We start from the raw sequence: 144,179 nt of genomic DNA on the forward strand, positions 1-144,179 counted from the left end.
AATGTCTAGTGCTTGTCTATCATCTTGCTTCAAGTTAGAAGTTCCAAAACCTCTTCTAGAGAGTTCTTCAATATCTCTAGACACCAGTTTTGTGAATACATCCACTGCAGGACATATATTGAAGGTTGGAAATTTTTTTGTTTTACTGATTAAATGTTCGGGAAAATTACTCACCAGTTCAGGACTACTCTCCAACGCCAAAGCCTCCAAGTTTGCCAATGCCTCTCTCTCTTCCATAGTTTCAAAGCCATCATCCCCCTGTCCCTTGCAGTGAAGTTTTTTTAAAATCAACTTACGAGAAAAAAGATGTAAGTCCTTTATGGACGTGAATGCATCTGGGGAATAGGAAGGACAAAAATTCAAACCTTTTTCAAGAATTTCAGTTTGTTTGTCAGATAGAATATGTGTTGACAAATTGATCACCTTAATTTTGTCGTCCCTCTTGTGGGTTTTCTTATTGAAAAATTTGTGTGTCCTCCCATTTCCTCCCTGTCTCGTCCGTTTATTCCAAGGGGTCACTTCAGTATTAGAATTCGAGGTGCTGGCATCGGACATTGATGATGCTGAACTTATAGAGTTCCTCCTAGATCTTTTGCCACTATCATTATTGCGTTGGCCCTGCCATCTATATATTTTCTGATTTTCATAGTCAGATACATCTCTCTGATATTTTTTGGTTTTAATTGTACAAATTTCTTTTTCCCATTTTTCTAAATCAGTAGTAACTTCCTTCAAAAACACATCTAAATCCTCCTTCTTCATCTCTTTTTTAAAAGTATTTTCCAGATTCACAATCTCCTCTTCGATTTTCTTAATAGAGAGAGCATTGCTCTCTGTGATGATTTTGAGGAACTCTAGAGAGCACGTTGACGCAGCTGCTATCCATCGATCAACTAAATGCTGTTCACCCAAATCAAACGTAGGGAAGATCTGCACCCTTAACCCCCTAGGGACGATTTTCTGCGTTATATAATTCTCAAGCGTTATCTTGGTCCACCATACTTTGGTTTTTTTGTGAACCAGATTTTTGTATTGTTTCATCATATCTCTCTCTGTATTTAAAAAAACAGCTATTGGTTGGGAGGCACCAGTCCGAAAAATATCTGATGCTTTCTGACGCCATGAAGACTCTCTGGCCAGGAAATCCATCATAGAAACACGGGTACACTGCCAAAAGACAGAAGCAAATATAGTAATCATACTACCCCAACCCTAGACCCCAGAGGGGAATGGGCAGCACTCCATCAAATTAGTATAGCATAACAATCCTTTTATATTGTAGCAATTTCTCGGATGGGTTTTTTCTGTTTTCGCAGCTTAAGGACGGCTTGTTTCACCTGCATGGAGAGCTCCTTTGAACTAATGTTTACATCACAGCAAAACCTTCCAAATGCAAGCACCACACCTCAAATCAACTCCAGGCCTTTTATCTGCTTAATTGAGAACGACATAACGAAGGGATTGCCCACAACTGTCCATGAAATAGCCTTGGAGTCAATTGTCCAATTACTTTTGGTCCCTTTAAAAACAGGGTGGCACATGTTAAGGAGCTGAAATTCCTAAACCCTTCATCCAATTTTAATGTGGATACCCTCAAATGAAAGCTGAAAGTCTGAACCTCAACTGCATCTGAATTGTTTTGTCTAAAATTCATTGTGGTAATATCTATAATCAAAATTAGAAAAATGTTGTCTCTGTCCAAATATATATGGACCTAACTGTATATCTATAGATAGATATATGAATAGATATATCTATCTCATTCCTTCTATCTATCCCATATCTAACTATCTATCTATTTATCCCATTCCTTCTATCTATATATCTATCTATCCTTAGATAGAAGGAATGAGATAGATAGATAGATAGATAGATAGATAGATAGATAGATAGATAGATAGATCTACATAAAGATGGATCTATATAGATACATAGATCTATCTATTCATATGTCTATCTATAGATATTTGTATGGATAGATATATCTATGGATAGATGTAGATAGATATATGGATAGTTAGATAGATATATGGATAGATATATCTATGTATCTATAGATATATCTATCTATAAATATATCTATAGATAGATATATCCATAGTTATATCTATAGATATATCTATAGATATATCCATAGATATCCATAAATAAAAAAACAATAAAAGTGCACATATTTATTATCGCCGTGTCCGTAACGACCCGACCTATAAAACAGTCCCACTAGTTAACCCCTTCAGTGAACACCGTAAAAAAAAAAACTAGGCAAAAAACAATGCTTTATCATCATACCACAGAACAAAAAGTGGAATAACACGCGATCAAAAAGACGGATATAAATAACCATGGTACCGCTGAAAATCTCATCTTGTCCCGCAGAAAACGAGCCACCACACAGCATCATCAGCGAAAAAATAAAAAAGTTATAGCCCTCAGAATAAAGCGATGCAAAAATAATAATTTTTTCTATAGTTTTTATTATATAAAAGCGCCAAAGCATAAAAAAAGATATAAATGAGGTATCGCTGTAATCATCTGACCCGAAAAATAAAACTGCTTTATCAATTTTACCAAACGCGGAACGGTATAAACGCCCCCCCAAAAGAAATTCACAAATTGCTGGTTTTTGTTCATTCTGCCTAACAAAAATCGGAATAAAAAGCGATCAAAAAATGTCATGTGCCCGAAAATTATACCAATAAAAACATCAACTCGTCCCGCAAAAAACAATACCACACATGACTCTGTGGACCAAAATATGGAAAAATTATAGCTCTCGGAATGTGGTAATGCAAAAAATATTTTTTGCAATAAAAAGCGTCTTTTAAAAATCATAAAAATCCGACATAAAAACCAGCTATAAATAGTAAATCAAGCCCCTATTATCACCGCCTTAGTTAGGGTGAAATAATAAAATAAAAAAATGTATTTATTTCCATTTTCCCATTAGGGTTAGGGTGGGGGCTAAAGTTAGGGTTGGGGCTAAAGTTAGGGTTGGGGCTTAAGTTAGGTTTGGGGCTAAAGTTAGGGTTGGGGCTAGAGTTGGGGTTGGAGCTAGAGTTGGGGTTAGGGTTTGGATTACGTTTACGGTTGGGTTAGGGGTGTGTAAGGGTTAGGGGTATGGTTAGGGTTGGGATTAGGGTTAGGGGTGTGTTGGGGTTAGGGGTGTGTTGGGGGTGGGATTAGAGTTAGGGGTGTGTTCGGGTTGGGGTGTGGTTAGGGTTGGGACTAGAGTTAGGGGTGTGTTGGGGTTAGGGGTGTGATGGGGTTAGGGGTGTGGTTAGGGTTGGGATTAGGCTTAGGGGTGTGTTGGGGTTAGGGTTGTAGATAGAATAGGAAGGTTTCCACTGTTTAGGCACACCAGGGGCTCTGCAAATGCAACATGACGTCCGATCGCAATCCATACAATTCTGCGTTGAAAAAGTAAAACGGTGCTCCTTCCCTTCCGAGCTCTGCATTGTGCACAAACAGTAGTTTTCTCCCACATATGGGGTATCAGCATACTCAGGACTAGGGTTGAGCGAAACGGGTCGGCCATTTTCAGAAGTCGCCGACTTTTGGCAAAGTCGGGTTTCATGAAACCCGACCCGACCCCTGTGTGGGGTCGGCCATGAGGTCGGCGAGCTTCTGAATCTGGTATCGGAATTCCGATACCGAGTTCCGATATGTTTGTGATATCGGAAATTGGTATCGGAATCCATATTTAAGTGTAAAATATAGAATCAAAATAAAAAATATTGATATACTCACCCTCGGACGCGCCCTGGTACTAACTGGCAGCCTTCCTTCCTAAGAATGAGCTCGTGAATGACCTGCGGTGACATCGCGGCTTGTGATTGGTCGCCTGAGCAGTCACATGGGCAGCCGCGACCAATCACAAGCCGTGACGTCATCTAAGGCCCTTCACGCGCTCATTCTTAGGAAGGAAGGCATTAACATGCAAGCCACCCTTGGGGTAAAGGAGTTAATGAACATGTTTAATTTAAAAAAAAAATGGCTTGGGCTCCCGTGCAATTTTCTGCACCAGAGGGGGAAAGCCGACGGCCGGGGGCCAATATTTGTAGCCTGGGAAAGTGGTAATACCCATGGCCCTTTCCCAGGCTATGAATATCAGCCCGCAGCTGTCTGCATAGCCTTTACTGGCTATTGAAATAGGGGGACCCCCCAAAAAATGACATAGGGTCCCCCTATATTTTATAGACAGAAAGGCTACGCAGACAGCTGCGGGCTGATATTCATAGCCTAGAGAGGGGCCATGCATATTTGCCCCCACTGGCTACAAATACCAGCCCCCAGCCGATCCAGAAATGGCGCATCTGTAAGATGCGGCCAATTCCAGCACTTAGCCCCTCTCGTCCCACTCCCCTGTAGCGGTGGGATATGGGGAAATATGTCACCTTGCTATTGTAAGGTGACATTAAGCCAGGTTAATAATGGAGAGGCGTCAATAAGATGCCTATGCATTACTAATCCAATAGTGGTGACAGAGTTAAAAAAATAAAGACACAGCCAGAAAAAAGTATTTTAATATACTTAATTTCACCATACTTACCATACTCGATCCCCTGCAAAAATTAAACATAATAAACCAACCGTATACTCACTTTCTGCCGTAGTCTAATTAACAACGAGTGTCCCACGACGATCTCCCCTATAGAACAGTGACATTGGGTGATGTCACTGCTCTATAGGCCTCCAGTGACACACTGACTGAAGACAATGGATCCTGCAGTGTATCACTGAAGAGGTTACCTGAGTTCATTGGTCTCACTTTATGGCAAAGATGTGTGGGAATTTTCCCACACAGCAGTGCCACAAGTGAGAGTAGGAACTATTTCTCACAGTGGCGGAGGGATAAAGTGCGGAAGGATACCTGGAGAGCCGTCGCATCAGCTGATGTGGCTGCTCACCACGGGAGATCGTCGTGGGACACTCGTTTTTATTGGATATCTGTGGACACAGGGAGTATATTGTTTGTTTATTATTTTAATATTTTTTACAGGTGAGCAATGGTTTTGGGGATCAAGGTGATGATGAGTATGCACTCTATGTTGTATGTACTGTATGTGTTGTGTATAAGTACTGTATGTCTATATGAATGTGTTGTATGTACTGTTGCATGTCATATGTTTTATGTACTGTATGCCATATGTTGTATGTACTGTTGTATGTCATATGTACTGTATGTCATATGTTGTATGTTGTATGTTGCATGTACTGTTGTATGTCATATGTTGTATGTACTGTATGTCATATGTTGTATGTTGTATGTACTTTTCTATGTCATATGTTGTATGTACTGTATGTCATATGTTGTATGCACTGTTGTGTGTAGTATGTTCTGTATGTCATATGTTGTATGTTGTATGTTTTGTATGTTGTATGTACTGTATGTTATATGTTGCATGTTCTGTATGTTGTATGTACTGTATGTTATATGTTGTATGTATGTGTTTGTTTGTTTTTTTACTACTGTCCCATCATTGGCTAATGTGTCAATCACTGTCACTGTAGCAGGCATAGCCTGATGTAACTTGTAGTCCCATAGGACAATGCCTACACACACACACCTGGACCCCCCAGACAGCCCGCAGATGCCCCAGCAGACCCACGGACAGCCTGCAGACCCCTCCTGCACACACATACACGCACACAGTTACCGCCCACACTCCGCCCACACACTTCCCTCCTCCTGATCTGCATTTTTCCCCCCAGCAGCTAAACCGCAGATCTTTTTTACATCTGCGGTTTTGCTGCGGATGTGCTCGACTCAATGCAAGTCTATGGGTGCAGAAACGCTGCGGATCTGAAGAATTGACATGCTGCGGATTTTTCGCAGCATGTGCACAGCCGATTTGGTTTTCCATAGGTTAACATGTTACTGTTAAACGCATGGAAAACTGCTGCAGATCCGCAGCATCAAAACCGTTGTGGATCCGCGGGAAAATCCGCAACGTGTGCACATAGCCTCAGATGTCAGAACACTCCTACTACTGTGAATTGTGTAGCCCACAGATGCATGCCCAGGTCACAGCAGCGACTTCTCTAATACAATAGATAGGGTCGGAGTCCGTCTGTGATCTTCTATGACCATGGGGTGCCGTATTATGGCACTGATAGTGTCGGGCTGCTACAGTGAAAGCAAGATGTCAGCCTCCAGTGACTTCTTTAAACTCCTATAACACATGAAATATGTTTCAAATGCAATCAAAACTTGGTTATAACAGCATGTTATGCTACATTACGTTGATTTATTAATGATCTACAAATGCGGTACCTTCCCTTTAACCCCTTCCCGACCTGTGACACAGCGTATGCGTCATGAAAGTCGGTGCCAATCCGACCTGTGACGCATATGCTGTGTCACAGAATGATCGCGTCCCTGCAGATCGGGTGAAGGGGTTAACTCCCATTTTACCCGATCTGCAGAGACAGGGGGAGTGGTACTTCAGCCCAGGGGGGGTGGCTTCACCCCCCCGTGGCTACGATCGCTCTGATTGGCTGTTGAAAGTGAAACTGCCAATCAGAGCGATTTGTAATATTTCACCTATGAAAATGGTGAAATATTACAATCCAGCCATGGCCGATGCTGCAATAGCATCTGCCATGGCTGGAGACCCCGATCTGCCCCCACCCCACCGATCAGCCCCCCCAGTCGTCCTTTTTGCCCCGATCTCCGTTCCGCTCCCCTCCTCCCTCCTGTCGGCTCCACCGGTCCTCCTGTCCGCTCCCCAGGTCCTCCTTTCCCCCCCCGTGTTCCGGTCCAACCCCCCATACTTACCTAGCTCCGATGTCCCTCCCGGTGTCCGGCCGTCTGCTTCATGGGCGCCGCCATCTTGGAAAATGGTGGGCACATGCGCAGTGCGCCCGCCGAATCTGCCAGCCGGCAGATTCGTTCCTGCACATTTTGGTCGCTGTGATAAGTTCTATCACAGCGATCAAAATAAAAAAAATAGTAAATAAATCACCCCCTTTATCACCCCCATAGGTAGGGACAATAATAAAATACAGAAGATATAATGATTTTTGTTTTTCCATTAGGGTTAGGGGTAGGGTTAGGGGTAGGGTTAGGGGTAGGGTTAGGGGTAGGGTTAGGGGTAGGGTTGCACTTAGGGTTGCACTTAGGGCTAGGATTGCACTTAGGGTTGCACTTAGGGTTGCACTTAGGGCTAGAGTTGCACTTAGGGTTGCACTTAGGGTTGCACTTAGGGTTGCACTTAGGGCTAGGGTTGCACTTAGGGTTGCACTTAGGGTTGCACTTAGGGCTAGGGTTGCACTTAGGGTTGCACTTAGGGTTGCACTTAGGGTTGCACTTAGGGCTAGGGTTGCACTTAGGGTTGCACTTAGGGCTAGGGTTGCACTTAGGGTTGCACTTAGGGTTGCACTTAGGGTTGCACTTAGGGCTAGGGTTGCACTTAGGGTTGCACTTAGGGCTAGGGTTGCACTTAGGGTTGCACTTAGGGTTGCACTTAGGGCTAGGGTTGCACTTAGGGTTGCACTTAGGGCTAGGGTTGCACTTAGGGTTGCACTTAGGGTTGCACTTAGGGCTAGGGTTGCACTTAGGGTTGCACTTAGGGTTGCACTTAGGGCTAGGGTTGCACTTAGGGTTGCACTTAGGGCTAGGGTTGCACTTAGGGTTGCACTTAGGGTTGCACTTAGGGCTAGGGTTGCACTTAAGGTTGCACTTAGGGTTGCACTTAGGGTTGCACTAGGGCTAGGGTTGCACTTAGGGTTGCACTTAGGGTTGCACTTAGGGCTAGGGTTGCACTTAGGGTTGCACTTAGGGTTGCACTTAGGGCTAGGGTTGCACTTAGGGTTGCACTTAGGGTTGCACTTAGGGCTAGGGTTGCACTTAGGGTTGCACTTAGGGTTGCACTTAGGGCTAGGGTTGCACTTAGGGTTGCACTTAGGGTTGCACTTAGGGCTAGGGTTGCACTTAGGGTTGCACTTAGGGTTGCACTTAGGGCTAGGGTTGCACTTAGGGTTGCACTTAGGGCTAGGGTTGCACTTAGGGTTGCACTTAGGGTTGCACTTAGGGCTAGGGTTGCACTTAGGGTTGCACTTAGGGTTGCACTTAGGGTTGCACTAGGGCTAGGGTTGCACTTAGGGTTGCACTTAGGGTTGCACTTAGGGCTAGGGTTGCACTTAGGGTTGCACTTAGGGTTGCACTTAGGGCTAGGGTTGCACTTAGGGTTGCACTTAGGGTTGCACTTAGGGCTAGGGTTGCACTTAGGGTTAGAATTAGGGTTAGAATTAGGGTTAGAATTAGGCTATGTGCACACGGTGCGGATTTGGCTGCGGATCCGCAGCGGATTGGTCGCTGCGGATTCGTATCAGTTTTCCATCACGTTTACAGTACCACGTAAACCTATGGAAAACCAAATCCGCTGTGCCCATGGTGCGGAAAATACAGCGCGGAAACGCTGCGTTGTATTTTCCGCAGCATGTCAATTCTTTGTGCAATTCCGCAGCGTTTTACACCTGCTCCATAATAGGAATCCGCAAGTGAAATCCACACAAAAAACACTGGAAATCCGCGGTAAATCCGCAGGTAAAGCGCAGTGCGTTTTACCTGCAGATTTTTCAAAAACTGCGGAAAAATCCACACAAATCCGCAACGTGAGCACATAGCCTTAGGGTTGGAATTAGAGGTAAGACTAGGGTTAGGGGTGTGTTGGGGTTAGGGTTGTGGTTAGGGTTGGGATTAGAGTTAGGGGTGTGTTGGGGTTAGTGTTGGAGTTAGAATTGAGGGGTTTCCACTAAAAAATTATTTTTGAGGAAAGAAAAATGATTTTTTATTTTCACGGCTCTGCGTTATAAACTTCTGTGAAGCACTTGGGGGTTCAAAGTGCTCACCACACATGTAGATAAGTTCCCTTGGGGGTTTAGTTTCCAAAATGGGGTCACTTGTGGGGAGTTTCTACTGTTTAGGCACATCAGGGGCTCTGCAAACGCAACGTGATGCCCGCAGAGCATTCCATCAAAGTCTGCATTTCAAAACGTCACTACTTCACTTCCGAGCTCCGGCATGTGCCCAAACAGTGGTTTACCCCCACATATGGGGTATCACCGTACTCAGGAGAAACTGGACAACAACTCTTGGGGTCAAATTTCTCCTGTTACCCTTGGGAAAATAAAAAAATCAGGGCTAAAAAAATTTTTTTTAGGAAATTAAACGTATTTATTATTTTCACGGCTCTGCGTTATAAACTTCTGTGAAGCACTTAGGGGTTCAAAGTGCTCACCACACATCTAGATAAGTTCCCTTGGGGGTTTAGTTTCCAAAATGGGGTCACTTGTGGGGGGTTTCTACTGTTTAGGCACATCAGGGGCTCTGCAAAAGCAACGTGACGCCCGCAGAGCATTCCATCAAAGTCTGCATTTCAAAACATCACTACTTCACTTCCAAGCCCCGGCATGTGCCCAAACAGTGCTTTACCCCCACATATGGGGTACCAGCATACTCAGAAGAAACTGGTCAACAACTTTTGGGGTCCAATTTCTCCTGTAACCCTTGGGAAAATAAAAAATTGTGGGCTAAAAAATTATTTTTGAGGAAAGAAAAATGATTTTTTATTTTCACGGCTCTGCGTTATAAACTTCTGTGAAGCACTTAGGGGTTCAAAGTGCTCACCACACATCTAGATAAGTTCCCTTGGGGGTTTAGTTTCCAAAATGGGGTCACTTGTGGGGGGTTTCTACTGTTTAGGCACATCAGGGGCTCTGCAAACGCAACGTGATGCCCGCAGAGCATTCCATCAAAGTCTGCATTTCAAAACATCACTACTTCACTTCCAAGCCCCGGCATGTGCCCAAACAGTGGTTTACCCCCACATATGGGGTATCAGCATACTCAGGGGAAACTAGACAACAAATCTTGGGGTCAAATTTCTCCTGTTACCCTTGGGAAAATAAAAAAATCAGGGCTAAAAAAATTTTTTTTGAGGAAGAAAACGTATTTATTATTTTCACGGCTCTGCGTTATAAACTTCTGTGAAGCACTTAGGGGTTAAAAGTGCTCACCACACATCTAGATAAGTTAATTTGGGGGTCTAGTTTCCAAAATGGGGTCACTTGTGGGGGGTTTCTACTGTTTAGGCACATCAGGGGCTCTGCAAACGCAACGTGACGCCCGCAGAGCATTCCATCAAAGTCTGCATTTCAAAACGTCACTACTTCCCTTCTGAACCCCGACGTGTGCCCAAGCAGTTGTTTACCCCCACATATGGGGTATCAGCGTACTCAGGAGAAACTGGACAACAACTATTGGGGTCAAATTTCCCCTGTTACCCTTGGGAAAATAAAAAATTCAGGGCTAAAAAAAATTTTTTGAGAAAAGAAAAATTATTTTTTATTTTCATGGCTCTGCGTTATAAACTTCTGTGAAGCACTTGGGGGTTCAAAGTGCTCACCACACATCTAGATTAGTTTCTTGGGAGGTCTAGTTTCCAAAATGGGGTCACTTATGGGGAAGCTCCAATGTTTAGGCACACAGGGGCTCTCCAAACGCGACATGGTGTCCGCTAATGATTGGAGCTAATTTTCCATTCAAAAAGCCAAATGGCGTGCCTTCCCTTCCAAGCCCTGCCGTGCACCCAAACAGTGGTTTACCCCCACATATGGGGTATCATCGTACTCAGGACAAACTGGACAACAACATTTGGGGTCCAATTTCTCCTGTTACCCTTGGGAAAATAAAAAATTCTGGGCTAAAAATCATTTTTGAGGAAAGAAAAATTATTTTTTATTTTCACGGCTCTGCGTTATAAACTTCTGTGAAGCACTTGTTGGTTTAAAGTGCTCACTATGCATCTAGATAAGTTCCTTGGGGGGTCTAGTTTCCAAAATGGGGTCACTTGTGGGGGAGCTCCAATGTTTAGGCACACAGGGGCTCTCCAAACGCAACATGGTGTCAGCTAACGATTGGAGCTACTTTTCCATTCAAAAAGTCAAATGGCGCGCCTTCCCTTCCGAGCCTTGCCATGCGCCCAAACAGTGGTTTACCCCCACATATGAGGTATCGGCGTACTCAGGAGAAATTACGCAACAAATTTTAGGATCCATTTTATCCTGTCGCCCATGTGAAAATTAAAAAATTGAGGCTAAAAGAATTTTTTTGTGAAAAAAAAGTACTTTTTCATTTTTACGGATCAATTTGTGAAGCACCTGGGGGTTTAAAGTGCTCACTATGCATCTAGATAAGTTCCTTGGGGGGTCTCCTTTCCAAAATGGGGTCACTTGTGGGGAAGCTCCAATGTTTAGTCACACAGGGGCTCTCCAAACGCGACATGGTGTCCGCTAACGATGGAGATAATTTTTCATTCAAAAAGTCAAATGGCGCTCCTTCCCTTCCGAGACTTACCATGTGCCCAAACAGTGGTTTACCCCCACATGTGAGGTATCAGTGTACTCAGGAGAAATTGCCCAACAAATGTTAGGATCCATTTTATCCTGTTGCCCATGTAAAAATGAAAAAATTGAGGCTAAAATAATTTTTTTGTGAAAAAAAAGTACTTTTTCATTTTTACGGATCAATTTGTGAAGCACCTGGGGGTTTAAAGTGCTCACTATGCATCTAGATAAGTTCCTTGGGGTGTCTAGTTTCCAAAATGGGGTCACTTGTGGGGGATCTCCAATGTTTAGGCACACGGGGGCTCTCCAAACGCGACATGGTGTCCGCTAAAGATTGGAGCCAATTTTTCATTCAAAAAGTCAAATGGCGCTCCTTCCCTTCCGAGTTCTGCCGTGCGCCCAAACAGTGGTTTACCCCCACATATGAGGTATCAGCGAACAAATTGGACAACAACTTTCGTGGTCCAGTTTCTCCTTTTACCCTTGGGAAAATAAAAAAATTGTTGCTAAAAAATCATTTTTGTGACTAAAAAGTTAAATGTTCATTTTTTCCTTCCATGTTGCTTCTGCTGCTGTGAAACACCTGAAGGGTTAATAAACTTCTTGAATGTGGTTTTGAGCACCTTGAGGGGTGCAGTTTTTAGAATGGGGTCACTTTTGGGTATTTTCAGCCATATAGAACCCTCAAATTGACTTCAAATGTGAGGTGGTCCCTAAAAAAAATGGTTTTGTAAATTTTGTTGTAAAAATGAGAAATCACTGGTCAAACTTTAACCCTTATAACTTCCTAGCAAAAAAAAAATGTTGTTTCCAAAATTGTGCTGATGTAAAGTAGACATGTGGTAAATGTTATTTATTAACTATTTTGTGTCACATAACTCTCTGGTTTAACAGAATAAAAATTCAAAATGTGAAAATTGCAAAATTTTCAAAATTTTCGCCAAATTTCCATTTTTTTCACAAATAAACGCAGAAATTATCGACCTAAATTTACCACTAACATGAAGCCCAATATGTCACGAAAAAACAATCTCAGAATCGCTACGATCCGTTGAAGCGTTCCCGAGTTATTACCTCATAAAGGGACACTGGTCAGAATTGCAAAAAACGGCAAGGTCATTAAGGCCAAAATAGGCTGGGTCATGAAGGGGTTAACTGATGATTTTCTTGCAGCTGTATATAATTAATCACCTTCATGACTCACCCCATTTCATTCATACAGATACATTCCAATATCGGTGTCCTGCTAGTCTCATTGTGAATGACAGAGAAAGAAGAAAAGGGAAAGCTGCCTATCAGGAAGTGAGCATCATCCTGTGCATGCTCGGGAGACATTCTACACTCCCCGCACCATCTTCATAGGCTTATGTCACTGCGCATGACAAAGAAAAAAAGATTATATGCAGGAAAGTGAGCGTCATCCTGCACATGTGCAGAGGACAATCTGAACTCCCAGTGCCAAATTTGATAGATGCAAAAGGCAGTAATCAGCACACATATGCCAATCAATGCTGATATCTTCTTGTAGGCTTCAAATAGTTTCACCTATAAAGATAACCTTATTTACAAGGCAATGCCTCTTTTTTTGTAACTCCAGGAAAATAATTCCACTTGTGCAATAAAGTATACTTAATAAACTGAGGGTTTTTATTTATATTTGTACTCAACCCCATTTTCATATCTAATGGCTAAAGAGTAAGGATATAATCCAATATGGTGGGAACACCCCACATTAGCTGGAACTGGTATCCCACTATGGAAGGAAGAGGGGGGGATATGTGCCCTGTGAGAGGCACAATTCTCAACCCAATGCCAATTGGATATAGAGCTAATTTTCTGCCAGACATATCCTTAAGGGGTAATATCCTCAGTTTACAAAGTCCATATGAAGTCCAATGTTATAATGTATCAAACAAATTTTTTTTAAAACAAAGAAGAAAATTATATAAAAATTGCGCTGTGATGAATCACAAAAAAGAAAATAAATAATAATAATCTTTATTTTTATATAGCACTAACATATTCCACAGCGCTTTACAGACATTGTCATTGCTGTCCCCAATGGGGCTCACAATCTAAATTTCCTATCAGTATGTATTTGGAATGTGGGAGGAAACCGGAGAACCCGGAGGAAACCCACTCAAACACGGGGAGGACATACAAACTCCTTGCAGATGTTGTCCTTGGTAGGATTTTAACCCAGGACTCCAGCGCTGCAAGGCTGCAGTGCTAATCACTAAGCCAAAGTGCTGCCCTAATAATAACAGTATATAAATCTTGCAGATCTTCAAGAATAGGATAAGTCATGAAACATGATTCTTGAATATATTCATATTTTTCAGATAATCTGAAAACAAAAGAACAAAAGTAATATAATCTTAATTGCTATATTCCAATTAAGGGAAGGATCTAAAGACAGGGCAGAGGGACATTATGCTCAATGTAATATACCAAAATTTAAAGGACTGTTTGTATTTTGAAGTAATCTTTCAGTCCATAATACCTCAACATATTTAATTTCCGTATCCCTAAGATCCCTAAGTTTTAGTAGTTTAATTCTATCATCGTCTTAGTGAGGGTATGTGATCTACAGGGGGGACGAAAAGTATTTAGACCCCTTTAAATTCTTCACTCTTTGTTTCATTGCAGCCATTTGTTAAATACAAAAAAAGTTCATTTTTTCTCATTAATGTACACTCTGCACCCCATCTTGACTGAAAAAAACAGAAATATTCAGCCCCTTTGCTCAGACACTCATATATAAGTTACATGCTGTCCATTTCCTTGTGATTGTTCTACGCCTTCATTGGAGTCCAGCTGTGTTTATGTGGAGTCCACACCTGTCTATATAAGACCTCACAGCTCACAGTGCATGTCAGACCAAATGAGAACAATGAGGTCAAAGGAACTGGCCAAGGAGCTCAGAGACAGAACTGTGGCAAGGCACTGATCTGGCCAAGGTTAGAACAGAATTTCTACAGTACTCAAGGTGTTCTACAAATTCTTTGATGGTTCACACAGGTCTTGAAGTCCAATGTGGGTTTAACCACATACCATAGATTAAAATTACATTCCAACAAGTAGATTACATAATCACTTGAACAGGTTAGACAGTGTTTAATGAAAAACATTTTGTTAGAAAGCAGGTGTCAAAAAGAGGTGACAATCGCCACCACTTTGTTACTTTCCTCCCAGAATGTAATAACCATTGGAATTCTGTTCATAGTTCTGTCATTCTTCAACTTGTTATTCAAAAGACTTTCCCTATCGGTTTTACTCACTTCTTCCTCCCATTTTTTGATAAATTTTGGTAGGGTAATTTTTCTGTTTGAATTTCTTCGTTATTTGTTCAAGCATAATTTTCAATGTGTTCTCATCACTTACCACTCCTCACTCGTAAGTATTGGCTAAAGGGCCTCTATCAGTTTCCGAGGGTGATGACTTTTGTATTTCTGTAAATTATTTTTATCCATGGATTTCACAATGATTTCCATGAAAAAAAATTTATTTTTATATTTCACGAGTACATCCAAAAATTGGACCTCTCTCTCCTAGTAAATTAATGTGAATTTAATGTCCACATCCAGACTATTCAAAAAAATTTAAAATCTTCAAGTTCAATAATTGTCCGTTTCCATAGAAAGAAGGCATCATCTATGTATCGCAACCACTCCAACACTTTGTTAAAGTGGTGGGACATATAGACAAGGTCCTCCTCCATGGCTTTCAGGACTAAATTAGCATATGCTGGCTCCATATTTGCGCCCATAGCTGTCCCTCTCTGTTGCACAAAAAACTCATTTCTAAATAAAAAATAATTATTCTTAAGCACAACTTCCAAAAGTTTCAATACAAACTCTATAGTATCTGGTGTATATGCAATGCTAGCAAGCTATCTACGTACTGCAGCAAGACCTGTATTTTGATTAATCGACGTGTACAGAGAAATCACATTAAAAGATGTTAAGATAATTTCATGTTCAACTGTGACCCTATTTAACTTACACAATAAGTCTGTTGTATCTTCTATAAAAGAAGAAGTTTGTCTGGACAAGGAACCCAAAATTTTATCGAGAAATATACCTATGTGACTTAATATGGAGTCACTGCATGACACTGTAGGTCAACAAGAGGGATTACTAAAAGATTTATGAATCTTCGGTAGCACATATATCACTGGAGCGATAGGATTTTCCACTATTAATGTCAATATTTTGCTTCATCTAATGTGAGTTTTATTTTCTTGGTAGCAGAAAATGTAGGGTCTTCTGACAATCTCATGTAAACATTCATGTAGGATAGTTGGCATTTAATCTCTGTCTCATATTTGTGTGTCTATGACGACAACAGCACCACCCTTGTCTACCAGTTTGATGGTGATGTCATCGTCATGGACCAATTCACATAATGCATTATTTTCCTCAAGTGTCGAATATGGATGTTTAAATTGATGTTTATCATAGTTTTGTTTTAATCGATTGATGTTTTTATTCACAGCTGCAATATACACATCAATGACTTTGACATTTATAATTGGAATAAAATCACTCATTAAACATGAATTGTTGCGAACTGAACACCGTTTTTGTAAGGGCTATTGTTTCTGGATTATGTGAGTACCAATATTTTAGCTTAATTGATCTAAAACAATTAAATAGTTCCACTTCCAATTTATCTACATATCTAATAGGGATTAAATGAAAAACTTTTGCTTAAAGGGCCGCAGTCACCCCCCTCCAGCCGTTATAAACTAAAAGAGCCACCTTGTGCATCAGTAATGCTGCATTCTAACAAGGTGGCTCTTTTAGTTTTAGGTTCAAGTATACCCCAAATAAAGCATTTTTATACTTAGCCACAATTCCTGTCTCTAGCCAGGGAGGCGGGTCCTCACTCCCCAGCTTGGCCAGCTCCTCTTCCGTCACTCCAATCTTCCTGCGCTTTCGGCGCCGCCCCCTCAGCGCTGTTATCGTTTCAAAACCGGCGCCTGCGCTGTGTACTGGTGTCCTGCACAGACGCAGTAAGCTCTGGCCGTCTGATGTCCCAGCCAGGCTTGCACACTGCGCCTGCGCGGGCATTGCGGCCAGCCACCTTTGGAATCCCCGCCCTGCACTGTGCATAATGCATAACACAGTGTGGGGCGGGGATTCCAAAGGTGGCTGGCCGCAATGCCCGCGCAGGCGCAGTGTGCAAGCCTGGCTGGGACACCAGACGGCCAGAGCTTACTGAGTCTGCGCAGGACACCAGTACACAGCGCAGGCGCCGGTTTTGAAATGATAACAGCGCTGAGGGGGCGGCGCCGAAAGCCCCTGAAGATTGGAGTGACAGCAGAGGAGCTGGCCAAGCTGGGGAGTGAGGACCCGCCTCTCTGGCTAGAGACAGGAATTGTGGCTAGGTATAAAAACGCTTTATTTTGGGAATACTTGAACCTAAAACTAAAAGAGCCACCTTGTTAGAATGCAGCATTACTGCTGCACAAGGTGGCTCTTTTAGTTTATAACGGCTGGAGGGGGGTGACAGTGGCCCTTTAACACAGACATTTCAATAACAGATAGAGATTTAGAAGTTCAGTCTTTCTTTTTCATTGTTGTTTGTCTCTCTCGGAGTACCCGACCCCTTTATCTTTTCTCTTTTTTGTCCACAATAATGTTTTCTAACTCCTCTTCTCTTCCTCTTATGCAGTCTTCTGTTTGACCCTCTAAAAAAACAATGTTATCAGATTGTGAAAGTCAGTATAAAACCCACTAGGATTCATATCAGCTGGGTAAACACCTCTTTCAGGTTGGTATTTTTTTATTTCTTGGAATTTTTAGATCCCTCTCTATGCCAATTATAAACATTTCCTAGTCCTAAGCATCACTGTTTCACTTCATCCGCTTGATTTTTTTTTCAGTTCTTCTGTTTTATTTAACTGAATGTGAATCATATCCTTAAACTTATTCCACAATTTGTCATTCAATAGTTCTTTTAATTTATTTTCTGTATCCAAAATAGTCTTATTCAAAGCTTGTTTCTCTTCTTGTAGAAACTCCTTGTTCCATAGCAGTATATCCATAGCAAATTTGTTAGATAAAGAAAAAAAGCATTCACAAAAAGCATTATTAGTGGAAAACAGATTGGGACGAACATTGGACCGTAAACCTCTAGGTATTCTTTTATGTTTGTAATAATCCTTCAAAGTCATCAGATGTAGTTATAGGTTAATCAACCATTTAGCATCAAAAATATATTTATGCTTTAAGTCCATGAGAGATAGTGTACTTAAAAACATTGAATCTCCCTCTATCTGTTTAAGCATTGGGCAGTTCTGACATTGTAAAAAGGTAAAGAAAAAACTTACTGTGCATGCTTCTCAAGGTACTATATAAAAAAATGAAAAAGTAAGAGCAGCACTAGCAATCACAAGTCAGGTGCAAAGCTTGGAGGCAGCACACCATTCGCCTTATTGAGCTATTAAACAGAAGTTTTTTTCAAGCTGAATGATGTCCTGCCTCCAATCTCTGAATATCTACTTAAGGTTTGGTGGTTACCTGGAGGTCTTTTAACCCAACCTGTGATTGCTAGTGCTGCTTTTACTTTTTCTTTTTTTCACCTATCTATCTAGCTATCCATCTACCTAGCTATATTTCTATCTTTATGCGTGTTTAGGTTAATACGCTTGAAACCTCAAATCAAATATAACATTGAGGGCCTGTTGTGCTATATTTTTCATCATCACTTCTTGTAAACTTGTAATAGGAGGTTCAGATGCAAAAAGTAAAATGTTTATTACTGAAGTATATTTTTCCTCTTCCTTGTGTAAAATATATAACACGCCCACCAGGGCCGTGGGGTACTTGGAACCATGTCGGACAGTTCTTTAGGGAAGTAGAGTAGCTGCAGAGACACCATCACGTGTTTCTCAATGCAAGCAGTGAATAGCCAGGCCTTTCCCCGGGAAGGAACAACCACAGGAAGGGCAGCATCCAATAAAGGAAGACATCCAATACAGGAAAACCACCTATGCCAAGCATGGTATCCATCCACAGACAGCTGTTTCGGGGTTTTTGCCCCTCATCAGTATGGAGTAGGAATCTGGCTATTAGGAGCAGTGCCTAGTACAAAGGCTGTAAAGGCACAGATGATTGGCCTCAGAGAGACCAAAACATCCAACACCGCGGAGACACCATCACGTGTTTCTCAACGCAGTGATCCAGAACACTGCTGTTGTGAATTCTGCTCTTGGGCTCCCTCCTGTGGTTTTGAGTGGTATAGCTGCTTCTTGGATTTAGCATCAGCAGCTGCTTCCACTGATCGTCTTTCTGGCTTGGCTATTTTAGTCTGGCCTTATCCCTCAATCAATGCCAGTTGTCAATTGTTCCTGCTTGGAGCCACTGCTCTTTTGGATGTCCCTGACACTCTGTTCCGTTCAGCAAAGATAAGTCCTTGCTTGTCCTTTTGCAGTCCACTTGTTGTGGACTTATTTGTTCAGCACATTCTATGTTTTGCTCATTTGTCCAGCTTATCAGTATGGATCTATTCAGCTAAGCTGGAAGCTCTGGGCTGCAGATTTTGCCCTCCACACCTTTAGTCAGGTGTGGAGATTTTTGCATTTCTCTGCGTTGGACTTTTTCTAGTTTTTATTACTGACCGCACAGTGTTCTTTCCTGAACTATCTATCTAGCTAGAAGTGGCCTCCTTTGCTAAATCTTGTTTCATTCTACGTATGTCATTTCCTTCTCCTCTCACAGTCAATATTTGTGGGGGGCTGTCCTATCCTTTGGGGATCTTCTCTGAGGCAAGATAGCTTTCCTATTCCTACCTTTAGGGGTAGCTAGTTCTCCGGCTGTGATGAGGTGTCCAGGGAGTGACAGAAACATCCCACGGCTACTGCTAGTGTTGTGTTAAGATCAGGAACTGCGGTCTGTATAGTTACCACCTGCTCAGAGCTAGTCGCATGTCGCTCCTAAATTACCAGTCCATAACAGTACAACTGGCCAAAAATGAGTTGAATGCATCTCAAAAGAAGGAAAAGAAAAAAGAGTTCTGAGCCATTTTTTTTTCTTTAGTCTGTTTTGTCTTTTTCTTTCCTCTTAATCTCTGGGTGGATTTGGGCGTGGACATGGATGTTCAGGGTTTGTTTTCTCGTGTGGATCAGCTTGCTGCAAGAGTTCAGAGTATCCAAGATTATGTTGTTCAGACTCCAGCCTTAGAGCCTAGAATTCCTACTACAGATTTGTTTTACGGGGATAGATCTAAGTTTTTGAACTTTAAAAATAACTGCAAATAGTTTTTTGCTCTGAAACCCCGTTCCTCTGGTGACCCCACTCAGCAAGTTAAAATAGTTATTTCTCTGCTGCGTGGTGACCCTCAGGACTGGGCATTCTCCCTTGAGTCAGGGGGTCCAGCATTGCTTAATGTAGATGCATTTTTTCAATCGCTCGGATTATTGTATGACGAACCTAACTCTGTGGATCATGCGGAGAAAACCTTGTTGGCCCTGTGCCAGGGTCAGGAAGCGGCAGAGTTATACTGCCAGAAGTTTAGAAAGTGGTCTGTGCTCACTAAATGGAATGAGGACGCTCTGGCAGCAATTTTCAGAAAGGGTCTTTCTGAAGCCCTTAAAGATGTTATGGTGGGGTTCCCCACGCCTGTTGGTCTGAGAGAATCTATGTCTCTAGCCATTCAGATTGATCGGCGCCTGCGCGAGCACAAAGTGGTGCACCATATGGCAGCATCCTCTGAACAGAGTCCTGAGCCTATGCAATGTGATAGGATTCTGACCAGAGCGGAACAGAGGGGATACAGACATCAGAATGGGCTGTGTTTTTACTGTGGTGATTCAGCTCATGCTATCTCTGATTGCCCTAAGCGTATTAAGAGGGTCGCTAGATCTGTTACCATTAGTACTGTACAGCCTAAGTTTCTCCTGTCTGTGACCCTGATTTGCTCATTGTCATCTTTCTCTGTCATGGTATTTGTGGATTCAGGCGCTGCCCTGAACTTAATGGACTTAGAATTCGCCAGGCGCTGTGGTTTTTCTTTGCAGCCTTTGCAGAGCCCTATTCCTTTGAGGGGTATTGATGCTACACTGTTGGCAAAGAATAAACCTCAGTATTGGACTCAGCTGACTATGTGCATGGCTCCAGCACATCAGGAAGATTGTCGTTTTCTGGTGTTGCATAATTTACATGATGTTGTTGTACTGGGTTTTCCATGGTTACAAGTACACAATCCAGTGTTGGATTGGAAATCGATGTCTGTGACTAGTTGGGGTTGGCAAGGGGTACATAGTGACGTTCCTTTAATGTCAATTTCCTCTTCCCCCTCCTCTGATGTTCCTAAATTTTTGTCAGATTTCCAGGATGTATTCGATGAGCCAAAGTCCAGTTCCCTTCCTCCACATAGGGACTGTGATTGTGCTATTGACTTGATTCCAGGCTCTAAGTTCCCTAAGGGCCGACTTTTCAACCTGTCTGTGCCAGAACATACCGCTATGCGGAGCTATGTTAAGGAGTCCTTGGAGAAGGGGCATATTCAGCTGTCTTCGTCACCATTCTGAGTGGGATTCTTTTTTGTTGCCAAGAAGGATGGCTCCTTGAGACCCTGTATTGATTATCGCCTTCTTAATAAGATCACGGTCAAATTCCAATACCCTTTACCTTTGCTCTCTGATTTGTTTGCTCGGATTAAGGGGGCTAGTTGGTTTACCAAGATTGACCTTCGAGGGGCATATAATCTTGTTCGTATTAAACAGGGTGACGAATGGAAAACTGCATTTAATACGCCCGAAGGCCATTTTGAATACCTGGTGATGCCTTTCGGGCTTTCTAATGCTCCTTCTGTATTTCAGTCCTTCATGCATGACATTTTTCGCAGTTATCTTGATAAGTTCTTGATTGTGTATTTGGATGATATTTTGATTTTTTCCAATGATTGGGAGTCTCATGTGAAGCAGGTCAGGATGGTATTCCAGATCCTTCGTGATAATGCTCTATTTGTGAAGGGGTCTAAGTGCCTATTTGGAGTTCAGAAGGTCTCTTATTTGGGGTTTATTTTTTCTCCTTCGTCTATAGAAATGGATCCTGTTAAGGTCCAAGCCATTCATGACTGGATTCAACCCACATCTGTGAAGAGCCTTCAGAAATTTTTGGGCTTTGCTAATTTTTATCGCCGTTTCATTGCCAACTTCTCTAGTGTGGTTAAGCCCCTGACCGATTTGACGAAGAAAGGCGCTGATGTGACAAATTGGTCCTCTGAGGCTGTTGAGGCCTTTTAGGAGCTTAAGTGCCGATTTACTTCGGCCCCTGTCTTGCGTCAGCCGGATGTGTCTCTTCCTTTTCAGGTTGAGGTTGACGCTTCTGAGATTGGGGCAGGGGCCGTTTTGTCACAGAGGAATTCTGATAGTTCCTTGATGAAACCATGTGCCTTCTTTTCCCGAAAGTTTTCGCCTGCGGAACGCAATTATGATGTCGGCAATCGGGAGTTGTTGGCTATGAAGTGGGCATTTGAGGAGTGGCGACATTGGCTTGAGGGAGCCAAGCACCGCGTTGTGGTCTTGACTAGTGTTGAGCGATACCATCCGATACTTGAAAGTATCGGTATCGGAAAGTATCGGCCGATACCGACAAAGTATCGGATCTAATCCAATACCGATACCCGATACCAATACAAGTCAATGGGACTCAAGTATCGGACGGTATCCCTGATGGTTCCCAGGGTCTGAAGGAGAGGAAACTCTCCTTCAGGCCCTGGGATCCATATTAATGTGTAAAAGAAAGAATTAAAATAAAAAATATTGCTATACTCACCTCTCCGACGCAGCCTGGACCTTACCAAGGGAACCGGCAGCGTTCTTTGCTTAAAATGCGCGCGTTTACTGCCTTCCGTGACGTCACGGCTTGTGATTGGTCGCGTGCCGCCCATGTGGCCGTGACGCGACCAATCACAGCAAGCCGTGACGTAATTTTCAGGTCCTGAATGCCTAATTCTAGGCATTCAGGATTTGAAAATTACGTTACGGCTTGTGATTGGTCGCGTCGCGGTCACATGGGCGACGCGACCAATCACAAGCCGTGACGTCACGGGAGGCAGGAAATGCGCGCATTTTAAAATTACGTCACGGCTTGTGATTGGTTGCGTGCCGCCCATGTGACCGCGACGCGACCAATCACAGCAAGCCGTGACGTAATTTCAGGTCCTGAATGCCTAATTCTGCATTCAGGACCTGAAAATTATGTCACGGCTTGCTGTGATTTTTCGCGTCACGGTCACATGGGCGGCACGCAACCAATCACAAGCCGTGACGTAATTTTAAAATGCGCGCGTTTCCTGCCTCCCGTGATGTCACGGCTTGTGATTGGTCGCGTCGCCCATGTGACCGCGGCGCGACCAATCACAAGCCGTAACGTAATTTTCAAATCCTGAATGCCTAGAATTAGGCATTCAGGACCTGAAAATTACGTCACGGCTTGCTGTGATTGGTCGCGTCGCGGCCACATGGGCGGCACGCGACCAATCACAAGCCGTGACATCACGGAAGGCAGTAAACGCGTGCATTTTAAGCAAAGAACGCTGCCGGTTCCCTCGGTAAGGTCCAGGCTGCGTCGAAGAGTTGAGTATAGCAATATTTTTTATTTTAATTCTTTCTTTTACACATTAATGTTGTTTCGATACCGATACACGATACCACAAAAGTATCGGATCTCGGTATCGGAATTCCGATACCCGCAAGTATCGGCCGATACCCGATACTTGTGGTATCGGAATGCTCAACACTGGTCTTGACCGATCATAAGAATTTGATTTACCTCGAGTCGGCCAAGCGGCTGAACTCTAGACAGGCTCGATGGTCCCTGTTTTTCTCTCGTTTCGATTTTGTGGTTTCATATCTTCCGGGATCTAAGAATGTTAAAGCGGATGCCCTCTCTAGGAGTTTTTTGCCTGATTCTCCTGGAGTTCTTGAGCCGGTTGGCATTCTTAGGGAAGGGGTGGTTCTTTCTGCCATCTCCCCTGATTTACAGTGGGTGCTTCAGGAATTTCAGGCTGATAAACCTGACCGCTGTCCTGTGGGGAAGCTGTTTGTTCCTGATAGATGGACAAGTAAGGTAATTTCTGAGGTCCATTGTTCGGTGTTGGCCGGTCATCCTGGGATTTTTGGTACCAGAAATTTGGTGGCTAGGTCCTTTTGGTGGCCTTCCTTGTCGCGGGATGTGCGTTCTTTTGTGCAGTCCTATGGGACTTCTGCCCGGGCTAAGCCTTGCTGTTCCCGCGCTAGTGGGTTGCTTTTGCCTTTGCCTGTCCCTGAGAGGCCCTGGACGCATATTTCCATGGATTTTATTTCGGATCTTCCTGTGTCCCAGAGGATGTCTGTTATCTGGGTGGCTTGTGACCGGTTCTCTAAAATGGTCCATTTGGTACCTTTGCCTAAATTGCCTTCCTCTTCTGATTTGGTTCCATTGTTTTTTCAGCATGTGGTTCGTTTGCATGGCATTCCGGAAAATATTGTGTCTGACAGAGGTTCCCAGTTTGTTTCCAGGTTTTGGCGGGCCTTTTGTGCTGGGATGGGCATTAATTTGTCTTTTTCTTCGGCGTTCCATCTTCAGACAAATGGCCAAACTGAGCAAACTAATCAAACCTTGGAAACCTATTTGAGATGCTTTGTGTCTGCTGATCAGGATTATTGGGTGGCTTTCTTGCCGTTGGCCGAGTTTGCCCTTAATAATCGGGCCAGTTCGGCTACTTTGGTTTCGCCTTTTTTTTGTAATTTTGGTTTCCATCCTCGTTTTTCTTCAGGGCAGGTTGAGCCTTCTGATTGTCCTGGTGTAGATTCTGTGATGGACAGTTTACAGCAGATTTGGACTCATGTGGTAGACAATTTGACGTTGTCTCAGGAAAAGGCTCAGCGTTTTGCTAACCGCCGTCGATGTGTTGGTCCTCGGCTTCGTGTGGGGGATTTAGTCTGGTTATCTTCTCGTCATGTTCCTATGAAGGTTTCTTCCCCTAAGTTCAAGCCTCGGTTTATTGGTCCTTATAAGATTTCTGAGATTATCAATCCAGTGTCTTTTCATTTGGCCCTTCCAGCCTCTTTTGCCATCCACAATGTTTTCCATAGATCTTTGTTGCGGAGATATGTGGTACCCATTGTTCCCTCTGTTGATCCTCCTGCCCCGGTGTTGGTTGAGGGGGAGTTGGAGTATGTGGTTGAGAAAATTTTGGATTCTCGTCTTTCGAGGTGGAGGCTTCAGTATCTTGTTAAGTGGAAGGGTTATGGCCAGGAGGATAATTCTTGGGTGTTTGCCTCCGATGTCCATGCTGCCGATTTGGTTCGTGCTTTTCACTTGGCTCATCCTGTTCTGCCTGGGGGCTCTGGTGAGGGTTCGGTGACCCCTCCTCAAGGGGGGGTACTGTTGTGAATTCTGCTCTTGGGCTCCCTCCTGTGGTTTTGAGTGGTATAGCTGCTTCTTGGATTTAGAATGAGCAGCTGCTTCCACTGATCGTCTTTCTGGCTCGGCTATTTTAGTCTGGCCTTATCCCTCAATCAATGCCAGTTGTCATTTGTTCCTGCTTGGAGCCACTGCTCTTTTGGATGTCCCTGACACTCTGTCCAGTTCAGCAAAGATAAGTCCTTGCTTGTCCTTTTGCAGTCCACTTGTTGTGGACTTATTTGTTCAGCACATTCTATGTTTTGCTCATTTGTCCAGCTTATCAGTATGGATCTATTCAGCTAAGCTGGAAGCTCTGGGCTGCAGATTTTGCCCTCCACACCTTTAGTCAGGTGTGGAGATTTTTGCATATATCTGCGTTGGACTTTTTCTAGTTTTTATTACTGACCGCACAGTGTTCTTTCCTGTACTATCTATCTAGCTAGAAGTGGCCTCCTTTGCTAAATCTTGTTTCATTCTACGTATGTCATTTCCTTCTCCTCTCACAGTCAATATTTGTGGGGGGCTGTCCTATCCTTTGGGGATCTTCTCTGAGGCAAGATAGCTTTCCTATTCCTACCTTTAGGGGTAGCTAGTTCTCCGGCTGTGACGAGGTGTCCAGGGAGTGACAGGAACATCCCACGGCTACTGCTAGTGTTGTGTTAAGATCAGGAACTGCGGTCTGTATAGTTACCACCTGCTCAGAGCTAGTCGCATGTCGCTACAAAATTACCAGTCCATAACACACTGCCCCCCGAAACAGCTGTCTGTGGATGGATACCATGCTTGGCATAGGTGGTTTTCCTGTATTGGATGTCTTCCTTTTTTGAATGCTGCTCTTACCGTGGTTGTTCCTTCCCGGGGAAAGGCCTGGCTATACACTGCTTGCGTTGAGAAACACGTGATGTTGTCTCCACAGCTACTCTACTGCATTTGCATATTTCCCATAAGGGATGGGGGCAGTGTTCTGGATCACTGCGTTGAGAAACACGTGATGGTGTCTCCGCGGTGTTGGATGTTTTGGTCTCCCTGAGGCCAATCATCTGTGCCTTTACAGTTCTTTAGGGAAGTCACGGGGTCGTGACCCAACTTCGTGGCCCTGGCTGTGCCATAAAATGGGGAATATGTATATGGGATTTAACGTGACGCCACCTGTGGTGTTCGGCAACGGATGGCCGATGCTGCTAAAAGGGATCGCTGGGGCTCATAGTGACGCAGCTGGGATGGTTCTGCTCCCCACAGATGGAGCGGGGCCCAGGCTACTGGTCCAAATAATATCAGGCTTTGTGAACCTTGTGGTGCAGGACTCAGGGTGCAAGAGATCACTGAATGACACAAGGGCTGTAGTTTTCTTTTCTTTTACTTAATGGTTGATAGTAAATACCAGGGTACTGGTAACAAATTTTAATCTAGAGCCGGACAGCCTGGAAGCAATTTTTGGATACACTTGGCCAGGTAGGTATGGAGGGCCTTCTTCTGTGCTGTCCTCCCTTTTTCCTTGCTGCCTAACAGCTCACTCTCTTGCGGCTAACTGACTGTTCTTAAAAACTAACCGTTGCCCGCATGGCAGGCAGCTCGAGCCTATCACAGGTGCAACTCCTTTGTGTCGGCTCCAGGCTCTGGTATGCTGCTGTGCCACTAGGTATTAGATCAGGCCAGGAGACCTGCAGTACCCTGCCCTCCAGTTTTAGCTGCCGGGACTTCAGTACCCATGCAACCACAGACTCCGGTATCCAGTTCCTAGCGCTCACCTCTGGGGCGAGTTTAATCACAGCTCCACTCCCCAGGTTCTGCTCTACTTCTCTCCTACTGACACCTGGTAAGGGTACCCCCTCCTTGCTTCCAGGCATGACATTACTCCCTATGAGGGAGGCAGTGCCACTGTGGCAACTGGACTCCTGGGGTGCCACATTCCCCCCTAGTGAAATTCAGTACTCCCGGTCTCAGGAAACAAATAATAAACAAATTACCAAGTGAACAATCATAACTATTTACAAGAATTCAAAAATGAAAATTACAAAAACCAAAGCTCTAAAATAGTCCTGGTGATGATTAGTCCAGTGACCCAATCGTCCATTAAATCAAGTAAAATATGATTGCTCAAGAGTTTTTACAGAGTCTCTGTAGACTCATATGCTTGATGGTTACGTACTTACATTACATATTTACATATCTTATTTACACAATCTACTTACATGCAGAACCTTATGGGGATTTGACCTAGGGTAATGCGGGTAGACCTTCATAGCACTGGTACTGGTGTAGTGTGCTCTCTTTTGGCTGTGCTATGGGTGACTCTACATAGCATGGTATACCGGTTCTACAACCACTGATGCTCACCGTGGGCATAACAGATTCACCGCTGGCAGGGAGTGGATTCTCTTGCTCCGCTGCTGGTGTGACATCTGCTGCTTGAGCCCGCTGGTCTTCAGTTTGGTCTTGAGTCGCATCTCTTTCTGGCACTACTAGCTAGGGAATGGTCAAAATGGGTTACGACTATGGCCTGGTTCACCCTTGTCCAATTTGGAGGGAACTCACCTAGTACTGTGCTGATCTTTTTCTCCATCTCTCTTCCATTTGTTGAGGAATGTCTTGGTATTCAATCCTTTCCTTTAGTTGGTCAGGGCATGGTTTTAGATGATCCCTCGACACTGCCGCTGAGATTTCTCCTCCATCTTTACTGATGAGGCACACCTTGGTGTTATCAAAGTCAGAAGGTAAAATGGTGTATGACTCAGCCTCCCACTGGTCATCTAGTTTGTGAACTCATATCTTCCTTTTGAGTACCTGTTCTCCAGGTGACAAGGGACTACAGGGGTGTGCTTCTCTTCACATTCTTGCACCTTGTGATACTGCTGCTGCCGCTCCGTATCTCAGTCTGCATCTGGTGATGTCATCTCAGGTGTTAAAACTGCCATGTCCAAGTCAATGGGTAACTTGCCAGGTCTTGCCCTCATTAGGTAGGCGGTGGAGTTCACCGGGATTGGGTTATATAAGTCTACCAAATCCGGTAACTTCTCTGACCACAGGCTATGCTCTTCCAGGGGCAGAGTCTGGTTCATTTTCTCGCATAACCCTTTGGTCTGGGGAAGATACAGCATAGTTCTTATTTTCTTGCAGCCGTACAGGTTACAGAACTTGTGGAACACTCCTGCTTCAAAGGCTGGGCCTTGGTCATTAAGCACTCGTTCAGGGTAACCGTGTGGGTGACAAAAGTGTTGTTGAAATGCTTTAGCTGCCATCTTCACTGTCTGATACTTCACTGACACTACTACCCGGAACCGGTAGTAGTAGTCTACCATGGTGAGGGCGTAGACATAGCCTGACCGGCTTGGGGCCAGCTTCACATGGTCCAAGGTTACCAGCTGAAGTGGTTGTTTGGTGACAATGGGCTGTAGAGGAGCCCTCTGGCTATCACGGTCTTTCTGTCTCAAGTGGCATGCACCACATTCTCAACACCATTTCTCGATTGCTTTCCTCATTCCAACCTAGTAGAATCGCTCACATAGCAGAACTTGCAACTTCTTCCACCCGAAGTGTCCTGCTCCATTATGGTATGCTTCTAAGACCATTGGTGCATCCTGTTTCGGGACCACCACCTGCCAGACCAGTTCGTGGGTTCGGGAGTTGACGCTTCTCTGACACAGCTTCCCCTCATAGATGAAAAGCTTGCCCTTCTCCTTCCACAACTGTTGGGTCTCTTGTAGAGCATCTGGACCAGGGTGCGAATCAGCTTGTGTCAGCAATTCCTTTACTAGGCGGACTGCCGGATCACTGTCCTGCGTTTCTGTCCATCCATGGTGGGGCAATGGGTTAATTGTTGCCTCTTGCACAGCATAGCGCTTGTCCCTCATGCAATGGGAGCACTGGGCCCCAGTGGGACAGTGGAAGGCTAGTAACTCAATTTCTTCGAGTTCCTCCGGGTCTTCTCCCCCATCTGGCATGTTGGGCATCCTGGACAGTGCATCAGCATTAGCGTTTTTATGCCCTCCCTGGTATTTGATGGTAAACTCGTTGTTGGACAGCCGAGCCATCCATCCCTGCTCCAACGCACCTAGCTTCGCCATTTCAAGGTGGGTCAGCGGATTATTAACTGTATAAATGTTATCCGTTATCGCCCAGACTATGGCAAGAAACTCCAGTTTAAAGGAGCTATAGTTGTCGGGGTTCCTTTCCGTAGGACAAAGCTTCCTGCTGGTATAGGCAGTCACTCTCTCTTTGCCTTGCTGTACCTGGTATAGCACTGCTCCCAATCCCACACTGCTGGCTTCCGTATATAGTATAAAGGGATGGCCATAGTCGGGGTAGGCCACGGCTTCATCTCCCATAAGAGCCACCTTCAACCGAGTGAAAGATTCTTCTTCTCTTTTACTCCACTTAAACGGAGGACTCGGGTTCTTGGCCTTCTTGCACTGGCCTATTAAGAGGTCCTGCATGGGTGCCACTATCTTGGTGAAGCCCTTTATGACTCCCCTGTTGTAAGCTACCAGCGAGAGGAACTGCTGCACTTCCTTTATAGTGTAGAGTCTTGGCCTTTCCTTGATCACGGTGACTTTTTCAGGGTCTGGTGCCACACCTTTGGCGCTTTCCATGTGACCTAAGTACTGCACCTTGCGCTGTTATACTGATTAAAATTACATCTGGGGTGATGAAATCCGTCTTGTGGTTGTTTTTTAATCTTTATTTGTAGTTTTCAGTTAATGACATTCTTGTGGTGACACTGTGGTCAGGGCTGTGGGTGGGGATTTAAGTGGTGCTTTGCTTAGATATTCATCAGTATGGGCTTATGACTGAAGGATCAGTGACCTGCCCTCTATTTGACATACTGCATATACAATGATGTGTTTTGAAAAAATAAATTGAACAAATTGCGGTGGCGTGTGCACACTAGCATGTAAGGCATTATGCCTATCGCATTGCTTTTAAAAAAAAAGAAATTACCTTCATCAAAATGGCTCCAGCAGGAGCGCATACACAGTCGCATCTGTCACTTGCCTATAGATGCTACGACAATTTTTTTCTTTTACTCCAACAAAATAGCGCCGTGGTGGCGCATGCGCAGTATCATCTATCAGCAAGCAATTCTCTCAATTCGCGCATGTGCCTCCCACTGTGTTGAGAGGACCGGTGCGGTAGCGCGCACAAAGAAGAGGAAATTGCAGCCGAACATAGCAATGCAGTCCCCATGGGAAATTTAGTGTTAGCAATCATACAACAATGATTTCCACCCCAAAATGTCACCAATGTATTCAAATATATCATGAAGTTTAATTTACTGGCTGGCTACATACTAAGATGGGAATAGGGTGAGATAGTATATGTATATACATAGGGCTAATTAGTATAGGATTCATCAGACACCAAATAGCACATAAACTGATAACACATAAAGAGTTTGATATTTAGCATTTATTCTTGAAGGCATCCACTTTTCTACGCTGTAACAAGATTCAAGGGTAACTATTTCACAGATTTTTGGCTCTTGAAGGATAAAAGCTATGATTTATCATTTATTCCTCCTTGTTGTCTGACTTTTCCCATAAGTACATTTTGGATCTGCCTCTTCCCTCTGTTGTTCAGTCTTTACCAGGTATCACCTTTTGTACTTCTTTTGAGAAATACCCCTGGCACAACTAGTATACCCTGTTATACCTATTACAGTGCCTGTAAAGAGCAATTCATGTTATAAGAATTTAAAGAAATAGAAAGTAATATTAGTGTCAATGCATATTTCAAGCTTTGTAGTAGATAGAATAAGTGACATATGAATTATACAGCATTTTTCCAGCCTTCACACCTTACCATTTTTCTGTCTGAGTGTAGCTTTTAACATTACTTTAAGTAATGTATATGATATGACCTATGTGAGGTTCGGTTCAAAATAGCATCAAGGCTTCCATTTCTAAAGGATGACTTGTAGATCCTTTAGAAATGGATACTTTAGTGAAATTTGTCAGATGTCCTTTTTTTACTTGCTAGAATACCATAGCGGAGTACATTTTTCTGTAAAAAGCAAATCTAAGAAGTGAATATTTTTTAGCATGTTCCTGTATAAATTCACAAGCACAAATACAAGTGGAGCCAAAGACTAAGATGTGGAAAAAGTAATAAGAATTTAAATATACACGTGTAAAACATGGCATATACACAGTAGTCTGTCCATTTTTCATTTGTAATATAAAGCTAATGTTAATCTAACTAGCTAAATATAAAACATCTCAGTATCCTGGCATTTCTTATTTGTGTGTGGAAAAAGGGCATCTGAACTAAAGAAATACCCTTTTGGTAAGCCATCTGCTATTTGCAACTAGTGTTTCATGAACATTAAAACATAACTTTTGGTTTTTTAGGTAAAATGGCAAAAACAATATAAATGAAAAAACAATAAAATGAAAACTCATGTGCTTGTCTCACCATGCACTCCATCTTGCATTGCAAAATATTTTTAATTGATCTGTAGTAGAGATGAGCTAAGCTTTTTAAATTCAAATTTAAACTGATATACAAATACCCAAAAATGAAATAATAATGAGTAATAGCTCAACAATATAGATAATAACAATGAAAGAACAGAGCCTAGATACTAAATGTATAAAATTTACGTAAATCTTTATTCACCACATTTTAAAAGAATTTTCAAATCAAGAACCACATGCAAAATGCCACAATAGAGGCTGCAAAAAAACAGAAAAACAGTCTAGGGAGCCCTTTAGTTCATCTTATACTCACATGTTAGATCTAAATTAGCATACCGTATATACTCGAGTATAAGCCGAGATTTTCAGCCCACTTTTTTGGGCTGAAATTGCCCCTCTCGGCTTATACTCGAGTCATACCGGGGGTTGGCAGGGGAGGGGGAGCGGGGGCTGTCTAAAAATACTCACCTAGTCCAGGCGCGGTCCCTGCTTCCTCAGCGCCGGCAGCAGCAGCTTCAGCTTCTTCCTGTACTCAGCGGTCACATGGTCCCGCTCATTGCAGTAAATGAATATTCGGCTCCACCTCCCATAGGGGTGGAGCCGCCTATTCATTACTGTAATCAGCAGGACCATGTGACCGCTGAGTACAGGATGAAGCGCTGCGGCGTCGGAGAAGCAGGATCTACACAGCGGCAGGACCAGGTGAGTATACGGGGAGGGGAGCGCAGCGCTGTGCGATAGTCACCTGCTCCTCGTTCCGGGTGCCGATCTGTCTCCAGCAGTGACGCTGAGGTCAGAGGGCGCGGTGACGTGGTCAGTGCGCGCCCTCTGCTGAACATCAGTGCTGGAGACAGATCGGCGCCCGGAACGAGGAGCAGGTGACTATTGAAAGTGCGGGGGCCTGAGCGACGGAGAGGTGAGTATGTGATTTATTTTTTTATCGCAGCAAATGGGGCAAGTGTCTGTATGGAGCATCTATGGGGCCATAACGTTCCTGCAGCACTATATGGGGCCATAACGTTCCTGCAGCACTATATGGGGCCATAACATTCCTGGAACACTATATGGGGCCATAACATTCCTGGAGAACTATATGGGGCCATAACATTCCTGCAGCACTATATGGGGCCATAACATTCCTGCAGCACTATATGGGGCCATAACATTCCTGCAGCACTATATGGGGCCATAACATTCCTGCAGCACTATATGGGGCCATAACATTCCTGCAGCACTATATGGGGCCATAACATTCCTGCAGCACTATATGGGGCCATAACATTCCTGCAGCACTATATGGGGCCATATCGTTCCTGGAGCACTATATGGGGCCATAACCTTCCTGCAGCACTATATGGGGCCATAACGTTTCTGCAGCACTATATGGGGCCATAACGTTCCTGCAGCACTATATAGGGCCATAACATTCCTGCAGCACTATATGGGGCCATAACATTCCTGCAGCACTATATGGGGGCCATAACATTCCTGCAGCACTATATGGGGCCATAACGTTTCTGCAGCACTATATGGGGCCATAACGTTTCTGCAGCACTATATAGGGGCATAATGTTTGTGCAGCACTATATGGGGCAAGTGTCTGTATGGGGCCATAATTAGCGTTTGTAGGGCACTACGGCATATGGGGCAAGTGTCTGTATGGAGCATCTTATAGGGCCATAACGTTTGTGCAGCACTATAAGGGGCAAATATCTTTATAGAGCATCTTATGGGGCCATAATCAGCATTTGTGCAGCATTATATTGGGCAAATGTGTCTATGGAGCATCTTATGGGGCCTTTATTAACCTTTATGCAGGATTATATGGGGCATATTTTAATATGGAGCATCTTATGGGGACATCATAAACTTTATGGAGCATTATATGGGGCTCCTGATTCAATATGGATATTCAAAGTCACTTAACCTACTGATGTCTCAATTAATTTTACTTTTATTGGTATCTATTATTACTTTTGACATTTACCGGTAGCTGCTGCATTTCCCCCCCCTAGGCTTATACTCGAGTCAATAAGTTTTCCCAGTTTTTTGTGGCAAAATTAGGGGGGTCGGCTTATACTCGGGTCGGCTTATACTCGAGTATATACGGTAAGTACCGTATATACTCGAGTATAAGCCGAGATTTTCAGCCCAAATTTTTGGGCTGAAAGTGCCCCTCTCGGCATATACTCGAGTCATGATCGGTGGTGGGGTCGGCGGGTGAGGACTGTCATATACTCACCTAGTTCCGGCGCTCCTGTCGCTCCCCCTGCCTGTCCCACGGTCTCCGGGTGCCGCAGCCTCTTCCCCTGTTCAGCGGTCACGTGGGACCGCTCATTAGAGAAATGAATAGGCTGCTCCACCTCCCATAGGGGTGGAGCCGCCTATTCATTTCTCTAATGAAGCGGTGCCGGTGACCGCTGATAGAGGAAGAGGCTGCGGCACCGAAGACCAGCTGTCCGGGGGAAGGAGCGGGACGCCGGGAGCAGGTAAGTATTACATATTCACCTGTCCTCGTTCCACCCGCCGGGCGCCGCTCTGTCTTCCCGGCATCTCTCCGCTCTGACTGTGCAGGTCAGAGGGCGCGATGACGCATATAGTGTGCGCGCCGCCCTCTGCCTGATCAGTCAGTGCGGAGAGACGCCGGGACGGGACGCTGAGGAGCTGCAAGCAAGACAGGTGAGTATGTGTTTTTTTTTTTTATTGCAGCAGCAGCAATGGCACAGATTTATGTGGAGTATCTATGGGGCAACGGTGCAGAGCACTATATGGCACAGCTATGGGGCAACGGTGCAGAGCACTATATATATGGCACAGCTATGGGGCAACGGTGCAGAGCACTATATATATGGCACAGCTATGGGGCAATGGTGCAGAGCATTATATATATATGGCACAGCTATGGGGGAAAGGTGCAGAGCACTATATGGCACAGCTATGGGGCAACCGTGCAGAGCACTATATGGCACAGCTATGGGGCAACGGTGCAGAGCACTATATGGCACAGCTATGGGGCAACGGTGCAGAGCACTATATATATGGCACAGCTATGGGGCAACGGTGCAGAGCACTATATATATGGCACAGCTATGGGGCAACGGTGCAGAGCACTATATATATGGCACAGCTATGGGGCAATGGTGCAGAGCATTATATATATATGGCACAGCTATGGGGGAAAGGTGCAGAGCACTATATGGCACAGCTATGGGACAACGGTGCAGAGCACTATATGGCACAGCTATGGGGCAACGGTGCAGAGCACTATATGGCACAGCTATGGGGCAACGGTGCAGAGCACTATATGGCACAGCTATGGGGCAACGGTGCAGAGCATTATATATATGGCACAGCTATGGGGGCAACGGTGCAGAGCACTATATGGCACAGCTATGGGGCAATGGTGCAGAGCACTATATGGCACAGCTATGGGGCAATGGTGCAGAGCATTATATATATATATGGCACAGCTATGGGGGAAAGGTGCAGAGCACTATATGGCACAGCTATGGGGCAAAGGTGCAGAGCACTATATATATGGCACAGCTATGGGGCAACGGTGCAGAGTACTATATATATGGGGCAATGGTGCAGAGCATTATATATATATGGCACAGCTATGGGGGAAAGGTGCAGAGCACTATATGGCACAGCTATGGGGCAACGGTGCAGAGCACTATATGGCACAGCTATGGGGCAACGGTGCAGAGCACTATATGGCACAGCTATGGAGCAACGGTGCAGAGCACTATATGGCACAGCTATGGGGCAACGGTGCAGAGCACTATATGGCACAGCTATGGGGCAACGGTGCAGAGCATTATATATATGGCACAGCTATGGGGCAACGGTGCAGAGCATTATTTATATGGCACAGCTATGGGGCAACGGTGCAGAGCACTATATATATGGCACAGCTATGGGGCAACGGTGCAGAGCATTATATATATGGCACAGCTATGCGGCAACGGTGCAGAGCACTATACAGTTAGGTCCATATATATTTGGACAGAGACAACATTTTTCTCATTTTGGTTATAGACATTACCACAATGAATTTTAAATAGTGTTGAGCATTCCGATACCGCAAGTATTGGGTATCGGCCGATATTTGCTGTATCGGAATTCCGATACCGAGATCCGATATTTATGTGGTATCGGGTATCGGTATCGAAACAACATTAATGTGTAAAATAAAGAATTAAAATAAAAAATATTGCTATTCTCACCTCTCCGACGCAGCCTGGACCTCACCGAGGGAACCGGCAGCGTTGTTTGCTTAAAATTTGCGCGTTTACTTCCTCCCGTGACGTCCCGGCTTGTGATTGGTCGCGTGCCGCCCATGTGGCCGCGACGCGACCAATCACAAAGCCGGAACGTAATTTTAAAATCCTGAAGGACCTGAAATTACGTCACGGCTTGCTGTGATTGGTCGCGTCGCGGCCACATGGGCGGCACGCGACCAATCACAAGCCGGGACTTCACGTAAGGAAGTAAACGCGCAAATTTTAAGCAAACAACGCTGCCGGTTCCCTCGGTGAGGTCCAGGCTGCGTCGGAGAGGTGAGTATAGCAATATTTTTTATTTTAATTCTTTCTTTTACACATTAATATGGTTCCCAGGGCCTGAAGGAGAGTTTCCTCTCCTTCAGACCCTGGGAACCATCAGGGATACCGTCCGATACTTGAGTCCCATTGACTTGTATTGGTATCGGGTATCGGTATCGGATTGGATCCGATACTTTGCCGGTATCGGCCGATACTTTCCGATACCGATACTTTCAAGTATCGGACGGTATCGCTCAACACTAATTTTAAACAAAACAATTCAGATGCAGTTGAAGTTCAGACTTTCAGCTTTCATTTGAGGGTATCCACATTAAAATTGGATGAAGGGTTTAGGAGTTTCAGCTCCTTAACATGTGCCACCCTGTTTTTAAAGGGACCAAAAGTAATTGGACAGATTCAATAATTTTAAATAAAATGTTCATTTCTAGTACTTGGTTGAAAACCCTTTGTTGGCAATGACGGCCTGAAGTCTTGAACTCATGGACATCACCAGACACTGTTTCCTCCTTTTTGATGCTCTGCCAGGCCTTGACTGCGGTGGTTTTCAGTTGCTGTTTGTTTGTGGCCTTTCTGTCTGAAGTTTAGTCTTTAATAAGTGAAATGCATGCTCAATTGGGTTGAAATCAGGTGACTGACTTGGCCATTCAATAATATTCCACTTCTTTGCTTTAATAAACTCCTGGGTTGCTTTGGCTTTATGTTTTGGGTCATTGTCCATCTGTAGTATGAAACGACGACCAATCAGTTTGGCTGCATTTGGCTGGATCTGAGCACACAGTATGTCTCTGAATACCTCAGAATTCATTCGGCTGCTTCTGTCCTGTGTCACATCATCAATAAACACTAGTGACCCAGTGCCACTGGCAGCCATGCATGCCCGCACCATCACACTGCCTCCGCCGTGTTTTACAGATGATGTGGTATGCTTTGGATCATGAGCTGTACCACGCCTTCAACATACTTTTCTCTTTCCATCATTCTGGTAGAGGTTGATCTTGGTTTCATCTGTCCATAGAATGTTCTTCCAGAACTGTGCTGGCTTTTTTAGATGTTTTATAGCAAAGTCCAGTCTAGCCTTTTTATTCTTGATGCCTATGAGCGGCTTGCACCATGCAGTGAACCCTCTGTATTTACTTTCATGCAGTCTTCTCTTTAAGGTAGATTTGGGTATTGATACGCCGACCTCATGGAGAGTGCTGTTCACTTGGTTGGCTGTTGTGAAGGGGTTTCTCTTCACCATGGAGATTATTCTGCGATCACCCACCACTGTTGTCTTCCGTGGGCGCTCACGTCTTTTTGCATTGATGAGTTCACCAGTGCTTTCTTTCTTTCTCAGGATGTACCAAACTGTACATTTTGCCATTCCTAATATTGTAGCAATTTCTCGGATGGGTTTTTTCTGTTTTCAGAGCTTAAGGATGGCTTGTTTCACCTGCATGGAGAGCTCCTTTGACCGCATGTTTACTTCATAGGAAAACCTTCCAAATGCAAACACCACACCTCATATCAACTCCAGGCCTTTTATCTGCTTAATTGAGAATGACATAATGAAAGGATTGCCCACACCTGTCCATGAGATAGCCTTGGAGTCAATTGTCCAATTACTTTTGGTCCCTTTAAAAACAGGGTGGCACAGGTTAAGGAGCTGAAACTCCTAAACTCTTCATCCAATTTTAATATGGATACCCTCAAATGAAAGCTAAAAGTCTGAACTTCAACTACATCTCAATTGTTTTGTTTAAAATTAATTGTGGTAATGTCTATAACCAAAATGAGAAAAATGTTGTCTCTGTCCAAATATATATGGACCTAACTGTATATATGGCACAGCTATGGGGCAACGGTGCAGAGCATTATATATATGGCACAGCTATGGGGCAACGGTGCAGAGCATTATATATATGGCACAGCTATCTATGGGGCAACGGTGCAGAGCATTGTATATATGGCACAGCTTTATGTGGAGCATCTATGGGGCCATAATGAACGGTGCAGAGCATTATATGTGGCACAGCTTTATGTGGAGCATCTATGGGGCCATAATGAACGGTATGGAGTATCTATTTTTAATTTTGAAATTCACCAGTACCTGCTGCATTTTCCACCCTAGGCTTATACTCGAGTCAATAAGTTTTCCCAGTTTTTTGTGGCAAAATTAGAGGGGTCGGCTTATACTCGGGTCGGCTTATACTCGAGTATATACGGTATATAAGGTGCAAAAAAGTGCTTAATGCTGCTAAAAAGCATGCTTAATATGCCTGTTGATCCTTTAAAGTGCTAATCAATATATGTAAAGTGCTTCCAACTGTGTCTAGATATAATATGCACACATAATCTTAAGTATTGAATCAAAGCAACCAGTGTTGCAATAATAAGGTAAACATAATCATAAAATAAGAAACTTACATGTGAGTAGCGTCTGATGCTGGTGCACGTTTCGTGATAGTCACTTCCTCAATAATAATAAGGAAGTGACTATGTGCACCTTATTATTGCAACATTGCAATGCAGGTCATGGAAAATTGAATAGAATGATACTTTGAAAACTGTGGTCCAATTACTTATTCCCAAGAAATCCACGTTTTTGTAAATGAGCTATGAAGATCTATAAATTTTACACAGATCTCCATGAGAATTTGCCTCCAGAACTTATTTTAAATGACAAGAGATGTTACGTTTGTGAGACATGTAGAGCAGGAGACTAGATTGCCAGTCATTACATTTCTCACAGTGGTAAAACCCTATTTCATTTAAAATAAGTTCTGGAGAGAGAATCTCAAGATCTATGTTTGATCCATAGATCTTAACAGCTCATTTACATAGTAAGAAAAATGTGGATTTATTCGTCATGAGACATCAGACTACAGATATCAAAGTATCATATTTTTCAACTTGCTATGACCTCCTTGCTAATATAAGATTTAAGAGGGTTGATCCTACTGACAGATTTTCTTTAACTGGTGAAGGCCAGGGAAATCCCTAGAATTTTCTAAACAAAGAGGCTAGCACCAAACATATTATGGGTCCCCTGTAAATGGTGATAGATAAGAAATAAGAACTGGCCCAGTTAGTCTAGGATCTTGTAAAACGGTTTCAGCATCATGAAACCGCTCAATCCTAAATCCATTCAGCACCCTCCTTGATCATTTCTGAACGCAAGGTTAACCTGCCTGACAGATTGTCAGGTGACCATGAGAATTATATTTCCTTTAAGAAAAGCTATCTCTTAAATTTCAGTCTCTTCCTAAATTTGTGTGGTTCTGAGAGCCAATAATGGGAACTCATAATTTCCCTGTTGCAGGGTGACCCCTTGGTTTGTTTGTTTTTGTCTATCTTTTTAAGCTCCAGAACTCTTCACAGTTTACTTGTTTTTTTTAAGGCTTTAGGGCTCCTATACGATGAACCTGACTAAAGTGCTTTACCTGAAAATAAATTACAGTCTTCTGCTATGGGTGATGTACTGCTGAGGAGCTTCAGTGCTGATCCACGGACTCACAGAGGAATAATCAGGCATTTGCCAATGGTTTCATTCTAGATTTAATGACAAATCAAGGACATGTTAGTACAGTGCCCCTTCTAGTGATGGGCGAACCCGTGGATGTTCGGGTCTGGCAGGTTCAACCAAACATTTAAAAAAAGTTTGCTTTGGGTGCCAGAACCGTACTCAAACTCGGACCCCATTCACGTGAATGGGGGGCTCGAACATCCATTATTTGCCACGCTGTCATCGGTGTGACAGCATGGAAAATATGGGTTCTGCTTGGCAGTAATATCATTACTGCCAGTCAAAGCACTGCATTTCCCACGCTGTCAGATGACAGCATGTGAGCAAGCACCTGTGACTGGCGGTCACAGACATCTTCTGATGAGAGGGTACTACTCTCTTTAGTATATGCCTGTTCCTGCGGATAGCAGCAAGAGCAGGCGAGGCTGATGAGAATATTCATCAGCCAGCACCTGTGCTATAAATAAATAAATATATAAATAAATGACTTGGGGTCTATTCTTGTCACAGATGTGTCAGAGGCTGCAGACTGTTGCTCTGCATCTGACTGCTGAAGGTCTCAGCAGTTTGCTTTGCAGACTTCTTCCTGGGCCTTCTAAATTTAGGACCCAGTGGCAACCTCCCCCACGGCTCTAGTTGACACACCTGGACCGGGGTGTATATAACTCCCAGCTTGCTGCTGAAAGACACAGTTGATATTACTATTTCCAGTTCCCTGTTGCGGCTTGGAGCTATTGCAATCGGCTATCTTCCTCCTTGGCGTTGCTGGAGGACATCTGTGTTTCTCTCTGAGTTTACTCAAGCTAAATGTTCCCCCTTGTTTGTGTTGTGTAATCCATCTGTCTTAAGCGGTAGTGAAGATTGACTAGAGCTCATCCTGTCCTTCCAGATGCAGGGCTTATCGCCAGGGTCAGGCAGCGATTAGGTATCCTGCTCGACGATAGGTGCGGAACCTATATGGGGATGATAGGGCAGACAGGATGACGTTAGATCATCTAAGGATCTTTATTCCCCATTCCCTAGTGTTTGGTTCCCTTTCCCTTATCTCTTTGTGTTGCACTTAGTCTGCCTTCACTGTGCATGACACTTCTATTCTTGGTAACCAGCACAGGCGAAACCGAGAGCTGTGGGCTGCAATCCTCAGTTGTCAGCTTTATCATGACTGGTTAACAAGAATAAAGGGGTCCCAAGCCATTTTTTAAGAATATTTAAATAAATATAATAAAATGTCTTGGGGTCCCCCCATTTTTGACAACCAGCCAAGCTAAAGTAGACATCTGGGGCTGGTATTCTCAGACTAGTAAAGGGTCATAGATATTGCCCCCCAGCCTAAAATTAGCAGCCTACAGCCACCTTAGAAATGGGGCATCTATTATATTCACCAATTCTGGTGCTTTGCACGGCTCTTCCCACTTGCCCTGGTGCTGGAGGCAAGTGGGGTAATACATTTGGGGTTGATGTGAGCTGTTTTATGGCTGTTTGATGGCTGACATCAATCCCAGAGTTTAGTAATGGAGAGGCATCTATAAGGCACCCTCATGCATAACGCCATAGTTAGGTTTCAAAAAAGACACAGCAAGAATAAGGTCATGTAATTGAAATAAAAAAAACTTTAGACCTAATCCACTGAAACTCATGTCCCCTGTAAAAGAATAAAAATAATAAATCACCATATTCCTCACCTGTCTGGTGTGAAGATAATCCTCCGATTCCCATGTCCCCTGTAAAATAACAAAAATAATAATCAACCATATTACTCACCTGTCTGATGAGAAGATAATCCATATCTATCCCACAAAGATCTGGTTTATTTGGATAGTGGTTTCATCACTGTCCAAATCATCCAGATCTTCATGGGACAGATATGGATTATCTTCTTGTTGGACAAATGAGGAATATGATTGTTTATTATTTTTCTTAATTTACAGGGGATATGGACATTGAGTATTATCTTCACTTTGGAGAGGTGAGGAATATAGTAGTTTATTATTTTCTATCTTTTACAGGGGGGACATGGGCTTCAGTGGATTAGACACAAAGGTGAGTATAACTTTGCTTTTTATATTTAATTAAAATAAAGGTGTCATAGTGTCTTTATTTCAATTAAAGGACTTTATTGCGGCTGGGGTTTTTTGCAATCCAACTATTTGGTTAGTAATGGAGGTGTTTTAAGTTCTTATAGACCCCTCTACATTACTAACCCCTGGGCTTGATGTCAACTAACAATGCAAAGTTGACATCAACCCCAATACTATTACCTCACTTGCCACCACAAAATTGCAAAAAGGAAGAGAAAGGCTCAGTGCTAGAATTGGTGCATCTAATGGATGCGCCATTTCTGGGGTGATAAAGAGCTGCTGTTTTTATTCTGGAAAGGTACCAACAACCATGGCCTCTTCCTAGGCTATTAATATCAATCTGCAGCGGTTTGTTTAGCCTTTGCTGATTTTTTAATATAGGCAGGACCCCACATCATTTTTGGGGGGTCTCCCCTATAATAACCAGTATAGGCTAAGCACACATCTGTAAAATAATATTAATATTGGCCCCTTCCCATAATATTAACATCAGCCATCGGCTTCAGCCATCAGCTGTTAACAAAATTAATGGGAACTTTTTTCATTTTTTAAAATTATTACCAAGTACAGTAAAATACACATACAAAGTAACCTTAGTTCACAGGCTCTAGGTAATTCAGCAGCTGGAAACTTCAGTAACCCTAAAATGTCCCTCAAAGTTTCCCATGAGGTTTCCGGGCGTTGCAACTGCTGGGAGACCCAGTGTCTGTGAACCCTGGTAACCTAAAGGTTACCTGAGGTCAAGCCAGTGGGTCTCACGGTAGCTCCAGTGATGATCTTTTGAATGCCGGAGTGCCGAGTGCTTGCCTCCTGGGCATTCATCAGTCTGACCCTGACACTTGCAAAGGAAGAGAAAAACCTGCAATGAATTCCGGTGACCTTACTGTTCTTGGTAATAAATAAAAAAATTATTGAAAAAAAATGCCTGGAGGTCCCCAGTAATTTTCATAATCAGCATAGGGAAAGCCAACAGCTGGGGGCTGATGTTAATATTCTAGGAAGGAGACAATATCCATAAAGGCTCCCAGGCTATTAAAATCAGCTCACACGTGTTTGTTTAGCCTCTACTGGTTCTTATAGGGAAAAACCCCCAAAACAATGTCGTGGAGTCCCCCCTATACACAAATACCAGCAAGGTTAAACAGACTTCATATTAATAGCTTAGGAAATGGTCATGGAGTTTGGCCACCTTCTAGACTAAAAACATCAGCCCTCAGCCATCAAAGAAATATGATACTTAGCCTCACTCTTCCCACTTGCCCTGTGACTGTGGCAAGTGGGGTTGATGTCAGCTTTGTATTGTCAGCTGACGTCAGTTGTAGGGATTAGTAATGGAGAGGCATCTAAAAGACGACTCCATTATTAACCCCATAGTAAGTTTTTTAAATAAACATGCCGCAAGAATAAAATCCTTTATTTGAAGTAAAGACACTGACTCCTTTATTTGGAATAAAAAGAAAAAAGCAAAGTTATACTCACTGTTACACCTAACCTATTGATGGCCATGTCCCCTTTAAAAGACCAAAATTTATTAACAACCTTATTCCTCACCTGTTTAACGATAAGATAATCCAGTTGTTCGCGATGAGTCTCACTCTGCTACATCTAGATGCCATGCTGAACGTTGACATAGTGTGAGCATTCAGCCTGACAGGTAGCTAAGACACTGAGCTGTGCCTGATAGCACAGAGTCAGTGTCTCATGGTAATGTGAGTAATGTAAGCAGAGTTCATAGCCAATGAATTCTGTTCACCTCACTGACACCACCGCTAGGGTGTGCAAATTTAACCTGGTTATTGATTGAACATTGCAATATTATATACTAGAGCCCTGATTGTAAGTACCACCACCACCACCCCATATAACTAGTCTAACATAAGAAGTATGCCTGCATCAGAGCAATTAAACATTGACAAATCCCCTGGCCCAGATGGCATTCATCTATGGATTTTGAAGGAATTGAACTCAATAATTGACAGACCGATATATAGTGGGTATGGAAAATATTCTGACCTCTTTAAATCATTCACTCTTTGTTTCATTACAGCCATCCTTAAATGGAAGAAGCTTAGGACCACCAGAAGTCTTCCTGTAATAATTATAGGGGATAACTCAGGAGACTCTTTGCATGGAACAAGACAACTACAGGACACAGTTTTATAAGTGGTAAAGTCTATATTATTATTATGTGATTCAAACAGGTGCAGAGAGAAACTCATGTCCACAACACTTGGAGTAAATATTAAACGCAGCTTAGCAGTCTATAGGAAACTTCAGAGGAAAATGCAATCACGCAGAAAGTCTATGAAGCACAATTATTCTTGAGGATACTTGACACGAATAAGTCCTTGTTTTAGTCCAAACACAGATAGATATGCTTATAAGGCAGTTCAAATAATATCTTAGCTCAACCAGGGAGGCCTGGGTAATAGTCTCAGGTTTTTGCAGAGCAGCAACAGCTTACATGTCCAGCAAATGCAGATGGAAGTAAACACGAGCAGCAGATGAAGGAGGATTACTGGAAACTGGTAAATGCAGCAGGAACTCAGAGCAGAGTAGCAGGATCACCACACAGGTTCACAGGAGCAGGTATATAGCCAGGGAGTCATCAGAGTCAGGAGCTGGATGCAAGGCAGAATACTTTAGCACAGACTGAAGGCTGGGTGGAGTTTTATAGCAGGAAGACACAGTGCACATGAGACCAAAGACGCCATCTTGGAAAAGGGCAGTAATGCACAAAAGGTAATAAAAAATGTTCAGAGCCCTGACACTTCCTAGACTTGGCTGTCAAGCCAAACTTAGCAATCATGGGAGAAAAGCCTTGGTGAGAGAGGTATAGAAGAACCCCAAGATCACTGTGGCTGAGCTCTAGAGATGCAGTAGGGAGATGGGAGAAATTTCCCCAAAGTCAACTATCACTGCAGCCCTCCACCAGTCTGGCCTTTATGACAGAGTGGCCCAACAGAAGCCTCTTCTCAGTGCAAGACATATGAAAGCTTGCATAGAGATTGCTTAAAAAAACACGTGAAGGACTCCCAGACTATGAGAAATAAAATTTTCTGGTCTGATGAGATGAATATAGAACATTTTGTTGTTAATTCTAACTGGTAAGTGTGGAGAAAACCAGGCACTGCTCATCACCTTATATACCAAAACATGTGTAGATATAAGCAGCTATGGCACTTCAGAGACAGCTATATATCAAAGGCGGACTTACATTCACTTAGCCGCAAGAAGAGAACCATATGATAATGAATTATTATTTATATAAATCTTTATTTCAAGTTAAAATCACCAAGGACACCAATATCAAAAAGAACAGAATGTTGCAGGGGGACAATTCAGTACTGAACTTCTACATACAATTCCACACCATGTCTATAACCTAGTAGGGCAGTATAATCCGACATAAACATCAAATCATTAGCTATAGATGTTCAACCAATATATATCAGTTACTCAATAATAATATACAAGATATGATGACATCTATCAAATGATGCAGCCCTTCAAAAGGCTTGCTAGTGTGGCCACATTATTATTCAATTCCATCCAGTTATACACCTAGGGTAAATGGCCGCCCATATACGGTTATAATAAATTCATATATGATCACATTCAGAGGTTAATCTACGATAACCAACTTATGAAATCATTATGTATGGAAAATAACATATACCTCTAGAGGAAATCTCCCAATAGACCGGGTGGTGCAGAGTGCGTGCCAAAGTGTCCTCCCTCGAGCGCCCCGATTCGCGTTTCGCCCAGAGCTTCTTCCGGGGGCGTGTTCTATTGAGGAGGGGATGGCTTCTTATATACCAAATGACCAATGGAAATGCGATACGTAATGGGGTGGGTGTTACTATACTTAGCCGGCTTAATGTAACGTGATAAGTGGGAGAACAACCCATCAGTCGTTAGGTGTTATCTATGTTGACATGGCTTAGGTGCGCATGCAGCTTCAGTCCTGCCCTGATACCAAAGTTTACTTCTGAGCAGGTGCCCGCTGGAACACAAGTGGAACACAAGCATAACCATGCAAGAGCGCGCCCAGAAGTACACAGGGCTAGGACTTACTGCACATGCGCACTGCCTGAAAACATAGAGACGCTATATTATATCTTAAATATAAAATCTGTAATCGGTTTAAAATCATTATCTATCAATAATATAACACCGGTAAATGTGAAAATTTATATATGTGTATATATGATGATAATGAAAGATTATATACCATATAGAAAAAATTAAATAATAATAAATAATAGACAATGAATAAACAATAATAAAAAATAAATAAACCATGAGATATAATGAATAAAAATTGAATAAATAATAAATAAATAATGAAAAATAAATTTATGATAACATTGTATATCGCCAAGTTGTTTATTGGCCTGTTTATTGCAGGCCAATAAACAACTTGGCGATATACAATGTTATCGTAAATTAAGTTACAACCCCTTGTCTTCATTCCAGGCAGATTTGGTTGACATCATGGAAAGAGCCTTTGAACAAAATATTATATCAAAAAATTTTCTGGACAGGATTAAGAACTTTAAACCCAAACTTCCCACTTTTTATTTGATACCGAAACTCCACAAGAACCCTACGGATCCTCCTGGACGACCCAGAGCAGGTAATGGCGGTCTGTGCGAAATAATTTCTGATGTGATTGATTATTTTTTAAGACCTATGGTTGCCACACTCCCATCATACATCAGGGATACCACATCGGCGTTACAGCGTCTTGACCAGATATGCCTGGATGACAACATGGTCATAGTCACGGCCGACGTGGAATCCCTCTATACATCCATCAGACATGTGGATGGATTAGGAGCAGTTAGACAATTTCTCCTTGCCAGTAATCTGGATAGCCCCCTTGCCGAATTGATTTTGATTTTGTTGGAATTTTTGTTGCACCACAATGTTTTTATTTTTAATTCTCAGGTGTATCTCCAATTGCAAGGCACAGCAATGGGGGCCTCCTGTGCCCCGGCTTACGCTAATCTATTTCTAGGGGCATGGGAGAGGGAGATTTTTCATAGTGGTCTTATCCAGGAAATGAACTTTGTTCGAAACTGGATGAGATATATAGATGGCATTCTATTTTTCTAGGAAGGTGGTGTGGAGGGTCTCAATAATTTGATGTCAATACTAAATGATAACAAACAAAATAGTGGATCACCAAATCCAGATGTGAAAAACTTGTTGCATCATTCCGAAGAAGACACATGACTGTACTAGCTCAAAAGGGTGCTTCTATTTAATACTGAACAAATGGTCTGAATACTTATGACCATGTGATATTTCTGTTTTTCTTTTTTAATAAATTTGCAACAATTTCTACATTTCTGTTTTTTTTCAGTCAAGATGGGGTGCAGAGTGTACATTAATGAGAAAAAAATTAACTTTTTTGAATTTACCAAATGGCTGCAATGAAACAAAGAGTGAAATATTTAAAGGGGTTTGAATACTTTCCGTACCCACTGTATCTCATATTCTTAGACTGTCGTGCCACAGGATAGGAGGTTGGCTGAAGTGGTACCGATATTTATGAAAGGTAAGAAGGTGGATCCATGCAACTACCATCCAGTAAGCCTGACATCAGTAGTGTGCAAAGTTTTTGAGGGCATTATAAGAGATAACCTGCAAAGATATATTGTAGAGAATCTTAATATATACTTACCTTGTAATGTCTTCACATCCTGTTCCATCCAGATGTGTCCAGATCCCAGAATTCCAAGCAGCGAAAGTTCACCGACCGCCATATTGGGACACACAAGTGATGGGTGTCTCAATATGGAAACTGCTGGTGGTACCAGCCTCTTGCGCAGTACCACCAGCAGAACATCGTTGCACTACACACACACACACACTGTATGTCCATACGCACCACATACACACACGAACACACACTGTATATGCCGTAGACACCACACGCACACACACTGATGACATAAGAGGAGAAATGGGGGAGAAAGCACACAGGGGTGAGAGAGACAGAGCACAGGGGGAGACAGCTCAAATGGGACAGCACATGAGGGGAGAACTCAGCACAGGAAGGAGAAAGACAGCAGACAAGGGAGACAGCAGATGGGGTAGACAGGTCAAAGAAGAGAGCACATACGGGAGAAGTCAGCACATGGGGAAAAAGAGAGTGGATAGGTGGGTGAGCACATGGGGGGAGAGAGATTCTCACCGCTCCAAAGCCTGCCCCCATCGTGACATTACCGCCCTCCCGATGCGATAGCATGGGGCCTCCATCTAGTAATATAATGAATGACAACCAGCATGGGCTCATGAAGAATATGTTATGTCTAACTAACATGAAGGGTTTCAGTGAGGAGGTAAGTGCAAATCTAGATGTTGTTAATGTGACAAATGTGATTTATCTGGATTTTTCAACAAAGGCATTTGATACTGTACCACATAACAGTTTATATTGAAGCTACAGAAGTAGTGACTGGCCAAAGCAATATACAGATGGGTAAGGATTAGGAATTGGCTAAAAGATAGGAAACAAAGAATAGGTGTAAATGGTACGTTCTCTAAATGGGAGATAGTCAGTAGTGGAGCACTGCAAGAACCTGTACTAGGACTTTTTTATATATATTTATTAATGACTTTGTGAATGGGATTGAACGTAAAGTGTCAGTCTTTGCTGATGACCTCAAATTATGTAGGAAAATAAAATCTGACATTGACACTAAAATATTGCAAAATGATCTGGAATGATCTGGATAAGATGACTAAATAGTTAAACACTTGGCAAATGAGATTTAAAGTAAACCTGCCAGCAGGATTTTGCTAAGTAACCTACAGACACTGTCAGGTTGGCAGTGATACACTGATTAAAATGATACCTGGGGTGAAGAAATCTGTCTTGTGCATCTTGTGTGATCAGTGTTAGAAGTTTTCAGTTAATGATACGCCCGTGCTCCAGGAACAGACTGTAGGCAGATCTTATCTTGCTGCACTAAAGGTACCTTCACACTCAGCAACTTTACAATGAGAACCATAGCGATCCGTGATGTTGCAGCGTCCTGGATAGCGATCTCGTTGTGTTTGACACGCAGCAGCGATCTGGATCCCGCTGTGATATCGCTGGTCGGAGCTAGAAGTCCAGAACTTTATTTGGTTGTCAGGTTGGCGTGTGTCGTCGTGTTTGACAGCAAAAGCAACGATGCCAGCAATGTTTTACATGGAGCTAACGACCTGTGAGAACAATAAGTGAGTCACCGTTACGTCACAGGATCGCTCCTGCATCGTTCTGGAGCTGCTGTGTTTGACGTCTCTACAGCGACCTAAACAGCGACGCTGCAGCGATCGGCTCGTTGTCTATATCGCTGCAGCGTCGCTGAGTGTGACGGTACCTTAAGCCAGAGAAATCAAAGAGAGACCAGTCCACAAGCCACCCCGAAGTATAAACATGTTCCTCATCATAGAGACAGACTGTGCTTTGGGGTGGCCTATGGGCAGGTCTTTCCTTGGTTTATTTGTACTCATACATCTCATCCTGCAAAAAAAAAAGCAAGCCATCATACAGCTTTATTGACATAAAAAATAAAATTGGAAGAGAGAAAAAATGTGGAAAATAGATAAGGTTTTAACCCCTTTTTACATTTGTCATAATAGTATGTCCCTGTGCCCATCTGACCAGGGACAGATTATTACGTCATTGTGATCGCTTCCGGGTATCATCTGATTCTGACAGCTGACACCCAGCATTAAGTGCCAGGAGTGGTCACTCACCACTCCCGGCACTTTAACCCCCTAAATCAAATGTGATTACAGCATTCTGGGAGCCGGCAGAGGTCAGACAGTCTCTCTGCCTTTGGATCAGAGTGCATGATCAGCAACGTTATCTGTCAGTGCAGAGCTGGCGGCTTGTAAAGCATGGGGATGCTGCTGCTTGTACCTAACACTATCATGAAGTACAATACGTCACGAAAAAACAATCTCAGAATATCCGGGATTGAAGAGTTATTACTCATAAAGTGACAGTAGTCAGAATTATACAAATTGGCCTAGTAATTATGCTGCATAGTTTTATGTCTAATTTAGTTCTAATGTGAAGACTTACACTATTGTCTCCTTGGGAAAGTTTAAAACTAGGTACACCCAAAATATATGAAAACAGTAAAAACATATATAGAGGTTTGAAATTAAAATTACTTAAAAATTCCATATAAAAATCAGGAATAAAACAGAAATGAAAATCCTAAAAATACTTTTTTTCAGAAGCAAATCGCCCTTCAAGCCTACAAACAAAGTTCCTTCATAATAAAAAAGCCTTTTTTTTAAATAACTCATTAAATAATATTCAATAAGACCTCATCGTAATGGGTTTAAATTCACAAACACTAGAGATCTGGTGATTTCCTAAATGTATTCCTGAAGGCTTTGTCTGGGATACATGCCCCAACAACACCTTGTAGTAGGTGCTCTAAATAACTACTCTGTGAGCACTGAACCTGTGTTCACGACCTTAATAGTAGGCCCTAAATAAGGAAGCACATATTTCCCAAATCATATGGTGGACTAAAAAAGCAAAAAATGGCAGTCAGGGGCAGTAATAAGATAAGACCAACAACTGGAAACTGTTCACCTAGTCACAGGACATCTTTAAAGAAAAGGGTTTCCAAGATGAAAAAATTGATTTTCATATTTTTACAAACAGTGCCAGGCTTGTCAATGTTGGGTATTGCATCATTAATGCAATTTCTGGTGAGCGATAAAAAAACATGTGACAATGTTTCTAGGACAAAATTCAGATCTTTGTTCCAAATCCTATACAAGCCATCTAAATTCAACATTAAAAAAAGTTCAATATTAATAAAATACAAAGATATGTTATATTTTATGCACATTGGTTCATAAAAACAAAAGAAACCACAATGTATATTGTTTTGTGACTTATGCTGAGCATACAGTATATACAGTATGTAGCTTTTTCTTATATTCTCAAAGTTAGACTTTCAGTTATTTTTGCTGATGAACTCGATTGACCAAGTATCTATTGTTTTGTTTGTTTTTTTCAGTTTCATTACAAAGCATAAGTTCATGGTTTGTAATTGGCACATAAATCTGACTTTGCAGATATTTTTCCATTAGGGAAGCATTGAACAAATATTAAAGTCTGATTTAAACACCAAGCGGCTGAAATTTAAATGCCTCACTAAGCTCAGTAGTGGGAATAAGTCACTGAACAATAGCAATACAGAACAGAAAGTTTAGTGTAGAATCTAAAAATCAAATCCAGTACTTTCCATCAGTCATTTTTTCCAACATTACTCAAACTTTATTGGCTGAACCCTCACAAAAGCATTTTTTTTTTATCCCAGAGATGCCTGAGAAATTGATGCTTTGTATCGCCAACCATGGCCATTGCTGGAAACCATCCTTTATTTCTGCAACAGCTCTACTCATTCTCGGGCACTTGCTTTATACAGTAAAGGAATAAATACTTCAGCCTCCAACCATGAGTCCAGCTAAGATTTAGCCAAGACACTGCAACCACTTTCATGTCATATATACCTGGCATGCTCCTTGAGTATTGATACTGCTTAGTAACAGTTTTGCTGATTCAATGACTGCAGTTATGTCTCCTCCTCATATAGTCATGCCATCATGCTCAAATATTTACGCACCATGTCCACGTGATACATACTATTGTGCTTATCCCTAGCATACAACTCTAGACTCAATGTGAAAAACAATATTTAGACTAAAGGGAACACTTAAACAACAGAATATAACTCCAAGAAAATCACACTTCTGTGATATTAAACTGACCACTTAGGAAGCAATACTGTTTGACAATCAATTTCACATGCTGTTGTGCAAATGGAATAGACAACAGATGGAAATTATTGGCAATTATCAAGCCACACTCAATAAAGGAGTTTGTTCAGCAGGTGGGGACCGCAGACCGCATCTCAGTACCAATGCTTTCTGGCTGATGTTTTGGTCATTTTTGAATGTTAGTTGCACTTTCACACTTGTGGTAGCATGAGACAGACTCTACAATACGCACAAGTGTCTCAGGTAGTGCAGCTCATCCAGGATGGAACATCAATAAGAGTTGTGGCAAGAAGGTTTGCTGTGTCTGTCAGCGTAGTGTCCAGAGGCTGGAGATGCTACCAGGAGACAGGTCAATACACCAGGAAACATGTAGGGAGCCATAGGAGGGCAACAACACAGCAGCAGGACCGCTACCTCAGCCTTTGTGCAAGGAAGAACAGGAGGAGCACTGCCAGAGCCCCGCAATGACCTCCAGCAGGCCACAAATGTGCATGTGTCTGCACAAAAGTTTAGAAACTGACTCCATGAGGATGGCCTGATTGTGCGACTTCCACAGATGGGGGTTGTGCTCACAGACCAACACCCTGCAGGATGCTTGGCATTTGCCACAGAAAACAAGGATTGGCAAATTCGTCACTGGCACCCTGTGCTCTTCACAGATGAAAGTAGGTTCACACTGAGCACAAATTACAGATGTGACAGAGTCTGGAGACACCGCGGAGAGCGATCTGCTGCCTGCAACATCCTTCAGCATGACCGGTTTGGCAGTGGGTCAGTAATGGTGTGGGGTGGCATTTCTTTGGAGGGCCGCGCAGTCCTCCATGTGCTTGCCAGAGGTAGCCTGACTGCCATTAGGTACCGAGATGAGATCCTCAGACCCCTTGTGAGACCATATGCTGGTGCGGTTGGCCCTGAGTTCCTCCTAATGCAGGACAATGCCAGACCTCATGTGGCTGGAGTGTGTCAGCAGTTCCTGCAAGATGAAGGCATTGAAGCCATGGACTGGCCTGCCCGTTCCCCAGACCTGAATCCAATTGAACACATCTGGGACATCATGTCTCACACCATCCACCAACATCACATTGCACCACAGACTGTCCAGAAGTTGTCAGATGCTTTAGTCCAGGTCTGGGAGAAGATCCCTCAGGAGACCATCCGCCCCCTCATTAGGAGCATGCTCAGGCATTGTATGGAGGTCATACAGGCACGTGGAGGCCACACACACTACTGAACATCATTTCCTTGTCTTGAAGCATTTCCACTGAAGTTGGATCAGCTTGTAACTTCACTTTCCACTTTGATTTTGAGCATCATTGTAACTCCAGACCTCCGTGGGATACTAGTTATGATTTACGTTGATCATTTTAGGTTTTATTTTTCTCAACACATTCCACTATGTAATGAATAAAGATTTACAACTGGAATATCAGTGATATCTAGGATGTGGGATTTTAGTGGTTCCTTTATTTTTTTGAGCAGTGTATAACAACATATAATTTTATTTATGCATAAAAAAGTTTTCGTATCTACAATACACGCAATTATGATAAAACTTTTTGTATATATGGGTACATAAAATTTCTGATCCATGAAGGTGAAGAAGCGACATCCACGTGAAACACGCTTTGGGGTATGTGGCCGCAGTCTAGGTAGGAATTGCTACACAATGGGTAATTAACCTTATAACTTTATGACTACATGTTTATATACAACGGAAACCTAAATGAAATCTATACCACGTGATTAGTGTTGAGCGATACCGTCCGATACTTGAAAGTATCGGTATCGGAAAGTATCGGCCAATACCGGCAAAGTATCGGATCCAATCCAATACCGATACCCGATACCAATACAAGTCAATGGGACTCAAGTATCGGACGGTATCCCTGATGGTTCCCAGGGTCTGAAGGAGAGGAAACTCTCCTTCAGGCCCTGGGATTCATATTAATGTGTAAAAGAAAGAATTAAAATAAAAAATATTGCTATACTCACCTCACCGAGGGAACCGGCAGCGTTCTTTGCTTAAAATTCGCGCGTTTACTTCCTTACGTGAAGTCCCTGCTTGTGATTGGTCGCGTGCCGCCCATGTGGCCGCGACGCGACCAATCACAGCAAGCCGTGACGTAATTTCAGGTCCTTCAGGATTTTAAAATTACGTTCTGGCTTGTGATTGGTCGCGTCGCGGTCACATGGGCGACGCGACCAATCACAAGCCAGGACGTCACGGGAGGCTGGACACGCGCGCATTTCAAAATGCGCGCGTGTCCTGCCTCCCGTGACGTCCCGGCTTGTGATTGGTCGCGTCGCCCATGTGGCCGCGACGCAACCAATCACAGCAAGCCGTGATGTAATTTCAGGTCCTTCAGGATTTTAAAATTACGTTCCGGCTTTGTGATTGGTCGCGTCGCCCATGTGACCGCGACGCGACCAATCACAAAGCCGGAACGTAATTTTAAAATACTGAATGCCTAGAAGGACCTGAAAATTACGTCACGGCTTGCTGTGATTGGTAGCGTCGCGGCCACATGGGCGGCACGCGACCAATCACAAGCCGTGACGTCACGGAAGGAAGGAAACGCGCGCATTTTAAGCAAAGAACGCTGCCCGTTCCCTCGGTGAGGTCCAGGCTGCGTCGGAGAGGTGAGTATAGCAATATTTTTTATTTTAATTCTTTCTTTTACACATTAATGTTGTATCGATACCGATACCCGATACCACAAAAGTATCGGATCTCGGTATCGGAATTCCGATACAGCAAATATCGGCCGATACCCGATACTTGCGGTATCGGAATGCTCAACACTACACGTGATCTTAAACTACTTATAGCAACATGTTGGTTTAGATAATTCTCTTTGCCATATTTGAACTAAGGATTATATACTGATTTATTATAATAATCATTGCATCATGTTTTTTTGCCAAATCATGTTCATAGTAGATTGAATTGGTATTTGGTATTATTATTATTATATGATCCTGACTATAGCCTCCGGCTACTGCTTTCTTTTGTACCTTTAAGGATCAGAAATTTTATGTACCCATATATACAAAAAGTTTTATCATAATTGTGTGTATTATAGATACAAAAACTTAGTATTAGAGTCAATAATTTTATGGGTACTGTGACTTGCTTGAAACTGATACTTTGTATTTCATTTTTTCATTTTTGTTGTTGAAATTTAGACCTATTTCATATATTTTCAGATACTTCATAGTTTAGGAAAGAGGATTATTCTACTTTTTATTTTTCATATTTTTTGGATTTTTTTAACATCAAAATACAATTCATATAGCACAAAGTTCTATGTGATCTCACAGCAGTTTGAATACATGACTTATATAGGAAAACAAAGGTTTTCTGACTTTATTTTCTGCACAAAGTATGTTTGCTCCAATTTGTAACATTGTTGCTTAATACTTTGCAGTTTCAGTAAGAAGTTAAGAACGTTTTATCCTATTTGAGGATTGGATGTGCATTTACTACTCTATTGACAATGACTAAATGCGTTTTATTCAGTTGATAGAAATCAAAATCTGTTCTCTAGAAGTGATCACTATATAATAGGTGTACCATTTTTAGAGTTTCCAATCAAAACTTCTGCACTTGTTGACCAGATGAAAAACTAATATTTCTATATTATGAAGCACAAGCAGTAACAGAACCTCACATGCTGAGTAATATTATGTGTAAACTATGCTGAGCTACAGCATTGACAAACTACTAGAAAAGTGACAAAGCAATAGCTATAAACATGACAAATGTTATATATTAGTTGTATGATATCCTCTAAGAAGTGAAAAACCTAAACACACAGAAGCCACTCTAATCCCTAAATCAATTCTCATTTGACCTTTAGGAAGTCTTCATCTCTCTGTGCTCCAGGCATCAAAAATAAGACTGAGATTTCCACAAGCAGATGAATCAGCGCGCACATTTCAATATTCTTCCTATGCTCCCAAGTTAAATGGAGGAAAAGCATTGATATAATTAATTCAGACCATATGAGGCTTAGAAGGAACTGATTACATTAAGATAAAACATACACATTGCTCTATAGAAACATAGATATACAGATATCATCACATGGATTTTTTTCTGTTTAATGAAAATAATCACTTTTCAAAAAATAGCATTTTATCTTACATTTTGTGTAGTTATTTTTACATTGTTGCGTCTTTGAATTACCGTTGGCCACACTTATGTCCTCAGGCCTCGCTCGCTATGCTAAGATTTCAGGTTTTGCTAGGCCTGGGAAAGTCCTGTGCATGCACTCACATAAGTCGTAGCCCATGCCGAAACATATAACATTAAATAATGATCAAATTTCCTGGGAAGAACATGTGAATTTGAATTTTTCATCTCCAACTCCGAGGTCTCTTAGAAAAGTATCCATCCCTAGTTGTGCACTTTGATGACCTCTCACTATCCAGAGTCACTGCAAAATTGGTAGTACATTACTGCTTCTGCTTTTATACAAGCTACGATAGTCTCTCCTTATTATCTTTGCTGTACCACGTGATATGCATAAAGACACACACACACACACTGTGTGTCTTTCAATGGATCGCCGCACGTGAAACACAGGACAGCCAAGGAATTTATGGACACTGCAGTGCTTGAGGAAAAGCGGGAGGCAGAGCCAAACTCCGAGAATGGACGAGAACCAACAGCTAGGTGAACGCTGGGTATGTAGTCAGGCAAGCTAAGGTCAGAAGCCGGGAAGACAAGCCAAGATGGGTAGCCAAACGGGAGAGCAGGACAAAAGAAAAAGACAGAGAGTGGTCAAAGACAGAGCCAGGGTTCATAACTAGAGAGTACAAAGTGATATCGAATCAAGAGGTAGAAACAGAAACAGAGTCTAAGGCTGGTTTCACATTTGAGTTTTTTGCCGCTGCGTTTTAGTGCAAAAAAACGCATGCGTTTTTTTTCCTATATTTAACATTAAAAACGCTTGCGTTTTTTGTATGCGTTTTGCCGCGTTTGATGAAGCATGCGTCGTTTCTATGCTTGCGTTTTGTTGCAGAAATGCAACATGTAGTCATTTCTAGAGGAGTTTTTTTGCTGCAAAAAAAGCATGCTTTTTTTGTGGCAAAAAAAACGTATTGCTGTCTATGTAAACGCATGCGTTTTTAAGCACATGCGTTTGGTTGCGTTTTAAACGCATGCGTTTCAATAGAAAAAACAAGAATACACACTGATAAGCCACCCCCCACCATCAAGGTGATAAAGGGATCCAAACCCTAACCCTAACCCTAACCCTAGTGATCCTAACCCTAACCCTAACCCTAACCCTAGGGATCCTAGCCCTAACTCTAAAAACCCTACCCCTAACCCTAACCCTAACCCTAGGGATCCTAACCTTAACCCTAACCCTAGCCCTACCCCTAACCCTAACCCCAACCCTAGCTATTTCTATTTATAGTGGGTTTTCTAGATGATTTTGATGATTGGCAGCTGTCACACACTTCTCAGCATGCGTTTCAAAAACGCAAACGCAGGAAAAAACGCATGTAAACGCATCAAAACGCCGTGTTTTTTTTAACCGCATGAGAAAACGCATGCGTCTAAAAAACGCAGCGTTTGCAAGCATTTACATGCGTTTTTTTCACCACCTGCGTTTGCATTTTAAACGCCGCATTTTTAAACGCAAATGTGAAACTAGCCTAAGCCGGGTCATACACAGGAAACACAAGCACACAGAGGCACAACGATATCTGAACGATAACCTGGGTCAACAACTCAAGCCGGGTAAGCAAAAGTTTCACTGACACAGAACCAGGCCAGCAGCAGACCTAAATAGCTCTCCCTGAACCAAAGAGAGGCTAAATAAGGTTAACCTCTACCTGACCAGGATGGGAGAAAACCCCCGACCTGTGTCATGACAATATGATAGCTGTAAACCCTCCCAGTCTCACCGAGGATAGATGAACGTTCTCTAGCTGATGCATAAAGAAAATAGCAAAATTCCCTGAAAGACACCATAGCCTTTAACCCCTTAATGACCGCTGAAATGCCATAAAACGGCAATTGTTAAGAGGCCTTATTCCCTCATCACCCTTTTAACATGGAGATTGGAGGTAAGTAAATATAGCTGCCCCATGGCCAAAATTCCCATGGGTGACTGTTGTACATGACAGCTGACACCCGTTCCAATGGCCCTGGATGGTTTTGGAACCGATCAGGGCTGATTAACTCCTTAAATACCACTGTCAATCACGACAGCGGTACAGGATTGACCACCAGGGATCCTAATCGCTGGTGCCGATCATTGCCATGGTACCCTAATCAAATAACCCATTATCTAATAACCCAAGTCTACGGTGACCTCTAAGATCCACCTATAAGCAGTTTCTCACAGGCACTGTCAGTGAAACACTGACAGGTCTCATGCACTACATAAAATACACAAAATTAGGGCACTAAAATCACAAAAACCCTTTTTAACATTAAAAAGGCAGCCTTTATGATAAAATAAGCAAAAGAAAAAGTATACATAATTGGTATCCCCACATACAGAATGACCAGATCTATAAAACTGTTGTGGTATTCATTCCGTACAGCAAATAATGTAAAAATAATAAAAAGCACACCAAAAATTTTGTTTTTTCATCATACTGATGTAGCGCCCCCACTGCCGCAGGGCCGAGGGGTACCCGGTACCGGGCCTCTGAGTCCCTGCTCTGGAGTTGTCATGGTGGCTAGACCCGGTCCGTGACCCTGCTGAGGGGCGCACAATGATAGGTGGTGGTATGGTGCTGATGTTATGGTGCGGTGTAGTGCCAGTCGCGGTCAATAACGAGGACACCAGGTTGCAGTCTCTTTACCTCTTTACTGAAGGCTTCTGAGTCCTCAGTCCGGAATACGGTTAACCGGGCTGCGCAAGTCTGGCCGGTCCGATGGCACCTCCAGAGTTCCCTTTGCAGGTGGAAATCTGTGCCTACCTTCCTGCGCTTGTGTGTTGTGGTCCTCCCCTGCTGTGCTTACGGGATAGTCCCCACAACTGTTGTGTCTGTTTCTCGCGTTCCCTCACAACTCGATTCTGATGTTCTCCCACTACATCCCCCTGATCTTACGGTTAGGACGCACCCGTATGACGGGGAGGCTCGGAGCTCTTCCGGGACTCCAGCGTCGCCCCACTCCTGTTGTTACCCCCCTGTGTCTTCCTGGGTCTGGGTGAGACAGCCCACCTGTAACTGACTGTCCTGCCGTAGGTTTGAAGTTTGGCTTGGAGCTCTATACTTCCTCGGCGTTCCGGCCACTGGTTATGCGCCTCAATAGGATGTTGCCTCAACTCACAGCACGACTCCTACTGGTATTCTCCTTGTTGCGTTGATCTCGTTTCTCACTCAGCACAATATACCTTGCTTCTTATCCTTTCTTGGGGTACCGCCGCTATATCGTGCAGGCGCAGTCCCGTAACATTCTCTCTGGTCGCTAGGCCTCTGTCAGGATCCCACCCCTGACAGGGACCCCTCTGAATCTTCCCCTACAACACCCTCTGCCACAAGGTGTTGCCTGGTTCCAACCTAGTCAGCTTTTTTTCTAACTTCCTGCCTAACCCCCAGTTTTACCAGATTGTGAGGAGTGGCCTAATAAATAGAACCCTTAGCTCCCCCTGGAGGCCAGACTGTGAAATGTATTGGTGTCTGTGATACCTGGTCAGATGAACTCCTTCAGTGCCATCAGACGTACCAAAACTCCTCCTTAGTGGCGGATCAACAGTAGTGCAATGACCAGGACTCTGGGGCGCTGCACTCCCCCCCGGTAAATCCAGTACTCCTGGACTGGGAAGAAAACAACAATACATGTCAGCAAAAAGACATACAATTTTGAAAATGCAAGTAAACTTTTTAACAGAGCTTCCCTTTATGGGAGGTGAGGACACTTGAACGTTACAAACATGGTTAAATACTTTAAATAACATACTATAAATACTTTTCTTACCCAACCGGGTATTCTACTAAGTGCAAAATTTGTGAACAATAATTTAACATTGCCTTTAAGGACGTACTCGCTAAATCCACTAAAGACCCTCTTATAAGACATTATAAGGCTACTCAACTTTTATGCATTCTCCTTCTTCAAATCTGCAGGACCGCCTGTCCTAACTGCTCCAGACCTACTGCCTCTCCTTTCTGTTACAGGACCGCCCCTTTCCGCCCGGGCCTACTGTCCTTCCACTACTATACACAGTATAGAACATATCATTTTTCTTTCAGTTCAAGATCACTGAGCCATCTCTGTATGGCTCCTAGGAGGACTCACTAACTAACCCCGTACGGGTTCACTTCCTGTCCTCGTTCTTCTATCAACATCATTAAACATTTCTTACAATCAACTAGTTAGCTACATTTAACTTTCACATATCAGCATTATTACTTTTTCTTTTAGAGCATCATCATTCTCTAAGTACTATCAATGAACATCCCCTTTAAGAGGGGACCAAGTCTCTATGAGGTAGTGCAACTTCTCAAGCTGCAAGTCTGTTCGCAATAAGGACTCCGGTAATGTTTTCAAGATCAGTATCTTCACAAAGAGTCCTTTCTTTATGTAAAACCAGTAGAGAGCACCTTTAAGAAGGTGCAAACTATTTACAACATCAGTTTGTGAATCATTCACCGTCCATGATTCGGCAGTCTTTTGATAACTGAGCAAAAGTAGAAAACAAACAAAAACAATAGGGATCCCGGGTCAACAAAGGGATCCCTTTAAGAGTTAACCCTGAACGGGTTTTAAGCAGCAAAGAGCAGGGAAACAAACAGTTAACTATTTACATATCCAGGGCATCGAGGTTTACTCTTGCTCTGGCGGCCGTAGCTCCGCATAGACCTCGCTCGGCAAGCTGATCGGCGAGATCGGGGCCTTTAAGAAGTGCTCCATACCCGTGGCCCGATCCCAGGGTGTAAGGCGCCGAAGTCTATAGGTCCCAGGGAGAGGGGGTGCCGTGACGGGGCCTATCAGCAGGTCCTCTGCTGGCGGGGCAGGGTCGTTCTTCATACCTGCTTCAGATGCGGTCCCTCCGGTGCCGATTTGCTGCGTCTCCGCTAGGATCGGGAACGCTGGTTGCAGGGCCTTGCGCTGCGGCGCTGTCCTCTCCGGTTGCAGCACCTCGCTTTCCGGTAGGGCCTCGCTTTCTGGCTTCGGAGCGCTGGAACTTCTTTCTTGCTCCGGACCAGATGAGGCTGCCGACAGATGTCTGGTGAGGCTCCCGATAAAGGTCTTCTTCCACCCGGCCTCAGTGCTCAGCTGCGTCCGCCGGAGTTGGTCGCTGAGCTCATCCACTCCTGCCTGCAGGAAGTCAGTATCAGCGGTGGAGGCCTGGTCACGGTGTCCCTCCGGGTAGCTGGGGGAGTCCTCTGCTCCAACCCCACGCTCCGGTTCTGGGCACCTCGCCATGGCATCCTCCACGTGGTTAGCTTTTTCTTCCTCATCCTTTTCCCGCTCTCTCCTTCGTGGGCGGTTTCGCTTTCGTTGTCTCCGCCCCCCATTGAGGATCAGGAGGCGGATCTCGGCTGCTGACGGACACGTCCTCAAGGGGCAGAAATATTTAGACTGGGCGGCCATTGTCTTTCGTGCTCTCCAGCTTGTCTACGCCCACTCCACGCCCTTCTTCTCCTGCGCTCTCCTTAGCGCTGTAATGGCGGCGGTTTTGGCGGGAACTTCTGGCGGCAAGTGGCAATACACAGTCTTTGCAATAAGTCACAGTCCAAGTCTAATAAATCACAGTTCTAAGGCACACATGACCCGATTCTTCAGGCTTAAGTAGATCCTGTTAATGACGCCAAGTTGTAGCGCCCCCACTGCCGCAGGGCCGAGGGGTACCCGGTACCGGGCCTCTGAGTCCCTGCTCTGGGGTTGTCACGGTGGCTAGACCCGGTCCGTGACCCTGCTGAGGGGCGCACAATGATAGGTGGTGGTATGGTGCTGATGTTATGGTGCGGTGTAGTGCCGGTCGCGGTCAATAACGAGGACACCAGGTTGCAGTCTCTTTACCTCTTTACTGAAGGCTTCTGAGTCCTCAGTCTGGAATACGGTTAACCGGGCTGCGCAAGTCTGGCCGGTCCGATGGCACCTCCAGAGTTCCCTTTGCAGGTGGAAATCTGTGCCTACCTTCCTGCGCTTGTGTGTTGTGGTCCTCCCCTGCTGTGCTTACGGGATAGTCCCCACAACTGTTGTGTCTGTTTCTCGCTGTCCCTCACAACTCGATTCTGATGTTCTCCCACTACATCCCCCTGATCTTACGGTTAGGACGCACCCGTATGACCGGGAGGCTCGGAGCTCTTCCGGGACTCCAGCGTCGCCCCACTCCTGTTGTTACCCCCCTGTGTCTTCCTGGGTCTGGGTGAGACAGCCCGCCTGTAACTGACTGTCCTGCCGTAGGTTTGAAGTTTGGTTTGGAGCTCTATACTTCCTCGGCGTTCCGGCCACCAGTTATGCGCCTCAATAGGATGTTGCCTCGTCTCACAGCACGACTCCTACTGGTATTCTCCTTGTTGCGTTGATCTCGTTTCTCACTCAGCACAATATACCTCGCTTCTTATCCTTTCTTGGGGTACCGCCGCTATATCGTGCAGGCGCGGTCCCGTAATGTTCTCTCTGGTCGCTAGGCCTCTGTCAGGATCCCACCCCTGACAGGGACCCCTCTGAATCTTCCCCTACAACACCCTCTGCCACAAGGTGTTGCCTGGTTCCAACCCAGTCAGCTTTTTTTCTAACTTCCTGCCTAACCCCCAGTTTTACCAGATTGTGAGGAGTGGTCTAATAAATAGAACCCTTAGCTCCCCCTGGAGGCCAGACTGTGAAATGTATTGGTGTCTGTGATACCTGGTCAGATGAACTCCTTCAGTGCCATCAGACGTACCATAGCCCCCCTTAGCGGCGGAGCAACAGTACTGCAACGACCAGGACTCTGGGGTGCTGCACTGACACAAAAAGTTGAATTATAAATGATCAAAAAGTCATATGTACAATAAGTAAAGGTTTATCTGAAAATGCCAATCCTTCCCGCAAAAATCAAGCCTTAATATTGATCCTTCAACACTAAAGAAAAAAAGTTACAGCTCTCAGAATGTGAACCCTAAAGAGAAAAAATGCCATGACTGAAGTCATCTCAGTAAATTTAAATATATACTGTTAGAGTTGGCGGATTGCATCAAATAAATTTAATATAGATGTGCAATCGCAACCAGGGGTCCAATGTGCTGAGATGTAAAACTGCAGCTAGTGTGAACAATGATGGAACACACAGCGAGTGATTGCTTGCTCACACTGAGTTAAACGCCACTCAGTGAACAGCACAAGAAGCTGTGTGACTCGCACACAGAAATGAAATAGATGCTCTGCAATAAAGCTGTGTCATTTGCATACAGTAACAGAATAGATGATCTGCTATAGAGCTGTGTCACTCGCACACAGTAGCGGAATAGAAATGACAATCCCTGTTAAACTCACAAGGGAACATAGCCCGCTAATGGGGAAAAAGGCAAACAGTGTTCACACAATCAGCCAAAGCACTCAACAAACTCCTCTCCGGAGGTGCCGGAATTCTAATGGCTAAACGACAGCCCTGAATTCACTAAGACAATCTCTTCTCCAGAGAACCAGAATTCTAATGGCTTACCGCCGACCGTGAGCATTTGCTGGTAAAGACCACACTGGTGCAAAGTCCCATGCACACATGTAACAATAATGATACTAGCACGCTCGCGTGTGCTTCTGACACCCTTTTATATGTACAGCTCAAGTCCAGTCGGACAGGACCTTGATCGCGGACCAATCCGGAGCTGCCACACCACCAGAGCAGCTGACAACCGACCACCAATAGGACGTCGCCACATCACGAGCATACTCAGTAGGGTGATTTCTGGACTTAGTCTCCAGAGCATTTGCTCGTCACTGCCTACCGCTGGTTACCATAGGCTTGGCTGAAGAGCCAGCAGTAACCAGACGAACAGCATGAGCCTGAGCAAGACATAGAGACTAGGGTTGAGCGAAACGGATCGTTCATTTTCATAAGTCGCCGACTTTTGGTAAAGTCGGCGTCTCATGAAACCCGACCCTATCCCTGTGTGGGGTCGGCCATGCGGTACGCGATCTTGGCGCAAATGTCGCGTTTCGTATGACGCGTTTAGCACCATTTTTACAGCCAATGAAGGAGCGTGGGCAGAGTGATGACATAGGGGTTAGGGCGTGCACGCCTATCATCATTTTATCGCTTGTGCGCAGTAGCGATTTGGAATGTGTAAAACGAAATTTTCTGTGCTGGGACGGAGGGGGGGAGAGAGAGAGAGAGAGAGGGAGAGAGAGAGAAAAGTAAAAAAAAAAATCCCCATTGACGTGCATAGGGTATCGTGTTCCGGCCGATCCTCGACTTTGCGCAGTAATCGGCCGATTTCGCCCGACTCGACTTTTCCAACAGTCGGGTTTCGTGAAACATGACTCGACCCTAAAAAAGTCAAGGTCGCTCAACCCTAATAGAGACCAATGTCTATGCTCAGCAGCGGCCAAAGCTGAATGGGAGATCACGATGCAGGCAAGGCTTGGGATCTATCCTGTGCAGCAGGAGAATCCCAGTGCCTAACATATATTTTATTGAAGAGTAAAAAAGTTTCCATAAAAATCCAAAGTACAGACACACAAATACCATATTTTTCGGACCATAAGGTGCACCTAGGTTTTAGAGGAGGAAATTGGAAAAAAAATTGAAGCAAAAAATATGGTAAATTATATACTAATATCCCCTATCCTGGTATATATGGTATCCTCATCCCCATCCTGGTATGAATGGCCCATTCATCCCTATCCTGGTATACATGGCCCCCTCATCCCTATCCTGGTATGCATGAACTCCTCATCCCTATCCTGGTATGCATAGCCTCCTCATCCCTATCTAGGTATGCATGGCCCCCATCCTCATCCTGGTAAGCATGGCCCCCGATTCCTATCCTGGTATGCATGTCCCATCATCCCCATCCTGGTAGGCATGGCCCCCTCACCCCTATCTTGGTATACATAACCCCCTCATCCCTAGCCTGGTAGGCATGTCCCCCTTATCTTTATCCTAATAGGCATGGCTCCCTCATCCCTATCTTGGAAGGCATGGTCCCCCTCATCCATATCCTGGTAGACATGGCCCCCTCATCCCAATCCTGGTATACAAGACCCCCTCATCCCTATCCTGGTATGTAGGCCCCCTATCTCCATCCTGGTATGCATGGCCCCATCCTTATCCTGGTATGACTGGCCCTCATTCCCTTCCTGGTATGTATGGCCCCATCAGAAAACATTAAAAAAGCATAAACCATTCTACTTACCTTCCCTCCACTCCCTTGCAGCATCCTGTTCCAATGCCAGCAGCTTATGTTTGTAAGAAGATCATGGCAGTGACAGCATGCGCTGCTTACAAGTCGAGGATAGCTGTCAAAATATTCACTGCTCCCCACGCTGGGACTATATGTGTGTGGCGAGTAGTGAATATTCATTGCTCTTTAATAGTGGGCACAGTGTTAGATGCAGCCGTCAGCTTCCCAAAGCTGCTGGGCGTTCAAAATGCTCATTACACCCTTAGATAAATTCCTTGAGGGGTCTACATTCCAAAATGGGGTCAATTGGGGGTTTCTGTTGCTTTGGCACATCAGGGGCTCTGCTAATAAAGCCCACAATCTGTTCAAATGGAATCTGTGTTCTAAATGTCAATTGGAGCTCTTTGCCAGCCGATCCCTGCTGTGCGCTCAAACAGTGGTGTGCAATATGGCTACTGCAATGTTCGGTAAAAATTGCATAACAAATGATCAGGTCCATTTTCTCCTATTATCCATTGTGTAAATTAAATTATTAAATTATGCTAAAATAGTATTTAAGTCGAAAAAATTAAATTTTCTGTTTTCATATTTAACTGTTAGAAAGATTTTTGTAAATCATCTATAGATTAAAAATGCTAAGTACAACCTTATATAAATTCCTTTAGGGGTCTAGTTTCCAAAATAGTGTCACTTGTGGGGGATTTATGCTGTTTTGGCACGTCAAGGGCTCTGTAAATGCAACATGGCATTCACAATCTATTCCAGACACATTTAAGCTCTAAAAATCAAATAGCGCCCATAACTTTCAGAGCCCTGCCTTCTGCCCTAACAGCAGTTGAACATGCTCAACACAGCCCTTGATGATTTCTTTGTTGGATCTCGTTTCCAAAATGCAGTCACTCATGGGGGTTTCTGCTATTTTGGTACTACAGGGGTGCTGCAAATGAGAAATGGTGCCTGCAATCTATTCCAGCCAAATTTACACTCCAAATGCCAAACGTAACTTCTTACTTTCAAAGTCCTTCCATGTGTTCAAACAGTACCTTATTTTACTACATGTTGGGATATTGCCATGCTCAGAAACAGTCTCCACAACTCATTGGGGTCACTTATAGAGGGGTTCTGCTGTTTTGGTACCTCAGGGCTCTGCCAATGTGACTTGGTACCCTCAAACCATTCCAGCAAGATCTGAACCCCAATTTGGTGCTCCTTCCATTCTGAGCTGTGCACTGTGTTTCTAAAGTAGTTGTTGACCACATATGGGGAATTTAACTTAATTAATGAACGTGTGCACTGCCTTGAAGTCAGTGGTGCTTAGGTAGGTTCCAACACCGTAATACTATACAATATAAGACCTGGCACTCAACTTATGATCTGGACATGTGTTTATTATCAGCAACAAAACGTTTCGGTCACATATTGGACCTTCATCAGTTACGTGCTATGTGGAGTATTTTAAGAAAACCGTGCCCGTATGGGCAGATGGTGATTCACTTCCAAAAGGCTGCAAGGTAATGGCCTGTTGTGAAGCTGTGTGGGCAACAACCTCCGTGTATGGGCTGGCGTGACTGACACGGCGTCCACCGCTAGTCTGACCATCTGCCCATACGGGCACGGTTTTCTTAAAATACTCCACATAGCACGTAACTGATGAAGGTCCAGTATGTGACCGAAACGTTTTGTTGCTGATAATAAACACATGTCCAGATCATAAGTTGAGTGCCAGGTCTTATATCACATATGGGGAATTGGCATACTCGGGAGAAATTGTGTAAAATATTGTGTCATCCATTTTCTACTATTATCCCTTTTGAAAATTGAAAACTTGGTGCCGCAACATTTTAGTGGGAAAAATGTTAATTTTCCATTGACTCAGCCTAATGTTATACAATTCTAAGGATCACCTAAGGTTAAAAATGCTCACTACACCCTGTAAGACAATGTAAGATTTCTCTTACTGAGTGTATTGGGGGACACTCACTTGGCGCGGGATTAATGTAGCCAGGCACAATTTTCTAACAAAACAGTCCATGCGGTTTATTAAATATGCCATAAACCGGGTTGTGCAAAGTTCATTACTTATGTGACATAAAACACAACAGGCACCAACAGTCTCTTTGGTACCTGACAGGAGCTCCTGCTCCTCATGCCGACTCCGTTAACCTCTTCTGGGTAAGCTGCCTAACGGGGATCACCAACTTGCCTGGTCAATACACATTAGTCAGTCCAGACCTCACCGAAGGACTCCAGCTTCCCCACACTCCGTTAACACTCTTCTGGGTAAGCTGCCTAACGGGGATCCCCAACTTGCCTGGTCGGCGCCCAGTAGTCAGTCCAGACCTCACCGAAGGACTCCAGCTTCCCCACACAGTAACTGTCCCTGGCCCCGCAGATCCTGGTCCTCACCTCGTGCTATTCAGGGATCCGGTCCTCATCGCAGGACCTCCCAACACCCAGGTAGCCAGGACCCTGCCTGGTGGCCTAGTCCGGGTATTCTTCAGGACGTCCTTCCCCAGCCAGGAACGTCCAATACCCAGGCCACCCGAAGCCAAGTCTCACGGTCTCAGGTGCTTGCAGGACCCTAGTCATTCCTAGGACAATCCAGCACCGACCATCTCAGGTGCTTGCAGGACCCTAGTCATTCCTAGGACAGTCCAGCACCGACCATCTCAGGTGCTTGCAGGACCCTAGTCATTCCTAGGACAATCCAGCACCATCCATACATCAGATTCCTCGGTTCCAGGTGCTCACAGGACCCTAGTCATTCCTAGGACGATCCAGCACCTTCACTGGTCAGGTCCATACACAGGAACCACACAGAAACCACACAGGACCTACCGGACACACCTCTCAGCTCCACACACAGGGAGCTCACAACGAACACTGACCCCCCCCCGGTCACGTTACGTACTGGTAACCACTCCCCTGGGTGGGAGTGTGTGTGTGTGTGGCTAGTCTGACCCTCCCATCTCTCATGACTAGCCCTGCCAATCTCCCATGAGAACTATACACGTAACACAAACTCTTGAGGGACTATAGGTCCCAGCATAACCACAATACATCAGATTGACAGTGCAGAGTAACCTCCTCTGCAACACACATATTGGCCATTTACAATCCTGCCAAACTTTCTCTCTTCACCATCACACCTCCAAGCGCATACTGGGAAGATCATGCAGTGCCCCCTACCTGTTACAGGGGTTACTGCATCACATATATCACATATCCCCCCCCCTGTTCACACCTGTGGGGTTGAACACCTGTCAAACACCTGTAATCTCGAGACAGGTCACGCACGTTATCTTGCCCTACCAGTCGAGAAAACCGTCTCAGTCGGTTTTGAGCAACCCCCATAACCATACCCCTGTTGGGTTTACCCCGCTCCCAGCGGTCAACACGTAGGCCATGAGCTTCGGCCCTTAAGTCACAGTCTGTCTGTGTCACCAAATCTTTAGTCACCACATTTTTTCTACCAGGTCTCCCACCTAAGTCACTCACCACTGTTTCGTCTCTAGTGCCTAATGCACACTACACGCTTCTACTGCCTTTTGAAGGCTTCATGCACACCCTCACCGGTACATGCATCTTGCGCCTCTTCGGGTACATCATCACACACTTGACGAGTGGATTCTCACTTTCTTCAGGAACGGATGGCCCCTGTTTTGCCATCGACCTTTCCGACAAGACATCTGCCACAACCGGGTGACTATCTCGTTTGGCTCTTAACGCCCACTCTTCTTCAGCTTTACCCTCTTCCAGACCCCTGGTCAAGATGGGCATTAGCAGATGTGAGTCTTCGACCAGCATCTTCTACTCTTCTAGAAGACCACTTAATGCTTCTCTGAGCCCTTTCACATCTTCCCTTAAGGCTTTGTTCACACCTTGCCAGGTTAACAGGTGACCTCTGAGCTCCGAGACTTCCTTCTCCAGCTCATTCACCCTGTGCTCAGCCTCTTGTCTCAGGACCCTTTCTCGCTCGACACGTTCTTTCACTGTCTCTTCACTAACAGGTTCAACCCTCTCTAGGGCTTCAGTAGTGACAACCCTAGCTTCGTCCTGATTCACAGGGACTTCAGAGTACTTCACACACTCCAGGTCTTCCGTATCTCCCATCAAATCTTCACAAGGCGCAACTGGTTCAGCCCCTTTGCCTCTTTCGTCACCGTCAGATTGGGAGTCACCACCACCCGATCTGTCATCCAGGAACCAGCCGTCCCTTCCTAACCAGGTCACAACTTCTGGAATGGCTGCCCCCGCTATCATGACTTCAGTCTGTGGAGCCCTGTCGTTTCTCTGTGTCAGTACGTGTGTTAGCACAGGGTCATACTCCGCTCCAGCGCCTATTACTGGCCATGACCTGTCATAGTCACCACCCAGAGTACGAAGATCCGGCAAGTCCCTCTCTGTCTGGGTGTCAGCTCCACTTATTTTTTCCACCAGACCACTACCAGTCGCATTGTGGCACACTTCAGGTGGCATGTCCGTAAGTTGGGCACGTTTATCATTTTCTTTGGTCCCGCCCACCTTAGGACTGTCAACTCTAGGGGGCGCATTCTCACTAATACTACCACCCTTCCACATAACATCCACAAACACTTCACCCGTTTTCCACCAGTCCCACAGTGTCACCAAATCTTGTCCTATCACCATAGGACACGGCCAGCTCGGGACTACAACCACCTCATGGTATGTGGAAACATCAGCTGCAGTATCGGAGAGAGTGGCTGCCTGAAGACATTTAGTGTCCCCAGGTGATACAGAACTTCCTGGCAGGTCTAATAACCCCTGCATACGCTCTCCATTCAGCCAAAAAGGACACAGACGTGGCTCCTCACTCATTGCCACCCCTTTTTTGGCTCCGCCCCCTTTTTGGACATGTGCTCTGCTTTTTGACACCACCCCTGTTCGGGATTCAGCCCCCCTTCGGAATTCCACCCCTTCTTGGGCCACTACCCCTGTTCGGGTTACCGCCCCTTTTTGGGACTCCGACCCCTTTTGGACAACCATCTCCGTTTGGGTCACTGCTCACAATTAGGGATAGTTCCTTCCCTGGGATACACCCCGTGGACTTCCCCACGGCACTCAGACCCCAGTTCACACAATACACTAATGTGACTCTGGCCCTTTAAGAGTCTGCAAACAGAAAAAAAAATGTCCCTTTTTTTTTTTTTTTTTTTTTTTCTTTCCGACTCTTCACCAGCACCTGCTGGCACTGCCACAGCTCACGCTGCAGTCACACATAACCGGCAGCAAACCACAAGTCACCGCTGCTGCCACTGCAGCTCTGGCTGCTACGGAACCTCTCGCTGCAACCGCGGCTACTCTCCACATGGCTCTGCACGGCTCCACCGCTGCCGCTTGTCACCTTCGTGACCCCGCCGAGTCACAGCAGACGCTTGTCACCTTCGTAACCCCGCCGAGTTACAGCTAGACGCTTGTCACCTTCGTAACCCCGCCGAGTTACAGCTAGACGCTTGTCACCTTCGTGGCTCTGCCACAACAATTAACTCCACGTGTGCCACCTGGATCGTTGCCAAAATTCTCCACCACATGTAAGACAATGTAAGATTTCTCTTACTGAGTGTATTGAGGGACACTCACTTGGCGCGGGATTAATGTAGCCAGGCACAATTTTCTAACAAAACAGTCCATGCGGTTTATTAAATATGCCATAAACCGGGTTGTGCAAAGTTCATTACTTATGTGACATAAAACACAACAGGCACCAACAGTCTCTTTGGTACCTGACAGGAGCTCCTGCTCCTCATGCCGACTCCGTTAACCTCTTCTCGGTAAGCTGCCTAATGGGGATCACCAACTTGCCTGGTCAATACACATTAGTCAGTCCAGACCTCACCGAAGGACTCCAGCTTCCCCACACTCCGTTAACACTCTTCTGGGTAAGCTGCCTAACGGGGATCCCCAACTTGCCTGGTCGGCGCCCAGTAGTCAGTCCAGACCTCACCGAAGGACTCCAGCTTCCCCACACAGTAACTGTCCCTGGCCCCGCAGATCCCGGTCCTCACCTCGTGCTATTCAGGGATCCGGTCCTCGTCGCAGGACCTCCCAACACCCAGGTAGCCAGGACCCTGCCTGGTGGCCTAGTCCGGGTATTCTTCAGGACGTCCTTCCCCAGCCGGGAACGTCCAATACCCAGGCCACCCGAAGCCAAGTCTCACGGTCTCAGGTGCTTGCAGGACCCTAGTCATTCCTAGGACAATCCAGCACCGACCATCTCAGGTGCTTGCAGGACCCTAGTCATTCCTAGGACAGTCCAGCACCGACCATCTCAGGTGCTTGCAGGACCCTAGTCATTCCTAGGACAATCCAGCACCATCCATACATCAGGTTCCTCGGTTCCAGGTGCTCACAGGACCCTAGTCATTCCTAGGACGACCCAGCACCTTCACCGGTCAGGTCCATACACAGGAACCACACAGGACCTACCGGACACACCTCTCAGCTCCACACACAGGGAGCTCACAACGAACACTGACCCACACCCTGGTCACGTTACATACTGGTAACCACTCCCCTGGGTGGGAGTGTGTGTGTGTGTGTGGCTATTCTGACCCTCCCATTTCTCATGACTAGCCCTGCCAATCTCCCATGAGAACTATACACATAACACAAACTCTTGAGGGACTACAGGTCCCAGCATAACCACAATACATCAGATTGACAGTGCAGAGTAACCTCCTCTGCAACACACATATTGGCCATTTACAATCCTGCCAAACTTTCTCTCTTCACCATCACACCTCCAAGCGCATACTGGGGAGATCATGCAGCGCCCCCTACCTGTTACAGGGGTTACTGCATCACATATATCACAACCCCTAGATAAATTCCTCAAGAAGGGGAATTTCCACAATAAGGTCATTTGTGGGGGTTTCTGCTGTTTTGGCACGTCAGGGGCTCTTCAATTGTGACATGGCATCCAAAATTGTGCTCCAAAATTCAATTGGCGCTCCTTCTCTTCTGAGCCCTGCCATGTACCCAAACTAGTTTTCCACCACATATGGGGTATCGGAGTATTCAGGAGAAATTGCACGACAAGTTGTATGGTCCATTTTCTCCTATTATTCTTTTTAAAATGTAAAATTTGGGGCTAAAGTAATATTTTGTGGGAAAAAGTAAAATTTTATTTTTTTCCTTCCACTTTGCATTACTTTCATTCCGGTGAAGTACCTAAAGGGTTCAAAAACTTCTTGAATGTGCTTTTGAGCAGTTTGAGGGGTGAAGTTCTTACAATGGCATCACTTTTGGTTACTTTCTGTCACATAGGCCTCTCGAAGTCACTTCAAATGTTTGGGGAAAAATGAGAAATTGTGACAAAACTTTTAATCCTTCTAACTTCCTAGCAAAACAAAGTATGTTTAAAAAATTATGCTGATGTAAGGTAGATGTGTGACAAATATTATTTATTAACTAGTTTTGGTGGTAGAGCTATCTGGTTTAACCCCTTCATGCCATCCCCTTTTTAGTTTTTGTGTTTCTGTTTTTCGCTCCTCTTCATCCCAGAGCCATAACTTTTATATTTTTCTGTAAATATGGCTATGTGAGGGCTTGTTTTTTGTGGGATGAGTAGTACTTTTGAACAACACCATTGGTTTTACAATGTTGTGTACTCGAAAATGGGAAAAAAAAATTCAAATGCGGTGAAATGGTGGTGAAAAAATAATGAAATGTTTTTTTAAAAAAAATTGCGTCATTTTCCGAGACCCATAGCATTTCAATTTTTCGTGATATGAGGCTGGGTGAGGGCTTATTTTTTGCATGCTGAGCTGACGTTTTTAATGATACCACTTTGGTGTGGATACAATTTTTCTAATCTCTCGTTATTGCCTTTAAAATTTTAATGCAATGTTGCAGCGGTACGACGGTACGATGTTTACCGATTGGATTAATTCTTTTTAGAGCTTGATAAATCAGGCAATTCAGAAAGAGACGATGCCAAATATGTGTATAAATACTGTAAAGAGCAAAAGTTTGGACACACCTTCTCATTTAAAGATTTTTCTGTATTTTCATGACTATGAAAATTGTAAATTCACACTGAAGGCATCAAAACTATGAATTAACACATGCGGAATTATATACTTAACAAAAAAGTGTGAAACAACTGAAAATATGTCTTATTTTCTAGGTTCTTCAAAGTAGCCACCTTTTGCTTTGATGTCTGCGTTGCACACTCTTGGCATTCTCTTGATGAGCTTCAAGAGATAGTCACCGGAAATGGTCTTCCAACAATCTTGAAGGAGTTTCCAGAGATGCTTAGCACTTGCTGTTCCTTTTGCCTTCTTTCTGCGGTCCAGCTCACCGAAAACCATCTCGATTGGGTTCAGGTCTGGTGACTGTGGAGGCCAGGTCATCTGGAGTAGCACCCCATCACTCTCCTTCTTGGTGAAATAGCCCTTACACAGCCTGGAGGTGTGTTTGGGGTCATTGTCCTGTTGAAAAATAAATGATGGTCCAACTAAACTCAAACTGGAAGGAATAGCATGCCGCTGCAAGATGCTGTGGCAGCCATGCTGGTTTAGTATGCCTTCAATTTTGAATTAATCCCCAACAGTGTCACCAGCAAAGCAACCCCACACCATCACACCTCCTCCTCCATGCTTCACGTTGGGAACCAGGCATGTAGAGTCCATACGTTCACCTTTCTGCGTCGCACAAAGACACTGTGGTTGGATCCAAAAATCTCAAATTTGGACTTATCAGACCAAAGCACAGATTTCCACTGGTCTAATGTCCATTACTTGTGTTCTTTAGCCCAAACAAGTCTCTTCTGCTTGTTGCCTGCCCTTAGCAGTGATTTCCTAGCAGCTATTTTACCATGAAGGCCTGCTGCACAAAGTCTCCTCTTAACAGTTGTTGTAGAGATGTGTCTGCTGCTGGAACTCTGTGTGGCATTGACCTGGTCTCTAATCTGAGCTGCTGTTAACCTGCGATTTCTGAGACTGGTGACTCGGATAAACTTTTCCTCAGAAGCAGAGGTGACTCTTGGTCTTCCTTTCCTGGTGCGGTCCTCATGTGAGCCAGTTTCTTTGTAGCACTTGATGGTTTTTGCAACTGCACTTAGGGACCCTTTCAAAGTTTTCCCAATTTTTTGGACTGACTGACCTTCATTTCTTAAAGTAACGATGGCCACTCGTTTTTCTTTACTTAGCTGCTTTTTTCTTGCCATAATACAAATTCTAACAGTCTATTCAGTAGGACTGTCAGCTGTGTATCCACCAGACTACTGCTCAACACAACTGATGACCCCAACCCCATTTATAAGGCAAGAAATCCCACTTATTAAACCTGACAGGGCACACCTTTGCAGTGAAAACCATTTCTGGTGTCGACCTCTTGAAGCTCATCAAGAGAATGCTAAGTGTGGGCAAAGCAGTCATCAAAGCAAAAGGTGGCTACTTTGAAGAACCTAGAATATAAGACATATTTTCAGTTGTTTCACACTTTTTTGTTAAGTATATAATTCCACATGTGTTAATTCATATCAGAGATTGACAGCGGCATTTAACAGGTTAACAGACGCGGGTGGATCGCGATGTCAAAACAGCTGGCATGTCACGGGAAAGATGTTGGTGCACTACTATGCCCAACATTGGAAAGGGGTTAATGTGTCCAGACAAAGCAATCTCAGAATCACTGGGACTGTCACAACACTGCTGTCGGGTGACCCGGAACCAGGGGCTCCTTCCCTAACCCTACCACTACGGGGTGCCCTAGCTTGCCCTATTTCCCAGGATACTTCTGAAGGTGAAGATGCTGGGGTCACCACCCTTGCCTTAACTCCTGAGTTAGCTCTCCATCTATTCTGTTCCCCCACCCAGAGAAGAAGGGTGCTATTGTGCACCGCAGTATACCAACCCGACAAACACAGCTACACAAACAAGGGTTAACAGAAAACTCCAGGCATACAAAATATTCACTCACATTTAACAGAGGAATGCAGTGGGGAATGGAAGATGGGGAATAAACAAAAGTAGAGATGGGAAGGGAATTACCACACTTACAAATCACACAACAGTCACAGATAACTCCTCCAACACTCCTCATATGAACACCTCTTCCTCCTGAAGTCCATTTAAATCTGAATAGGTTCACAAAGAAACAGGTTTTGTAAATGTCTTGAAAAATTGCTGCTCACATTTTAACACTTCTAAAATCCTAACAAAATAAAATTATCTTTAAAAAAGGATGTAGATATAAGGACACATGGTAAATGTTATTTATTAGTTATTAATTATTTTTGAAGCATGACTAACTGGATTAAGGGTATAAAAATGGAAGTTGGAAAATTGCAAATTTTTCCAAATTGTTGCCAAAATTCCAGTATTTTCACAATAAATATAAACATATCAGCCTAAATTTACCACATGAAGTACAATGTGTCATGAAAAAACACAGTCTCAGAATCACTGGGATATGTTTAAGCGTTCCAGAGTTATCACCACATAAAGTGACACTGGTCAGATTTAAAAAAACTTGGCCTGGTCATTATGGCCTAAATTGGCTCGGTCACTAAGGGTTACCATCATACTGACCCACAACTTCAGGTGCCAGAAAATGGAGCTGGATCAGGAGCGGATCGCTCATCATACATAGAAGAAACCAGTTGTGTTACATCTATGTGACATATGTTTACCCCTTAAATGGTTCTGTCAACTTTTGACAGTGTAGTTTAAGGTACACATTTCAGTGGGCATATCATTTTATACCCTCAGTTGATCCTTTCACAGCACAACTATGAGAAGCCAATGAAGTGCCAGCTGAAGCCTCCCCACAGCAGACAATTTGGTACACATGTGAAGCTCAAGTCACATGTTGCAGAAGCAATTTCACCGGGAGAATTTCATTGCGATGAACTCGCCTCTGCACCGTGCGACTTTCTCACGGTCCTAGCAGGCATCTCACTGAGGTCACCGCAGTTTATCCCGGCTGGAAATGGAGCCTCAGTGACGTCACCACTAGTCACTGAAGCTGCTCTCACAGCATCTCATTCACCAGTGGTTCTTAGCCCGGACGGTCCCATCTTGGCACCTTCCAGGTTGAAAACTAATTATCCCCCAGACATGGATTATGGCATGGGACAGAACTACGCAGAAGTGAGGGATATTTTTTTAATCTTGGTTTATTACAGGAGAATGAGGGCTTTGGTGGAATTAGGCAAGGTCATAAGTATGGTTTAATTGAGGTTATTAAAGGATTCTGTGTCATTTTTTTTATTAAAGGACTTTATTCTTGGTGTCTGTGTTTTCTTACTATGTGACTATGGGGTCTGTATGGTGGCATCTTATTGACGCCTCTCCATTACTAATCTCGGAGCTTTATGTTACCGAACAATACAAAGGTGACATCAACCCCCCAACTATCATCCCACTTGCCACTGCTACAGAAGTGGCAAGAATTGGTGCATTTTAGAGATGCACCTTTTCTGGGATGGCTGAGAGCTGATGTTTTTAGCCTGGGGTGGGGCAGTATCCATGGCCCCTTCCCAGCCCACAGCTGTCTGCATAGCATTTGCTGGTTTTTAATTATAGGGGAACCCTACATCATTTTTTGGGTGTCCCCCATTTTAATAGCCAGTAAAGGCTAATTATACAGATGTGAGCTGATATTAATAGCCTGGGAAGCTACATGGGTATTATCCCCTTCCCAGGCAATAAACATCGGCCCCCAGCCATTGGCTTTCCCTCTGTTGGTTGCAAAAATTGTGCGGAAACCCACGCTATTTTTTTCCCCAAAATTATCTTTTATTAATTAAATACGTGTACAGTAAGCTGCACACACACTGTACTAATTGTATTTGTCACAAACATCTGTATATCTGCCTATTCTATTTATACTTACTGTATGTAATCCATCTCATCTATCCTGTCGGCTCCTGCTGTGATTTTACAGTACATGGCAGATTAATTGCCAGCTTTTCTTCTATGTATCTATCTATGTAATATATATGTGTGTCACTGACATCTATATAGCTATGTATTCTATGTGTGTGTATATATATATATATATATATATATCTCTTTTCTGTCTATTCTATTCTAACCTGTCAGTGTGATTTTACTGTAGCGGTACATGAATTACCAGCTTTTCAAAGGATCTAGAGGTATAGTTCTACAGGAAGCAGTTTTATTTTTCTCTAGGGGCATTCAACTTTATTAGCATGCACAAAGAGACACAAGCTAGCCCTAAAAATGCATGAAAAACACGCACCAAAACATGCATTTTTGCGGCAGCTTCATTCCTGCCAAGAAATCAGGTTTTGTTGCACAAAAGAAAATGCACCAAAAGTGCCCAGTGTGAACTTACCGTAAAGAGACTGGAATCTTTTGCTCCACAACTAGACTAGACTAGGATATCAATTCTTCAAAGATAAGAAGTGTGGGAATCAGAGAATGAACCCTTTCTGGAGACAGAGAGTAACATAAGGTATTACAATCTGTAATAATTTCTATACAAATATTGATGATGAATATAATATGCTCCAATTCTTCTACATCGTTACCCAGCCCAGGGGATTATTACATATGAACACAGTATATTTACCAACTGCTGTAGGAAAAATTTAGATGCGACCACATGAATTTATATATGTAATAATATGTATACGCTGAAGGAAGCAACATCATCCATTAGGAACCTACTGTGAGGGGTGATGGTTGTCTCAGCTACCAGAAGTTACTTGAATATTGCAAAGTACTTAGGTTTGATAGTAAAAACACATTTAATTGCTAAACCCATCAACAACACATCATCTCCTGTGCAATGACTGGCTGTGGATTGCATAATGAGAATTCTTCGTCTTAAGCATCTGTACAGCCATTTTAATGAATGCCTAATTGCAGAAACAATTATACCTGATGAAAGGTAACACTTCGGATGTGAACATAAATGAGAACTGCATATTTGTTTCATTTCACAGTTGCATTCTTTTAGACCCAACGGAAAATGATATCCAAATGGATACAATCAAATATGTCTGCATAATTTCACTTACAACTGATGGTAGCAGAAAAACAGTTAGTGGTTCTAGTGCACAGAATTTTTCTAAGAGCTGGACATTGAAAATATTCTTAGAAATTCCTAGAAATAGAGATAGTTGGATTGACCAGCCGAAAATCGAATTTGAGTTGAATTTCCTGAAATTTGCAGGTCCAGAAAATTCAGTTTGCGATTTGATTCATGTGAATCAGCAAAAAAAATATGGCGACATTTCACACTTTGCAATAGAGTCACAGAGTGGGTATATGACGTCAGCCTTGGCTAGGTGGGCTTCCCTGTAATGCTTGCAGTTATCACATGGTCTAGCGCAGCCAATATAAAAGATGGGGGCTGGCCAAGAAGCACCATTTTATGATTTTACAACAAAGGGATGTCATAGTGCACAGCTCATTCCACAAATGGACAGAATAAAGCACTATTGCTGATGAATAATTAGTTGCATCAATAGGAAACGGGAAATAAGTCAAGTTGAAGCAGCACTGTCAGCGTAATTGATTAATGTACATACATTTCCCGTCCTTTTTGCAATGCAAAATTTTCTCTCTCTTTTTCTCTATCTATTCTTACTTCCCTCAGCTCTTAACACTACATTAACAATAAAACAGATTGAAGACAATATTGGAGGATAGCAAAATGTTCTACACATAGTTCCAACATAATTCAAACTTTTGATCGGACTTTCCTAAATCAAAAACCTGGAAAATTCAAGTTTCTAAAGGTTTTATCACTAGTGATGAGCGAATGTACTCGGATAAGGTGTTATCTGAGTATGCTTGGGTGCTAACGAGAGACTTCGGCATGCTCGAATAATTTGTTTCAGTCCCCGCGGCTGCATGTCTCATGGCTGTTCTACAGCTGCAATACATGTAGATTGTCTAACAGATAGGCAATCACTGCATGTGTTGCAGCTGTTGAACAGCCACAAGACATGCAGTTTCCGGGACTTGAACATGTGTTTCAAACACACCGAAGACACTTGGCTAGCACCCAAGCATTTTCACTCATCACTATTTATCATCTCTAACGAGAACTTTCCATTACAGTAATAAATTGAAAAATCATGGTTGACATTTTTACTGAGTTTGGGTCCTTTTCAATTCAATGTGTTATAAAAGGATTCCATATTCTCATTTTTTTCAATCCTTGATGAAAAGCATGTATCTGTGTTCCAAGTTTAGTCAAGGAAAGAAAATAAAGAACAATATTTATTTATAAAAAAAGAAAGGAAACATTTTTTGTACAATAAGGCTGAAAGGTTTATCCACTTAGGAAACCCTTTGTTGAAAAATGCTTAGACCATTCTAAAATATAAAAAGTCTTACACATTATTCCCTGCCACTTAAATGGTTCAAGTGTTCTCCACTAGCCGCCGATTTTCATTTATGCAATACTGTTCAGACCCAAACATGTGACAGCTGCAGCTAATCACTGGCTAAAGCAGTGACCCACAACAGCTAATGATTTTGAGGCAGTGGTCACATCCTAATGTAGAAATCAATGGGCAGCCACATACTGCTGATTTTTCTAAAAATAACTATTTTTCACTAAAGGACCAAAAGTTCTAGTGAAAGTTGAGTCCAAACTTCCAGTTTATAGCATCCCAACATGCACAGGAGGATTCTCCAGCACTCTTGCTGAGAAACCATGAGATCTAGCTTATCATTGCAAGATCTTAAGCTTTGTTGTCACCGAGTGTAACAACCCTGCCAACATCACTGCATGGCCTCCTATTCCCCACCTGCCCTACACTTACTCACTGCTCCAGGACATGCTGTGAGTTCTGTCTGCTGCCGTCTCCATGCTGTGTACCTCATGTCTCCTATCTGCTCTTTGCATACTTCCTGGCTGTGTGCATAGGGCGTCGCCACCGGCGCTTCCTGAGTCTTATGGAGATGTTGTGCACCTTCCTAAGGTGTCCCCAGCCAATTGCCATGAAGCCTCAGGTTCTTAAGACATCCCCACCCCTAGGGTGGGGCCTGAGCAACGTACTCTGTCAGTATGTACAGTGTTGCCAGGTCCTGTCCTGTCTCTGCCTTCTCTGCGGGCTGCATACCCAGACCTGTTTCTGTATTCTGTATGCTCTACCTCTGCGTTCTCTGGGGGCTGCATACCCAGACCTTTTACTGTACTTTGTATGTTTTGTTTCCACCTCTCTGAGGGCTGCATACTCAGGCCAGTGTCCTTGCCCAGTATATGTTCCCATGTCCGTTCTTGTCTGTACTGTGTCTTACTCTTGAATCTTATCCTGTTCCTGTACCAGACCTAGTCTGAACTCAGTCATATACCTGTGTCTACTTGTAACCTTGTCTGTAGCCTTCCCTACTCTGCTGGATGTATCCTTGTGCTCTGCTTTCTGTGTTTACTTCTGCTCTGCTAGCCGCACCCTGCAGCTTTGCTCTGCTCTGCTCTCGGTTTTGCTCCTTGTGGCTCCATTCTGCTCTCGGCTCTGCTCTGCTCCCAACTCCGCTCACTTGCAGTTCCGTCTTGCTCTCGCTCTGCAGTTCTGTCCTGCTCTTATTCCGCACTCTGAGGTTACATCCTGTTCTCGCTCTGCGGTTCTATCCTGCTGTCACTCCGCACCTTGCGGTTCTGCCTTGCTCCACTCCTTGCAGTTCTGCCTTGCTCTGCTCCTTGTGGTTCTCCCTTGCTCTGCTCCTTGTGGTTCTGCCATGCTCCGATCCTTGCGATTCTGCCTTGCTCCACTCCTTGTGGTTCTGCCCTGCTCCGCTCCTTGTGGTTCTACCCTGCTCTGCTCCTAGCGGTTCTGCCCTGCTCCGCTCCTTGTGGTTCTGCCCTGCTGTGCTCCTTGCAGTTCTGCCCTGCTCCACTCCTTGTGATTCTGCTTCGCTATCGTTCCACACCTCGCGGGTCCTAGTCCTGCAGTCTGAACAGGTCCCTACCTGTTCCCATATATATCTCATACTTGTCCATGTTCCTGTCATCCCTGAATCTGTCCCTTCTCCTCCAGTGTGAACATGTCCCTACCTGTCTCCATATACTACGCATACCTATCTATGTTCCTGTCTTACCGGTACCAGTTCCAGTTCCATTAGCTGTGCCCGCTAGCCAGTGTCTCAGCCATGCCCCCTTGCCTGCCAGTGTCTCAGCTGTGCCCCCTTGCCTGCCAGTGTCTCAGCTGTGCCCACCTGTCTGCCAGTGTCTCAGCCATGCCTGTCTATCTGCCAGTGTCTCAGCCGTGCCCGCCTGTCTGCCAGTGCCTCAGCCGTGCCCGCCTGTCTGCTTGTGTCTCAACCGTGCCCGTATGTCTGTCAGTGCTTCATCCATGCCTGCCTGTCTGCCAGTGTCTCAGCCTTGCCCACCTGCCTGTCAGTGTTCCATTCCCCAGTGGGATCAGCGGCAACAACCCGGGAGTGGTACCTGGCAGCTACCTGCCACACAAGCCTGACCTCACCATCAGAGGCTCCAGTGAACACCAAGAAAGCTGCTTAGTCATGCCCCTTCCAGGGAAGTCTGGTATGTGGCACAGTGGGCCACTCGCAAGTGTTACACTGAGTGATGCTACATCCTTTACTAAGTGTTAACTAAAGTTACAACAATGGTGGGTTAGCGCAAGGCATGGAAATCTCACAATAACACATGAGATATCATGCTTTTACAGCGAGAGGGGCCATGGATGGTTATTGGATCCCATAATACAGACCTGATAGGACACTTCTGGTCACTTTTGATGTGTTATAAGTGAAAATTCGTGAAGAATCAGGAATCACATGAGTGAGTGATCCGTACGATGAGTATGACTTCTTTTAGTATTATATATTTTAAGCTGTTTTCCAAATAGTTTTTATGGGGGCTGGAAAATTCCTTTAATAGAATGATGAGCTAATAATGATTAAGAAATATAGACTGCTGCACATTTCTATGTCAAATATGCAAAGGAAAGACTTTAATAAAATGCTGTAAAGCATTATTCTATTTGCATTGTTTATTTGTGTTTTTTAGCAATCAAGTCAATCCTGAGTACAGAAGAAGGAATTTCAAAAACAGTTTTATGTTGTTCTTATTTTTTTTTCGTTTGGTATGTTTGGATAAAATATATGCCATATGCAGCTTGAACAGGTAGATTGTATTCTACCTGTGATGCTTGTCTGTATTCATGATCAACTATAGAAAAACAATCAATTTAAAAGTCAGCAAATTAATTAATATGTAAAATAGGTTGGCACTTCCACATAGTAACCAGGGAGGGGAAATGCACAACTTTGTTCGGCGCATCAAATATATTGATCTATATGACAAGAATGTTAATAAGTCTCCACAACACACTTGATGCGATATAAACACAACTGATCTATTGGTAAGAGACAATTGTTTCTGTGGAGGAAACATAAATGATATTACTTACCCTGGCTGAATACAAAACAGCAATACACCTTGGAAAATGAGAACTGTAATTGGAAGAACCTTATTACTCTGGGTAATGTATAGCCTCTTAATAATAATTTTATTACATATTTTAATTCCTAGTCAGTACTAAATATTCATTCTGGGAAAAAAAATATTTGACTAATGCTCGCCATAGTTGCTGATAGTACTTTGGTTGTAAAGTTAAACCGTCCAAATCTATATCAAGAAAGTGTAACATCCTTTAAAACAAATTAACTTGTGTAGTAGCAGTTAATCCTGGGTGTCAAGCAGTGCTGCCTTTTTCCCAAGTAATTTAAAAGATAATTTCCCTCTGGACTCTCCAGCATTTAAATATGCTGTTCAGATTGCCAGTGGATCTACTTCTGAATGAAGAATGCCGCGCTGCACAGTTAAAATAATTTACTAGAAAAGACTTTTTGTTTCATATTGGAAAAACTTAAAGGTTTGCATTGGATTAAGAAAACTCTCATTACAACGCTTGCATACATAAGTGCTTGCACGATTGTTACTTAAATTGAGCTTTTCTGAGCATTTCTAATTAAGAAATAAAATAGCAAAAATAAGTCATAGAATTGTTTATTAAAGTTTACAATACTTATAACCATATAATAAGTTACAGAAAAATTATTATAATTAGATCATATTTGATGTGTGCATGCAATGTAACATTTACTGACCCAGAAAATGCACTTTTTGTTATCGCTCTATAGAGTTAGTTTTCATGGATGTTCTGTGCTGCCGAGGTGCAGCAGGTGGGGAAAAAAATACAACTATTATGGCTGTTGATTCAAAAAATGTAGCTTGAGAAAATATTAATTACATTTTATTTTGCATCAATACATAATACTCCAATGTATAATAAGCATGAAGATATCCTTTCAGCTCCATGCTTAGTCCTTCTTTTCTGGTCAGCATTTACAGGCCATCGGTCTTCTTCGTGTAATGGGTCCTGATGGGTAAATTCAGTGCCTCTGGTGCCCACCAGGCCTCATGTGCCAGCCCATGACTTACATGACATCATGGCAGGAATTGGGCCATGACATCCTGATGATATGAGGTTGGTGAGCACCAAAGACAATAGAGAATTGATAGGATTCATGGCAAGAAGATGACCAGCAGCTTGTGTAAGGATTCACTCTCAGTAGTAGGCAGCGTTCACACAGGAACTGTATTCTTGTAACAAAGCAATGTGACTTTTATTTCCACAGGTTGCACAGCACTGAAATCAATAACATAAACACAAAATCCATAGACTTGTCCAGGTGCTAACTAACCAAAATAAACCTTGGCTTCTCATTCCCAGTTGAGCTAGTCCCAGTTTGCACAAACAAAGCACTATTTGCTATTATCTGTAGCAACCACTGATACTTGCAGTTTGGTGCATACAGCCTGTGCAGTCTCTTCTCACAGAAAGATTCTGGCTTTTCTCTCTTTCTAGCTCCAACCCAATCCACTCTGCTCAGCTTCCCCACCTGACTGACCAAGGTGAACACCTAGCCTTATTCTATGCATAGCTAACTAGGTGAACCTAATCAGAACCTGCAGTGCTAGGATTTAACCTTAGCCTATCTGGCCTTCCAACACCTGGAAATGAAGACTGGACTAGAACAACAGGCAATGTGAATGAAAGCTAGGGAGATGTGAGTGTTATTTTTTTATACACCATCCTGGCTTTATTTTAATCCACCAAAGTGGCAGTTGGCTTGATTTCTATGAATTGAATCACAAAAATGTGTATTTGAGGGAAAGTGATTTGCTCACCGATACTCTCTGTTGTGAATTCCGTTCTTGGGCTCCCTCCTGTGGTTATGAATTGTACTTTTGTGGGTTCCGCCCTTGGGCTCCCTCTGGTGGTTTTGAGTGGAACTGCTGCTCCTTGAGGTTCTGCAGCAGCTGCTTTCACTATTCGGCTCCACTGGCCTTGCTATTTAACTTGGCTCTGGTCTGTAGTCCATGCCAGCTGTCAATGTTCTCTGGGTTGGATTCAGATCTCTACTTGGATTTCTCTGATGGCCTGTCCATTTCAGTATAAGATAAGTTCTTGCTAGTTCTTTGGTTGTCCATTTGCTTTGGACCTTACTGCTCAGTTAAGTTAAGTTTCTTTTGTCCAGCTTGTCATTATGAAATATTCAGGCTAGCTGGAAGCTCTGGGGAAGCAGATTTGCCCCTCCACACCGTGAGTCGGTGTGGAGATCATTTTTGTAAACTCTGCATGGATTTTTAGTTTTTAATACTGACCGCACGGTATCCTTTTCTATTTTCTGTCTATCTAGATTAGAATTGGCCTCCTTTGCTAAAATCTGATTTCATTTCTGTGTGTGTCATTTCCCTCTCTACTCACGGTTAATACTTGTTGGGGGCTATCTTTCCTTTTGGGAGTTTCTCTGAGGCAAGATAGTTTTCTGTTTCCATCTTTAGGGGTGGCTAGTTCTTAGGCTGTGACGAGGCGTCTAGGGAGTGACAGGAGCGTCCCACGGCTATTTCTAGTGTTGGTGTTAGGATTAGGAACTGCGGTCAGTAAAGCTACCACCTCCCAGAGCTTGTCCCATGACTCATTTTACCCACCAGGTCATATCAGTGCTTCTCCGTAACCACCAGGTCATAACAGTACAGCTGGCCCACAATGTGTTGAATGCATCTCAAAAGAGGGAAAAGTAAGTTCTGAGCCATTTTTTTTCCTTTGTAGCTTGTTTTGTCTTTTTTTTCCCCTTGATCTTTGGGTGGTTCCGGATTTTGGTGCTGATATGGAGGTTCAGGGTCTGTTCTCGCGTGTTGATCAGCTCGCTGCAAGGGTACAGAGTATCCAAGATTATGTTGTTCAGACTCCGGTTCTGGAGCCTAGAATTCCTATTCCTGATTTGTTTTCTGGGGATAGATCTAAATTTCTGAACTTTAAAAATAACTGCAGATTGTTTTTTGCTTTGAGACCCCGTTCCTCTGGTGACCCCATTCAGCACGTGAAGATTGTCATTTCTCTGCTGCGTGGAGACCCGCAGGACTGGGCATTCTCCCTAGAGCCAGGGAATCCTGCATTGCTCAATGTAGATGCATTTTTTCAAGCACTCGGACTGCTGTATGATGAACCTAATTCTGTGGATCAGGCAGAAAAAATCTTGCTGGCTCTGTGTCAGGGTCAGGAAGCAGCAGAAGTATACTGCCAGAAATTTAGAAAGTGGTCTGTGCTCACAAAATGGAATGAGGATGCCCTAGCAGCTATTTTCAGAAAGGGTCTTTCTGAAGCCCTTAAAGATGTTATGGTGGGGTTCCCCATACCTGCTGGTTTGAACGAATCAATGTCTCTGGCCATTCAGATTGATCGGCGTCTGCACAAGCGTAAGGTTGTGCACCATATGGCGGTGTCCTCTGGGCTGAGTCCTGAGCCTATGCAATGTGATAGGATTTTGACTAGAGCAGAACGGCAGGAATTCAGACGTCAGAATGGGCTGTGTTTTTACTGTGGTGACTCTACTCATGCTATTTCTGATTGCCCGAAGTGTACTAAGAGGGTCGCTAGGTCTGTTACCATTAGTACTGTACAGCCTAAATTTCTCTTGTCTGTTACCCTGATTTGCTCATTGTCGTCCTTTTCTGTAATGGCATTTGTGGATTCTGGCGCTGCCCTGAACTTAATGGACTTAGAATTTGCCAAGCGCTGTGGTTTTTCCTTGGAGCCTTTGCAGAGTCCTATTCCCTTGAGGGGGATAGATGCTACACCATTGGCCAAGAATAAACCTCAGTACTGGACACAGTTGACCATGTACATGGCTCCAGCACATCAGGAAAATATTCGTTTTTTGGTGTTGCATAATTTGCATGATGTAGTTGTGCTGGGTTTTCCATGGTTACAGCTACATAATCTGGTGCTGGATTGGAAATCTATGTCTGTGACTAGTTGGGGTTGCCAAGGGATGCATTGTGATATTCCTTTCATGTCGATTTCCTCTTCCCCCTCTTCTGAAGTTCCTGAGTTTTTGTCGGATTTCCAGGATATATTTGATGAGCCCAAGTCCAGTTCCCTACCTCCTCATAGGGACTGTGATTATGCTATTAACTTGATTCCTGGCTGTAAGTTCCCTAAGGGTCGACTCTTCAATCTGTCTGTGCCAGAGCATGCCACTATGCGGAGTTATGTAAAGGAGTCCTTAGAGAAGGGGCATATTCGCCGTCTTCATCACCATTGGGAGCGGGGTTCTTTTTTGTTGCTAAGAAGGATGGCTCCTTGAGGCCCCGTATAGATTATCGCCTTCTCAATAAGATCACGGTCAAATTCCAGTACCCTTTACCTTTACTTTCTGATTTGTTTGCTCGGATTAAGGGGGCTAGCTGGTTTACCAAGATCGACCTTCGAGGGGCGTATAATCTTGTTCGTATTAAACAGGGCGATGAATGGAAAACAGCATTTAATACGCCCGAAGGCCATTTTGAATATCTTGTGATGCCTTTTGGGCTCTCTAATGCTCCATCTGTGTTTCAGTCCTTTATGCATGATATTTTCTGGGATTATCTGGATAAGTTCATGATTGTATATTTGAATGATATTTTGTTTTTTTCCGATGATTGGGAGTCTCATGTGAAGCAGGTCAGGATGGTATTTCAGATCCTTTGTGCTAATGCATTGTTTGTGAAGGGGTCTAAGTACCTTTTTGGAGTTCAGAAGGTTTCTTTTTTGGGTTTCATTTTTTCTCCCTCGGCTATTGAAATGGACCCTGTTAAGGTTCAGGCCATTCATGATTGGACTCAACCCACATCTGTGAAGAGTCTTCTGAAATTTTTGGGCTTTGCTAATTTTTATCGCCGCTTCATTGCTAATTTTTCTAGTGTGGTTAAACCTTTGACCGATTTAACGAAGAAAGGTGCTGATGTGGTGAATTGGTCCTCTGCGGCTGTGGAGGCCTTTCAGGAGCTTAAACGTCGCTTTACTTCTGCCCCTGTACTGCGTCAGCCAGATGTTTCTCTCTCTTTTCAGGTTGAGGTTGACGCTTCTGAGATTGGGGCAGGGGCCGTTTTGTCTCAGAGAAGTTCTGATGGCTCTTTGATGAAACCGTGTGCTTTCTTCTCCAGAAAGTTTTCGCCTGCTGAGCGTAATTATGATTTCGGCAATCGGGAATTGTTGGCTATGAAGTGGGCATTTGAGGAGTGGCGACATTGGCTTGAGGGAGCTAAGCATCGCGTTGTGGTCTTGACCGACCATAAGAATCTGATTTACCTCGAGTCTGCCAAGCGGTTGAATCCTAGACAAGCTCGATGGTCTCTGTTTTTCTCCCGTTTTGATTTTGTGGTCTCGCATCTTCCGGGATCTAAGATTGTGAAGGCTGATGCCCTTTCTAGGAGTTTTTTGCCTGATTCTCCGGGAGTCCTTGAGCCGGCTGGTATTCTCAAGGAGGGGGTTATTCTTTCTGCCATCTCCCCTGATTTGCGGCAGGTGCTTCAGGAGTTTCAGGCTGATAAACCTGACCGCTGCCCAGTGGGGAAACTGTTTGTTCCTGATAGATGGACTAATAAGGTAATTTCTGAGATTCATTGTTCTGTATTGGCTGGTCATCCTGGGATTTTTGGTACCAGAGATTTGGTTGCCAGGTCCTTTTGGTGGCCTTCTTTGTCGCGGGATGTGCGTTCTTTCGTGCAGTCCTGTGGGACCTGTGCCCGGGCCAAGCCCTGCTGTTCCCGTGCTAGTGGGTTGCTTTTGCCTTTGCCGGTCCCTGGGAGGCCCTGGACGCATATTTCCATGGATTTTATTTCTGATCTTCCTGTTTCTCAGAAGATGTCTGTCATCTGGATGGTTTGTGACCGGTTTTCTAAGATGGTCCATTTGGTACCTTTGCCTAAGTTGCCTTCCTCCTCTGATTTGGTTCCATTGTTCTTTCAGCATGTGGTTCGGTTGCATGGCATTCTGGAGAATATTGTGTCTGACAGAGGTTCCCAGTTCGTTTCTAGGTTTTGGCGGTCCTTTTTGTGCTAGAATGGGCATTGATTTGTCTTTTTCATCAGCATTTCATCCTCAGACAAATCGCCAAATGGAGCGAACCAATCAGACCTTGGAAACCTATTTGAGATGCTTTGTGTCTGCTGATCAGGATGATTGGGTGACCTTGCCGTTGGCCGAGTTTGCCCTTAATAATCGGGCTAGTTCGGCTACTTTGGTTTCGCCTTTTTTTTGTAACTTCGGTTTTCATCCTCGTTTTTCTTCGGGGCAGGTTGAGCCTTCGGACTGTCCTGGTGTGGATTCTGTGGTATACAGGTTGCAGCGGATTCGGACTTGTGTGGTGGAAAATTTGACGTTGTCTCAGGAAAAGGCTCAGCGTTTTGCTAACCGTCGTCGGTGCGTTGGTCCCCGGCTTCTTGTTGGGGATTTGGTCTGGTTGTCTTCTCGTCATGTTCCTATGAAGGTTTCTTCCCCTAAGTTCAAGCCTCGCTTTATTGGTCCTTATAAGATTTCTGAAATTATCAATCCTGTGTCTTTTTGTTTGGCCCTTCCAGCTTCTTTTTCCATTCATAATGTGTTCCATAGATCTCTGCTGCAGAAATATGTGGTGCCCATGGTCCCCTCCGTTGACCCTCCTGCTCCGGTGTTGGTTGAGGGGGAGTTGGAGTTTGTGGTGGAGAAGATTTTGGATTCTCGTCTTTCGAGGCGGAAGCTTCAGTATCTGGTTAAGTGGAAGGGTTATGGCCAGGAGGATAATTCTTGGGTTTTTGCCTCCGATGTCCATGCTGCCGATTTGGTTCGTGCTTTTCATTTGGCTCGTCCTGATTGGCCTGGGGGCTCTGGTGAGGGTTCGGTGACCCCTCCTCAAGGGGGGTACTGTTGTGAATTCCATTCTTGGGCTCCCTCCTGTGGTTATGAATGGTACTTTTGTGGGTTCCGCCCTTGGGCTCCCTCTGGTGGTTTCGAGTGGAACTGCTGCTCCTTGAGTTTCTGCAGCAGCTGCTTTCACTAATCGGCTCCACTGGCCTTGCTATTTAACTTGGATCTGGTCTGTAGTCCATGCCAGCTGTCAATGTTCTCTGGGTTGGATTCAGATCTCTACTTGGATTTCTCTGATGGCCTGTCCATTTCAGCATAAGATAAGTTCTTGCTAGTTCTTTGGTTGTCCATTTGCTTTGGACCTTACTACTCAGTTAAGTTATGATTCTTTTGTCCAGCTTGTCATTATGAAATATTCAGGCAAGCTGGAAGCTCTGGGGAAGCAGATTTGCCCCTCCACACCGTGAGTCGGTGTGGAGATCATTTTTGTAAACTCTGCGTGGATTTTTAGTTTTTAATACTGACCGCACGGTATCCTTTTCTATTTTCTGTCTATCTAGATTAGAATTGGCCTCCTTTGCTAAAATCTGATTTCATTTCTGTGTGTGTCATTTCCCTCTCTACTCACGGTTAATATTTGTGGGGGGCTATCTTTCCTTTTGGGAGTTTCTCTGAGGCGAGATAGTTTTCTGTTTCCATCTTTAGGGGTGGCTAGTTCTTAGGCTGTGACGAGGCGTCTAGGGAGTGACAGGAGCATCCCACGGCTATTTCTAGTGTTGGTGTTAGGATTAGGAACTGCGGTCAGTAAAGCTACCACCTCCCATAGTTTGTCCCATGACTCATTTTACCCACCAGGTCATATCAGTGCTTCTCCGTAACCACCAGGTCATAACAACTCTCAATGGTTCTTAAAGATATGGGAGTGTATCTCAGTTACTTACTATAGAGAATAGTTGTTTTTATCCTATATATATTTGTGCTGATGCTTTAGATTATTATGCTGTATACATTATATGCATTTTTCATACTTTCCAACTTCTCTGTTTTCTATTGTATACTTGAGCTGAGCGAAAAGAAATGTAGGATCCTGGTCCAATGGCTATGTTGGGAAACTATAGTCACTAGATCAGAGCCCTGGGAACCTCCTACTATCTGTGGCAACCAAATTCACTCTACTGATTAGTAAGCTCCTGCAGCATCATTACGTTATGGTGTGACGCACACATGACATTGCAGGGGCCTAGATATTGCATGCCGTAAGTAGTACAATGTTAGCATGACTCTGGTCCTGCAGCCAATGGCTACTATCAAGGCCACTGGACCAGGGTCTTGGAAATCTCTTTACTCATCTCTATGTGATAGTTATGCAAATTAGTTTTTTCTCTTACGTACAATTTATTTTTTAGCATTTTAAAATGCTTAATAAAAATAATAAGGATTTTTTATGGTATGTTTTCCTTTATCTTGTGCCAGCAATTTTCCTAGAGATTTTGACACTTTAACGTAAATTTCATGTGAAAAAGTGACACCAACACCTAAAATCCAAGAAAACTTTAAAATATTTTACTTCCATTTCGGCGCTTATCAGCTACTTGTAATGCGATCATGGGGTGCCAATATGTTGCCATGGCAGCTGGGTTCTAATGAAGGGCTCTCTCACTGTTATCTTTGTAGTTCCATGAAGCCCAACCCAAGGTTGGACATTCATAGGAGATGGTAATTTTTATTACTGTAATACTGAACAAAACGTTGTAGATTCAAGTCCCATATTGAGATTTTAAAAATAGGTTAAAAGTAAAAAAAACACATAAAAGTTGGAATCTTCCCCTTTTCCCAATAAACAAATGTAAAAAACATAGATGGTATTACCATGTTCACAAAAACTCCAATCTGTCAAAATATAAAATTATTTAACTTGTATGATAAATTTAACTCCAGAATTATTTTGTTTTGTCTGCCGCACCTATCCCCAAAAATGCAATAAAAAGCAATAAAAACATCTGGTGAGTTTGAAAAGTGTGCAAACAACAATTACAGTTTGCCACACATAGGGTTCTCATACACCTCCATCAACAGAGAAATAAAAGTAAAAGTTACGGGTTTCAGAAAATTACGACACATTTTATAAGACTTTTGGAAGAAAAGTAGCAAAAGAAAAATGAGCAAAAATGAAAACTGTCCATAACGGGAAGGGTTTAAAAAAATAAATTGATTCTGAACAAAATGTTTTAATAATATTTGCCAATTGCTGGGAACCATTTTAGACAGGCAAAGACTGACTTCATTGTATCTCAAGTTTACAAAAATGTCTTCTCTCATGATCACCACTTCATCACTGAGTTTAGCCATTCTTTAATATACAGCGTACAACAAACCTTCAAAGAAAGTGAGGGTTATAGCAAAGATTTTCAATAACTTTTTTGATATTTCTTGGAGTTAACATGCCAACACAAAACTCCCGTAAGAGAATAAGATAGCTGAAAGCAACCACAAATTTAAACTTTTAGTTTAAAAGCTATAAAACCCAAGATTTTAATAACAGATTGTGCAAATTGCTTCATAAATCATGCGGGAATTGAGGCACACTGTGGTTAACAGAAATAAAGATTGTTAAGAAAAAAAAACACAACACCTAACAATCGCAACACAGGTAGAATATCAATTGAATCATTTACACAGAGGGAATGGTCCTTAAATCTTACTGTACAGTCGCATATTATATACAACGTCAAACACTTGAAGTATCATGGTGAGCCAGTAACCTCTAAGGAAGAAAAAAGGAATATAATCTTATTGCTGTTACTGGTGTGAGTAATATCTGTTTATTATCATTTCTGTTTAATACAACAATTCAACGTTTCACACTCATTCTTCAAAGTCTAAAACCATGTTTACTTACACAGTACTTAGAAAACTCTTTTGAGGAATCATTAAAAATAGGATTTCCTCCATGTTAAAGTGGTTGTGAATCGTTCTACCACAGAGTCTTTTTAATTCACTGACTATCTTGTAATAGCTACATGTCCATAATCTTACGTCATCACATAGGTTGGAAAAAAAAAGCCCATCAAGTTTAATTTTCGTATCTTTCTTTTTACTCCTTTTATATACCCTAATATATTATTTGCTTTTGCAGCAGCTGCATGACATTGAGCTCTGCTGCTTAGCTTATTTGTAACCAGAGTACACAATAATACTCTTCCGATCTAGGGCAGCACGGTGGCTCAGTGGTTAGCATTGCAGCCTTGCCGTGCTGGGGTCCTGGGATCAAATCTCACCAAGGACAACATCTACAAGGAGTTTGTATGTCTTTCCCGTGTTTGAGTGGGTTTCCTCCCACACTCCAAAGACATACTGATAGGAATTCTAGATTGTGAGCCCCAATGGAGACAGTGCCGATAGTGTCTGTAAAGCGCTGTGGAATTAATAGTGCTATAGAAATGAGTAAAATAGAAAATTAAAAAAATCTCCTTATAGATTGTATGCAAGAAGGGCCATCACTCCTCTTGGTATCTGCTGAACTATGAGTTACTCAGTAATGTCTTTATTATCTGTACATGTCCCCCTTAATTGTGAAATATGTTGGTGCTATATAAATAAAATTACTATTATTTTTTTTATTATTTTTCCCTAGTATATTTCTCTTTTTGTATAGGCACCAATATACTTACTAAATCAAAAGTGCATTACTTTATGGTATGAGCACAAGTTTCTTTTTAGTTCATTTTTTCCGTTTCTTTTTGCTGTGAAAAATGCAGACTTTTTGCAGTCCTGGCAAAGTGAATGAGATTTCTCAAATTAAGCCTGTTGAGAATATGAAGGAGTATATATATTTTCTGTCTAAATATGTTGATTTTATTGATTACTTTTATCGAATTTTGTACTCTGAATTTTGAATTAAATCAATATTCTTTTAAAATATGTGGAATTATATATTCCTTCACATTCTCTATAGATTTAATGGTATTCTTTTGAGGGGATATTTTTCATTTATTTTTTGAGGATATACAAGTGCTTCTCACTAAATTAGAATATCATCAAAAAGTTAATTTACGGTATTTAAGTCGTTCTTTTGCTAATTATCTTAATTTACTGAGATAATAACTTTGGGGTTTTCATTGGCTGTAAGCTACACTCTGTTTGTAATGACTCTATATAATATATGAGCTTCACTTTTTGTATTGAAGAACTGGAATAAATTAACTTTTTGATGATATTCTAATTTAGTGAGAAGTACTTGTATATAGTGGGGGAAATAAATATTTGATACACTGCTGATTTTGCAAGTTTTCCCACCTGCATGGAGAAAACAGAGAATGGAGAGGTCATTAATTTTTATCGTAGGTACACTTCAACTGTGAGAGATAAAATAATCCAAAAATAAAAAAACAGAAAATCACATTGTATGATTTTTACATAATTAATTTGCAATTGTATTGCATGAAATAAGTATTTGATAAAATAGAAAAATAGAAATTAATATTTGTTACAGAAACCTTTGTTTGTAATTAGAAAGGTCAGACATTTTCTGTAGTTCTTAACCAAGTTTGCACACACTGTGTTAGGACTGGCGGAAAGCACCAAATAATAATTAGAGAGGATATGAGGTGCGTTCGCAGTCTGGGGTCCACAGTGCAGAAAGGACACCTGCTGCTCGGTAATGGCAGACTAGATAACGGTATAATGTGAATACACACACGGGTTAGCTTCACCCGGTATGAAGGAAGCGATCCCTGTTGAGTCACAGGGCCACGATACCACACAAAGAGCACAAGTAAAGGGTCACAGAACTCTGTCCCAAGACATGGGGAAAGAGTTCCTCTAGACCTCTTATGCTTGACACCATTACTGTGGTGTCAGGGGTAGAACTGAACTAATAATAATAATTTATCACACAAGAGTGCGTACAATGCCGCTCTGGCGGATGCCACTAACCACCCTAACCAGGACCCGGAAAGTGCACTAAGTGCACGGCGCCACACTAGCGGTCACTGCTGAGAGACGCTGAATTGTGTGCTGGATGTGCAGAGTAGCACTGTCTGGCGCTAGGCAGCTTCCACCATTCGCATGCAGGCAACAACACTAGGGATGGGAATGATTCGGAGCTTTTATCCATCAACAGGCATTCATCTACAAACACACAATTAAATCAGTTTACACTAGCACATGGCCGAGTGGCCATGCGAACCTTTTACAGCAGTAGCACTCCAGGACCTTCCTGATGGTCCAATAGGAGCCACAACAGGACCTGAGCATGTGACCAATGATCTCCAATGGGAGGTCGTCCCGTGGGCATGCTCAGTATGAGAAAAGCCTGCTTGCTGCTGATCAGTGCTGGCTACAAAGGCAAAGCCTGGAAAGGCAGCAGTAACAATTCGCACAGTATCAGCTTGAGCCAGATGCTGGGACCGATGTCTCCGCTGAGCAGGTTCCACTGCGGCTGGAGGAGAATGGGAGACCGCAACGAACATGGTTTGAGATTCCCCCTGTGCAGCAGTGGGCACCCGACACCTAACATTACCCCCCTCCTTCTTGGGCCTCGCTACGTTCAAAGGCTGCAATGAGCAGCGGAGCCTGAATGTGCTTCACAGGTTCCCAGGTTATGTCCTCTGGGCCGTGACCCTTCCAGTCCACCAGATAATATTTTTTGCATTGTACCACCCTGCACCCCAAGATAAAGTTCACCTTATACTCGTCCATGGACGTACCCGATGTCCCGGCAGATCACTCGGAAAACCGGAACATATAGACAGGCTTTAACTAGTGTTGAGCGATACCGTCCGATACTTGAAAGTATCGGTATCTGAAAGTATCGTCCGATACCGGCAAAGTATCGGATCTAATCCGATACCGATACCCGATACCAATACAAGTCAATGGGACTCAAGTATCGGACGGTATCCCTGATGGTTCCCAGGGTCTGAAGGAGAGGAAACTCTCCTTCAGGCCCTGGGATCCATATCAATGTGTAAAATAAAGAATTAAAATAAAAAATATTGCTATACTCACCTCTCCGACGCAGCCTGGACCTCACCGAGGGAACCGGCAGCGTTCTTTGCTTAAAATGCGCGCGTTTACTTCCTTCCGTGATGTCACGGCTTCTGATTGGTCGCGTGCCGCCCATGTGGCCGCGACGCGACCAATCACAGCAAGCCGTGACGTAATTTTCAGGTCCTCAATGCCTAATTCTAGGCATTGATGATTTTAAAATTACATTCCGGCTTGTGATTGGTCGCGCCACGGTCACATGGGCGACGCGACCAATCACAAGCCGTGACATCACGGGAGGCAGGAAACGCGCGCATTTTAAAATTACGTCACGGCTTGTGATTGGTTGCGTGCCGCCCATGTGACCGCGACGCGACCAATCACAGCAAGCCGTGACGTAATTTTCAGGTCCTGAATGCAGAATTAGGCATTCATGACCTGAAATTACGTCATGGCTTGCTGTGATTGGTCGCGTCGCGGTCACATGGGGGGCACGCAACCAATCACAAGCCGTGACATAATTTTAAAATGCGCGCGTTTCCTGCCTCCCATGACGTCACGGCTTGTGATTGGTCGCGTCGCCCATGTGACCGCGGCGCGACCAATCACAAGCCGGAACGTAATTTTAAAATCATCAATGCCTAGAATTAGGCATTGAGGACCTGAAAATTACGTCACGGCTTGCTGTGATTGGTCGCGTCGCGGCCACATGGGCGGCACGCGACCAATCAGAAGTCGTGACGTCACGGAAGGAAGTAAACGTGCGCATTTTAAGCAAAGAAAGCTGCCGGTTCCCTCGGTGAGGTCCAGGCTGCGTCGGAGAGGTGAGTATAGCAATATTTTTTTATTTTAATTCTTTATTTTACACATTAATGTTGTTTCGATACCGATACCCGATACCACAAAAGTATCGGATCTCGGTATCGGAATTCCAATACCCGCAAGTATCGGCCGATACCCGATACTTGCGGTATCGGAATGCTCAACACTAGCTTTAACCCCTTCCCGACACAGCGTTTGCGTCATGAAAGTCGGTGCCAATCCGACCTGTGACGCATATGCTGTGTCACAGAATGATCGCGTCCTGTTGTGAAATTGGATTTTGGGCTCCCCCGGTGGCCACTGGTGGAATTGAACTGGTGTGCATCATCCCCTCTGTTCACCTGTTCCCATCAGGATGTGGGAGTCGCTATTTAACCTTGCTCCTCTGTCACTTCCATGCCGGTCAACATTGTAATCAGAAGCCTTTCTGTGCATGTTCCTGCTGCTAGACAACTTCCAGCTAAGTTGGACTTTTGTCCTTGTTTGTTTTTGCATTTTGTTCCAGTTCACAGCTGTAGTTTCGTTTCTGTGTCTGGAAAGCTCTTGTGATCTGAAATTGCCACTCTGATGTTATGAGTTAATACTAGAGTCTTAAAGTAATTTCAGGATGGTGTTTTGATAGTGTTTTTAGCTGACCATGAAAGTGTCCTTTCTGTCTTCCTGCTATTTAGTAAGCGGACCTCAATTTTGCTAAACCTATTTTCATACTACGTTTGTCATTTCATCTAAAATCACCGCCAATATTTGTGGGGGCCTCTGTCTGCCTTTCGGGGAATTTTCTCTAGAGGTGAGCCAGGACTATATTTTCCTCTGCCAGGATTAGTTAGTCCTCCGGCCGGCGCTGGGCGTCTAGGGATAAAACACAGGCTACGCTACCCGGCTACTGTTAGTTGTGCGGCAGGTTTAGTTCATGGTCAGTTTAGTTTCCATCCTTCCAAGAGCTAGTTCTTATGTTTGCTGGGCTATGTTCTCTTGCCATTGAGAACCATAACAGCGTCCCTGCAGATCGGGTGAAAGGGTTAACTCCAATTTCACCCGACCTGCAGGGACAGGGGGAGTGGTGCTACAGCCCAGGGGGGTGGCTTCGCCCCCCGTGGCTACGATCGCTCTGATTGGCTGTTGAAAGTGAAACAGCCAATCAGAGCAATCTGTAATATTTCACCTACGAAAATTGGTGAAATATTACAATCCAGCCATGGCCGATGCTGATATAGCATCAGCCATGGCTGGAGACCCCGATCTGGCCCCCCCCACCGACTGACGGCGGCTAGCTGCAGCCGCCATCAGTGTTCCCTACCCCTCTGTCCTGTCCTAAGCGCCTTCCTCTCCCCTCTGACCCTCCCCCGTCCTCCCCTCCGCCCCCCCCGCTGTCCGATCACACCCCCCCATACTTACCTAGTCCCAGTGTCCCTCCCGGTGTCCTCGGTCTTCTCGCATGGGCGCCGCCATCTTGGAAAATGGCGGGCGCATGCGCAGTGCGCCCGCCGAATCTGCCGGCGGGCAGATTCGTTCCCTGTACATTTTGATCGCTGTGATAGGTTCTATCACAGCGATCAAAATAAAACAAATAGTAAATAAACCCCCCCATTATCACCCCCATAGGTAGGGACAATAATAAAATACAGAAAATATATATATTTTTTTCTGTTAGGGTTAGGGGTAGGGTTAGGGGTAGGGTTAGGGTTAGGGGTAGGGTTAGGGGTAGGGTTAGGGGTAGGGTTGCACTTAGGGTTGCACTTAGGGTTAGGGTTGCACTTAGGGTTGCACTTAGGGTTAGGGTTGCACTTAGGGCTAGGGTTGCACTTAGGGCTAGGGTTGCACTTAGGGATAGGGTTGCACTTAGGGATAGGGTTGCACTTAGGGATAGGGCTAGAATTAGGGTTAGGGCTAGAATTAGGGTTAGGGTTAGAATTAGGGTTAGGGTTAGAATTAGGGTTAGAATTAGGGTTAGGGTTAGAATTAGGGTTAGGGTTGCAATTAGGGTTAGGGTTACAATTAGGGTTAGGGTTAGAATTAGGGCTAGGGTTGGAATTAGGGTTAGAATAAGGCTATGTGCACATGGTGCGGATTTGGCTGCGGATCAGCAGCGGATTGGTCCCTGCGGATTCGTACCAGTTTTCCATCACGTTTACAGTACCACGTAAACCTATGGAAAAACAAATCCGCTGTGCCCATGGTGCGGAAAATACAGCACGGAAATGCTGCGTTGTATTTTCCGCAGCATGTCAATTCTTTGTGCGGATTCCGCAACGTTTTACACCTGCTCCATAATAGGAATCCGCAGGTGAAATCCACACAAAAAACACTGGAAATCCACGGTAAATCCGCAGGTAAAGCACAGTGCGTTTTACCTGCAGATTTTTCAAAAATGGTGTGGAAAAATCCGCACACAAATCAGCAATGTGGGCACATAGCCTTAGGGTTAGGGTTGGAATTAGAGTTAGGGTTGGAATTAGAGTTAAGACTAGGGTTAGGGGTGTGTTGGGGTTAGGGTTGGGATTAGGGTTAGGGGTGTGTTGGGGTTAGTGTTGGAGTTAGAATTGAGGGGTTTCCACTGTTTAGGCACATCAGGGGGTCTCCAAACGCGACATGGCGCCACCATTGATTCCAGCCAATCTTGAGTTGAAAAAGTCAAATGGTGCTCTCTCCCTTCCGAGCCCCGACGTGTGCCCAAACAGTGGTTTATCCCCACATATAGGGTACGAGCATACTCAGGAGAAACTGGACAACAAATTTTGGGGTCCAATTTCTCCTGTAACCCTTGAGAAAATAAAAAATTGTGGGCTAAAACATTATTTTTGAGGAAAGAAAAATGATTTTTATTTTCATGGCTCTGCGTTATAAACTTCTGTGAAGCACTGAGGGGTTCAAAGTGGTCACCACAAATCTAGATAAGTTCCTTTGGGGATCTAGTTTCCAACATGGGGTCACTTGTGGGGGGTTTCTACTGTTTAGGCACATCAGGGGCTCTGCAAACGCAACATGATGCCCGCAGAGCATTCCATCAAAGTCTGCATTTCAAAACATCACTTTCACTTCCGAGCCCCGGCATGTGCCCAAACAGTGGTTTACCCCCACATATGGGGTATCAGCTTACTCAGGTCAAATTTCTCCTGTTACCCTTGGGAAAATAAAAAATTCTGGGCTAAAAAATTATTTTTGAGGAAAGAAAACTTATTTACTATTTTCACGGCTCTGCGTTATAAACTTCTGTGAAGCACTTGGGGGTTCAAAGTGCTCACCACACATCTAGATTAGTTCCTTGGAATGTCTAGTTTCCAAAATGGGGTCACTTGTGGGGGAGCTCCAATGTTTAGGCACACAGGGGTTCTCCAAACGCGACATGGTGTCCGCTAATGATTGGAGCTAATTTTCCATTCAAAAAGCCAAATGGCATGCCTTCCCTTCCGAGCCCTGCCGTGCTCACAAATAGTGGTTTATCCCCACATATGGTGTATCACCGTACTCAGGAGAAATTGCCCAACAAATTTTAGGATCCATTTTATCCTGTTACCCATGTGAAAATGAAAATATTGAGGCTAAAAGAAATTTTTTGTGAAAAAAAAGTACTTTTTCATTTTTACGGATCAATTTGCGAAGCACCTGAGGGTTTAAAGTGCTCACTATGCATCTAGATAAGTTCCTTGGGGGGTCTAGTTTCCAAAATGGGGTCACTTGTGGGGGAGCTCCAATGTTTAGGCAAACAGGGGCTCTCCAAACGCAACATGGTGTCCGCTAACAATGGAAATAATTTTTCATTCAAAAAGTCAAATGGCGCTCCTTCCCTTCCAAGCCTTACCATGTGCCCAAACAGTGGTTTACCCCCACATATGAGGTATTGGTGTACTCAGGAGAAATTTCCCAACAAATTTTAGCATCCATTTTATCCTGTTGCCCATGTGAAAATGAAAAAATTGAGGCTAAAATAATTTTTTTGTGAAAAAAAAGTACTTTTTCATTTTTACGGATCAATTTGTGAAGCACCTGAGGGGTTAAAGTGCTCACTATGCATCTAGATAAGTTCCTTTGGGGGTCTAGTTTCCAAAATGGGGTCACTTGTTGGGGAGCTCCAATGTTTAGGCACACAGGGGCTCTCCAAACGCGACATGGTGTCCGCTAAAGATTGGAGCCAATTTTTCATTCAAAAAGTCAAATGGTGCTCCTACCCTTCCGAGCCCTGCCGTGCGCCCAAACAGTGGTTTACCCCCACATATGAGGTATCAGCGTACTCAGCACAAATTGGACAACAGCTTTTGTGGTCCAGTTTCTCCTTTTACCCTTGGGAAAATAAAAAAATTGTTGCTAAAAGATCATTTTTGTAACTAAAAAGTTAAATGTTCATTATTTCCTTCCATGTTGCTTCTGCTGCTGTGAAACACCTGAAGGGTTAACAAACTTCTTCAATGTGGTTTTGAGCACCTTGAGGGGTGCAGTTTTTAGAATTGTGTCTCTTTTGGGTATTTTCAGCCATATAGAACCCTCAAACTGACTTCAAATGTGAGGTGGTCCCTAAAAAAATGGTTTTGTAAATTTTGTTAACATGAGAAATCACTGGTCAAATTTTAACCCTTATAACTTCCTCCCCAAAAAAATGTTGTTTCCAAAATTGTGCTGATGTAAAGTAGACATGTGGGAAATGTTATTCACTAACTATTTTGTGTCACATAACTCTCTTGTTCAACAGAATAAAAATTAAAAATGTGAAAATTGCGAAATTTTCTAAATTTTTGCCAAATTTCCATTTTTTTCACAAATAAACGCAGAAATTATCGACCTAAATTTACCACTAACATGAAGCCCAATATGTCACGAAAAAACAATCTCAGAATCGCTAGGATCCGTTGAAGCGTTCCTGAGTTATTACCTCATAAAGGGACACTGGTCAGAATTGCAAAAAATGGCCAGGTCATTAAGGTCAAAATAGGCTGGGTCATGAAGGGGTTAAGAGGGATACATGAAAAGTTTTGGTGATAGGCATGGAGGAAGAGCCAAATGGTGGACCACAGGGTTGCCCTGTTCCAGAACTTTGAAAGGGCCTATGTAGCGAGGTGCAAACTTAGTGGACTCAACTTGCAGCCTGATGTTACAAGCGGAGAGCCACACTAAGTCTCCAGGAGCAAAGGTCAGAGTGGGGCGCCAGTGTGCATTGGCATAAACCCTCATTCTCTCCTTGGAGGCCCGGATGGCATCCTGTGTGTGGTCCCAAATGTCGCGTGCCTCCACCACCCAGTCCGCCACCCTAGAATCAGTGGTTGACACGAGCATGGGCACAGGGACACGCGGAGGCTGGCCGTAATTAAGGAGGAATGGGGTCTGCCCGGTGGAGTCAGTTACGGCGCTGTTCAAAGCAAATTCCGCCCATGATAGCAAAAATGCCCAGTCATCCTGCCTGGCAGAGACAAAATGTTGCAGGTATGTGACCAGAGTCTGGTTGGCCATCTCTACCAACCCATTTGTCTCCGGGTGGTACGCAGAAGAGAGATTCAGCTCAATGCTGAGTATACGACAGAGCTCTCTCCAGAACCGAGACGAAAACTGGGCACCGCGGTCACTGACAATTTTGTCAGGCATGCCATGTAGACAGAAAACATGTTTAATGAACAACGCCGCCAAGGCCCATGCAGAAGGTAACCGTGGAAGCGGAACCAAGTGCACCATTTTAGAAAAATGGTCGGTGACTACCCAGATAACGGTGCAGCTATGAGACTTGGGTAAGCCCACCACGAAGTCCATCTCGACCATCTCCCAGGGCCTGTCTGCCACTGGCAGGGGGTAAAGTAGCCCAGCAGGCCATTGATGAGGAGACCGATTCTTGGTGCAGGAGACACACGCCCGAGTATAGTCCCCAACTTCACGGGCCATATGCGGCACCAGTACGTCCTCGCCAGAAGCTCAGATGTCCTCTTGGTCCCAAAATGTCCACCCAACCTGAACGAGTGAGCCCAGGAGAGAACCTCCAGTTTCAAATTAGATGGAACAAAAGTCTTGCCTGGGGGCACAGACTCTAGCGAAACCGGAGCCACAGTTCTCAGGCTCTCTGAAGGGACAATAAGCCGAGGCTCCCCTTCCTACTCCTCAGAAGAAACAACGGAGCGAGAGAGTGCGTCGGCACAAGTGTTCTTCTCCCCGAAGAGAAAATGGAGGGTAAAGTGGAACCGGGAGAAAATCTGGCCTGGCGAGAGTTTAGCCGTTGGGCGGTTTGCAAATAGACCAAATTTTTGTGGTCGGTGAAAACTTGGAAAGGAAAGAAAGCCCCCTCCAGGAGGTGTCTCCACTCTGAAAAGGCCAACTTCATGGCTAGCAACTCCCTATCCCCGACAGAATAATTCCTTTCTGCCGGTGTGAAGGTCTTGGAGAAGAAGAAGCAAGGATGCTTTGGACCTTGAGCATCCTTCTGGAAGAGGACTGCTACAGCACTGACGGAAGTTGCATCCACCTCCATGATAAATTGTTTATCAACATCGGGTCGATGTAAAATGGGAGCGCCAGCAAAGTGTGACTTGATAGAGAGGAAGGCCTTGGAGACCTCCTCCAACCACAAATTGGGATTAGCTCCCTTTCTTGGTGAGGGCAACCAGGGGAGCTACCAAAGTTGAGAAGTGGGGAATGAACTGGCAATAATACTTGATGAACCCCATAAAGCGCTGCACCGCTTTGAGAGAATGGGGTTCCTGCCAGTCCATCACAGCCTGTAGCTTGGCGGGATCCATAGCCAATCCTTGGGCTGAGATGATATAGCCCAGGAAAGGCAAATACTCCTGCTCAAACACACACTTCTCCAACTTGGCATAGAGGGAGTTTGCCCGTAGGAGTTCAAAGACTTTGCAAACATCTCTCCGGTGGGAGTCTATGTCTGGAGAGTAGATGAGAATATCATCCAGATAGACTACAACCAAGGTGGAGAGCATATTCCGGAAGATATTGTTCACAAAGTCTTGGAAAATGGCTGGAGCATTGAAGTGCCCGAAGGGCATCACCAGGTATTCATAGTGCCCATCCCTGGTGTTAAAAGCCGTTTTCCATTTGTACCCCTCACGGATGCGAATCAGGTTGGAAGCACCCCGCAAATCTAGTTTAGTAAATACCCTTTCTCCTCGAAGCCTATCAAAGAGCTCATATATCAGGGGAAGTGGGTACTTATTCTTAACGGTGATTGCGTTAAGACTCCTGTATTCTATGCATGGACATAGTTCTCCATTCTTCTTCTGCACAAAGAAGAACCCAGCCCCTGCGGGTGATACTGACTTCCTAATGAATCCTCTTGCCAGATTCTCCTGGATGTACTGAGACATCGCCTCCTCTCTGGGAGAGATAACAGACAGACTCTGCCCCGGGGAGGCTCTCCGCCAGGCAAGAGGTCAATAGGACAGTCATAGGGGCGGTGAGGCGGATAGGTCTCCGCAGCCCTTTTGGAGAACACGTCTTCATAGGGCCAATAGTGCTTGGGGAGAGAGGAAATATCTGCGGGTACCTCAGTAGTAGCAACCTCAACACACTCCCTCTGACATCTACCCTCACAAGATTCACTCCATCCCAAAATTCTGCCTGTGGACCACTCTATATGAGGGGAGTGGTACCGTAGCCAAGGTATCCTTAACAGGACCTCATCAATTCCCTCAGGAATGATGAGTAAATAGATAATCTCCTGATGGGATGGCGACATAGAAAGAGTAAATGGGATGGTCTGGTGTGTTATCTGTGAGGGCAGTGTCGACCCATTCATCACTCGCCCCTGGAAGAAGCTGGTGGTGAAACGCGCGTCAGAAAGAGGGGACGCCAGAACTATCCACACACAAGGTAACTCTCAATCTTTATTTCTTACTATACCACTCCTAATGGATACCGTGTACCAGGGAAGGTTATTGGCACCATACACCGTTGCATTTATGGAGACTATGTAGTGATTTATTAGGATAGGTCTCATTTTTTCTGGTTGTGAAATATAACACATTATTAGTGTTAATATAACCCTCCATTTGGAGATATACAGTAGAGTCTGGTCACATTATATAAAGATGTAGAATAGGTATTAGGTATTTTTGAATGGCTTTTATTGCTAAAAAAAAGTTCCTATATAATTATGTGTTAACAGCAATATATAGTTGCAAATTGTTTGATAAAAAGGCAATTTTGCTTTGGACTATTGTTTATGTGTGGGGAATTTTCTGATTAAAATTCTGGCATCTCCTAGGCGGCATTTTGCTTTTTTATTGTTGTTTATTATCCTTTTTGGCTTGAATAAAAATATTGGTTTTAATAACACTGGTCAACAGCATTTTTGGTGCCAAAGATATTTCATCGAATTTAGGGTATTTTTGGGGTGCTGATTCTGAATATGTCATCAGTTTTGCCAGATTGGCTCAAGTTTTTGAGATTTTTGGTATCTTATTTATAGCACTTGTTGGTAAATGCGACGCATCATCTCATTAATTTCTTTGGATTAGTACTTGAACTGAGCAGTTCTCAATATAGTTTTGTGTTAATTAGTGTTCTAAAAGTTTGTTCATAGCTTGATTTTTGCACTAACTTTATGTTGTTGTCTGTTTTCCAGTGAAAAGCATGAACTCATCAAGAAGAAGTTGTCTTAACGATCCAGACTCATTCTGTTACATTTGTGGTGAATACACACTGCCAAAACATAGAAGAAACATAACAGACTTCGTAAAAAAAGTGTATTTTGCCTATTTTGGGGTTATGCTTGGGGACCAAGACAAGTTTTGGGCACCACACATAGTGTGCAAAGCATGTATCGAATTATTACGAAAATGGAGCAAAGGACAAAGAAAAAGCTTCAAATTTGGTGTTCCAATGGTGTGGAGAGAGCCAAAAAATCATCATGATGACTGTTATTTATGGTAAACACAGGTACAGGCACATCTTCACAATGAGGGACAGGCCTTCTTGCAGATTCCATGTTACTCCCATTTTCGTTTCTTATGCTTATTGAATCCTTGCACTTGCACTGCACAGAAATAACAGTCATCATGATGATTTTTTGGCTCTCTCCACACCATTGGAACACCAAATTTGAAGCTTTTTCTTTATCCTTTGCTCCATTTTCGTAATAATTCGATACATGCTTTGCACACTATGTGTGGTGCCCAAAACTTGTCTTGGTCCCCAAGCATAACCCCAAAATAGGCAAAATACACTTTTTTTACGAAGTCTGTTATGTTTCTTCTATGTTTTGGCAGTGTGTATTCACCACAAATGTAACAGAATGAGTCTGGATCGTTAAGACAACTTCTTCTTGATGAGTTCATGCTTTTCACTGGAAAACAGACAACAACATAAAGTTAGTGCAAAAATCAAGCTATGAACAAACTTTTAGAACACTAATTAACACAAAACTATATTGAGAACTGCTCAGTTCAAGTACTAATCCAAAGAAATTAATGAGATGATGCGTCGCATTTACCAACAAGTGCTATAAATAAGATACCAAAAATGTTAAAAACTTGAGCCAATCTGGCAAAACTGATAGCATATTCAGAATCAGCACCCCAAAAATACCCCAAATTCATTAAAATATTTTGGACACCAGAAAAAATTTTTTTTTTTGTTGACCTGTGTAATTTGTGTGGGATCTCTTTATTGTCCCAAAAATTTAATGATGTGGGATTTTGTGGGAGCATCACCAGAGGTATTGCGTGCCATTGGGCGAAGGCAGAAGACATGAAGTTGCCCTCCACCCCGGAATCCACGCAAAGCTCTACCATATGAGTGGATGGGCCTAAGGTAATTGAAGGACAATTTGTAGGAAAACATCGCCGTGTCTAGAGTACCTCCTCCTACTACCACTAGACGATGATGTTTTCTCGACCGCTGGAGACATTTCCTGGCATAATGTCCCGACTGCCGTCAGACAGGACAGACCTTGAGTGCACGAGCGGTCCAGGACTTAGACCCCGCTCGTGACACCTCCATGGCCTCATATGGCTCAGATGCCTGGACTGGAGATGCCAGAGGTTTGGCGAATGGGAGCCAACCGAAACCTCTGCCTACACTGGGCTCGCTCCAACCTTCGTTCGTTAAAACAAAGGTCGATGTGGGTAGATATAGTTATTAGCTCCTCCAGTGTGGCAGGAATCTCCCTAGTGGCCAAGGCGTCCTTCACATGGTCAGCCAGCCACCTCCAAAATACAGGGATGAGGGCTTTATCCAGCCACTCCAGCTCAGATGCTAAAGTCCGGAAGTGGACGGAAAAATGACTGACCATGGATGAACCCTGTGTCAATGCCAGCAGTTGGAGTGCCGTATCATGGGTGACTTAGGGTCCCAAAAAGACCTGTTTCAGAGTGCTCAGAAACCTCGGAGCACTCTGCACCACATGATCATCGCTCTCCCACAGCGGCGTAGCCCACTCCAATGCCCTGTCCAACAATAGAGAAATAATGAATCCCACTTTAGCCCACTCTGAGGGGAAACGCACAGCCAGGAGCTCAAGGTGAATCGCACACTGGTTCACGAATCCCCTACAAGACTTGCTATCACCAGAGAATTTATCTGGCAGCGGGAGGCGGGATAAGGTCGGAAAAGGGGTGGCAGTGGACAAAGTGGCTGCAGCCACGATAGCAGCCTGAACAGCTACTGTGGTAACATCCACAGCTGAGGTTGTGCGCTCGAGATTCGCCAACCTGCCCTCCAGCTGCTGGATGTACCGCTGCAGTCACTGTTAGTCCGCCATTACTAGCCAGACCCTGGCGCTAGTGTAATGTTAGGACTGGCGGAGCACAGTAAATTATATTTAGAGAGGATATGAGGTGCATTCGCAGTCTGGGGTCCACCGTGCAGAAAGGACACCTGCTGCTCGGTAATGGCGGACTAGATAATGGTATAATGTGAATACACACACGGGTTAGCTTCACCCGGTATGAAGGAAGCGAACCCTGTTGAGTCATAGGGCCGCGATACCGCACAGAGAGCGCAAGTAAAGGGTCACAGAACTCTGTCCCAAGACACGGGGAAAGAGATCCTCTAAACCTCTTACATTTGACACCGTTACTGTGGTGTTAGGGGTAGAACTGAACTAATAATAATAATTTATCGCACAAGAGTGCATACAACGCCACTTTGGCAGATGCCACTAACCACCCTAACCAGGGCCCGGAAGTACATGGCGCCGCACTGGCGGTCGCTGCTGAGAGACGCTGAATTGTGTGCTGGATGTGCAGAGTCCAATAGGAGCCGCAACAGGACCTGAGCATGTTACCCCCGACCTCCAATGGGAGGTTGCCCCATGGGCATGCTCAGTATGGGAAAAGCAGGACTTAGTCCCAGAAAAGCCTGCTTGCTGCTGATCAGTGCTGGCTACAAAGGCAGAGCCTGGAAAGGCAGCAGTAAGCATTTGCACAGTATCAGCTTGAGCCAGACTCTGGGACCGATGTCTATGCTGAGCAGGTTCCACTGCGGCTGGAGGAGAATGGGAGACCACAGCGGACATGGTTTGAGATTCCCCCTGTGCAGCAGTGGGAAGTTGACACCTAACACACTGCAGCAGGAATGTTGCCCCATTCCTCCATACAGATCGTTCACTTGTTTTCTATTGGGTTCAGGTCTGGAAACTGGTTAGTCCCCTTCAGGACCTTGAAATGCTTCTTACATAGCTACTCATTAGTTGCCCTGCATGTGTGTTTCAGGTCATTGTCATGCTGGAAGACCCAGCCAAGACCCATCTTCATTGCTCATACTGAATGAAAGATGTTGTTGGCCAAAATCTCTTGATACATAACCCCATTTATCCTCCCTCCAATACGGTGCAGTCATCCTTTCCATTTGCAAAAAGCATCTCCAAAGTATGATGTTTCTCCCACCATGCTTCATGGTTAGGACAGTGTTCTTGAGGTTGTACTCATCCTTCTTCTTCCAAACACGGTAAGTGGAGTTGATACCAAAAAGTTCTAATCTACCCACATGACCTTTTCCCATGCCTCCTCTGGATCATCCAGATGGTCATTTGTGAATTTCAAATGGGCCTGGACATGTGCTGGCATGAGCAGTAGGACTTTGCGTACCTTGCCTGACTTTAAAACATGACGGTGTAGTGTGTTACTAATAGTTATGTTTGAGACTGTGGTCCCAGCTCTCTTCAGGTCATTGACCAGGTCCTCCCATGTAGTTCTGGGCTGATTGCTGACCTTTCTCAGAATCATCCTTACCCCATGAGTTGAGAGCTAGCATGGAGCCCCATACCGAGGAAGACAGTTATCTTATGTTTCTTCCATTTTCTAATAATTGTATCAACAGTTGTTGCCTTATCACCAAGCTTCTGACTATTGCCTTGTAGCCCATTCCAGCCTTGCCTTGTGCAGGTCTGCAATTTTGTCCTTGTTGTCATTAGACAGCACTTTGGTCTTGGCCATGGTGGAAAGTTCAAAACAGGTGCAATTAATACATGTAGAGTAGGAGAGCTTCCTAATGAAAAACTACAGGTCTGTTGTGACAGCCAGAATTCTTGCAGGTTGTTAAGTGATCAAATACTTATTTCATTCAATAAAATGCTATTTAATTATGTGAAAATCATACAATGTGATTTTTTGGTTTTGATTTTTTTTATTCTCTCTCTCACAGTTGATGTGTACCAATAACAAAAATTACAGACTTCTCCATTCTTTATAAATTGGAAAACTTGCAAATTCAGCAGTGTGTTAAATACTTATTTTCCTCATTGTATTGTGTTTGAGATTTCTGAAATGTTGCTCATTTTTTCCCGTCAGATTTGAAGCAGTTGCAAATGTGCAACATATCAATACTTTCAGGGTTGGGGGGCATTTTCACCCATTCAAATGCTTTGCAAAAAAAGCATAAAAATGCACACCAAAAAGCATGTGTTTTATGCAGCAAGAGACACATTTTTAACTCAGAAATGTATGCAAAAGATACCTAATGTGTGCACATATCCTTGCATTTATCAACAATAAACTTTGTCTGCTATGGTTTTGTCCATGCAAACATCTTAAATAGATCATTCTGTAAAAATTATTGTTGTAAGAATCAGTTTTTATTATAGTACAATTATACTACAAAGTTTTGTGTCTTCAGTAGAGATGGGTGAATTTATTCAAGTGGAATTGAATTTTACAAAAAAATTACATTCTCCAAAATATGGCTTTGTTTGTGATTTGGGCAGCATGAATTTAGAAAAATAGTGTCTAGTTTGGTGTCATTTTGCTAAACTGTGGAAGGCTGGGAATCGTTAAAAAAAAATCATAACAACCGATAACCTCTCCATGCTGTTTCCTGCTTGCTTTTGAGTCTATAGAGCCTCTTCTTGCCACGATCACATACCACACCTTTATTATCATAGACTGGGACTACCGACAATGACTAGGTTTCGGAGGTTACTACATATAATAAGGTTGCAGCATGATATCACTAAGTTGCAATTTTACAATGCGCAGTGATGTCTGTGGTCTGATCAAGGCCAGAAGTTCCAGCCTATAGTGAAGAGAGAGAAGATACAAAATACAATGCCGGAAAGAGGTGTGGAGGACTGGAAAGAGAACACCAAGGCAGCCAACAAGGTGAGCGATGAGGCAAGTTTTATTATTTTTTTTATGTTTTAAGTTTATTAAGCCCAGGGATTTGGAGAGACCCGAGCACATGATAAGAATTATACAATTCACAGTGAATAAATTTACTAGAAATTTAATTTCCCAAGAAAATTGTGCACTTTGAAAAATTTAAATCTCAACAGAAAAGATGATTTCTAGCCCTCAGCAAAGACTGACACTTTATTCTTAATCTCCTCTAAAAGGTTAATATATAAGAGACATACCATTTACAACAACTCTGTTTCCTGTCCCTTAACCAATTGTTTACCCAAGTGTATATAGTGTCCCCTAGTACCTGCTTCTGTAGCTTCAGTAGATTCAGTACAAGATATATCATATCCAGATGTAAGGTGCCTAGGATGGTAGCCATGAGCGAGCTGCTGCTCCAAAACGCCATGGCAGATTACAAAAAAATTGTGTTTCAGTCCATATGTGTTGTGCTGTGTATGGTGCATTAAACTAACTTGTAGGCCAGAGGCCTTCACTATCTCCACATCTTCTGTTCTGGGAACAGCCACACACACACACAACAGAGAACACCCGGTTAGTTTTAACAAGTTCAACTTTACTGGACAATTCAAGCACATCAGTCTTTAACACACAGTATTGGGCACAGTACCTTCCATCACTTGTTCCATTCACACAGTATATTTCCATCATTTTCTTACTTTCAGCTTGGACTATCCCTACACTTACTGGTTTCTTCATTCCCAAGTATTCCCAAGATTCACTGTTTCCCTCGTGGCTCCGTTGTCCATCTTCCTCTGTATGGAAGGTGTTAAGGTGCTCTTCCTAGCAACTGTATAGAGCCATATTAACAGGACGTTGCAGTAATGTCCGCTTTTTTTTGGGCCAATGTCATATACCCAGAACGATTTGTACTCACCGTGTTTCCAGCCCACTACACGTTGAACTTGATCTCACCTCCAGCAAACAATTTTATTAACTGCCCAAATGAGGAAGCAATTCCCCTTTTATCTGGGCTAGTCTCAAATATTAACTACATCCTTTCCTGTATAGTAATCTATAATACTTTCCTATACTTTCTCTATGCCTGAGCTGAGAGTACCTGAGTCACCTTAGGCATTACCTTTGCAGTGCTTACAATGCAATATCAGTACCTATAACGCTATGCATTACTTACATTACACTACTAAAACCACATGACATAGTTTACACTTCACATATCACAATATACTGTATGTATCACTGTTCACATGAAGCAATTCTTGTCTTCAGGGTCAGGAACATGATTGTCTCTGTCACACCCTTACATTCCTCTCTTCTTTAAACATTGTTGTCCTTTACAATACTGAAGTCTGCAAGACAACAATGCCAATCTCTATCACATGAAATACACTTTCATATAAAATTTATTTTTCTTCTTCCAGGGGTATAAAAGTGTCCTGTTGCTGATCAGCACTGACCCCTGTCCCATTTGGTTGAGACCCCGGAACAAAGAGTTCATGTTCTTTTATAATACCAGCCTTCAGGCCCATGCAACAACAGCTACCCAACAGTCTATTTCAACCCGGCAGGGACATTGAGTCTCCCATTTTTTTGACTGGTCCGCATGACTCTGGTCCCACCAGTTTGGGACCCTGAAACAGATTGTCCAAGTACTTTAAACTGGAGGCCCATTCACCAGTATAACAACAGTTTCATCATTCCACAGTCCATACAGTCCTGACCCGTCTCTATCATAAAGTTGTCTGTTTCCTCCCCTCCCCCTTTTATGAACAACAGTCCTTTTAAGTTGTACAATGCTGCCCCAAGTTAGGTTCGCAGCCCCTGGGGAAAAGTTTATGGATAGAATGGGTCAGAGTCTAAGGCCGCAGTGCACACAGTCCATAGGAGCCAACAAGGGTTTGGGACCCTTGTGGAGCGCCCCCAGATGCAGGGCCGCGGGGTACTCGTTACCGGGCCTCTGTGTCTCGGTCCTGGGGTTGTCACGGTGGCTAAACCCGGTCCATGACCCAGCTAAGGGGCGTCCAATGAAAGGTGTGATGACGGTTCGTGGTGCAAGGTGCGATGAATAACGAGGACACAGGGTTGCAGTCTCTTTACCTCTTTACTGAAGGCTTTGGGATCCGCAATCCAGAGCACTGCTAACAGGGCTGGCTGAGACCGGCCGGTCCGAAGGCACATCCAGAGTTCCTTTTGCAGGTGGAAATCAGTGCCTACCTTCTAGCGCCTGGGTGTTGTAGTACCTCCCTGCTGAGCACCACGGGATAGTCCTCACAACTGTTGTGTCTGTTTCTGATGTTCTTTCTCTCTCCGTCCCCCAGATGATATGGCTAGGAAGCACCCGTATGACGTGGTAGGCCTGGGGTTATTTTATAGGGACCCTAGAGATGCCCCTCTCCCACAATTGCCTCCATTGTCTGCTTAGGTGATTTAGGTGAGACAACCAACCTAAAGTTAACTGTCCTGCCGCTGTTTGAAGTAATGCGTGGAGCCCAATACTTCCTCGGCGTTCCGGCCACCGGCTACGTGCCTCAGTAGGTTCTTGCCGATCTCGGGGAACGACTCCTACTGGTTCTATTCTCCTTTGTGCTGTGATCTCGTTTCTCACTTCTCCACAATAAACCTCGCTTCTTATCCTTTCTTAAGATACCACCGCAATGAAGTGCAGGCGTGGTCCCGTAACGATCTGTCCTTTTCACTAGGCCTCTGTCAGGATCCCACCCCTGACAGGGAACCCCCTGAATCCTCCCAAGCAACCTCTTCTCTCACTAGGTGTTGCCTGGGCAAAACCCAGTCAGCTTCTCCCTCACTTCCTATCCAGCCCCCAGTTTTACCGATTGTGAGGAGTGGCCTAGTACATAGAACCCTTTGCTCCCCCTGGTGGCCAGAGTGTGAAGTGTAATGTGTGACTGTGATACCTGGTCAGGTGAACTCCTTAAGTGCCATCAGACGTACCATCACTCCCCTTAGCGGCGGAGCAGCGGAGCAACAGTACTACAACGACCAGGACTCTGGGGCGCTGCACTTGCATAGTTCACAGTTCCTCAATCCAGCAGAGGGGTGCTCAAACATGAGAAAAACAAACTGGGAGGGGGGAGAAACACAAAATTTTGGCTGCCTTGTCCAACATTGGAGGTTCTCAAGCACTTTGAGGCTTTCTGCCCAAAGGAAAGCAGAACAGTTTCTTACTTAGCCCTTTTCAGTGCAACAAGCATAACTGGTGCAGGCCAGCCTCCATTTTTTATTCTGCCTGCTGCTGCATTTAAACTGAGGTCTCCAGGGCTCCATTCTTCCTGACATAGGTAACCGACTGGGGACCCTGGAAAACAAAGGTAGCGTTTCCCACCACTTCTAGTTGTCCAGATACCTTATGGCTGGCTGCTGAGGATATACTCCTGGAGCAAGACTCTCTGCTGCTCCTCTGGGTCCACTCTGCAGGTTCCAGTGGGGTAGGGTTCAGTCGTTAGGGGGCTCTGGACATTGAGGCTCTTGGCTGAGGTATGGCAACAGCTTGAGGTCTATTGTTTTCCCAATGCGCTGCCTAAAGATCCTCCTCTTGAGGGGTAAGAGTGACCACCACCGCATACCACCACCTGGGTCCATCTTTTTTTAAGTAACACTATCCCAGTAATGCAGTGACCTGGAGTTGACATAAACCCCATGGCTGGTTCCAGCTTCTTGTACGAAGTCAAACTCAGGATTGGGGGCTAAAGTACTGAAAATGACAGCTGGTCATCCGGTCATCAACCTCGCCACCTCAAGGACGCTCAACCTGAGCCCTCACCCACCTGTCCCACCTTTGCTTCCTTTTAATCAATTCTGCTATCACTCTAGCTTCCTCGGGGTATGGGTTGGGATTTCTTCTCTGTACATGATGGGTAATGATTTGGGGACAGTGGGCTGAAATACACTCACCGCCTGGGCTGCAATTATCGACTTTTGCCGCTCCGCTCCTTTACCAGGCTTCAGCCACGGAGGCCGAACCACTTTTGCTTTAGGTCCAGACTCTGCTTCACCTTGGGATTCCGATTTGGAGCCTCGGCCTCTGTGTGCATAACTATTCATCCCCCTAAAGTCAGTACTTTGTAAAGCCTCCTTTTGTAGCAAATATAACTGCAAGTTGCTTTGGATATGTCTCTATGAGCTTTCCACACCTTGCCACTGGGAATTTTGCCCATTCCTCAAGGCAAAACTACTATAGCTCCTTCAAGTTAAATGGTTTCTTCTAGTGAACAGCAATCTTCAAGTCTGATCACAGATTTTCAATTGGATTCAGGTCTTGGCTTTGACTAGGCCACTGTAAAACATTTTTCCCTTTGAGTGTTGCTTTATCAGTATGCTTTGGGTCATTTTCTTGTTGGAAGGTGAACCTCGTTCTCAGTCTCAGATTACTGACAGACTGAAACAAGTTTTGTTGAAAAATATCCCTTTATTTTCACACCATCCATCTTCTGCTTGACTAGACCATTTTCCCGGTCCCTGCTGCCAGAAAACATCCCCACAGCATGATCCTGCCACCGCAATTTGTCACTGTGGGGATGCTGTTCTTGGGGTGATGAGCTGTGTTGGTTTGGTGCCAGATATTGGATTTGATGGTGCTCCGGGGAATCATCAGAGATTGGGATATTTTTTTTTATAACCCAACCCTGACTTGTATTTCTCAACAACTTTTTCCCTGACTTCTTTGGAGATCTTCTTGGTCTTCATGGTGTTCTTTGTGTCTCAGTTCTCATGGATCTTAGCTTGTTATTAAGAGAAATATTCTATTTGCAAGAATGAAAAGCTATAATTCATGTCATTGATACATATGAAATCAGTTATGTTTGTAATCTCTGAAAATATATGTGTAGAAGCTCAACACCACTTAAATAAATATAAATACAAGCCTTTTTTGCCAAACTCTTTAAATTCTAAGCAGTATAAAACACAGAAAATAAACACATGCAGTGCTCAGCATAAATGAGTATGCTCCAACAGATTTGTTCGAAAACATTTAGTTTTCCTTTCAAATGCAATTAAAGTCTTAGGAACAAAGCTAAAGTTTAGACTTCAAGACTCTTACAAGAATTTAACTACAAGCAAGTCTAATTATTCATTAATCAACTATCCAGCAGACAAATAAAGGGTGTCACTTACCAAAGAAAACCCCTTCCCATTTCATACTGTCACCACGTGGATGAGAAATGTCACAAGACCTGATGAAGAAAATATTTTTTTTATACAAAAAAGATGAAAGCTACAAGAAAATAAGCAAAGCTTTACTTATCAATCACAATACTATAGCAAAAGTGATATAAAAATTACACAAAGATGGAGCTGCAACCATCTCACATAGATGTTCAGGCCGACCACAGAAGACAACATCTCCACAGGAACATCTTCTCATGAGAAGGGTTGAAAACAATTGACATGCAAGTACACTGCAGATTGCTAATAAGAAAAAAATCACATCGGGGTGAGTGTTTCCTGTGACAAAATGCAGAGTACACTGTAGAAGAATGGCTTGTTTGGGTGCCGTCCATGAAAAAAGAAAAAAACTCCTACAATGTGCCAGAGTCTGTGCTAAAAAGTATGAAGACCAATGGGACCCTATACTCTGGAATAATAAGATCAAGTTAAATATTTTTGGAACTGATGACTTCAAAACTGTATGGCATCGCAAAGGTGAGGAGTACAAAGAAAAATGCATGGTGCCTACAGTGAAACATGTTGGAGGCTGCATGAGTGCTGTTGGTGTCAGGTTCAATGATGGTATCATGACTTCACAGAGGTACTGCTCTGTATTGAAAGAAAACTTGTCTCCATGCTCTTGGTAGATGTGCTCTTTTCCCACATGACAATGATTCAAAACACACATCTAAGACATCTGTTGCATTTCTGAAGAAAAGGATTAAAGTGATTCAGTAGGCAAGTATTTCTCCTGATCTATACTCAATCAAACACATATGAGAAATTCTAGAGACAAAATAGGCAGAATTATCCATCCAACATCCAAATTCTAAAAAATGTCATTCTTGAAAGGAAAAAGCAAGATGTTGCAATGTCACTGGAGTGAGGTGCTGGTGGAATGGACTGAAAAGCCCTAAACCATAAAGGGGCAAAATTCACTGCAGTATTGTGATTGCAGTATAATCATACAAAGAGTTTATTTTTATTCCAGTCTGTTATACAAAAGTTCAAAAATGAGGGAGCAGATCAAGTTGATGATAGAGACAGGCAGCTATGAAATACACTAGACGTTTCGACCCATCCCGGGTCTTAGTCATTACATCGCTGCAAAAGAAAGAAATCATATGTGAAAAATCATAATTATAACATAGAGTTGACAATAAGAAGTTTGGAACAAAAAAAATTAAACTAAAATAATTAAACTGAAAAAAACTTTTCTTTGCTCATGGAAATTGTTGAAAAAAATTCCCGTAACAAGTAAGAAACAAGTAGCCAAAGGAAAAAACTAAAAAATTAGTACTGCAGTGCGCAGGTGGCGGGCCTCTCTGACCTTCCCGGTGCCTGCACACTGCAGTACTTTGCTCTGCCCTCAACAGGGCAGACAAAGTACACCTGCGCCGGAGCCGCAGCGTGAAGACAAGAAGAGGATGTCATCGTAAGAAGATAAGAGGCCCCAGACCGGACTGTGACGCCCATCGGAACCGGACCACAGCGGGCCCGCTCTGAGTGAGTATAATCTAACCTCTTTTTCTCATCTTTCAGGATACATCGGGGGCTTATCCACAGCATTCCAGAATGCTGTAGATAAGCCCATGATGCCGGTGGGCTTAGCTCACCTTCGATTTTGGGGGTGACAGGTTCCCTTTAACATCCACTATGGACCAGAGTTAAACATCTCTGTATTGACATAACTCTCTATGATATATTGTGTAATGTCTGTTATGTATTTTGATTTGGGATTAAAGATGTGTCTTGTAAATACTACTTTCATGTGGTTCATGTGCTCCAAGTCCTTCGTTATCATTACTTGTTTAATAAAGTTGGTTTTATTTCCTAAATATGCTTAAAAAATGCTGCAAAAACAGTTTTTGCACATGTTGCAGCATTTTTGCACTTTCTCATAACTTTCTGTGGGTGACAGTGGAAACGCTGAAAGAACTGAAATGCAGCTGTTCTCAAATTCTCATCGCTTCGGCTCATACTGTAAAATGCAGCTTTTAATTTGCATTTAAAAATTCCACTGCATATGAACACAGCTCAACACTGATTTTATCAGTTTATAAAAAGCAAAGTACGTTATATGGTATTAATTTGCTGCTAAGACCCATATTACTATGTATTATCCATTAATTAAAGGGGTTTTCCATTTTCAGAAAACCCTTCTCATTAGCTGCAGTTACAGAAAAAAAGTTTTTTTTCCTCACCCTCCCGTGGGCCAGCGCTGAGTCTCTGTGATAGTTCCTGGTGCCTGTTATTGTCTGAAGTGCTCACGTCACGTCTCCAGCACTGCAGCCAGTCGGTGAGCTCATTGTCTTTGGGCCGCTCATGGTGTGAACCCACGTGAAACTGCTGAGCTCAGGTATTGGATCCAGTAGACATGGCGTCAGTCCACGTGAAGCCGCTGAGCTCAGGTATTGAATCCAGTAGACATGGCGTCAGTCCACGTGAAGCTGCTTAGCTCAGGTATTGGATTCAGTAGACATGGCGTCAGTCCATGTGAAGCTGCTGAGCTCAGGTATTGGATCCAGTAGACATGGCATCAGTCCACGTGAAGCTGCTGAGCTCAGGTATTGGATCCAGTAGACATGGTGTCAGTCCACGTGAAGCTGCTGAGCTCAGGTATTGGATCCAGTAGACATGGTGTCAGTCCACGTGAAGCTGCTGAGCTCAGGCGTTGGATCCAGTAGACATGGCATCAGTCCATGTGAAGCTGCTGAGCTCAGGTATTGGATCCAGTGGTGTCGACATGACGTCAGTTCTGCAGACAATAGGCACTGGAATCAGCGGCTGAACCTGGGAAGGGTGAGTGAGGGTATGTGCACACGTTGCGGATTCTCTGCAGATCCGCAGCGTTTTTTGCAGTGCAGAAATGCTGCAGATCCACAACTGATTTACAGTACAATGTAAATCAATGAGAAAAAAAAATGCTGTGCACACTTTGCGGAAAATCCGCTGCGGAAACGCTGCGGTTTTAAAGAAATAGCATGTCAATTCTTTTTTGTGAATCTGCAGCGCTTTTGTACCCATTCCATTATAGAAAACCACAGGGGTAAAAAACGCAGCAAATCCGCAAGAAAACCGCAGCAAAAACGCACAAAAAACACGCTGAGGAACCGCACAAAAAACCGCAGGTGCATTTTCTGCCAGGAGAGACAGAATCCGCACCAGAAATTCCTAAGCCGAATCCGCAATGTGTGCACATAGCCTAATTAAGAGCTCATTCAGACATATGTTCTTTTTCATGTATGAGAAGATCAGTTCTTGCTTCATCAGTGATTCTGTTCAGCTTTCGTCAGATCTTCCACAATGTCAATATTTCATCTCAGTTTGGTCTGCGTTTCATCAGTTTTTTCCAATGAGAAAAAAATAAGTTTCTCTACCTTTTCCTATCTGGCAGCCGATGACATCTGAGTACTGTTTTTTCTTTTTTTTACAGACTTGCATTGCTGATTTTGATAAGACACTCGGATCAATACGAGACATGTGTCTGTGATTCTGCAAAGATTACTCAGTCTGCAAAAATAAAAATAAAAATTGGACATGTGAATGGCCCCCCACAGATGATACTAGGTATGAGTGTTGTCTGTGAAAAAGAAGGATAGAACTTGTACGTGAAAAACTGATATATGATTAAGCCCTAAAGCAGTTAGTTTTTTTTTAATTATATTCGGGAACCAGTGGGTTTTCTGAATCTCGAAAGACCATTTAGGAAAAAAAAAATCGAGAGCATTCGAAAAATTAATTGCATCACCACTCATATGTGGGGAGAAAGTGACAGACAATCAGTAAGAAGTATTCCTTTCAGTCCATGGCGTGGAAAAGAGACAGACACACAGACGCGCACACACAGACACACCACACAGACACAGACACACCGGCACAGACCAGCTACCAGAGTACATGGGGTACACATACAGCTCGCCCAGAATTTCATTGAGGGTTATAGTAGGAGTTTAAGGCCGGAGACACACTGGTGCGAGATACGGCCGAGTCTCACTGGTTAAAAGCAAGCTGTGGCACCGGCACTCCGGAGCGGAGCGTGCGGCTCCATGTATTGCTATGCAGCTGCACGCTCCGCTCCGGAGTGCAGGTGCCACAGTTTGCTTTTAACCAGCGAGACTCGGCCGTATCTCGCACCAGTGTGTCTCCGGCCTAATAGTGAGTATGTGCGCGTTATACCCCTGTCCTGTCCATATTATTCCTCATTTCCTAGCTGTATAAGGTCCTGATTTCTTATGACAAGCTTCCTCCACTTCCCAGTTCCCATTTTTCATACATTTGTAATTAGAAAACCTTATATTTGATCATTAGCTCGTTATGGCAATATGTGCAGTTGATACAATTGGTACGTAACATTAGGCTATTTATAAGAAAACCTTTCTCTTTTTATCTAATTCAGGTTTATGCTATTATTTATTATACGAGAATAACGAGCGCAATTTGGGAAACAATTCATGTAAGTCTGAAATAAGAAAATTGATGTAATTCAGAATAATGATTGTAATGAGATCTCTATACGTATATAACAATGAATTTCAGTTGTCCGTTATTTACGCACGGCCAACTGCCTGGACCAACTGACTGGTCAGTAAGATTACGATGATACCAAACCTGCATTTTTTTTTATTTAAAGGAAATCTGGCAGTAGGTTTTTGCCAAGTAAACTGAAGACAGGGTGCTGTAGGTGTTAATACACAGATGTCAGTGATGCATTTCCTATCAATCTTCATGCTGCTCTTTGCTTACAATGATGTTTTAGTGCAAGTAGATTATCATTGCTAGGACCAGCTGATCCCTGAGCCCTGGTCCAACACACCTCTCCTGTGACAGGCAGCTCACAGTCTGACATTGTACATACAGAGCCTGGTGTGGGTGGGGGCAGCTTCCTCAGCTCTGCTGCTTTACTAAACCTAAAAAGCTCTGATTGTGTGAGAACGGCTGCATCCAATATTCTATGTGATACGTCAATGGATTCAGCTTCTCTGCGCCTACATCAGACTGCTCACAGATGAAGTAGCAAAAAACTGCTGACAGATTCCCTTTAAGTGGTAAAAAAAAACAGAATTTCACAAAAAAAATAAAAATTAGCTTGAGTCGTCATTTTTGAATACCAGTAATAGTTTTATTTTTTGGTTGCTGGAGCTGTGTGAGGGCTCTTTTTTTTGTGTGGTGACCTGATGTCTTTATTGATGCAATATTGTGGTAGTTACGAAGCTTTGATCGCTTCTTACTTTTTACAGGTTGGGTCAATTAATTTTATATTTTCATAGACTGGACTTTTCTGAACATGTTGATACCAAATGTGTTTTTTTTTTAAATGGTTTCCTTTCTCTAATTTTAACTGGGTGATTTGAAATGTTATGTTTTTTACATATTTAAAACATTTTCTTTGTTAGTTTCCTTTTAGACTTGAAGCTGCGATCATGTGATCGCTCGTGCTACATACAGCAATACATATAAAGAAAAAATGCACATAAAGGATCAGATTAATCATAAAAAGATTATTTTATTAAATACCTTGGTATAAAATTCATTAAACAATGAACAATATTATGGGATTCTATGATGGACAAAACTACAAAGTGGAACCACAGGTCAGAGGTAAATCAATTTTCATTCCAACACCCTCCACCAATCACTAATCATATGTATAGCCATTTCAATCCATAGTGAGAAAATTAGCTCCATTGGTGGAATAGCATCAAGTAAAAAAGTATTATAAAGGTAGGGAGGGAGATTACAAAGTACAGTCAAACATAATTACCTCAGACCTGCGGCGCCACCACCCCTACGCTCGTTTCAGCATGTGTGCCTTCTTCCCTGGAAGAAACTGAATTTGCAGAATGGGCAAAACAAAAATTGGAACAGGACCCTCAGTTTACACAGAACATTATGTTCATTGATGAGGCAAACTTTTTTGGGGAGGGCCATTTATATGGATACACCTAAATAACATGGGAATGGTGACAGTTTTCTTGCCTAGGGTGTCTTGCATTGAAATCTGCTGCAATGATCCGGGTACTGCATTCACCGGACATCAACACAATTTCAATCCGCTCCTCACGTGTTAACCTCTGCGACATGTCAATGGCTGTAAGCAAAAATAAGCTTGTAAATAACTCATGAAAGTAAAACTCAATAAAGTTAAGTTAAAAACAAGCACACCATTGTTTTTCATGTGAAATTGTCAATAAGTTTGATGTGGCACATGACCCTCTTCCCATTGGAAAAAATAAAGTTGAATCGAAAATGGCTGACTTCAAAATGGTCATCATGGTCACACCCATCTTGAAAAGTTTTCCCCCTCCCATATACTAATGTGCCACAAAAAGGAAGTTGATATCACCAACTATCCCCATTTTACTTAGGAGAATGCATATACATGGAGCACTATATATATACAGGTCCTTCTCAAAAAATTAGCATATAGTGTTAAATTTCATTATTTACCATAATGTAATGATTACAATTAAACTTTCATATATTATAGATTCATTATCCACCAACTGAAATTTGTCAGGTCTTTTATTGTTTTAATACTGATGATTTTGGCATACAACTCCTGATAACCCAAAAAACCTGTCTCAATAAATTAGCATATCAAGAAAAGGTTCTCTAAACGACCTATTACCCTAATCTTCTGAATCAACTAATTAACACTAAACACATGCAAAAGATACCTGAGGCTTTTAAAAACTCCCTGCCTGGTTCATTACTCAAAACCCCCATCATGGGTAAGACTAGCGACCTGACAGATGTCAAGAAGGCCATCATTGACACCCTCAAGCAAGAGGGTAAGACCCAGAAAGAAATTTCTCAACAAATAGGCTGTTCCCAGAGTGCTGTATCAAGGCACCTCAATGGAAAGTCTGTTGGAAGGAAACAATGTGGCAGAAAACGCTGTACAACGAGAAGAGGTGACCGGACCCTGAGGAAGATTGTGGAGAAGGACCGATTCCAGACCTTGGGGAACCTGAGGAAGCAGTGGACTGAGTCTGGTGTGGAAACATCCAGAGCCACCGTGCACAGGCGTGTGCAGGAAATGGGCTACAGGTGCCGCATTCCCCAGGTAAAGCCACTTTTGAACCATAAACAGCGGCAGAAGCGCCTGACCTGGGCTACAGAGAAGCAGCACTGGACTGTTGCTAAGTGGTCCCAAGTACTTTTTTCTGATGAAAGCAAATTTTGCATGTCATTCAGAAATCAAGGTGCCAGAGTCTGGAGGAAGACTGGGGAGAAGGAAATGCCAAAATGCCTGAAGTCCAGTGTCAAGTACCCACAGTCAGTGATGGTGTGGGGTGCCATGTCAGCTGCTGGTGTTGGTCCACTGTGTTTCATCAAGGGCAGGGTCAATGCAGCTAGCTATCAGGAGATTTTGGAGCACTTCATGCTTCCATCGGCTGAAATGCTTTATGGAGATGAAGATTTCATTTTTCAGCACGACCTGGCACCTGCTCACAGTGCCAAAACCACTGGTAAATGGTTTACTGACCATGGTACTACTGTGCTCAATTGGCCTGCCAACTCTCCTGACCTGAACCCCATAGAGAATCTGTGGGATATTGTGAAGAGAAAGTTGAGAGACGCAAGACCCAACACTCTGGATGAGCTTAAGGCCGCTATTGAAGCATCCTGGGCCTCCATAACATCTCAGCAGTGTCACAGGCTGATTGCCTCCATGCCACGCCGCATTGAAGCAGTCATTTCTGCCAAAGGATTCCCGACCAAGTATTGAGTGCATAACTGAACATTATTATTTGATGTTTTTTTTGTTTGTTATTAAAAAACACTTTTATTTGATTGGACGGGTGAAATATGCTAATTTATTGAGACAGGTTTTTTGGGTTATCAGGAGTTGTATGCCAAAATCATCAGTATTAAAACAATAAAAGACCTGACAAATTTCAGTTGGTGGATAATGAATCTATAATATATGAAAGTTTAATTGTAATCATTACATTATGGTAAATAATGAAATTTAACACTATATGCTAATTTTTTGAGAAGGACCTGTATATATATATATATATATATATATATATATATATATATATATATATATTACAGACCAAAAGTTTGGACACACCTTTGCATTTTAAGATTTTTCTGTATTTTCATGACTATGAAAATTGTGCATTCACACTGAAGGCATCAAAGCTATGAATTAACACATGTGGAATTATATACTTCACAAAAAAGTGTGAAACAACTGAAATTATGTCTTATATTCTAGGTTCTTCAAAGTAGTCACCTTTTGCTTTGATGACTGCTTTGCACACTCTTGGCTTTCTCTTGATGAGCTTCAAGAGGTAGTCACCAGAAATGGTTTTCACTTCACAGGTGTGCCCTGTCAGCTTTAATAATTGGGATTTCTTGCCTTATAAATGGGGTTGGGACCATCAGTTGTGTTGTGCAGAAGTCTGGTGGATACACAACTGATAGTCCTACTGAATAGACTGTTAGAATTTGTATTATGGCAAGAAAAAGCAGCTAAGTAAAGAAAAATGAATAGCCATCATTACTTTCAGAAATGAAAGTCAGTCAGTCTGGAAAATTGGGAAAACTTTGAAAGTGTCCCCAAGTGCAGTGGCAAAAACCATTAAGTGCTATAATGAAACTGGCTCACATGAGGACCGCCCCAGGAAAGGAAGACCAAGAGTCACCTCTGCTTCTGAGGATAAGTTTATCCGAGTCACCAGCCTCAGAAATCGCAGGTTAACAGCAGCTCAGATTAAAGACCAGGTCAATGACACACAGAGTTCTAGCAGCAGACACATCTCTACAACAACTGTTAAGAGGAGCAGGCCTTCATGGTAAGATAGCTGCTAGGAAACCACTGCTAAGGACAGGCAACTAGCAGAATAGACTTGTTTGGGCTAAAGAACACAAGAAATGGACATTAGACCAGTGGAAATCTGTGCTTTGGTCTCATGAGTCCAAATTTGAGATATTTGGTTCCAACCACAGTGTCTTTGTGCGACGCAGAAAAGATGAACAGATGGGCTCTACATGCCTGATTCCCACTGTGGAGCATGAAGGAGGAGGTGTGATGGTGTGAGGGTGCTTTGCTGGTGACACTGTTGGGTATTTTTCAAAATTCAAGGCATACTGAACCAGCATGGCTACCACAGCATCTTGCAGCAGCATGCTATTCCATCCGGTTTGCGTTTAGTTGGACCATCATTTATTTTTCAACAGGACAATGACCCCAAACACAGCTCCAGGCTGTGTAAGGGCTATTTGACCAAGAAGCAGAGTGATGGGGTGCTACGTCAGATGACCTGGACTCCACAGTCACCAGACCTGAACCCAATCGAGATGGTTTGGGGTGAGCTGGACTGCAGAGTGAAGGCAAAAGGGCCAACAAGTGCTAAGCATCTCTGGGAACTCCTTCAAGATTGTTGGAAGACCATTCCCGGTGACTACCTCTTGAAGCTCATCAAGAGAATGCCAAGAGTGTGCAAAGCAGTCATCAAAGCAAAAGGTGGCTACTTTGAAGAACCTAGAATATAAGGCATATTTTCAGTTGTTTCACACTTTTTTGTTAAGTATATAATTCTATATGTGTTAATTCATAGTTTTGATGCCTTCAGTGTGAATGTACATTTTTCATAGTCATGAAAATACAGAAAACTCTTTAAATGAGAAAGTGTGTCCAAACTTTTTGTCTGTACTGTATATGGTTTAAAACAAGCTGCTAAAGCATGGAATGATAAAATTATTTCAAAGAAGCAAAGCCGATCCTTGTTTATATACAAAGAGACTGACAGACAGATGGATCTATTTGCTGATATATGAGGATGATATTTTAGTTTGCTTTGAAAAAGAAAGGGATGAAGCGGAGATATTGAAAACTTTGGATCAACACTTCGAGATCAAAGATCTGGGAAATGTGAAACAGTATCTAAGAATGCAGATAGAAAGAGAAGAAGACGGGAGTTTCCTTCTTAATCAAAATCACATGATTCAAGACATAATCGAAACATTTGGATTGAAAGATGCAAAAGCAGTAAAGTCTCTTCAGTTGAATGATTTACAGCTACTAGCCTGCTTGATTACATGTGGGGATTCCCTAGCAACCAGGCAACCCCCACATGTACTTAGGCTGGGTAGTAGCTGTAAATCATTCAGCTGCTGCGATGAAAACTAAATCTCCAAACACTAACAAATACTCGGAGGTCACCCGAGCATGCTCGAGAAAACCCAAGCAACGAGTATACTCGCTCATCACTAGTCTCCAATGGAAACCAACTATCTGAAGGAAATAATTAGCAAACATAATCTGTTATCGAATATTAAACAATTCAAAAAGGCAATGTGAAAATTATTATATCTTGCGACTGTTACAAGGCCAGACATTGCAGCAGCAGTGGGAATTTTGAGCAGGAAGGTGTCAAAGCCAAACAAAATGGATTAAAATGCAGTGAATAGAGTAATACGTTATTTCAAAGGGACTAGCATTGTTAAACTCAAACTACCTGCAAGTGAGAAATGCATTTTAACTGGATACGTTGATGCAGAATGAGCCGGAGATCCAATTGACAAGAAACCTACCAGTGGCAATCTTTTCTTGCTCTCAGGTGGACCAACTAGTTGGACCAGTAAGGAACAATCTTTAGTAACACTGTCATCGACAGAAGCATAATATGTTGCCGCAGCACATGCCAGTCAAGAAGTTTTATGTTTAAGACAACTGCTAACAGACTTAGGACAACAACAATTGGTACCAACAAAGATGTATGAGGACAATCAAGGATGTCTAGTTCTTGCTGAGATGGAAAGAGTTAATCCAAGAACTAAACACTTTGATATGAAGTTTCACTTCTTGAGCTAGCACAAGGAACAAGGAAGCCTACATTTAGAGTGCTGCCCAACTGAAGATATGACAGCAGATATTTTCACAAAGGCATTGAATGCTGAAAGACATCAGAGACTGATGAAGAAATTAGGCTTAACTGAATAAGTCCTTACTGTTGAGAAAGGGTTTTGGCAGATATGCAACAGATACAGACTTATTTGTGTGCAGGAGGAGTTTACACTTTTCTGACAGTAAATGGTGATGTTGTTACTGTTATATGCTTAGTTGAATGTAATGCATATGCTTGTACTTTGGTTTCACTTTCTCTCTGGTAAAAGGTCCTTCTGACTTCCTATTATGCTGTATTAAGATGCTGATGCATGTACCTCATGTTCAGTGAAGACAAAAGTTGAATTACCCCATATAATCTACTCTCACAAGTTTTTTCTGTGACCAAACTAGGCAACAGTTTTCAAAACAGGTATTAGTACTTTTAGCAGTGTGGACAGGTGTCAAGTCCTGCTAAAGAATGAAATTTCCATCTCCAAACTGCTTGTCGGCAGAGGGAAGCATGAAGTGCTCTAAAATTTCCTGGTAGATGGCTGTGCTGACTTTGGTTTTGATAAAACACAGTGCACCTACACCAGCAGATGACATGGCTCCCCAAACCATCACTGATTGTGGAAACTTCACACTAGACCTCAAGCAGCTTGGATTGTGTGCCTCTCCACTCTTCCTCCAGACTCTGGGACCTTGATTTCCAAATGAAATGCAAAATTTTCTTTCATCTGAAATTAAAACCTTGGACCACTGAGCAACAGTCCAGTTTTTTTTCTCCTTGGCCTAGGTAAGGCTACTTTCACACTAGCATTTTTGGCAGCACGTCGCAATGCGTCGTTTAGGAGAAAAACGCATCCTGCAAAGTTGTCTGCAGGATGCGTTTTTTTCCCCATAGACTAACATTACCGATGCATTGTGACGCAGTGCCACACGTCGCAACCATCGTGCGACGGTTGCGTCGTGTTTTTGCGCACTGCCACCACAAAAAAACGTTACATGTAACTTTTTTGTGCGTCGGGACCGCCATTTTCGACCGCGCATGCACGGCCGAAACTCCACCACCTCTTCCCCGTACCTTGAAATGGGGCAGCGGAAGCATCTTAAGACTGCTTCTGCTGCCCACGTCGGGCATTTTTGTCACAGTATGCGTCGGTACGTCGGGCCGACGCAGCGCGACGGCCCCGTACCGACACTAGTGTGAAAGCAGCCTAAGACTCTTCTGGCGGTGCCTATTGGTCATGAGTGGCTTAACACAAGGAATGCGACACTTGTAGCCCATGTCCTGGATACGTCTGTGTATGGTGGCTTTTGACACAATAACTCCAGCAGCAGTCCACCCCTTCTGAATTTCCCCCCAATTTTTGAATGGCCTTTTCTTAACAATTCTTTCAAGGCTGCGTTTATCTCGGTTGCTTTTGCACCTTTTTCTACCACACTTTTTCATTCCGCTAAACTTTCCAGTAATATGGTTGGATACAGCAACCAGCTTCTTTAGCAATGATCTTTTGTAGCTTACCCTCCTTGTGGAGTGTGTCAATAACTGTCTTCTGAACATCTGTCAAGTCAGCAGTCTATACCATGATTGTGGAGCCTACTGAAGCAGAGTAAGGGACCTTTTTAAATGGTTAGAAAGCCTTTGCAGGTGTTTTTGTCAATTATTCTAATTTATGAGATAATGCCTTTGGGGTTTTCAATGGCTGTAAGCCATAATCATCAAAATTAACAGAAATAAAAACTTAGATCACACTCTTTCTAAGGGTATGTGCACACGTTGCGGATTTGGCTGCGGATCCACAGCGAATTTGACACTGCGGATTTTCAGCAGTTTTCCATGCATTGTACAGTATCATGCAAAGCTATGGAAAACCAAATGCGCAGTGCACACACTGCAGAAAACGCGCAGAAACGCTGTGGTTTATTTTCCGCAGCATGTCTTTGTGCGAATTCTGCAGCGTTTTACTCCTGTTCCATAATTGGAATCCGCAGGTGTAAAAACGCAGGTGAAATCTGCACAAAAAACGTGGAAAATTTGCAGTAAATCCACAGTTAATCCCCAGGTAAAATGCAGGGTGTTTTACATACGGATTTTTCTGAATCTGCGCGGAAAAATCCGCACACGAATCCACAACGTGTGCACATACCCTAATGACTCTATACGCATGGTCTAAGAAGCTTCTGTACAGGTATAAAGCATTGCAATGCTGGTGCATTGCAATGCTTTATACCAACAATCAAAGTGAAAAAAGTCAAAGTCCCATACATAGAGGGACTAAGTAAAAAAGTTTTTAAAAAAGGAAAAAGAAATTGTAAAAAAATTACAAAATGATTTAAAAATTATGCTAATAAATACAATTTTTTTTTAAAAAAAACAAACAAAGTAAATATATTTGGTGTTGCCTTGTCCAGAACAACCCAATCCACAACACTGTCATACTAAATAACCACAACAGTAAACGCGGTTAAAAAAAATAAAATGTGGCAAACTATGATTTTTCAGCATACCTCTGGAAAAAATAGAATAAAACAAGATAAAAAAGGTGAATGTACATAAAAATAGTATCTCTGAAAACGTCATATTGTTCCGCAAAAAAAATTAAACAAGCTGCCATACAGTTCCATCAGCGGAAAATTTAAAAATGTATAGCTCTCAGAATGCAGCGATGCAAAAATAAATATTTTTTTCTATAAAATATTTTTTATTGTGCAAAAGTGCAAAAACATGAAAAAATGACATAAACGTGATATTGCTGTAATCGTACTGGCCTGAGGAATAAAGCTGCCTTATCAATTTTATCAAATATGAAACGGCATATAAAAAAATAAATTCCTGAATTGTTGGCATAAAAATAAGAAAATTGTAGCTCTCAATGTGGGGATGCAAAAACTAGCTGTTGCAACAAAAAGGGTCTTTTAGGGTATGCGTCCACGTTCTGGATTGCATCAGGATTTGGTCAGGATTTTACATCAGTATGTGTAAGTCAAAACCAGGAGTGGGTGATAAATACAGAAGTGGAGCATATGTTTCTATTATACTTTTCCTCTAATTGTTCCACTCCTGGTTTTGGCTTACAAATACTGATGGAAAATCCTGACCAAATCCTGATGCAATCCTGAACGTGGACACATACCCTTAGGGTATGTTTCCACGGTCCGTTTCGCCGGCGGGATCGCCGCAGCGGCGAAGCCGCTCGGTGCTAAGCCCCGCCCCCTTTCTGGGACGCGATGGTGCCGGATGTGTACAGTACACATCCGGGATCATCGCACCCCTCGCCATAGGGCCCTGTGATATGCCTTGCGGGGACGCTGCGTCCCCGCAAGGTGTACGGACATGCTGCGTTCTGAAAAGACGCGCAGCATGTCCGGAGTCGCAGGGCCGCCGCGTGCGGGTTTCCACGAATAGTGGAGACGGGATTTCATAAAATCCCCTCCACTATGCTGGAACATCTGGACGCTGCTTGTTTGACGCTGCAGCGTCAAACAAGCAGCGTTTACTGACCGTGGAAACATACCCTTAGTGTGTGACAGCAGGCAAACATAAAAAAACTATATTAATCTGGTATTGCTGTAATCGCACCGACCCAAAGAATAAAGTCATCTAATCACGTATACCACATGAGGAACGGCGTAAAAAAATAAATAAAACCAGTTCTTGACCTACAACCGATTTGTTTATTCTGCCACTCAAAGATCACATTTAGCATTCACGTTTGGCAGGGGTATGATTTCCAAAATGAGGTCACTTGAGGGAGGTTTTCTGCTCTTCTAGCACTCAGGGCTTTGTGTATTGAGTCTGCAAACAATTCTCAGAAAATCTGCTCACCAGGAGGCAAATAGCGCTCTGTCTCCCCTGAGTATAGCCATGTGGCTAAGCAGTACTGTACAGCCACGTATAGGGTATGTCCCCGTTCAGAAGTTATTGTGTGACAAATTTTGTTGATTTTTTTACCTATTTCCCTGTGTAAAATGTAAAATGTGGGCTAAAACAACATTTATGTGGTAAAAATGTAATTATTCTTTCCTCACTGTCCAATGGTATAGATTTCTGAGGTACATGTGATGTCAACATGATCACTGCATCCCTAGATTAATTAATTGAGAGGTGCAGTTTATAAAATGATGTCACTTATGGGGGTTTCTGCTGTTCTGGCACCTCAGGGGCTCTGCCAATGGGACATGTCACCCTCAAACCATTCCAGCAAAATATGAACTCCAATATGGTGATTCTTCCCCTCTGAGCATTGCACTGTGCCTCATAAGTAGTTTTCTACAACATATTGGGTCTCAAATTGTATGGTGCATTTTCTTCTGTTACTCTTGTAAAAATAAAAAATTGGGGGTTAAAAAGAACATTTTTGTGGATTTTTTTTTTCACTGCATAACGTTATAAACTTCTGTGAAACACCTGGGTGTTATAGGTGCTCACCACACCCAGGGTCGGCATCAGCACCCGGCATACCCGGGCAAATGCCGGGGCCCTGGCGAGACAGGGGGGCCCAATCAGGGCCGGCATTAGGGGCAGGCAGCTGCCTAGGGCCCCCGCTCCCCCAGGGGCCCTCAGCTAGCGGCACATCACGTAGCCGCTATGGGGCCTCTGTGAGGCAGGGGGGCCCGCCTGTCGCTAGTGCCCACTCCCCCGCCTCCGCATTGAACTATACCGTCATCTGCTGGTAAAGTTCAAAGCAAATGATGGAGGAGAGAGCATCACCTGAGCGTGGGCCGTGTTATATAGTATGTGGCTGGGCTATATACTACATGGGCTGTTATATGCTGCGTTGGCTGTGCTATATACTACATGGCTGTTCTATATACTATGTGGGCTGTGTTATATATTACGTTGGCTGTTATATGCTACGTGGGCTGTGCTATATACTACATGGCTGTTCTGTATACTACGTGGGCCGTGTTATATTCTACGTGGGCTGTGTTATATAATATGTGGCTGTGCTATATACTATATGGGCTGTTATATGCTACGTGGGCTGTGCTATATACTACGTGGCTGTGTTATATGCTACGTGGGCTGTTATATACTACATGGCTGTGTTATATGCTACATGGCTGTGTTATATACTACGTGGGCTGTGTTATATACTACATGGCTGTATTATATGCGATCATGAATCGTGGTATGTGTTAAAGGGGGGGGCCCACTGAGACTCTTTCGCCCAGGGCCCTCAAAAACCTGGAGCCGGCCCTGTCCACACCTCTAGATACATTACTTGAGCAGTCTAGTTTCAAAAATGGGGTAAATTGTGGGGGGTTTCGACTGTTTGGGTACATCATGGGTTCTATAAATGAGACATGGCATCCGCTCTTGATTCCAGACATTTTTGTTTTCAAAAAATCAAACGTCACCTATTCCCTTCTGAGCCATGCCATCCACCCAAACAGTAGTTTCCCCCATATAAGGAGTATTGTTGTACTCAAGAGAAATTGTACAACATATTATGATGTACATTTTCTCCAGTTACCCTTCTGAAAATAAAATATTTGAGGCTAAATTAAACCTTTTGTGAAAAAATTTTAAATGTTCATTTTTTCCTTCCTCTCTGCATTAATTCCTGTGAAGCATCTGAAGGGTTAATAAACTTCTTGAATGTGATTTTGAGCACCTTGAGGGGTGCAGTTTTTAGAATTATGTCACTTTATGGGTATTTTTTGTCATATAGGACCCCCAAAGTCACTTCAAATGTGATGTGGTCGCTAAAAAATGGTTTTGTAACATTTTGCTGCAAAAATGAGAAATCACTGGTCAAATTTTGACCATTCTATCTTCCTAACAAAAATAAATTATGCTTCAAAAATTGTGCTGCTGTAAAGTAGACATATGGGAAATGATATATAATTATTTTGTGTGAGATACCTCTCTGGTTTAAAGACATAAGAATTAAAAATTAGAAAATTGTGAAATGTTCAAAATTTTCATCAATTTCCGATATTTACACAAATAAACTCACGTCATATCGAACCAATGTTACCCCTATCATGAAGTACAATATGTGATGAAAAAACATTCTCAGATCACTGGGATCCATTGAAGCGTTCCAGAGGTTTTACCTCATAAATTAACACTGGCCAGATTTAAAAAATTAGTCTTGGTCTTTAACATACAAAATGGCTCTTTCCTTAAGGGATTAACCCCTTCACGACATGCGTGTACATGTACGGCACATGTCGGGTCTCCCTCTTTGATGTGTACTCTGGCGCAAAGCCCACATCTTTTTCGGCACATGTCAGCTGATTTGAACAGCTAAGCCTGGTTTCACACTTGCGTTTTTATCTGCATGCGTTTTTTTAAAAAACGCATGTGTGAAAAAACGCATGTAAACGCGGTAAAACGCATGCGTATTTTAGACGCATGCGTTTTTATAGAAAAACACAAGAACACACAAGAAAACATAAGAAAACACAAGAAAACACAAGAAAAAACAAGAAAACCCTAACCCTAACCCTAACCCTACCCCTAACCCTAACCCTAAACGTGACTGAAATACGTGGCACTGAAATACGTGGCTCTGAAATACTTGCAACTGAAATACGTGGTACTTAAATATGTGGCAATAAAATACGTGGCAATAAAATACGTGATACGTGGCACTGAAATACGTGGCACTGAAACACGTGGCACTGAAATACGTGATACGTGGTACTTAAATACGTGGCAATAAAATACGTGGCACTGAAATACGTGATACGTGGCACTTAAATACGTGGCACTGAAACACGTGGCACTGAAATACGTGATACGTGGCACTTAAATACGTGGCACTGAAACACGTGGCACTGAAATACGTGATTCGTGGCACTGAAATATGTGGCTCTGAAATACGTGGCACTATGACTGTCAGAAAATGTTCATTAAACGGTTAGGGGTGAGGTTAGGGGTAGAGTTAGGGTTAGGGTTTGGATCCCTTTATCACCTTGATGGTGGTGGGTGGCTTTTCAGTGTGTTTTCTGTTTTTTTTTCTATAAAAACGCATGCGTTTTTAACGCAAACAAATGCATGTGCTTAAAAACGCATGCGTTTACATAGACAGCAATGCATTTTTTTGCCGCGAAAAAACGCCGCAAGAAAATACTACAGGTTGCATTTCTGAAAATGAACGCATGCAGAAAAAAAACGCATGCGTTTGAAAACGCGACCAAACGCGTACAAAAAAACGCATGCGTTTTCAATGTTAAATATAGGGAAAATAACGCATGCGTTTTTTTGTGCAAAAAACGCTGCAGACAAAAACGCAAGTGTAAAACCACCCTAACATGGGCCCCTAACAGCCAAGGGTGGAGTCGTGATCCATCCGTGGCTAATAACCTATTAAATGCTGCTGTCAATCTCTAACAGTGGTGTTTAACACAATAGCGTCAGAAAGCGTGTCACTAATCCCATCCATAAGGACCCATGTCACATGACCGCGGGTCGCCGGTGGGTTGGATAATAACTATGGGTCTGCAGCAGACCCCTGTGGTTTGTCATCGCCCAGTGGTCAACACTCATATCAAGTGAGCATTTCTGCTACACATAGTAGGGCTGCAACCCTGATGTGCGCAGCACAAGCCATCGGATGATCGCAGCTTGTAGTCTCCCATGGAGACTATTGAAGCAAGAGAAAAGAAAAAAAAAGGTTTTTTAAAATATTTAAAAAATAAAAAAAAAGTTTACATCACCCTCCCATTATCCCCATTCAAAATGAAACAATTAAAAAAAATACCCATATGTGGTATCAATCGGCCGATCTATCAATATATAAAAAGAATCAATCCGATCGGTAAACGTCGTATAGAGAGAAAAAGTAAAAACGCAAAAAAAGTCAATTACATTTTTTTGGTTGCCAAAATTAAAATGCAATAGTGGGCGATCAAACATCGTATCTACACCAAAATGGTATGTATAAATATGTCAGCTTGCAGTGCAAAAAATAAGCCCTCATCTGGCCCCAGATCAAGAAAAATAGAGACTCTGCGGGTCTCAAAAAATGACGCAATTTTTTAAAAATAAATTTTGGATATTAAAGAAGAACCTATACATGTTTGATATCTGCAAACTCGTAATGACCTGGAGAATCATAATGGCAGGTCAGTTTTAGCATTTAGTGAACATGGTAAAAAAAAAAAACTATTGTGGAATTGCACTTTTTTAACAATTTCACCACACCTGGAATTTTTCCCATTTTCCTGTACACTAAATGGTAAAAGCAATGGTGTTGTTCAAAAGTACAGCTCGTTCCACAAAATACCATCCCTCACATTGCCATATTGACAGAAACATAAAAAAGTTTTGGCTGGAAGCAAAAAACACAAATTAAAATTTGCTTCGGCGTGAAGGGGTTAAACACTACAATACAAAAAAATTATTGTATAACTGTAAAAGCTACAGTATGTAATGTACTTTGCCTAGATCCTGCAAATTTTTACTGGATCTTTCCTAATACGGAGTATCTATGCACATTTGTGACTATACGTTCTTTAGAGCTGTGACTAATAATAGAAATGATTTATTAACAGTAAATGAAAAATAATGAATGAGCGCAGACAGTCAGCCAATTATTTACACCTCATTAAACTGCAGAAAAATCATAACAGCAGTCTGACACTATTTTAATCCTGTGCACAGTCACTAAAAAGTTTCCTCAAATGAGAGATTTTGTAATACAATATGAATTAAAAATTTTCACAAATATTGAGATTTATTTCATGTTCTTCAGCTTCAATGTGTACAAATGCACCCTCTTCCCCGCTATACCAGCCTATACCTGTTATACCTTCTTTGTATTTTTAACGTATAAGCACAAACATGTACTTCACCCTGGACTTAACCCCTTAACGACAAATAGTCTTTGAAGGAGGCTCACAGTGGCATTGGCATTCACAGGGCATCGGCAGGGGAACGAACTGTTCTATACACCCATTGAAGAGCCTGTGATGTGATTGTAGGGCGCCAATGGATTGCCATGATGGCCAGGGGTCTGCTGAAGCTATGAAAGCTAGCCCATGGCTGGCACTCACAGGAGACCATGATTTTTATACATTGCAATACTATGGCATTGCTGTGTAAAGCACAGGTTCAAGTCCCTTAAGGGGTCTAACAAAGTAAAATGTAAAAAAAAAAGTTTAAAAAAATATATAAAAGTTCAAATCACCCCCTTTTTCACCCATTAAAAATTAAGAAATAAAATAATACCCATATACACATTCTTGATATTGCTGCATTCATAACGAGAAAAAAATTCAAAACTCCAATAGAGGTGGTTCTTTCGGCCACCACAACAACACACTTATAATGTAACTAGATGGTGGCCCGATTCTAACGCATCGGGTATTCTAAAATATGCATGCCCACGTAGTATATTGCCCAGCCACGTAGTATTTGCCCAGCCATGTAGTATATTGCCCAGTTACGTAGTATATTGCCCAGTTACGTAGTATATTGCCCAGCCACGTAGTATTTGCCCAGCCACGTAGTATATTGCCCAGTTACATAGTATATTGCCCAGTTACGTAGTATATTGCCCAGCAACGTAGTATATTGCACAGCCACGTAGTATATTGCACAGCCACGTAGTATAATGCACAGCCACGTAGTATGTAGTATATTGGTCAGCCACATAGTATATTGCCCAGTTACGTAGTATATTGCCCAGTTACATAGTATATTGCCCAGTTACGTAGTATATTGGTCAGCCACGTAGTATATTGCCCAGCAACGTAGTATATTGCCCAGCAATGTAGTATATTGCCCAGCCACGTAGTATATTGCACAGCCACATAGTATGTAGAATATTGGTCAGCCACATAGTATATTGCCCAGCCACGTAGTATATTGCCCAGCTACGTAGTATATTGCCCAGCCACATAGTGTATTGCCCAGCCACATAGTATATTGCCCAGCTACGTAGTATATTGCCCAGCTACGTAGTATATTGCCCAGCCACATAGTATATTGCCCAGCAACGTAGTATATCGCCCAGCCACGTAGTATATTGCACAGCCACGTAGTATGTAGTATGTTGGTCAGCCACATAGTATATTGCCCAGTAATGTAGCATATTAGCCAGTGACATAAAATAAAAAATAAACATATACTCACCTTAGTCCTGGCTCCTGTGTACGGTGCACGCGGCAGCTTCCGGTCCCAGGGTTGGTATGACTATGAGCGCAGGACCTGTGTTGACCTCGCGTTGCGGTCACATGACCGTGACATCATGGCAGGTCCTTCTCGCGCAGGCGCTGGACATGTGATGACGTCACGGTCACATGACCGTGACGTCATGGCAGGTCCTTCTCACACAGGCGCGCAGTACCTGTGATGACGTCGCGGTCACATGACCGTGACGTCATGGCAGGTTCTTCTGCCTTAGCACCGGAACCTGCCAGCGGACAGGACGCGATGTCGGAGGGTGAGAATAAGGTTTTTTATTATTATTACTATTTGTAACATTAGATCGTTTTACTATTGATGCAGCATACACAGCATCAATAGTAAAAACTTGGTCACACAGGGTTAATAGCTCTGTAACCGGAGTGCTCCGGTAATGCTGGCATTAACCCTGTGTGAGGGCTGACTGGATGACTGGAGGAGAGTATGGAGCGGGCACTGACTGCAGGGAGGAAAGAGCGGCCATATTGCCGCCGGGCTGTGGCCGACGCTGACTGGTCGTGGCAATGGTTGTGGGCGTTTTGCCACGACCAATCAGCGACTTGGATTCCATGCCAGACAGAGGCCGTGACCAATGAACATCCGTGACAGACAGACAGAAGGACGGAAGTGACCCTTAGACAATTATATAGTAGATAAGTGTTGATCACATTGCATCGCCACCAATATGATATCAATAAAAGCATAGGCTCTGGGTACAAATTTCAAATTGTTACACAGCCCCATATCCCAAAAATTGAAAATTGCATCACAATCAAATTTATTTTTGTTTTTACAAATCTCTGAATTTAATTTTCACCATTTAAATAGAACAAAAGCTATGCATGTTTGGTATCTATGCAATTGTACTGACCTAGATTATCATACTGCCAAGTCATTTTTACCACAAAATAAGTGTTGTTTCACCACACTTGGATTTTTTTTTCTGCTTTCCAGTACATCATACAGTAAAATGATTGGTTTCATTCAAAAGTACAACTTGTCCCACAAAAAACAAGCCCTCACATAGCTATTTTGACAGAAAAAAATAAAAACGTTCTGACTCTTGGAATAAGGGCTCATACTCATTTGTGCAAGAAACAGACAAGTGCAATCTGAGAAAAAATCGGATTGCACTCGGACCAATGTTATTCTATAGATGACATCTCATTTGCGAGTTTTTTGTCAGCCGAAATCGGACTGAGAAAAAAATTACCGCATGCTGCGTATTGCTGCGTATCTCGGACGAGACTCACCAATACAAGCTAATGAGTGTGAGAAAAAAAAAATTACACAGCACTCACACCATGCGAGTGCTGTCTGATTTTTACGCACTGGTGTCCTTTGAAAAGCCGGTAAATCATGTGCGGTGTACAATAAAATCACACTGACAGGTTAGAATACAATAGAATAGATACATACACAAAGGATAGATACAGTATATATATATATATATATATATATATATATATGTCAGTGAAACACACATATATATATTTCATAGAGAGGTAGCAGAAAAGCCGATAATTCAATTGTCAGCTTCTGCATAATCATTGCAAAAGCCGAGAGGATATGAACCATGGTTTACATACAGTAAACCATTGCATATCCATTAGATTTTTATATGTCCCATACTAATAATGTTAGTAGTGTGTGTGTAAAATTTGTGAGCTGTAGGTGTTAAATTAAAGGATTAGTTCACGGAAAAAACTGGCATGGGCTCCCGCGCAATTTTCTCAACCAGAGAAGGAAGGCCAGTGACTGAGGGCAGATATTAATAGCCTAGAGAGGGACCATGGTTATTGCCCCCCCCACGGCTAAAAACATCTGCCCCCAGCCACCCCAGAAAAGGCGCATCAGTAAGATGCGCCTATTCCGACACTTAGCCTCTCTCTTCTCACTGTCCTGTAGCATTGGCATATGGAGTAATAAGGGGTTAATGTCACCATTCTATTGTAAGGTGACATTAAGCCTGGTTAATAATGGAGAGGTGTCAATAAGACATTATTAAGCCAAAAGTATGAAAGGGGTAAAAATACACACACATTAAGAAAAAAGTATCTTTATTGCATGCTCAATCCAAGCGGAGACCTCATTCTCCTGTAAAAAAAATTCCAAAACAAAGAAGCAACAATGTCCCATACCTGTCCGCCGTACAGTGAAGTCCCACGCTGTAAATCCATCCCAAGGGGTTAAATAAGTTACAACCGGGAGTGCTGCTAATGCAGTCCCTCCTGGCTGTAAACAACTGGGGAATGAATGAAATGCAGGGAGCGGAGCTTCGGTGACTAGCGGTGCTGTCACCAAAGCTGCGCCCCCTGGTGGCATGAACTCATATGAACTTTGTAGCGTGGGAAAGTTTCTGAATATTTTCCCACGATACAGAGTTCATAAAGGGTGGCTGGGGGCAGATGTTTCTAGCCGGGGGGGCAATAACCATGGTCCCTCTCTAGGCTATTAATATCTGCCCTCAGTCACTGACTTTCCCGCTCTGGTGGAGAAAATTGCGTGGGAGCCCACACTTGTTTTTTCCGTGAATTAATCCTTTAATTTAACACCTACAGCTCCCAAATTTTACACACACACTATTTTTGTATGGAGCAGAGATGTCCATGCTTGATCTCAGCTCCATTTATTATATATGAGACTGCTTTCTACTGTGTGTCCCTTAGAAATTATTGGAGACCGTTTCTCTCAAGGCACGTTGCCACAGCGCCCAGTTCCTCTGTTACAGAGTCATGTTTTTGGGATCGCTAGGGGAATAGCTTTTCAATGGTGCTTGAGAATAAACATTAATATAATAATGATTATATCCAACTGAACTTGTGAGCTCATTACCTTCTTCATATATGGTAACACAATATTACATTTTTTATTCCCTTTACCAAATGTTACTTCTCTGCACTCCACACTATCCTTTGCAAAAGTTATGGGGAGACCACAACATTGGTACTAACTCTGTAAAGTCATTATTAAATTGTTACCTCATTGGATATTTCTATAAATCATGATCATTTTTTAAGCATAGTGGATTTTTGTTGTAGACTGTGAAACTGTGCTGCACTCCATGTCTTTCCCAAATAAAATTCATAGTATTACTTTGGTGGATATTTTTGTGGAACGAGGACATTTTTGAACATTTAACCCCTTAACGACCGCCGATACGCCTTTTAACGGCGGCCGCTAAGGGTACTTAAACCACAGCGCCGTTAATTAACGGCGCTGTGGAAAAAGTGAATAGCGCCCCCCAGAGTCAGATTTTCTCTGGGGTCTCGGTTGCCGGGGGTAGCCGAGACCCCAGAGAACATGATTCGGGGGGGTTTTACTGACCCCCGAGTTGCGATCGCCGGTAATTAACCGTTTACCGGCGGTCGCAACAACAACAAAAAAAACGTGATTTGCCATTTAATTTCTCTGTCCTCCGATGTGATTGCACATCGGAGGACAGAGAAATGTGGTCCCCGATAGCCCCCGATAGCCCCCCAATACTCAGCTACCTCCCCCGGTGCTCCTCGTGGCTCCCGATGGGCGCCGCCATCTTTTTCCGGGAAAATAATGGCGGACGCATGCGCAGTGCGCCCGCCGCCCGGCACCCGGATGTTCTTTGGGGTCTCGGCTGCCAGGGGTAGCCGAGACCCCAAAGAACATGATCGGGGTCGGTTTTTACCGACCCCTGTTTTGCGATCGCCGGTAATTAACTGTTTACCGGCGACCGCAAAAAAAAAAAAAAAGCGATGTCATTCTCTGTCCTCTGATGTGATCGCACATCAGAGGACAGAGAAATAGGGGGATTCGGGGACCCTGTTATACTTACCGGTGTCCCTGGGTCCTCCTGCTTCTCCTGCTGGCCGCCGGCTTCTTGCTCCGGTAAGAAAATGGCGGGCGCATGCGCAGTGCGCCCGCCATGATCTGCCGGCCGGCAGAAGAAAATTCTTCCTCTTTTTTTATTTTGGTCACTGTGAGATCCTATCACAGTGATCAAAATAAAAAAAATAGTAAATAACCCCCCCCCCTTTATCACCCCCTTAGTAAGAAAAAAATAATAAAATAAAAAAAAGTATGAATTTCTAAATTTTTTTCCAAATAGGGTTAGGGTTAGGGGTAGGGTTAGGGGTAGGGTTAGGGTTAGGGGTAGGGTTAGGGGTAGGGTTAGGGGTAGGGTTAGGGTTAGGGCTAGGGTTAGGGGTAGGGTTAGGGGTAGGGTTAGGATATGTGCACACATGGTTCTCTGCGGATTTTTCCTCAGCGGATTTGATAAATCCGCAGGACCAAAACGCTGCGTTTTTCCTGCGGATTTATTGCGGATGTACCGCGGTTTTTGTGCGGATTCCACTGCGGTTTTACACCTGCGGTTTTCTATTATGGAGCAGGTGTGAAACCGCTGCGGAATCAGCAGAAAGAATTGACATGCTGCGGAATGTAAACCGCTGCGTTTCCGTGTGTTTTTTTCCGCAGCATGGGCACAGCGTTTTATGCTTCCCATAGGTTTACATTGTACTGTAAACTCATGGGAAACTGCTGCGGACCCACAGCTGCGGAAACGCTGCGGATCCGCAGCAAAATCCGCAACATGTGCACATAGCCTTAGGGTTAGGGTTAGGGCTTGGGTTAGGGTTAGAGCTAGGATTAGGGTTAGAGCTAGGGTTAGGGCTAGGGTTGGGGCTAAAGTTAGGGTTAGGGTTGGGGCTAGGTTTAGGGCTAAAGTTAGGGTTTGGGCTAAAGTTAGGGTTTGGGCTAGGGTTGGGGCTAAATTTAGGGTTAGAGTTGGGATTAGGATTTGGATTAGGGTTGGCATTAGGGTTACATTTGGGATTAGGGTTAGGTTTGGGATTAGGGTTAAGGCTAGGGTTGGGATTAAGGATAGGGGTGTATTGGGATTAGGGTTAGGTTTTGAGGTTAGGGTTGAGATTAGGATTAGGGGGGTGTTGGGTTTAGGGTTTTGATTAGGGTTATGGTTAGCTTTGGGATTTGGGTTAGGGGTGTTTTGGGGGTTAGGGTTGTGATTAGGATTATGGATCGGGTTGGGATTAGGGTTAGGGGTGTGTTGGGGTTAGGGTTGGAGTTACAATTGGGGAGTTTCCACTGTTTAGGTACATCAGGGGGTCTCTAAACGCCACAGCCAATTTTGTGCTCTAAAAGTAAAATGGTGCTCCCTACCTTCTGAGCTCTGCCGTGCGCCTAAACAGTGGTTTACCCCCACATATGGGGCATCAGCGTACTCAGGATAAATTGGACAACAACTTTTGGGTTCCAATTTCTCCTGATACCCTTGTGAAAATAACAACTTGGGGGCTAAAAAATCTTTTTTTGTGGAAAAAAAAAATATTTTTTATTTTCACGACTCTGCATTATAAACTTCTGTGAAGCACTTGGGCATTCAAAGTTCTCACAACACATCTAGATAAGTTCCTTGGGGGGTCTAGTTTCCAAAATGAGGTCAATTGTGGGGGGTTTCTACTGTTTAGGTACATCGGGGGCTCTGCAAACGCAACATAATGCCTGCAGACCATTCTATCAAAGTCTGCATTCAAAACCGGCACTCCTTCCCTTCCGAGCTCAGCCATGTGCCCAAACAGTGGTCCCTCCCACACATGGGGTATCAGTGTACTCAGGACAAATTGGACAACAACTTTTGGGGTCCAATTTCTCTTGTTACCCTTGTGAAAATAAAAATTGGGGGGCTATAAAAATCTTTTTTGTGAAAAAAATATTTTTTTTTGTTTTCACGACTCTGCATTATAAACTTCTGCGAAGCACTTGGGCATTCAAAGTTCTCACAACACATCTAGATAAGTTCCTTGGGGGGTCTAGTTTCCAAAATGAGGTCACTTGTGGGGGGTTTCTACTGTTTAGGTACATCGGGGGCTCTGCAAACGCAACATAATGCCTGCAGACCATTCTATCAAAGTCTGCATTCCAAAACGGCGCTCCTTCCCTTCCAAGCTCTGCCATGCGCCCAAACAGTGGTTTATCCCCCACATATGGGGTATCAGCCTACTCAGCATAAATTGCACAATAAATTTTGGGGTCCAATTTCTCCTGTTACCCTTGTGAAAGTAAAAATTTGGGGGTGAAAAGATCATTTTTGTGGAAAAAATATGATTTTTTTTATTTTCATGGCTCTACATTATAAACTTCTGTGAAGCAGTTGGGGGTTCCTAGTGCTCACCACACATCTAGATACGCTCTTTGGGGGTCTAGTTTCCAAAATGGAGTCACTTGTGGGGGGTTTCTACTGTTTAGGTACATCAGGATCTCTGCAAATGCAACATGACACCTGCAGACCATCCCATCAAAGTCTGCATTCCAAGCGGCGCTCCTTCCCTTCCGAGCCCTGATGGGTGCCCAAACAGTGCCCTCCCCCCACATATGGGGTATTAGCGTACTCAGGACAAACTGGTCAACAGATTTTGTGGTCCAATGTCTCCTGTTACCCTTGATAAAATAAAAAATTGCAGGCTAAAAAATCATTTTTGAGTGAAAAAAAATGATTTTTTATTTTCACGGCTCTACGTTATAAACTTCCGTGAAGCACCTGGGGGTTTAAAGTGCTCACCACACATCTAGATAAGTTCCTTAAGGGGTCTAGTTTCCAAAATGGTGTCATTTGTGGGGGGTTTCCACTGTTTAGGCACATCAGGGACTCTCCAAACGCGACATGGCATCAGATCTCAATTCCAGCCAATTCTACATTGAAAAAGTAAAACGGCACTCCTTCTCTTCCAAGCTCTGCAGTGCGCCCAAACAGTAGTTTACCCCCACATATGGGGTATCGACGTACTCAGGAGAGGTTGCACAACAACATTTGTTATCTAATTTCTCCTGTTACCCTTGGGAAAATAAAAATTTGGGGGCAAAAAGATCATTTTTGTAGAAAAAATGTGTTTTTTTATTTTCACGGCTCTACGTTATAAACTTCCGTGAAGCACCTGGGGGATCAAAGTGCTCACCACACATCTAGTTAAGTTCCTTATGGGGTCTAGTTTCCAAAATGGTGTCACTTGTGGGGGGTTTCCACTATTTAGGCACATCAGGGGCTCTCCAAACGCGACATGGCGTCCGATCTCAATTACAGCCAATTCTACATTGAAAAAGTAAAACGGCACTCCTTCTCTTCCAAGCTCTGCGGTGCGCCCAAACAGTGGTTTACCCCCACATATGGGGTATCGACGTACTCAGAAGAAATTGCACAACAAAATGTATGGTTAAATTTCTGTTTTTACACTTGTGAAAATAAAAAAATATGGTTCTGAATTAAAGTGTTTGCAAAAAAAGTTAAATGTTCATTTTTTCCTTCCACATTGTTTGAGTTCCTGTGAAGCACGTAAAGGGTTAATAAACTTCTTGAATGTGGTTTTAAGTACCTTGAGGGGTGCAGTTTTTAGAATGGTGTCACACTTGGTTATTTTCTATCATATAGACCCCTCAAAATGACTTCAAATGTGATGTGGTCCCTAAAAAAAAATGGTGTTGTAAAAATGAGAAATTGCTGGTCAAATTTTAACCCTTATAACTCCCTAACAAAAAAAAATGTTGTTTCCAAAATTGTGCTGATGTAAAGTAGACATGTCGGAAATGTTATTTATTAACTATTTTGTGTGACATATCTCTCTGATTTAAGGGCATCAAAATACAAAATTTGAAAATTGCAAAATTTTAAAAATTTTCACCATATTTCCATTTTTTTCATAAATAATCGCAAGTTATATCAAAGAAATGTTACCACTAGCATGAAGTACAACATGTCACGAAAAAACAGTCTCAGAATCAGCAGGATCCATTAAAGCGTTCCAGAGTTATAACCTCATAAAGTGAGAGTGGTCAGAATTGTAAAAATTGGCTCGGTCAATAAGTACCAAATTGGCTCTGTCACTAAGGGGTTAAAGATATCCCTCATTGAAAGGAAACTAAAAGCTGCTAGATGGTGAAAAAAGATGTTAAAAGACTTTAGATATCACTACTGATTTCAGAAAAAAAGAAAAATATGGTTAGAAACACTAACTCTAGAAATAATTGTTTAACTCAAAACTATTATGTCCAATAATGCTATTAACCTTCAGGAATGGGGTTAATCTGTCGGTTAATAGTGTTCTAAAGCTGCCAGGTGCAGTACTGAAAGTGGAGCACCAAGGCGATAATAAATTTTATTTCTCCCGAGAGCCGCTAGTTTTCAGTCATACAGAAATTTCGATGCATCTTCAGTCACCGCTCACAGCTCTGAAAACAGCGACTGTAAGCACGCACCAGCACTTTAACTGACAGCTGGCTTTGAAGTGCATAAGTGCTGTTTATTGAAGTGCTGGTGCGTGATTACAGACTTTGCTCACATTATACATAACAGTGACTGAAGCCACACCAGCACCCCTGCATGACTCAAAGCCGGCAGCTACAGGGAGAAATAAAGTTTATTTTCTCCCGGGTGCCGCACTTTCAGTATAGCGGCCGAGCACTCTTATAATGCTATTACCCTGCAGGCTATCCCTATTTCTGCAGGTTAATAGCGTTACTGGACAAAATAGATTCCCTTTAACCCCTTCGCGACATGTGCCGTACTACTACTGCGCTGCCGGCACTGCATTTGTGCCAGCAGCAGTACTAGTATGGCGCACCGATCACCGCGGTCTCGGTATAAACGCCCCCCCTAAAAGAATTTCAGGAATTGCTGGTTTTTGTTCATTCCGCCTCACAAAAATCGGAATAAAAAGCGATAAAAAAAGTCATGTGCCTGAAAATGGTACCAATAAAAACGTCAACTCGTCCCGCAAAAAACAAGATCTCACATGACTCTGTGGGCAAAAATATGGATAAATTATAGCTCTCAAAATGTGGTGATGCAAAAACTATTTTTTCCAATAAAAAGCATCTTTTAGTGTGTGACGGCTGCCAATCATAAAAATCTGCCAAAAAACGCTATAAATGTAAACAAACCCCCCTTCATCACCCCCTTAGTTAGGGAAAAATAATAAAATTTTAAAAAATGTATTTATTTCCATTTTCTCATTAGGGTTAGGGTTAGGGCTAGGGTTAGGGCTAGGGTTAGGGTTGGGGTTAGGGCTAGGGTTAGGGTTGGGGTTAGGGCTAGGGTTAGGGCTAGGGTTAGGGCTGTGGTTA

The sequence above is a fragment of the Ranitomeya variabilis genome, chromosome 4, assembly GCF_051348905.1.
Source record: "Ranitomeya variabilis isolate aRanVar5 chromosome 4, aRanVar5.hap1, whole genome shotgun sequence".
Classification (NCBI taxonomy): Eukaryota; Metazoa; Chordata; class Amphibia; order Anura; family Dendrobatidae; genus Ranitomeya; species Ranitomeya variabilis.